General features: G+C 45.2%; 4 protein-coding genes across 5 annotated transcripts; 3 read left to right on the top strand and 1 right to left on the bottom strand.

Moving 5' to 3' along the window:
* The first annotated feature begins 48,032 nt into the window (after positions 1-48,032).
* FABP1 (fatty acid binding protein 1) lies at positions 48,033-54,532 on the top strand. The gene is made up of 4 exons (XM_079791624.1): positions 48,033-48,153; positions 50,050-50,222; positions 51,999-52,091; positions 54,417-54,532. Exons 1-4 carry the CDS (start codon positions 48,087-48,089, stop codon positions 54,465-54,467), a joined length of 384 nt encoding a protein of 127 aa, XP_079647750.1. The 5' UTR covers positions 48,033-48,086; the 3' UTR covers positions 54,468-54,532.
* A 4,832-nt stretch (positions 54,533-59,364) lies between these two features.
* On the top strand, positions 59,365-59,929 carry LOC307111678 (peptidyl-tRNA hydrolase 2, mitochondrial-like). Its single transcript, XM_079791655.1, is given in 2 exon segments — positions 59,365-59,743; positions 59,746-59,929. Coding segments are annotated over 2 exon segments (537 nt in total). The 5' UTR covers positions 59,365-59,367; the 3' UTR covers positions 59,907-59,929.
* A 9,213-nt stretch (positions 59,930-69,142) lies between these two features.
* SMYD1 (SET and MYND domain containing 1) lies at positions 69,143-109,774 on the bottom strand (the record flags this gene model as incomplete). Of its 2 annotated transcripts, XM_079791497.1 has the most annotated exons (10): positions 69,143-69,301; positions 70,758-70,926; positions 71,884-72,047; positions 73,986-74,078; positions 76,842-77,031; positions 80,363-80,401; positions 82,399-82,529; positions 85,688-85,901; positions 90,048-90,224; positions 109,638-109,774. In XM_079791497.1, the coding sequence occupies 10 exons, from the start codon at positions 109,772-109,774 to the stop codon at positions 69,143-69,145; spliced, it is 1,473 nt and encodes a 490-aa protein (XP_079647623.1). The 2 variants fall into 2 exon arrangements, with proteins under 2 accessions (XP_079647623.1, XP_079647624.1); XM_079791498.1 differs by lacking the exon at positions 80,363-80,401.
* Positions 109,775-113,078: 3,304 nt separating this feature from the next.
* Positions 113,079-129,894, top strand: KRCC1 (lysine rich coiled-coil 1). Its single transcript, XM_079792099.1, has 3 exons — positions 113,079-113,225; positions 124,475-124,588; positions 128,357-129,894. Exon 3 carries the CDS (start codon positions 128,379-128,381, stop codon positions 129,126-129,128), a length of 750 nt encoding a protein of 249 aa, XP_079648225.1. The 5' UTR covers positions 113,079-113,225; positions 124,475-124,588; positions 128,357-128,378; the 3' UTR covers positions 129,129-129,894.
* The last annotated feature ends 14,285 nt before the right edge of the window (positions 129,895-144,179 follow it).

The following is a 144,179-nucleotide window of genomic DNA, read 5'->3' as shown; positions in this document are numbered from 1 at the left end:
TTCTGCATAGCAAAAGAAACCATCAATAAAATGAGAAGAAAGCCCACTGCATGAGCGGATATATTTGCCAAAGTAATCTTCAATAAGGTTTGTTTACTTTTGTTTTTGCAACAGAGGTCAGCTTTTATTGAATGTATTACAATGAAGCATAGTAACCTTCATCTTGTTTCAAAAAGCTGCTCTTTGAAACTCTCTGCTATTGGTAGATAGTCCCTAGTCCTATAAACTCTGTCACTATAAACTCTGTCACTTTAAGACCATCTGTTATTCTGTAAAATTACTTTGTTTTTAGCTCAACTAATAGAAAAAGATAAACTTAATTGTCTGACCATGCAAGCTAGGCATCCAATGTAATAGACTAAAATAGACTAATACTGATAATAATTATCCTAAGTACAAACTCATAATGTTTTCAAGGTTACAACTGTCTGTAACAATAACTCACACAGAGCCCTTTGTAATATCTGCAAACAAAGAGGCTCAATAAGTGTAAATGCAGAAAAACTTCCTGTGTGGGTTGCTCAGAGATTTGGAAGAGACACCTCCCTCTGGGCCAAAAGCAATAAATGACTCCTAATTATTTGTCTCATTAAGATGTCTTGAATCTCATTCGATGATTTATAATACAACATTTGGAGACTCCAGCGAGATAAGAGACAGGTGCCTACCAGTTCCTAGTCTCAGACGCCTGGGCTGGATGGCCTTCCCTGCCTGATTGCCCGGCCCTGAAGATCTCTAGGGGAGGTGCCACCTGATGACATTTCAGGGCCCAGAGAGGCTTCTCTGTGGCCGTGATAGCTAGACAAGAAGCACATGACATGCCTTTGTGTTCTTCTGGAGTCATCAGGAAAAAAACCCAGAGATGAGTGAATATAAACTTGATTAAGGAATTTTGAGTTCACTTTGCTGTTTGGGACTAGCCACTTTGTTATGGAGAAGAATTTTGGGACCTGGGTGCCTGGAGTGCCCCGTGGTCCATTTGAGGAGTTGGACATTGTTTCAGTAACCTGCTCAGCTCTGTTCGGGCTAGTCTACTGAGAGAGTGTGAGTAGGGATTTTGTGGATTTTTTTCTGTGTTGGCATAATTATCTGCTCATTAACTGGTCTGTGTAAAAGCAAAAGCTACTTTGATTTATTCTGCACTTCTGTTGATTCATCTGGCTAAAACGTTTGATTTATTAAAGGCTGAACCCGTGGTAATCTGCAAAAGTGTAAAGCAGTGCTGCTGAAAGTTATTTTCCTCAGGGACATTTGCTCTTTGTCATGGAGGGAATCAGCCCATTTAGCTAATAGAAATGTCTGTCTCTTGGTTGCTCCTCCCTGAGTTGTGAATTTGCTGTATTAAATTGAAATTTTGAAGTTCTGGGGTAGATATAAAGGTATACATTTTTTAAAGAGTTTAGCCCATAGAAAATAAGCCCGCCTAGGTTCCATGATGGCTTGGTTCTGAGATTGATTGTAAGAAAAGCAAGAGAAAAGTCTTTTCAAGTTAACTATTTGCAACAAAGTAGTACATTTCAAAGACCAAAAACTTGTGATTTATGGCTTTTCTTATCTCTTTTGGTGAATGGAGACTTCCAGGGACAGGGCTTGTGAAAAACTCCCACAGGGCCGAGAGATTTACAGGGCCCTGCCCCTGCCTGTGAAATCATAGTCCCACGTAAGCTACGAACCAGGAACTAAGACTGAAATAGGAGGTTTCTGGCTCCAAGCCAAGCAAAATACATTGTGGGACATCAAAGAGAAGGAAATCCAACTAGTCTTACCTAATAATAGACAAATATGTAAATTGCCTGTACCTTCGCTATGCCCACAGCCAAGCACAGTGAGTATACAAATTAACCCACCAAAGAAGGCAGTCAATTTGCATAAGCAGGCAGGGCGGGCAGCAGGAGGCCCTGCAGCAGGAGGCCCTGCGGACAGAGCCAGACACCACCCACAAGGTAACAGTCCATCCACCTGGGAGGCGGCCTGGGCAGCACCAGATGCCTCTGGAGGGGTCTGGGTTCATTGCAGGCCCCGGAGGGGCAGTGGCCTGCCTAGCCACTTCCAGGGGGCCCTGGCAACATCAGCGCCCCAGGAAGGCATGGCCAGGCAGGCCTAGCCACTCCTGTGGGCCCCTGGCCACATTGGCAACCCAAGGAGGCAAAGCCGGGCCCTCCTAGCCACTCCTGTGTGGCCCTGGGAACATTTCAGACATAAAGTTGTTGAGACCTAGACAGGGCCTCTGGCCACAGATTCACAGCTTCTGGGAGACTGAGGCAGGGATCTGCCTCACCTGCAGAGAGACAGAGGTTCTTCAGTGGCCCCAAGACATGGGTGTACCCAGCCAGGGATCACGGGGCATGGAAGGACTCCCAGGCAGAGGGGCAAGGACCCTCACCCCTGAGGCGGGGGGGTTGAAGTGTGGGGCCACCTCAGTGGAGGGGTGCTGCACTGCAGGGTACTGGACTGACTGATGTGATTCAGAGGAGCTCCCAGTGCTAACCGGCCTCACTCAGGTGGCCTTCACACATCAGAGGCAGTGACTCCTGCTCCTGCCTTAACCCAAAAGCAAGCCCGCGGTGCCCTGCCCCATGGCAGAGCATGCCTAGGCGGTGAGTGTGATGCTTTTCACCTGCTCTGGAGAATCGGGGACAGTAAAGAATGGGTCAGGGGACCAGATCAGGGAGAGGAAAGGATGTGAAGCATCCACAATGAAGAGGTGCTTGAGAAAGAGGCTCGGAAGCCTGACTGGAAGGTTTGTTCTGTTTGCCGGGTGGCTGCCCCTTAGGAAGGGCAAAGAGCATGGCTCTGAGGGCTTCCTGTGTTCTGAGTCAAGTTCCACAGCCAACTGGAACTGGCCTCAGTTTCCTGGTGTGTAAAATGGATGAAGCGTGTCCCAGTGCCTTCATTGAGCTTTGATGGCCAATTGAGATACTATATAAAGAAAATGAGGGAAGAAGTGAGAAAGAAAAGGAAGGACATGCAACACGAAAGAAAGACGGGAAGGAACCTGTAAACCCATTGTCACTTAAATAGGGAATATAGTCAATGTGTTGTAATGATGGTTTGATGCCAGGTGGGTACTGGAAATATTGGGGAACACTTTGTAAAGTATAAGATTGTCTAACCACTATTCTGTAACTAATATGAAACCTAAAACCAATACAAAATAATAGTGAATGCAAAGAAATGAAAATTGGAGCAAAATTTTTATAAGTTTTCAAGTTTAAGTAAAAGCTGTAAAGGAAGGAAGGGGAGAATAAAAATAGTGTTTTTCATTTTACTACTTCATTATCTTTTTAGTACATGAAAAAGACAGTTGTCTTTATATGTTGCTTTTATGCTTTTCTAAGTCATTATCTCATTTTAATTTCCGGGCAACTTAAAGACAAGATAATTATTCCCTTCACTATTCAAAGATATGAAATCTTGGTGTCTGGTCCTAATGATTCAATTGTCAAGCAGGGTGATCAGGCCAGCAGGGGAGGGTAGTTGGGGGCAATCAGACCGGCAGAGGAGCAGTTAGGTGTCAATCAGACTGGCAAGGGAGCCGTTAGGGGGCAATCAGGCAGGCAGGTGAGCAGTTAGGAGCCAGTGGTCCCGGAGAGTGAGAGGGATGTCCAACTGCAGGTGTCATCCTTTTGGGTTAGGAGGACAAGATGCTGCATATTGAACTTATAGATTGCAGTTTACTAGGCAGAGATCCAGGCCCAGTTGTATAGGAGTTAAGCTGCCTATGTACAGCAAAACAACTTTTGCCATGCCAGAATACATTTTAGGGAAATTGGACAGACTGTGTTTGTGTCTAGAAGGAAACACTGGCCACCATACACAGCCCTGACAGTGGCCTGCAGAAAATTGTATAATACACTTAGATAATGCCTATGTCTTCATGGACATAACTCCAGGGACACCAGGACAATTTTTCTTCATGTAGAAAAGTAAAAATGGACTTAAGTTACCTCCCTAAGATGTGTGTATAGTTCTACCACATTTCAAGTTTAGTAGCAGAAGATTTAGCTGTCAGAAGCAGCCACAGTGCCAATGTTATACTTCAGTAAGTACATACATTAACCTTTAATTTTGAATGCAGTTACCAAAAGGGCAGGTGCCCATATGGGCAAAGTAAATTTCCCATCATGTTTTGGTCTCTATTGAGAGACAGTTGGCAGCCTGTGTACTGCCTTGCAGGCCTGTGTGACCATGCCCATGTCAGGGGTGGGACAAACCACAATTTTAGGAAACTGGGGAGGCCTGTTTGGAACAGAGGGAAGTAGTGAAGTGGTGAGCACAAGCCCTCTGGTACAGGAATTACAGACTCCGTGAGGTCCTATAACACGTGAGACACTGTGAAGTAATAAACATCCCTGAAAGTGCCCCCCCCTCCCCTCGACCCTCGTGTTTCAGGGTTCAGGTTCAGGGTTTGGGTTTTGGAAGAGGCTACACACAAATGAGAGAGTCTAGACAAGAAAATATAAATTTGGGAAATGGTGGCCAGGCTTCTGCCACCAATCCTTCCCAACACATAGGGAAGGATTTCACCTTGCTCTGGCCTTCAGATCCTTTTATGAAGGTTTGGGATACACCCATAGCCAGTAATAGCCAATAAGCAAGGATTTACATAAGACTAAAAGGTGGAGGTTGCTTTAGCTACCATTGTCTCAGCCAGACAGTGGGTGGTTCGCTCTGACCTTTCAGAGCTTCAAGGTTGACCAGCCTTCTGGGTGCCTTATCCACACCTCTCAGCTAGTGAAGGCAATGGGTGCTTCAAACAGCTCCCTTAGTCCATTCTGAGAGGGCTTGTCACCCCTGCCAGAAACCATATGTAGTTTAAGGACAAGTCAAGTAGGGGAACTCTACTACAGGGACAGCTATAACTGTCTATATGAATATAGACACATTTTAAATTTCTTCTTGCCATTTAAAGACTATTATATTACTTTGAAGAGTCCATGAAAAGGACTGACAAGGAAAATCAGAAGATCTTAAAGCAGGTCAGTATATTTTTCTCCTTATATAATCCCTCAGAAATTTGACAATGCTTAATAAATCATGGCAATACATTTCTTTGCATTAATTCAGTAAGACCTGTTTCCAAGAGTGGTTTTATTGACCAAAAACTTTGACTGGAGTGTCACGTTTTAAAAAGCCCTGTCTGAACTCTGAAGACTTGAAACCAATAAGAGTGCCATGGAGAAAGCCTGGTAGCCTGCTTGGTAGCCCTGAACATAGCTGGTGCTGGAGCATCAGGCCCATGCCCTATCATCAGTGGCGGTTGGTCAGAGTAGAAGTGGAGCAATAAAGGTGCCTCTGCATCCCTACGGAACCTCATGCACTCTAGGCCAAGAAGAGTAGGAGGGCTACTGAGATGGGCCTTAAAGCCTAGGACATAGGCCTGCGTAGAGCCACTGCAGGTGAAGAACTCACCAAACTCAGCAGATACAGCAGGCAGGCATGATGGCAGCTGGATGGATTGGCTTCCTGGCCATACGGGGAACACTAAGATTCAATCATGAAATTCCAGCAAAGGTAGTCAGTTACTATTCGTGTTGTGTTTATGCAAACAATCAGGCCAAATTGAATGCAATAGATAAATTGGTCTTGATTTGGCTCTTTTCATAAACATAGAGGTAATTTTGAGGAGAGAATTTCTATTTCAATAGAGGTCATTGATTCTGAAATGTTTTCTTTCCCTTCCACTGGACCATTTGTTACAGTTTGTCTCCACCAGATCACAAGCCCATCTCCTTCTGTGCCAAGGCCTCATTGTCTCTCTGACAGACAGCAAGGATATCTTGGCTCTGAAAGAAAACTCCATCCCCCTTCAGCACAGAAGTAGTCAGAGGACCCCACTGACATCCATTTTCCCTGAAAGAATTCAGAGCCAGGATCCTTGAGGTAATATATTAGGTAGTAAGAAAGAGATGAGCAGAGCAAGGATGATGGGCCAACTAGCACAACCAAGTCTTTCTAACTAAGTCTTTCCATAACCAATCTTTACTCAAGTTCTTTCAGCATTTACAGTCTACTCAGAAAACAATCAGAAGCATGTCTGAGACACTCTGCCTGTACTAACTTCTGATCTGGTCCATCCCTTTCTCCCTGGTGACTCTGTTTGGGTAAAGAAATTTACCATCCACGGACTGACTGCTACATAGAGGGGACCATGTACCATCATCCTGACAACCCCCACAGCGGTAAAGTTCGACAGGATCCCAACGTGGCTTAAGACAGCACAGGCAGCAGAATTCTCTAAAGATAAAACTTTCACATGCACCATATTTTTAATTCTCTTTGTAGCAGTTAGTAAAGGAAACCTCAAAGCTGAGTAGATTAACAATGTTAGCAACCCCCAAGAGTCAATGACTTGGCTCATTTACAGAAAACCAGTGAGGAATGAAGCATAGTAACCTCCATCTTGGATAAAAACTGCTGTTTGAAACTCTCTGCTATTGTTAGATAGTCCCTAGTCCTGTAAACTCTGTCATTATAAAGTCTGTCACTTTGGAAACCAAGATGGAGGCATAGGTACACATCTAAATGCTGCCTCGCCAACAATTTAAAAACTACAACTAAAAGACAAAACGGAAAACATCCAGAGCCACAGGAAGGATGGCTAAGTGGACATTCTACAACTAGAAGGAAAGAGAAAATCACACTGACACTCAGAGGAGCTGCAGAAGGAAGAGGTACGGAGGTACGGGCGCAGAGAGTACTGGTAACTGAGTAGCCAGCTGGCTTTCTCAAGCTGGAGGGAGACAAAAGGTCCTGACTGTGCTTAACTCCAGTCCCGATCAAGATTCTTGACAACCGGACTCATACCGGGTGGAACTGGAATGTCAGGAAAGAGAAAAGCACACTGAGACTCAGAGGAACTGTGGAAGGCAGAGGTCCGGAGGCGCGCACACGGAGAGGGCAGGCAACTGAGTGCGCGGCTTGCTTTATCAAGTGGAAGGGAGACAAAAGCTCCCGACTGCACTGAACTCCACTTCCAGGCAAGACTCTGGGGACCCAGACACATTGGGGGAGAAACAGGAATGTCTGGCAGGTGGGGGAAACTCGAGGGTGGCTTTCTCTCAGAGGTGCGTGCAGCGATTACTGCGGGACACTGACACCCAGGGTTCTATTAGGGCAGGGCTAAGGGAAAGCCAATGCCGTCTGCTCCGCCCTGAGACTCCAACCCATCCAAGCTGAGCACAGAGGCTCTTGCAAGTCTTGTCTCAGACATTCTCCCACATAAACAAAAGTTGAGACTCACATCCAATTTATCTGGAGGTCAATTCCTCCCAGTGATACCAACAACAATCAAGGCTTATCTACAACAAGACTGTGCACATAGCCCACAAAGGGGTGCAACAAGAGTGTCCACCTCAGGTAACTTGGGAGGCTGAGCTACTGGTCCCTATAAGACACCTAGCACACAAAGCCACTCTATCAACTCAGGGAGGCAGCCAAAATGCGGAGACAAAGAAAAAGATCACAAATGAAGGAAATGGAGGAAAGCAAACGACTGGATATAGAGTTCCAAACCACAGTTATAAGGTTTTTCAAGAATTTTCTAGAAAATGCTGATAAATTTAGTGAGACCCTTGAGGACATGAAAAAGGGCCAACTAAAAATTAAATATACCTTGACTGAAATAAAAGATATATATATTATACACTGATCTAACAGCAGACTAGAGGATCACAAGAATCAAGTCAAATATCTGAAATACAAAGAAGCAAAAACACCCAACTGCAAAAGAAAAAAGTATTAAAAAAAAAAAAGGAGATAGTGCAAGGAGCATCTGGGACAACTTCAAGGGTACCAACATCAGAATAATGGGGGCACCAGAAGAAGACATACAGCAAGATACTGAAAACCCATTTTAAGAAATAATGACGAAAAACTTCACCCACCTTGTGAAAGAAATAGACTTACAAGTCCAGGATGCACAGCATAACCCAAACAAAAGGAATCCAAAAAGGACCACACCAAGACACATCATAATTAAAATGCCAAGAGCAAAAGACTAAGAGAGAATATTAAAATCAGCAAGAGAAAAACAGTTAGTTACCTACAAGGGAGCACCTATACGATTGTCAGCTGATTTCTCAACAGAAACAATGCAGGCCAGCCAGGAGTGGGAAGAAATATTCAAAGTGATGAATAGAAAGAAACTACAACCAAGATTACTCTACCCAGCAAAGCTATCATTTAGAATAGAACGGCAAATAAAGAGCTTCACAGATAAGAAAAAGCTAAAGGAGTTCATCACCACCAAACCAGTATTATATAAAATGCTGAAAGGCATTCTTTAAGAAGAGGAAGAAGAACAGAAAAGTAAAGATAGAAATTATGAACAACAAATACATATCTATCAACAAGTGAATCTAAAGTCAAGTGAATAAAAAATCTGATGAACAGAATCAACTGGTGAATAAAATGGAATCAGGGGCATAGAAAGAGAGTGGACTGACAATGCTCTGGGGGAAAGGGATGTGGGGGGTGTGGGAAGAGACTGGACAAAAATTGTACACCTATGGATGAGGACAGTGGGGGGCAGGTAAGGGAAGAGGGTGGGGTGGGAACCGGGTGGAGGGGAGCTATGGGGGGGGGAAGGGAAACAATTCTAATAATATGAACGATAAAGATTTATTAAAATTTAAAAGATTAATATTAAATAAATAAACTCTGTCACTTTAAGACCATCTGTTATTCTGTAAAATGACTTTGTTTTTTGTTCAAATAAAAGAAAAAGATAAACTTAACTGTCTGACCTTGCAAGCTAGACATCAATGTAATAGACTAAATTAGACTAATACTGATAATACTTATGCAAAGTACAAACTCATAATGTATTCAAGGTTACAACTGTCTGTAACAGTAACTCGCACAGAGCCCTTTGTAATACCTGCAAACAAAGAGGCTTGAAAAGTATAAATACAGGAAACTTTCTGTATGGGTTGCTCAGAGATTTGGAAGAGACACCTTCCTCTGTGCCGCCCACAATCAAGGACTCCTAATTAATTGGCTCATTAGGGTGTTTTGTAACTCATTCGATGATTTACGACACAACAACAAAAGAACTAGTTTCCTCAAAAAGACCAAAGCCCATGTCATCATCAGACTCCTCAAATTCTTCCTTCTTTGCCTCCACTTTCTTCTCCTTAGCTTTGCAAACAAGTTCGGTCAGAAAGCTTGACCACTACACAAACTGCTGTAATGAGGGCGTTGATCTTATCCTCAGTCACCATAGCTGCATCCTTGTGCAGGATAAGGGCTGAGCAGATGCAGGCGAGCTCTGAGACTGTGGCCATTGTGAGGGTGAGTGCTTGCGCAGCACTGCCTGGAGTGGTGTTAGTCACTGGATAAAGTGAGGGCCGCACCCAAACGCGGCCTTAGCTTCCTGGAAAGAACCCAGCACCTTTCTGGCAGCTGGGGAAAGGGGCTCCAATAAGGGTTTAATCTCCTAATTTTTACAGTGAACTCATACCACTGAAGAAAATGAATATAAACAATCCAATCAAAAAACGGGCAAAGGACCTAAATAGATACTTTTCGAAAGAGAATATACAGAAGCCCGAGATACATATGAAAAATCCTCCAAGTCACTTAATCATCCAAGAAATGCAAATCAAAATGACAATAAAGTACCATTCCACACCTGTCAGAATGGCTATCACCAACAAATCAACAAACAACAAATGCTGGCGAAGATGTGGAGAAAAAGGACCCCACTTGCACTGCTGGTGGGAATGCAGATAGGTGTAACCACTGTGAAGAACAGTATGGAGTTTCTTCAAAAAATTAAAAATGGATCTGCCACTTGACCCAGTAATTTCACTTCTAGGAATATATCCCAAGACATCAGAAACACCATTCCGAAGGGATATATGCACCCCTATGTATATAGCAGCACAATTTACAATAGCTAATATTTGGAAACAGCCTAAGTGCCCATCAGCACATGAGTGGATTAAAAATACTGTGGTACATCTACACAATGGAATACTATGCCACTATTAAAAAGAAGGAACTCTTACCATTTGCAACAGCATGGATGGACCTGGAGAGCATCATGCTAAAGGAAATAAGCCAGTGGGAGAAAGATAAATATCACATGTTCTCACTCATTTGTGGAATATAATGAACAAGATAAACTGATGAACAAACATAGAGCCAGAGAAAAAAAGTCTTTTAGAATATAATAGAAGTAATCCTGTCATTTGCAGGTTTTCAATATTTCCTACAACTTTTGTGACATTATACTATGTTAGAACACGTTTGGTAATCCTATATAATAAAAGCCTAATATGCTAAGTGTCTGGTCCTCCAGTCAACCAATCAAAGCATAATATACTAATAATATGCTAAGGCCACTCAACCGCTGCTATGTTGTGCACTGACCATCAGGGGGCAGACAGTTGACCACTCACTATGACTTGCGTGACCACCAGGAGGCAGATGCTCTGACCAGTAGGTTAGCTTGCTGCCGGGGTCTGGCAGATCTGAACTGAGCAGGACAGGCCAGACACGCCCTGCAGCCCTCCCACATTCCCTCCCTGGCTAGCCAAGCTCTCACATCCCTCCCCGGCCCCTATCATGCACCACTGGGGTTCCTTGGCTTGGCCAGCACCCGCTCGAAATCCAGGCTGAGAGACGACCCCCCCTCCGAGTGCACGAATTTCATGCACCAGGTCTCTAGTATTATTATATTTAAAATGTTTTTTCTTGAAATGGTAATGTTTATTGCATATATTATTATATGTAAATTGTTATTCTTCAGATTTTAATGCTTATTTTCCTTAACATTAAAAAAAATAATAAAAAAATAAAAGAAAGAGCCTCCTGACCAGGACCAGCTCCCTATGCCCACCTTCTCATGTTGCAGTGCCACCAGGTCTCAGGAGGGGGCAGGAAAGAGGGAGAGACTGGACTAGGACCCAGGCAAGGCTTTGGACTCCAGAGGAGCAGGGACATGGATCATTATGATGGGCATGTCTCCCCAGCTCTCAGGGGCAGTTATGCTGAGAATTTAGGGCACAGTTTGGGGGCTCTCTGAACCAAAAGGCCAATCCTGGTCACCCCAACTCAGGCCCCAGGTCACCCACGATCAAATAATCCTCCATCCTAGTGTCCAGCATCTTCAGATCAGTCAGAAATTTTCCACGAAGGGAACACACTGGGCACCAGGGTGAGGGTGGGATGAGCCCCTGTTCTCAGGTTCCCCACAGACCCTCCCCTAAATGTCTCCCAACCTCACCCTCCTGGCCACCCCAGGTTTGCCACATGGAGTGGCCCAGGACTCTTAAGGTCTCCACTCAATTGCCTCTTCCCTCACTCTCCAAGAATCCTCCTAATCATCTCCCAGGAACTCCTTTTAGAAAATCACAGGATCATTGATCTTGTGCCAGCCCCACCCCCATATCCATCCTGCACCCAGATCCTCCAGATCTTACTTCTGGTCACTTCTAAGGGAGGGTTTCAGGTTCTGTGGGCACAGGCGGTAGGGCTGGAGGAGGTACACTCCCCTCTCTTGACTTGGAGGCCTCCAGGTGGGATCAAAGAACCCCCTCTCCTCTGACACTGGAGCTCCCCGCAACATGCTCACTCACGTTCTTGTGCAGCCTCTTTTTGGATCCCCAGCATGGCACACCTGGAGAGCTGCTTTCACCAGGGTGGAGGGCAGGGTCATTGAGGTCATGCGCACCTCACCCGATTTCTCCCACCACCTCTGACCTCACATCCTGAATATTTGACCCAAGTCAGCTGGTACCAGTGCCACCCGACTCCATCATGTTCTGATTCTGGATGGCCCCCAGCTACAATGCTCACTCGGTGTGTGTGACCTTGGGCTTGGGCCTGGCCTCCCTGACCCGTTCGCTCCTCTGGAAATTGGGAAACCTCCACCTAGCTCACAGGTTCTTCTGAGGACTCAGTTTCATTACTGTCATCATTGTTCTCAACCTCAGCCCTCTCTTGCTTTCCTGCCTTGAACAGATGACCAACCTGTGAGGCCTGCAGCAAGGGTTGGTCACCCCTCCATGTCAATCATGAAGAGTCTGGCAGCGAGTGCTCTAGGGGTTCAGTGGGAAGTCTCATAAGGCAAACCCCTGTGTCTCTGATCCATCCAGTTGGACCTGAGGACAAGAGCCTTTTTGTTCCCCTGTCCCGAGGTAATCCCCCGCAGGGACCATTCCTGGGGCAGGCAGGGTGGGCTCCCCTTGGAGGTATGGTGAAGACAGAAGTGGCAGCAGTGCCCTAGCATCCTGAGGACAGGCTGAGCTGCTTTGGGAAAGAAACCACTCTTTTACCTGACAGCCTGGAAGAATGTAAGAGCCAACACAGGGAGGAACATGGAAACCAGAGACCTGCGCAATGAGCCAGCTCTGCACCTCTTTCTGGAACAGCCTGGCCACCACCCTGTGTGCCATGATCAGGGCCTCCTGTCCCTCAAATGTCCACCCACCTGCCCATGGACCAAACAGATCCCTCTTCCTGGTAATCAGGACCGAGATGGTGAATATTTTCAGAGAATCTTTAAGTGACAAACTACCAAAGCCATAACGTGTGCAGTCATTCCATCCCTCATGCCCTCCTCTCTACAGACATCCAGTCTCATTCTACCTTGATGAGCTGTTCCCTGCTCAGTGAGTTGTCTTCCTTACACAGTTTTTTCAGTGTAAATGTGCTCCTCCTGAGGGGCGGGAAAGAGAAAAGTCGTGTTTAGGAAAGATGGGGAAACGGATGTGGGGACCATGTCTGAGACGCCTGGACGCCTGATAGTGAAGCACAGAGACACCTTGTTGTTAATACACTCAATATCTCAGGCCACCTGAACATGGGAATCTTAATCAGGCTGAGATGCCATGAGGAAGTACAGTCCTAACATATACGCACATGTGTGCCCTTCTGGAGCCATAATGACTGATGTAAGTAATGATTGTCATCAAGCCTTCTTTGTCAATGAAGTGATAGACAGGTTATTGACCAACAAGTGTGCTGGAGAGAGCATCTAGGAAGAGAAAAGGCTAGAGAGCTCAGACAGAGCTAAGAGGAACCCAATGAAGAAGACATAAGGCTCAGAGCTCATAGAGCACTCAAGTAGAGCTACCATGCTAAGGAGGTAAAGTTTGCTGGACATGGAAACAGGAGAAGCTGCTGAGCCAGAGAGCTCAGATATCAATTTGATGTAAGGTGGCGATTTCAGAGGTAGCATGAAGCTGTTCAGATCATGACTGTGGGCACAGAGACTGATGCTGCTGTTTGGGAAAGAAATGTATTTACCAGCCGGTGTACGGCTGCCTGATTCGGACACTGTTATGAAGGACTGTCTTGTCTGATGACTTATGGCCACTGGCTTCTGCAATAAATACTCATTATTATGCACTCAGAGCTTGTCATGGCTTCTCCTTCTGCCCCACCACAGCGAATTTAAACATACTCAGAGCCGCTGTGCTCTTGTTGCTCTGACAAGAGGTTAAGGGAAAATTCCTTTTGACAATCTCATGTTTCAAACTGCCTTTGTGAGGGTATCACTGGGTTCCTCTGAGCAGGAAGGTCTTTGTGGGACTAAGGCAGGGCTCTCTTGTTGGCCACTGGGCCCCCTTACCTTATCGAAGAAACAGCTCTGTTTTGACCAGTTTGTGTTTCAACTGGGCATAGGGTTCTGGTGCTGGTAACATGCAAGTATCTCCCATTGTCACAATGCAGTCTCTGACATTGAAGGAAACTGACTTCTGGAGCAGAGCTAGTGGCCTGAGGTGCCAGGATGGCTTAGAGACCCCACCCACCAGCCCAGGCCCTGTTCCCAGAGTCGGCTACCTCCCAGGAGTTGAGGGGACATTGAGATATAAATGGGAGACACCTTCACATCCCTCCTCTGATGGGAGAGGCCTACGCACCTGGAAACTGCCCCATGTCTTCTTCAGATGATGGATGGACATGCTCTGCAGGGCGTCCAGGATGGCTTGCAGGGAGTAGAAACTCCTTAGGGTTCTACACTCCTGGAAAGGGGAGACGTGGGCTGTGAAGTGGGAGCTGCAACTGTACCTTCAGTTCTTCAGGATTGACACCCCCTCCAGGTGGGACAGATGCTCAGGATGTGCACGATTAGCAGCCAAAGAGCAAGTCTCACAGCGAGGAGGATCCCAGCTCAACCCAAGCAAGAGGCCAGGTAGGAAGTGAGCCTCTCACATACATCAATGTCCGCACACCCCTGGTAGAGAGGAACTGGAGGCTGAGCTGGGGCTCCTACCTCAGGCCTCACTCCTGAGAGCTGACCCAGCAGCAGAGGCATTTTTCAAGGCTCTGCATAGAGATGCTGCTGGGCTTCCCCTAACAGACCTTGGCTACTGTGATCCACTGCTCCACCGTGTTGGCCCTGTTCTGGGCCATCATGCTTGAGTCCGCAAGGCAGGTGGTGATCACACAGGTGGTGATCACACAGGTGGCCACATGATTGAACTGTGTGACGGTGGCACGGAAAGGGGAGGCCACATGCTCCTTGCCAGGCTTGGCCCTCTGGGATCAGATGGAACCCAGGCACTAGTTAGGCAGCACCTCCTTGAGCAGCTCCTGGGAAGAAAGCAGATTGTCACCCAGCCCTGCCACATCCCCGTTCAGAGTCCCCAGTCCCTGAAGGAGATACTAGTCAAGACTGAAGCCCAGGAAGCAGAGGATGTGCCTGAGCCTTGGAGTCCATGGGATTCATTCTCTGTTCCCTGAGGGCACCCAGCACTGGATGACCCAGAGCCCAAGACTGGTGGGGAAGGGACAGGAGCATCTGCCTCCAGCCCATCCTCACTAACTCCAAGCTCCAGGAAGTGTCTCAAGCCTGCTCACCCCAAGAGGGCATCTTCCAGCATCTGATTCCCCTCAGGTCAGAATCCCAAAAAGGAAGTTCAACAGTTCAAGGGTCTTGCCTGCTCAGAACCTTGTCCAACTGTCAACTGTCAGATGCCACTGGAGCCCACTTGGGGGACCTGCACCTCTCCTGTCCTGCCCACACTACACTAATGGATAAATTTGCCTTTTGGATGAATTTCTCTTAGAGAAATAAAGGACGGCATATGACCCATCGATGTAAGAACTGTGGGCTCTCTGGGCTGCCATGAGGCCCACAAACTATACAACACCTCACAAGCAATTAGACTATGGAGAGGTTAAACTACTATCACAGACCCACACTCACCGGCTCAATACTTCACATGTTGTTAAGCTAATCCCAGTTTCTGGTGTTCCCTTTATAAAATCTCCGCTTGGCCAGGTTCCTTAAGTAGAACCCACACTCACAAGATTAAGTGCCCTCTGCCTCTAGGACAGAGGGAAACCCCTGGGTATAAATTGTATATTACGTGGCACATAACTTTTACAACCTGAGTTCTGGCTTTGTTTAGTTTCAGAATACATGTAGCTGACACCCGATTTGAGCTTGTGTTTCTTCTTTAAAAATGGTGTTTTTGTTGTTGTATTGTTTGCTTATTTTCACCTAAGAATAGCCAATAGTAAGGTGTTTTTGTGCTGCTCAGTAATGCAACATTTTGTTTTCCCTTTTTGAATTTTAACCCCGTTATCCATTTTTATCACCCCCAGCCCCGGCAGCCACTGATCTGTCCTTTGTATCTATGAGGGTGTTTTTTTAATTCCACATATAAGCCAGATCATATGGTATTTGTCTTTCTCTGTCCAACTTAGCTCACTGAGCATCATGCCTTGGAAGACCATCTATGTTGTTGCAAATATCAAGACTTCATTCTTTTTTAGAACTGAATAATACTCTACTATATACATGCACCACATCTTCTTTATCCAACTGTTTATCGGTGGGCACTTAGGTTGCTTCCACATGTGTGCTATTGTAACAGATGTTGCAATAAACACAGGGGTACATGTATCCTTTTGATTAGTGTTTTGGATTTCTACAAATAACCAGGAGTGAAATTGCTGGGTCATATGCAAGTTCTAAGTTTAATTTTTGAGGAACTTCCATACTGTTTTCCATAGTGGCTGCACCAATTTACAATTCTATCAACAGTGCACAAGGGCTCCCTTTTCTCCGCTTCCTTACAATACTTGCCCTTCTTATCTTTTTGATAACAGCCATTCTGGCAGTGGGAGGTGATATTGTGTGGTTCTGATTTGCATTTCCCCCTTGATTAGTGACATTGAGTATCTTCTAAATTTAATTTTAAATGCTACTGAATAAGCCACACTATATGTAAAATGGAAACCACTACCATTCTCACTCCTCAAGAATGAAAATGCCATTTCACTAAAAATATCAATTATTTTACCTGTAAATAAAAGCTTTTTCAAAAATGATACACAGTCAGGGTGATGGGAGAATAAAAATAAGTAAAATAATTTTTAAAAAAATGATACAGAGTCACCTAGGGCACTTTGGAACCACAGCCCAAAATAGCATCTATGCATATTCCCAAGGCAGCCTCAACTATTGCCTCGATCACCACAACCTTTGTCTCTTTCTCTGCTTTACCTTTGTTCACAGCACGCAGCACATCCTGACTTCACGTTATGCATGTGCTGGCTGGTATGACTCTTTCATGCAAACATGCCATCATGACAAGTTCTTTGGGTTGACCACTGCGATTCTAGTGCCTGACACAGAGGAGACACTCAATACATACATGAAAAAAGGAGCCAGGGAATGAATTCCTCTTAATCCAACCTACAAATTTGATGACATACCAATCAAAATTGCAAGGGAATTTGATGAAATGATTCAAAATTCATTCATACTAAACTTTAAAATATGTGTAGTTTTAAAACAAATTTTAATTGTAGGAAAAGGTTCAACACAAATTGAATAAATGTTCAGAGGTACCTATACAATGATGATCATCACAGAATTATTCTAAATGTAGAAACCAAAATGATTTTAAATCCATTAACTGCAGCCAAATTACCATAATATTTAGCACATAGCAGGATAAAAGGTACTATGAATTATTTTTAAGAAATCATTTTAATATTACAAGAATACATTATCAAACATCAATATAACATTAAATGATTTATAAATATGGATAAGTGTATATTTACATAAACTGCATCCTATCTCAAAAGATACATATTAAAGTACGTATAATTATTTCCACTTTAGTAAGGGGATGATCACTGATTTTAAATCTTTCTCTTTTCTATCTATAAACGAGAATTACTTATGTTAAAAAAAAAAAAAAGAAAAACACCTACATTCTTTTGGAAAAAGAGAAAATGTGAGGATACTGAAATGTGTCCAGTATAATCCCCCTGGAAAGAGGAGCGGGGGTGGTTTTGCCTAAAAGTGGGCAGTTGTTTTAATTTTTTTCAGAACCAAATTGTACTTGTATAAATAAATCCCAAGTCTATAATCAAGTTGCATTGTGGCAAAACTGGATTCAGAAGTAGATACACTCGACTAATTGTGTCACAGAACATTAACTCTGACATACAAATATCCCAGATATTTCCCCTCCTTCTTCCCCACACATGATTTCTTGTTTCTACATGAGACTATTCTGCGTTATTCATTTCTCAGCACAGTCTCAGGACGCTCACTTGCCTTGCTTATATTTATTTCTATTTTCATTCTATTCCACATCATCTTGCCCATTTGTGAAAGCTCTTGATATTTTGTTTTCTTTGTTTTTCTCCTCTTTTAAATGAAGTTCTAAACATAGTTGAAGGGAAAACAATAGATTAATGTTATATTAAAAGTTACAACTTTCTAAATTGTTTCAATTCTTACATTATTTTCTTGTTTGTTTTTCTTGTTTTCATTGCTGGAAATGTACGCATATCCAGAAAAATGTAGGGAATTTTTGTGTTACCTTTAAAAAGAATAGTTTATATTTACTACTTTACTGAACTTTTACCTAAGACCTAAGAGTTTCTCCAAAAGAGAGATTTTGTATCCAAGCATATTTTCCATGAATACAAAGTCCATAAAAATGAGGTCATGTTAAGAATCATTTTCACTTCTGCTGTCAATCATTCAATCACTTCCTTTTGCTCAGAATAAAAGTCTAACTGTTCCAGTGGCCAACTGAGACTCAGGCTCCAGCAGGCAGGACCGGATGTAACTGCAGGACAGAGTGGCTTCTGTGAGCTCCCAGGAACCACACCTCAGGTGTCCCTCCCAGTGTCAGGTGCCCCAGCAGTTGCTACAAAGTAAGGTCTGGGGAGGACCAGCAAGTCATGGACACAGCTTCTCTGGACTGACCTGCAAGGAGAGCCATACCAGCCCTTGCCCAACTCCTGCCTGGCCTCACCTCTCATTGTCTCTGAGCCGCTCCAGGCCCCGAATTGCTCCTTGAGCTCTATTTGATATTTCTCTGCCGCGTCCAGCAGCAGCACTATCTCCTCCATTACTTTCTGCTCCTGCGCCCACAGGGAAGGACTGGATGCAGACAGGGCCCAAGTGGGACTGAAGAGTGCGGGAGGAGCGGGGTCCTGGGTCTTTGTGCACAGGGGCACCCTCCTTCCCCTAATCGCACTGAGGGCCTTCCTGTGCTCAGACATGGGCATCAATAGTCCTTCCTCCAGGCGGTTATCCTTCTTGCCACCCCCTACCCCCATCCACCAACTGAAGGGTTTTCCAAATTCTGTTATCAAACTATTCCAACAAATGGAAGATGCAAGGGATAGAGCCCAGGATTGTGCTTGCCTGGATGTCTCACATAGTCATTCCTCTGTCCTGCCCCGGGAAGGGCCACAGCTACTCACCTTCTCCTTTTTTTCTAGGTGGTTCTGATTCCACTGGAAGGCAGACACCCAGTCCATCAGAAAGAGCCTCATGGCCAGGACTAGCGCCCTATGCCCACCTTCTCATGGTGGACAACAGCCAGGTCCCAGAAGAGGGTGGGAAACAGGGAAAGACAGGACTAGAACCCAGGCCAGGCTCTGGGCTCAATGAAGAGGAGGATATGGATCACTATGATGGGTAAGATGCCCCAGGTCCCAGGGGAGGCTGTGCTGAGTCCTCAGGACTCAGTATGTACGGGGTTCTCTGTCCCCAAAGGCCAATCCTAGTCACCCTAACTCAGGCCCCAGGTCACCCACCTCCAGAAAATCCTCTGTCCTGGTGTACAGCATCTTCAGGTCTTTTAGATATTTTCCAAGGCTGGGACACACTGGACAAAAAGGTGAGGGTGGGATGAACTTCTTCTCTCAGGTGCCCCATGCCATTCTCTGAAAGCCTCCCACCTTCAGACACCTGAGCTTCCCATGTGGAGCAGCCTAGGACTCTTAGGTGCTGAACTCAATTGTCCCTTCCTTCACTCTCCAGTAGCTCCCCTCCCAGGAGCTCCTTTTGGCAAACCACAGCATCAGTGATCCCGGGCCAGCCCCATCCTCATAACCATCCTGCACTCAGCTCCCCTCTACCCCCTCTTGGAAACTTGTAAGGGAGGGTATCATGTTCTGTGGGAACAGGAGGTGGAACTGGAGGAGGAGGGCCTCCCTGTCGTGGCTTGGAGGGCTCCAGCTGGGAAGTCACAGTCCCCTCTCCTCTGACCCTGGAGCGCCCTCCAGACAGGCTCACTCAGTTTCTTCTGCAGCCTCTTCTTGGATCCCCAGAGGTTCCACATCAGAGTGGCACACCTGGAGGGTTGCTTCTAAAGGGTGGAAGCAGGGTCATTGAGGTCATGCTCACCTCACCTCATTTCCCTCACCACCCTTGACCTCACACCCTGGATATCTGACCCAAGTCAGCTGGTGCCAGTGTCACCTCAACTCCAGCATGCTCTCATTCTGGAAGGCTCCCAACTACAATGCTCACTGGCTGTGTGTGACCTTAGGCCTTTACCTGGCATCCCTGACCTGTTCCCCTTTCTGGAAAGTAGGAGACCTCCACCTACTTCACAGGTTCTCCTGAGGACTCAGTGTCATTAATGTCATCATTGTTCTCACCCTCAGCCCTCCAGGTGGGACAGGGCAGGGAGCTCTGCACAGTCCTTTCCTGCCCTAAACTTGTGACCATCCTATGAGACCTGCAATACAAGATAGTTTTCCCGCCATGTCACTCATGAGGGGACAAAATTGCATCGAGTTCTCTTGGGGCACAGAGCCAAGTCAGGATGCATACCCTTCTGTCTCTGGTCCAGCAAGTGGGTCCTGAGGCCAAGCAGCCTTTTCGTTCCCCTGGCCTGTGAGAATTTCGTTGGCTCTTTGGTTTATATTGAGAAAGAAACATATGGGAAATAATCCTTCAAATTCCCCAAGTATCTGTACTACAGGCCTGAGCCTCAGAAGTACCCTTCAGTAGGCTGCAGAAGCAGCAGCAGCACAGTCCAGGTGGGGGTTACTCTCTTTTAAAAGGACAAACACTGGTACATTTACACTAAAGCCATTGGAGGTCCAGCAGGTACTACAGTCCTGGGAACAAACTCCGGTGCCTGCTAACTCCCCACATACACAGCCACCTTGTCTACAGCCTCCTGAGAGCTGTCAAAGTTATGTTATCTCTGTTACGCTTCTTAAGAAAGTGAGTATAGTTTCCACTGGAAATATAAGCCTGTTTCTCAAAGGAAGGGGAAAAGAAAGTTTTTCCTCTATCTGCCTACAAAACAAGCGTTCTCTGGATTTATGGAAATACTGGCAAGAAACGTCAGGAGACAATGAATTTAGTTATAGGAATGAATTAACTAAAAATAATTATGGTTTTGGTTATTATTGTTCTCATGGTAATGTGGTTGTTTGCATCAATCCAGTAAGAGTCTGATTTCTTCATAACAGGACATAAGTCAGTTTCTTATTGGGGTTTTATTACCCAAAACTTTACTGGAAGGTCATGTCTGAGCGAGAAATGCCAGGACTCTGGATGTCACCAGAAACCTCTAAAGAAGGAACATTGACTTTGAAGCTGAGAAGTCCCCTGGATTATGAGCCTGGTACCTTGCTTGGTCATGTGGTTTATGGTGGTCTTTCCAGGTAAGGAACGAAGGTTACTTTCCTGAGAGATGGCATGAAAGGGTCCCCAAGACACATGTGGGGACCTCAAAAACATGAGGAATATGCCCAAACTTATAGGTATTGGAGGCAAAGCCTCATGACCACTGTGTTGCATGGCTTCTTTGCCCTGGATATAAACATTCTCATGAGATTCCAGCAAAGCATTCAAAATAAAAAATAAAAAAGCCTACGTTATCAACTGTTACTCTTGTTGTCTTTATGCAAACAATCAGGCCCAATTATAATTAGATTTAATACAATAAATAAATTGGTCACAATTTGGCTCTAAAGTAAAAATGAGAGTGATTTTACAAAGAAAAACTGTGTTTCAACAGGAAATTATTAGAACGGATATGGTTTTTCTTCCATAGACCTTTTGTGATCATTCTTGTTGTTCTAAATTTTGCACAATACGACTACATTTTATAACACTGTTTGTCTCCACCATGTTACAAGCCCTACAGGCACCTAGGGAATACCACCCCTAGGCACCATTGCCACTGTTACAGGGCGACCCACAAGAGATGACCACCAGAGACAGAGATCAAAATGTATGAGCCTTTAATAAACTGACCAGTGACTGCAGTTGCTGCACTCTACCTCAGTAAAGGCCAAACTGCAGTGTAGAGCACAGGTGTTATAGCAAATTTATACCCGGAAACCACAAGAGGGAGTTAGCACAGTTACAATGACAACCCAAAGGTTACAAAAGCTATGTCAACCATTTCTAAGGAACTCAGGGCACAGGTGAAATGCCTGGGCAAGCTGGACCAGAGCATGACCCACTACCTCCCTCCCAACTCTAACTGACCCATTGTTTGGTGACCTACTCTACCTCCCTCTGTCCTAAGGCATCCTGCCTCCAGGCAACAGAGGATCTGTGCAATATTTGCAACCCAGAACAGCCGCCTCCTTCTATGCCTAGACCTCATCATTCCTCTGACAGAGAAAAAGGATCTCTTGGCTCTGCGGTAAACTTTGAGCCTCTTCAGCCGTGTTGATTTCAGAAGAATCGTGAAGTCCCCTTTCCCTGAAAGAATTCAGAGCTAAGATCCTTGAGGGGGGGGATGTGGTAGGCAGTAAGACAGGCACAAACAGAGCTAAGACCATGGGCCCACTTGATGAGAAATCTATGGGGCCCTGAGACGTACTTCTCACCACTCTAACTGCTCTGAAGCTGGCAATGGAGGAACCTATGTAGGACTGAACTTGAATTCTATTTGGAAAGAATACATAGTTTTTGTGTAATAGAAGGCATAGGGCATGGAGATGCATTTTGAAGGAAAGAGAAAGTGGGTTCTAAAGCTGGTTGTTTCTGAAAGTTGTAAGGTTTGTAAAGAAAGGTTTGTGAAAGTTGAAGAGATATCTCAAAAGGAAATTGTAGGTATACTCAATTACAAATCTAATCAGATAAAAGAATCTAAAGTAAACACACACAGAATTTGTTTGGTTCTTTCCAGTCATCAGATTAAAAGGGGTAATCTCCACATAGCAGAGGTGAAATTAGTGGCACTATAGCAATAGAATGAATTTAAAAATAAATTTAAGTATAGTATATGGTTCAAAGATATCAATCAATGTACCTACTCAGAGGGGGAGGAATGATGGGGGGACCTATAATCTGATAGATTGAGCACCTGAGTTAATCTGAAAAGTAATCATTATTGTAAATCTTAGAACACAAATACTTATGTGAATAGGGGGTTAAGTTTCTCATATATGAACAGGAGGTTAAGTTTTTTTCTTAAAGTTTCCTTTTGAAGACCTTTGCCAAGCTATTGAGGAGGTGACTCAGCTGTGAATCCAGCAAGCAGAACCCATAAGGAGGGTCAGACTGACCCACTTGGTTTCAAGACATTATCTCATCAACATCATCACATCACTTGATGACTAAAGTACAATACCTGAAATCCACACACCACCAGGTCTGCCTCATCCTACCCCATTTTTCTGTATAATCCTATCCCCTGTGCCGTGCTGGGGAGACAGGATTGGATGCTTGTAAGAGCCCTGTCTTCTGGGTGGCTAGCCTTGCCAGTAGATGCCTAACATCATTCAAGCCTTCCTTCATTTTTAGACACATCGTCAGGCAGCCTGAGCCCAACAGGGCTTTTCCCGCGAACATAACTACCTCGCCAGAGCGGCCAGGAAGAAATATTTTTCACATTAGATGTAGACATATTAGCAAACAGAAATATAACATGCTTTTAAATTGTGGAGTGTATATTTACATATGTTTAGAATATCTGAAAAGATATATAAAAGTAGGAATAATTATTTTCAATTTAGTATGTGGGTAATTTTCACTTACTTTAATCCTTTCTCTTTCCTACCTATAATCATGTATTATTTTTATAATGAAAACAACTATTTTTTGGAATAAAAATAATATCTAGTCCATTTTTTTATTGTAACGATGAACATATCGGTTTAAAGTTATCAATTGTTTGTGTACTATGCATTGAAGATGGGGATAAAGAAGTTTGCCCAGAATAATCTTTCCAGAAAGACGAGCAGTTTAGGTTTGACCTAACAGTTGTGTAATAGTTTCTGAACCAAGTAGTACTCGTAGAAAAAGATCCCATGCATGGCCATCAAATTGCATTGAGGCAAGACAAGCGATTCAGAGGCAGATACACTCGATTAATTGGACATATGTATCAGAACATTAATATAGCACAAATATCTGTATTGTGTCCTGTTTCATCCCCACATACCTTTTCTTCTTTCTATATTGGTCTCTTTTGCTTTATTCGTTTCTCAACACAGTTATAGAACTGTGAAATGCCTTGCCCTCTACTATTTTATATTTATTCCCATTCTCACTGTATTCACCCTCATCTGTCCATTTTTCTATTTGAGAAGGGTGGGGGCGTCTTCTTACTACTCACTGCACTCATGTTTGCATTTTTCTTCTATTTAACATCTCATTCTGACATAGTTTAAGAAAAAAACAACTATTTTAATGTGCTATGAAAAGTCACAGCTTCCTACTTTGTTTCAGCTGTTAAACATTTTCATTGTTAGTAGTAAATGTTTTACAAGTTCCCTTTATCTTATCTTTAAATTTTTATTTTCCTGCTTTTAGTCTTCCACATTCCATTTCTTACCTTATTTCAACTTTTTCTCTAGTACTTCGCTTTCTCCTTTCTCTCCTCTCACCTCCCTAAATACCTTGCTATGTGGCCCTAGGTGTGCTGTGTAATCCCCAGGCCTGTAATTATAATAAGTCTTCCCCACACCCAATGTTCCTAAGGGTCATTGCTCAAAATATCACCTTACAATCATAGTAGGAAACACAAGGAAGGTCCAGCTACAATATTTGGTTTTGATAGGCTGAGAACAGCAAGAAGAATGAGTTAAGCAACCTGATCAAACTATGTGAAAATCACTACAAATAGATATTCTGCCACTGGTGCCCCATTGACTCTCATTGCTGTGCTGGTATTTTAATTTATTTTAATAGTTTATTGATGTTTTAGAGAGAGAGGAAGGGAGATGAGTGACTGGGGATTGAGCCACAATCCGGGCATGTGCCCTGACTGGGAATTGAACCAGCCACCTCTCAGTGCATGGGACGATGCCCAGCCAGCTGAGGGCACAGCAGCCAGAGCTGTGCTGGTATTTTTAGAAACCTGCTGTGGGCATCTCAAATTTTACAGCTACCAGCCTCTATCAAGTGCTTTTCACCCTTCCTCCTGTTTGAAATATTCTTCCTTCCTATGGAGTGTGTCTCAGAGGACTTGCCTCTGGTTCAGTTCCTTCATTACTATCTCCCAGTTCCTTATCATCCAAACAAGCATTGCGGAGGTGGAAATGTATACATGCCCAGCAAAATGTATGGTACTAAAGGTGCTGTTCTTAAAAACAATAGTTAGTATTGCCTTAGTTTAAGAAAATTTGAACTAAGAGCTAAAAGTTCCCTTAAGACAGATTTTGGATCCAAACCTGCTTTCCATGAGGACAAAGTCCATGAGAATGCAAGGGGCAGTAAATGAGATCATTTTCAGAATCATTTCCACTGCTGCCGGCAATCCTTCAATGACTTCCTTTGCTGTCAGATTCAAGTTCAAATCCTTAAAATGAGTTCTTTGACTCTTAGGCACTCTAGTGGGTAAGCCGATGTAAGTCACAATTACTGTGCTTATTTTCCATTTGCATACCACCTTCACAAAATGTCCAAGTCTACTGGCCATTTCTTATGTGTGTTGTTTGTCGGAATTCAGTACATGAGATGCATACAAGCCTTTGACAGGCACATGCAGTGAGCCTATGTTCCTTACCTAGGCACTGTCTCCTGTTTTATGCAATAATCTTTACTCTGTTCTTAGCTCTCATTGCAATGTGAACATAGTAAAAGAATGATGGTTGTTCAAGAGGGAAAACAAATCAGTGACATATATTAGGGGGTTCATAAACACTGGTTTATACTTAGAAATGGAGTGTATCAAAGGTAAAACTTCAGAAGATTGCAGCATCGTGGTGGCACAAGACATACCTTAGTTTTGTCCCTTTAATCTACAAAAACCATTCACTGAGAAGAAGAACAATTTGGCATCCATGCAGGGACACCAAGCAGGTCATGGGAGCTGTAGGATCCAGCTTATTCCCAGGGTAACAGGCAGGCAGACCTGGGCCCAGGCCTCACCGTGGACCTTGCAATGCCTCTGATCCAGCTCCAGCCCCACTCAGCCCTGGCCTGGAGCCCCTGGACACAGTCTTAGACAAGCACCCATCACCTAGAGAGGCTTCCTGGGCGTCCAGGTTTCTAGGCGGAGAGTGGCAGCACACCGTTCTAGCAATAACAACAACAATAATAACAAAAAGAGTTTGGCTTTCCCAGCTGTGCAGGACACCACCCTGAGGTCTGACTGTGAGCAGCATGACTCGGTGAAGAAGAGGCTGGGAGAGCAGCTGGGAGACCCATGCAAGGGTCGAAAAAGGATGCCGTTCCTACTCGCTGCATCACTGGACACGTTGCCATGGACCCCTGATGGCCCACGGCACCCCCAGTGCAGGGCAAGACTCGCCCAAACATCCACCTGTGGCCAGCGCCTTCTGTGACCTCCTGCGGGCCTGCAGCAAGCCTGAGCTCAGGCAGAGAGCTAGGCGCTCAGGAGGAAAGCTGTCCCTAGTAATCAGGCCAAGGAGCATCCACCCATGTGAGCTTTAGCACCACCTTTGGGAAAGCAAACCTAAATTGAAGAGCCCAAACTATAAAATCCTTAAAAAGAAAACAAAAGGGTACATATCGTGCATTGTCTTAGATTGGCAAAATATTCCATAGAAACTCCAAACCACAAGTAAAATAGACCTCATAAAAGTGCCTGACTTTTGTGCATCAAACAAATCTGAAGAAGAAAACAGACAACTCCCCGAATGGGAGGAGATATTATCAAAGCCTATATCAGGGAAGGGTCTAATACTTCCTAGAGATGAGGAATTCCTGCAAGCTGTGATGGTGAGAGCTGTGTGTCAAATTGGCTGGGCTATGGTACCCAGTAAGTTGACCAAACACATCCACAATCAGCTAACTTTGGAGGTCAGTACCCTTGGAATTGGGAGGGGGTCTGTTCCTCAGCTGAAACGCTTAAGAGTAAAAATGAAGCCCTAGCCAGTTTGGCTCAGTGCATTGAGCTTTGGCCTGCAGAGAGAAGGGTCCCAGGTTCTATTCCAGCCAAGGTCACATGCCTGGGTTGCAGGCTCAATCCCCAGTGGCACATGTGCAGGAGGCAGCCAATCAATGATTCTCTCTCATCATTGATGTTTCTATCTCTCTCCCTCTTCTTTCCTCTCTAAAATCAATCAAAATATATATTTAAAAATTTAACTAAAAATTAAGGTTCCTTGGTGAAGAAGAAATTCTGCTTCATATGACATTAGGCCATTTTGCTGAGTTGTTTGTAAATATTTCTCCCTTTTCTGCATCCAGCATGGCTAGAGAGCCATGCGGTTCCTGAGTAGGCGGCTGCTGGATATTGATAAAATGAAAGAGAAAGACACAGAGATAGAAGAAAAAAGCTGGGGCCTGTTGGGAGCACTGTCCTCTAACAGGGACATGCACAGAGCCAATACAGCATGTTTGTTTTCTACAGAAAAAAGAAAAAACAGTAACTTTCACAAAAAGTCTAGGCAAAAGAGACCATGTGCATTCTTGGGAGGGCCTGAGTGGTATTCATTCCTGGTGCTTGGCTGGATGTAAGTAACAAAACCAACCCCCTGGCACCTGGTCTGAAGGGCAAGCTGAAAACACTCCAGCCTCTGGCAAAGCATGTTTCCAGGACATGGCTTTGGCAATGCCACTGGATTCAGATGAGGATAATTAAAGAAATGCTCATGTGCCTTCCCAGGCGCTCTCTACAGCTGTTAGTCTGCTGGCCTGCCTTACATGTTTCACACGTGTCAGCTCATAAGAACAAGAATACCTTCAGGCCCCTCTCTGGCTAGACAGCTCTGCTTTGGTCTGCTTCCCTGTGCCCTGCACTGTACTGCTCTGTCCGCTCTTCTTAGACATCATCTGTGTTTCAGAAGCTGCTATTTTACCCCATGTCCAAGACTGAAGCTCATTGAGCTCATGTCCCTCCCAGTGTCAGGAGCCCTAGGAATTGCTACACAGCAAGTTCTGTGCGGGGATCAGGGAGCCATGGACAAAGGTTCTCTGGACTGACCAGTCCAAGAAGCAGACTTCTGTCAAAGGGGAAGCTGCACTCCCCCAGCCGGAAGGGAGGTGGTGCAAATAGACAGAAATCCAGCCCTGAGACTTTTGCAAAGGAGGAGACCAAATCCTGCTGCCCATCCCATGCACAAAGAGGCCTTGGGGAGAATTGTGAGAAAGGTGGGGTGTTTTCCCTTCCCTTCTGGTTTTCAGGGCTCACCAGGAAGAGTCCCAACTGCTCCTCCTTCTAGAGCAGAGGAAGCAGCCCTGTCTCCTGAGGACCCAGCAGTGGCCCTGCTTGTGATGAATAGGTTGTCCTGCCCACCTGGACACTCACTGTCACCGATCTTCTTGACCTTTAGTGTTCTTTTGTCTACCTAGGACGGGGGACCCAGTAGGCAGGATGGGGTATAATTACCGGACTCAGGGGCACTTGTGAGCTCCCAAAAGCCACACCTCAGGTGTCCCACCCAGTGTCAGGAGCCCTAGGAATTGCTACACAGCAAAGCCGGGGGAAGACCAGGGAGCCAGGGACACAGGTTCTCTATACTGACCAACAGGGAGAGTCCACACCTCATGAAATGGTCACGCCTCCATGTCACTCGCCCGGAGATGGAGGCCAACAGAGGGACAGTTATGTTCTTAGACTGTTCCGGCACTGCTGACTGTGATCATCCACAGACCCCCAATTCCCTCTCTCATCTCTGATGATTTTACTACTTGCATCACTGGTGCCTCCTTCACTCTTTCTTAGTCATAACTCTTAGTTCACTACCATATAATGACCGTCCATCACAACACATTGTAAGCCCTTAGACATCTTGTCTGCCATTCAGTGTGGGAGCAGCATCATGGGAATAAAAGAGCCAAGTTCTTGCGGTGTGCTGGGGCATGGGGTGGTACTTATAGGAGAGTCCACTCAATTGCTCTAAATCTCAAGGGAAGCGCAAGAAGCAATTGGAGGTTCCTGGGCTTCACAGATGATGCTTGGGAGAGACCCATTCAGTGTGTGGTTCCAGGAACTGGGCAAACAGGAGGATGGCTCTGTTGCAAGTCACGTGGCCCATTTAGACTTTGTAATTAAACACAGTGTGCACTGCCCTTATATAGTTAAGGTCCAGGCACACAGGAATAACTGCTGCTTTTGCTTTGTTACAGGAAGATGACACACTGGAGCAACAGCAGTAAAGTAAGAATAGGCACCACAATGAAAGGTTAATTCATGGTAACGGGTCCGGACAGGCTAGGGGCTGGGTGCTTTGTCCTTTCTTCTGTGAAGAATGAGACTGGATACACATTCTCCCTCAGATCAGGAGTTACCTAGAGCACTTTGGAACCAGAGCCAAAACTGGGGGTTCAGCTTGGATGTTTCCACTTTGCTGGTCATCTATGCATATGCCCAAAGCAGCCTCAACTATCACCTCGATCCCACAAACCTTCACATCATCCTACACACATTAACTCTTCACCATTTGTCTCGTTCTCTGCTTTACCTTTTTTTTAGAGCACGCAGCACATCCTGACTTCACGGTATGCATGTGCTGGCTGGTTTGACTCTGTCATACAAACATGCCATCAGGACATGCTCTTTGCTTGAGCACTGTGCTTCTAGTGCCTGGCCCACTGTAGTTGCTCAACACATACCTGATAAAGGGGCCAGTGAATGAATTCCTCTTAACCCAATCTACTCATCTGAAGAGTTCCTAATCAATATTCCAAGGGAATTTGATTAAATGGTTCTAAATGCATACTTACTAAAATATAAAATGTGCTTTTTTGAAACAAATTTTATTTGCAGGAAATGATTCAAAATGAATTGAATAAATGTTCACAGGTACCTATACAACAATGATCATCAAAGAGTTATTCATAAAGTAGAAAAGAAAATAATTGAAGCCCATTGACTAAGGCCAAATTACATAATTTATGATGAAGCATGAAAAAAGATACTAGAAGATACCATGTTTCAGAAATAATTTTAATATTTCTAAATACTTTACTAAACATAAACATAACAAAACTTATCTATAACTATGGTTAAGGGTATATTTACATGTATTATGACTATATATGAAAGGGTAAATATAAAAATATAGTTCCCATTTAGTGTATGAAACTGCTATAACGTTCAGAATACTTTCCACATCTGCAGGAAACCAATGAATTCCTTCGACCAGTTTTCCCCTGGCCACCTAGGACTATGGCTCCAGCTGGCAGGACCGGATGTAACTGCAGGACAGAGTGAAACCTGTGAGTTCCCAGGCCTCTTGTGTCCCTCCCAGTGTCAGGAGCCCCAGGAATTGCTACACAGCAAGGTCTGTGCGGGGATCAGGGAGCCATGGACAAAGGTTCTCTGGACTGACCAGCAGAAAGCGTCCACTCCTCCCCTTGCCCAATACCTGCCCAGCCTCACCTCTCATTTTCACTGAGCCGCTCCAGGGCCCAGAACCAGGCCCGGAATTGCTCCTCTGGTTGGATTTGGTATTGTATTGCAGCCTCCTGCAGCACCACTATCTCCTGCAGAATTTTGTCCACCTGGGGCCAGAGGGAGGGAGAGGATGCAGATGCTGCCTCAGTGGGAGTGCAGAGTGGAGCCGGGGCACAGCTCTCGATCTTTGAACACAGGGGAACCCTCCTTCCACCTAATTCCACCCAGGCCCTTCCTGTGCTCAGAGATGGGCATCAACAGCCCTTCCTCTAGACGGTTATCCTGGATGCCACTCCCGTGTCCTCAGCCATCAAATGGAGGGGTCTCCCACTTCCGTTATCAAAATCTCCCAATAAATGGAAGATGCAGGGGGTGAAGCCTCTACGTGTGCTGGCCAGGGTGTCTCTGATTCTCACTCCCCTCCCCTGCTTCTCAGGAGGTTCCCAGAGGCTCAGGTTTTCTTTTTTCTATGTTGATCTGATTCCCCCTATAAGGCAGACATCTAAGGTCCATCAGAAAGAAACACCTGGCTAGGACTAGCCCCTTGTGCCCACCTTTTTCATGTTACACTACCAACAGGACCTAGGAGGGGATGGGAAACACTAAAAAACAGAACTTGGATCAAGGCCTGCTTCTGGGCTCCAAAGGAGGGTATAACAGATGGCTACGATGGACCTGTCGCTCTAGCTCCAAGGGGAGGCTGTGCTGAGAACTCAGGGCTCAGTATGGGGCTCTCTGTCCCCCAAGGTCAATCCTGGACACCCCAGGTCAGGCTCCAGTTAACCCACCTCCAGAGCATCCTTCATCCTCATGTCCATCATATTCAGAAGACTCAGGTATTCTCCCAGGAAGGGAACACACTGGGCAAAAAGGGTGAGGGTGGGATCAGCCCCTGTTCTCAGGTGCCCCACAGACCCTCTCCTGAAAGCCTCCCACTCTCAGCCACCTGACCACCCCAGGGTTCTCATATGGAGCAGCTCAGGTGCCTTAGGTCCTCCACTCAATTGCCTCCTCCCTCACTCTCCAGGAATGCCTCTTGATCACCTCCCAGGATGTCCTTTGGGCAAATCACAGGGTCTGTTTTCCTGGGCCAGACCCACGCCCATGTCCATCCTACACTCAGCTCCCCCAGGCCCTCCTCTTGGTCACATCTAAGGGAAGGTTTTTGGTTCTGAGGGCACAGGAGATGGGGCTGAAGGAACAAAGACTCCCTCTCTTAACTTGGAGGCCTCCAGGGCAGAGCACAGAACACCCTCTGCTCTGACCACAGAGTGTTCCCCAGACAGGCTCACTCACCTTCTTGTGCAGCCCCTTCCTGGATCCTCGGAGGTGGAACATCATAGTGGCAAACCTGGAGGGCTGCTAACACCAGGGTGGAGGGCAGGGTCATTGAGCTCATGCTCACCTCACCCCACTTCCCCACCACCCCTGACCTCACACCCTGGATATCTGACCCAAGTCAGCTGGTACCAATGCCATTCCAATTTTAGCATGCTCTGATTCTGGATGCCTCCCAGCTACAATGCTCACTCGGTGTGTTTGACCTTGGGCCTGGGCCTGACCTCCCTGACCCATTCCCTCCTCTGAAAGTGGGTGACCTCCATCTAGCTCACAGATTCCCCTGAGGACTCAATGTCATTCCTGCCATCATTGTTCTCGCCCTCAGCCCTCCAGGTAGGACAGGGCAGGGAGCTCTGCACAGATCTTTCCTGCCCTGAATTCATGACCACCCTGTGAGGCCTGCAGCAGTGGATGGTCACACCTGCATGTCAATCACAAGGAGAATGACTGGCATCGAGTGCTCTAGGGGCACAGTAGGAAGTCACAGAGAGCAAACCCCTCTGTCTCTGGTCCATCCAGGGGGACCTGAGGCCAAGCAGCTCTTTGGTTCCACCTGCGCGTGGACCAAACAGATCCCTCTTCCTGGTAATCGGGACCGAGAGGGTGTACATTTCCAGAGAATCTTTCAGTGACAAACTACCAAAGCCACAGCCAGTTCAGTCCCCTCATCCCTCTTGCCCTCCTCTCTGCAGACCTCCAGGCTCGCTCTACCTTGATGAACTGTTTCCTGCACAGTGAGTTGTCTTCCTTGAAGAGTTTTTTAACTGTAACTGCGCGCCTCCTGAAGGGATGGAAAGAGGAAAGGCAAGTTTCGAAAACAAATGGGAGAGAAGGGTTAACAGCAAATTCCTTTTGAAAATCTCATGTTTCATACTGCCTTGGTGAGGGTATCACTGGGTTCCTCTGAGCAAGAAGGTCTCCGTGGGACTGGGGTAGGGCTCTCATGCTGGTCTCTGTGCCCCCTTCCCATATCGAAGGAGAAGTTCTCTTTTGACCAGTTTGGGTTTCAACTGGGCATAGGGTTCTGGTGCTGGAAACATGAAAATCACCCCCATTTGGCTCAATGCAGTCTCTGACATTGAAGGAAACTGACTCCTGAAGCAGAGTTAGTGGCCTGAGGGGCCAGAGAGCCAGCCAACAAGACCAGTCTTTGACCTCAGGGATGGCTGCCTCCCAGGAGGTGAGGGGACATTGGGAGACATATGGGCGACACATTAGCAGGCTTGCTGTGATGGGAGAGGCCTACGCACCTGGAAACTTTCCCCCATGTCTCCTGCAGGCGATGGACAGCCACGCTCTGCAGAGCAGCCAGGATGGCGTGCAGGGAGGAAAAGTTCCTTAGGCTCCGGCATTCCTGGGGAAAGGGAGACATGTGCTATGAGGTGGCAGTGGCAGCTGTAGCTTCAGGCACCCTTGATTGGCAGCTACACTTGAGAGGACAGATGCTCAGGGTGGGCAAGTTCAGCACCTAATGACCAACTCTCAGAACCAGGAGGATCCCAACTCGACCCAAGGAAGGAGCCAGGAAGGAAGTGAGCCTCCCACCACGGGGACGGCTGGGGTGGGGGTCAAGTTCTGAGTGACTCTGGCAGAGAGGACTTGGGGGCTGTACTGGGGCTCTGATCTCAGTCCTCAGTCCTGAGAATTGTCTGAGCAGCAGAGGCATTTTTCAAGGATCTGCACAGAGATGCTGCTGGGCTTCTCCTAACATACCTTGGCCACCTTAATCCAGTGCTCCACCACTTTGGCTCTGTCCTGGGCCATCATGCTTTGGTCCCCAAGGCAGGTGGTGATCACACAGGTAGCCACATTGTTGAATTGTGTGACAGTGGCACGGACAGTGGATACAAACTCCTCATTGCTAGGCTTGGCCCTCTGGGACCAGACCCGGCCCAGGCACTGGTGGGGCTGCACCTTCTTGAACAACTCCTGGGAAGAAAGGGGGGTGTCACCCAGCCCTGCCACACCCCAGAACAGGGTCCCCGGTCCCTCAAAGAGACACTGGTCAAGACTGAAGCTCAGGAAGCTGAGGATTTGCCTGAGCCTTTGAGTCCATGGGATTCATTGTCTGTCCACCCAGGGCACCCAGCACTGGATGACCCAGGGCCCAAGACTGGTGGGGAAGGGACAGGAGCATCTGCCTCCAGCCCATCCTCAGTGACTCCAAGCTCCAGGAAGCGGCTTACGTCTGCTCACCCCAAGAGGGCATCTTCCAGCATCTGACACCAGTCTGGACCAGATCCCAATTCAGTGCACATTCCCCTGTGACAGCTACCACCACAGCTGTTTGTCTCGCTTAGTGGTAAACACACATCAGGGGACTAATAAGTGCTGGGGCCACTGAGCTTATGGGCTCATGGATGGGCGGCCCATGGATCTGGCTGCACACAGTGAGCTCCCCTCCCCACAAACCGGGCCCAGGCCCCACCCAGCTTTCTGTCTCCGCTCCCTCATTTAATCTGCACACCCAGTCTGTGCAGCAGGGCCTGAGGTGCCCACCTCCACAGCCCACAGGTGGACAGCAAAGGTTAGGGTTTGAGAGAGTTGTCCAGGACCCTAGGGTGGTAAAGAGGTTGTTCTGTGATTTGCATCAATGTCATAGGAGTTGGGATCATGGAAAGGCAGGTTGGGGCAGCCAAGGGCAGAGGGAAGTCCTGTCCCTCCCACCCTGAGAGACCAAGACTCACTGCATCCATTGCTGTCAGTTGCTCAGCCACCATTCTTGGAGGGAAGGTCAGGATATTTATCTTCTCCTCCCTTAAAAGGGCCTCAGGGGTCATAGCCCTGGGGTAGTCAGTTGTTGGGGATGGAGCTGGCTCTGTTGTTGGCATTCGGATCAGAGCTGGTGGTCCACATGGCTCCAGCACTCTCACACCTGGACCGGGCTCTCGCCCTGGAGCAGGCCCTTCCACCAGGTCTGGGGTGTGCTTGAGCTCTTTCAGTGATTCTAGAGCAGGGTAAAGAGACAGGTACTTGCACATGCCTCACTTTCCCGTGCATTTCCACACACAGGAAAGATGTGACTGCCTTTAAGGGAAGACTGGCCCATGAAACACCCCACCCCCTGTCCCACACACCCAATCCTCTTGCCAGACTACAGTCCCCTCACCTTCCCACTGTGCCTCTGTAGGCTCTAGTTGATCCAGCTCCACCCAAAGACTTCTTACGAGGCCCACTGGGTGTTTGACAGGGAGGCTGTGCAGCACCAAGGCCTGCTTTAGAATGAACCAGGGGAACATGAGGGGCTGGCCAAAATGTTGTATCAGGTCCGGCCAGGTTCCCATCACAGAAGCGGTGGCCCTGGGGAGAGGCAGGTGGGGAATAAAGTCAGAGTCCTGGTCTTTCCTAACACTCTGCCCTCCCATGACACCCTTATTCAGGACTGAGCCTCTGTGCAGGCCCCTCCCCATCCAGAGGAGAGTCCCATGCCAACCCTGGCCACCTGTGTGGCTATCATGCTTAAAGCATTCGTGGAATCTAGCAGGTTGAACACGGAGTCTGTGTGAAACTCTTCTTCCCACTGGCAGCTCTCCTGAAGGTCCTGTACGCTACCCACTCCAACCCTCCATAACCCTGGGCATCGAGGCTGAGGACTGAGACAGACTTCTGAGCAGCCTGATCACCATCATCCTGTTCAGAGCCCGCCCATGGGGGGTCAGGGGAGATGGATGTGGAGAGGGGCAGGCAGAGCGGGATGGGTCTGTGGTGGGTGGGGATGGGACTCTGAGGGTCAACTCAGCCCAGCCTCCCCTCTGGGTCAACGAGGCCAGGGATCCTGACCACTGTCCACTTTACTCATGTCTCCTTGAGGAGGAGCCCCCAGAGCTCAGGCCTCCCTTGGGAATCAGAAGATGTGTAAGATTGGGAATCTGCCAGGCCCTGCCCTGCCTAAGCACCCCATCTGCTAACACAGGAGACCCTCCTTCTGCACCCACAGACCACTCACTTTGCTAATTGATCCTTCGGTGTGTCACCCTGATCATTATGCAGAGGCATCCCTCCAGAGGTACTAAACACCCTGATGGAATCCGATGTGATGGATGGTGGACAGGACCTGTGAATGATGGACAGTGTGACTGTCTGACTTGGTGACTAGAACAGAGGCCAGAGATTGTGTCTGCTTCATTCCTTGAGTCAGGCTAAGTGTCTCCAAAAGTGCCTGCCTGTAGTAGGAGCTTAGCACAATTGTCAATTAAATGTGCTCCAACCAGAACCATCTGAGCCATCTGAGTGGGCCTGGGACCCTTCTATCCCCTGCTATCTCCCATGTGGCTACACCAAGGACCAGGACCAGGTCAGCTGGTGAAATTTCAAACTGCTTGACAGGTGTTGTTTTTTTTTCCCCACTGTTTTTCCAAACTCAGATGCCACAGGCCGCTGATGGGGGTTCAGGGCACTTTTCATGGGACAGAGAGACATAAGTGGCACGAACAACCACAGCTGGTCCAGCAGCCCTTTCTGCCAAGCCAGGCAGCAGGTAAGCCCTGCCATGGCTTGTCCCCACAGCAGTGCCTACAAGAGCCCTGTGATGTTGATCCTGTACCACCCCACTTTCCGGAGGAGAATTATGAGGCTCAGACTGATGTGATGACATTGTCAAGACACACAGATAGCAGTAGGCAGAGTCCCCACTGCACTGCAGAGGGGACCTTCGCTCACCTACTTAACAGCTCTTCCAGGAACCACTGGGCTCTGGAGAAGGCCGGGTGGATGGGCATCAGGGTGCAGATGTGAGGGATCTTTCCAGCCGGGAATGCTGGGACCAGGGATCCCACCACCTTCTCCAAGGTGCCTTTCTGGAGGGCCCACATCCGGCAAGACTCACTGAGTCTCAGGTTTAACTCAGCAGCACACTGTGTGGGACAAGGAGGGACATCCAGTCAGTGGCATCACCAAGAATCCCAGGAAGATGGAGGTCTGGAGCTCACACAGGAGTCCCAGACCCTCAGGAATGTGTGCAAGGGAAGGCACAGGAGTGTCCAGGCTGAATGAGGTTCTAGGTTTTCAATGTTCCACTCAAGTTCGCGAGTGGGGGATGTTTGTACACTTGTTACTTTCTGGGCAGGTTTGTTTGCTTGCTTGGTTTAGCTTAGGAACAACAAACCTACTTTTATTAATAGTTAGTATGATGATCATTGTCCCCATGATGCCTCAAGAACCATCCCCATTATAGAGATGAGAACACAGAGCTTAGGGATGTGACATGTCTTCTCAAGGTTATGCAGGTCAGAAATGTAAACTGTCCTGCATGACATTTTCTCTCAGCTACCTGAGACTTATCTGCCCCCGACATGGAGGCAAAGGTGATAGGAACCTTGCCCATCCCCTGGGTGGGAAAATGGTCCATCATAGACATGGCCTATGAAAACCTTGACTTCCAAAAAGACACTTTTGTTTCATCCTTTTACAGTAAAGGGCATTTTTGGACCCTCATTGTGGAGAACCGAGATTCTGCAAAAGGGCAAATGCCTTTAGTCTCCAGACTGGAGGATTGTGATCAGTAGGCATGAATCTGAGTAGAGGACTCCAGAGGGAACAAATCCATGTGGTGGGTGTAAAGTGGTAGGTGACTCAGAATCCCTGTGAGGCAATTGCCAATGAAGGAACACTGTGATTGCCTTGAGCAACCTGACATTGGACAGGTGAAAATTTCAATGAGTGAGAAATCCCCGGGCCAGGCTGGGAGCAATGCATCAGCCATGATCAGAAACTGCTGTTGGCACCATCACTGCTACAGCCCTTTGGGTTTGAAATCTGCCTGCAGCCATTACATTTTACATGTGCATGTACTTCCACCAGCACTGGGCATCCATCTCCAGAGGCGGGTGGTGCATATTGCGATCTCAATTTTGATCCCCTAATTCCCTGGTTTTGGGACCCCAGAACTTCAGCATGTGTCGCATTGGAGTTTTAGTCTTTTAGCAAGTAATAAGGTGAATTGCATTCAGTGGTGTGGGTCTTAATCTAATCTGACCAGTGTCCTCAGAAGAGGAGGGGAGGACACATGGCAGTGCAGAAGGGAGTCCATGTGACACACAGAGAGAAGACGGCCATCTACAAGCTGAGGAGAGAACCTTCAGGAGACACCAGCCCTGCTGACAGCCTCCTGTCTCACTCCTAGCCTCCGGAATTGTGAGAAAATGAATGTCTGCTGCTGACACCACCCAGGATGGTCCTATGTGTGGTCGCCCGAGCAACCTAACACACTCCATTCCCACACACTTTAGTGTTCTGGGCAGCACTGCTGACATGGCAGCCGAACTGAATCACGCCCATGTCCAACAGCACTGAAAGGCTGCAGTGCTGGGCAAACGACCTCCGTTATCGGACCAGGTCTCCTAGGACAGTGGAACTGACTGCTCCACAGGATCCTGGTAAGGGTAGTTTAAACAACAAAACCAATGGGCAAAAGTGCTCCTGGTCTACTGTGAAGTCAAACAAAATTATCTCACTCTAATATTTCCACAAATATGTGAGGAGAGTCTTCCTACTCTCCCATGGAATAGGAGGGAGGAGTGGAGGTCTGGAGTCCCCTGTCATGGGGCTGAGGCACAGTCTAGGCAGAGCCCTGTGAGGGCCTCCGGGTGTCGCCAGATTTGACTCTGGGTTCTGGGCACTGCCAGGTGACCAGGTTTTCTGGGTATAGACACCCTCCAGGACAGTTCTCACCTGAGTCCAGCCCTGGATGGTGTCTGTGGCCTGATGCACCTTCCTCAGGTTGAGGGAGTTCGAGTAGTTGAACCCGTTGACCAGCCCTTCAGTGATGTCCTGGTTGGAGCTCTACAAAGACAGAGCCCGGTACCGGGCCAATAGGCTTCAGGAACCTCCCACCTCAATCTGTGGTTCTACCCCATGGTAGCCCTGGCAAACTGAGACCGTCTATTAGGACACAGTGAGGAAGCTCTGGCAACCCTGCTGAACGGGCAGCGGAAGTGCATCATGTCATGCTCAGCAACCCTGAAAGGCTGCGTCCCTGAGGAAGACTGCATCCTTTATGGGAGGATGTGGAGGTGAGTTGGCCACAGGTCCTGACCTAGCGGGCCTAGGGTGGTGTGCCCTGCTCGGTGAGATGACAAGTTGCAGAGAAAAGCATCCAATACTTTGCTTCCTCCCATCTTTTTGAGAGACCACCCAGTCAAGTGTGATGGTAAGTGAGGCTTAGAGAAGGTCTGCAAGGACAGTGGAGCTGACTGCTCCCCAGGTTACCTGGGGCGGGTAGTTACAACCACAGAATAGCAAAATGCAAATGTGCTTGAAGCCTCCAATGAAGTAAAACAGTATAAATTTTTCTGTAAAATTCCCACGCACATGTGAGGGGTGTCTTTCTATTCTCTCATGGAACTGGTGGCGGGGAGTGGAGTTCCAGATTGCTTTGTCATGGGACTGTGGACACGCTAGTGGGAAAGCCCTGAGAGGGCCCTGGGGAGTTTGCACATTGCAGTCTGGATTCCCCACCCTCCCTGGTCATCTTGAGGTCCTGGAGGTGGAGATCACCCTGGGCCAGCTCTCACCTCAGACGGACACTGGACGGTGTCATCGGCCTGGTTCACCTGCACCCTGACCTGGTAGGTGGTGTAGTCAGGCTCATGGGCCACCACCTTGGTGATGTCCTTCTTAGAGGTCTGCAAAGACAGAGCAGATACTGAGCCAGGAGGCATCAGGAACCTTCTACCACATCTGTGGTCCTGGCTAATGGCAGACCTGGCACACTCATAGAGTCTATCAGGACCCAGTGGGGATATTCCCAGCAGCCCTGCTGAACCAGCAAGAACTAATTCACAATAAGGTCTAACAATAGTGAAAGCCTGAATCACTGAGGAAAACAACATCCTCGGTGGGAGGATATGGAGATGGGTAAGGCCACAGCTCCTGACCGGGCCGCTCTTCAATGGTTGGCCATGCTTTGTGTAATGTTAGATTACAGAGAAAATATCCAATACTTTAACCCCTTCCCACTTTTTTTAAATACACAGCACTGTCAAGTGGGATGATGCGTAAGGTTTGGAGAAAGTCTACAAGGACAGTGGAGCTGGGATTGTTCCACAGGATACTTGGGGCAGGGAGTTAAACATTTGAAATTAGAAAAACACAGAGACAACCAAAATGTTTTCTCTATGACCCCAACAACCACATGAAGACTGTCTTTTCTATCCGATCAGGGACCTGGTCTGGAGGGTTTCAGGAACTTTTCTTTGGGAGTGGTTCTGTGAGAACTTTGATGCCCCAGATTTGAGTCTGAGTTTTGTCCCACCCCAGTCATCTCGGGGTCATGCTGTGGGCCACCTCTCACCTCAGACTGGCACTGGACGGTTTTCCTGGCCTGGTCCACTTGTCCTTTATACCCATTGCTGGCATCAGTGAACCTGTCAGCTTGCTCCTCTAGGACGTCATGATTGGAGCTCTGCAAAGACACAGCCCGGTCCCCGGCCAGGAGGCATCAAGGGCCTGGCATTACCAGTGGGGAAGATGCCCACCTCCAGTTCTGCTCCCAGATCAGACAGAGAGGGGCATCTGCAATGACCTTCAGGCAGGGAGGGCTTGAGATGATCCCGTGAGGACCCCTAATTAACAAGTGGGTAGCAGAATCCATCCCCAACACTCAGCTACCCTCTCTGCGAGCCATGACCTGGGCAATGAACATGACACACCCTCCAGGCTTCTGACACCTACCAACCTGCTCCTGCCCAGGTTGTGTGTCCCTCATCTCACGTTGTCCCTCACCACCCCCAACAAACACATACCTGGGATGAGGAGCAGGAAGCTTGGGCCTTCACAACTGGGGGCCACGGTCTGGTCTGACTTGGGAAAGTCTTCCCTGGGATGCCCACAGTTACCCGATGGGTCCTCCTGCCAGGGGCCGAGGGATGTTGGTGCCGGCACTTGCACCAATTTCTACAGCAACAGCAACATCTCTCTCTCTGGGCTTTCTTCTGCCCAGAGCCTCGGATTGACGGAAAGCAACAAAGAGCCATCCTAGTCTCCTGACCCTTTCCACTCAAGTGAGCTGGAAAGGCAGTTGTCTCTAGAATGTGGGGACCTGGTTACCACAGTTCTAATTTCTGTTGGGGATCGGTCACCAAGGAAGTGAGGTCACCCCTTCAAGGTTCCATGGCCTGGGCCATTTCTCCAATCAGAATCACCCTAAGCCCCCTCTGGGCTGTTGACCTCTCACCCTCTTCACCCCTGTTATCTCTGTACCTGTACACCAATATCTAACACATTCCTTCCCTCAGCTCCCTGGGAAGGTACGAGGCCCCCTATTTGGGTGAGAAAGCTGTGTTCACACCTCCTTTTTTTTTATTAGTTCTGTGTCTTGTGGAAACATCTGTGCTTCTCTGGGCCTCCCCAGTTTCCCAAGCTGCCCAATGAGGATGATGCTAGACACCATTTCCATAGGAAGTCATCAGGTGTAGATGAGACAAGGCTCCTTATACTTGTGGGCTGGTATCCCATGACTCTGATGAACAAACATAGAGGTGCAAGAGTGACAAGCACGAGTGGGACACAGCATGGAACACTAGACAAAACAAGCCTGGGGTCCAGTGTGTGATCTCAGGGAAGTCACTGTTCATTTGGCCTCATTTTCAAGTCTGCACCTTTAAGGATTTGAAATTACAGGAAATTCAGATATTGTCACTCACTGTCCTAAAACCTCACAGTGTTCTCTTGTTATGCCTAGCATTGGTCCATGTGCCTCATGTGGGTCTGTGTTGTGGGAGCTTTCACAGTGACTTTGAGTGAGTCCAGCCTCCTGGTGGGAACATCCTTGTGTGTCCGCTGAGAGCTTAGTAACTGGCTTCTGAACAACATAGTGTACAGCCCAGGTGATGGGAAGTCAGGTCCTGTCACTTCTCTTGTACTCTCATTCTTGAGGTCCCTTCCTTCCTCTCAGCCTCTATTTTACTTTCTTTCTGTATCTGTGTCTCTGTCTGTCTGTCTGTCTATCTGTCATATCTCTGAAATGGGGACAGCAAGCACCCATGTGTTGAGCTGCCCTATGTAGAGGCCCCATAGGAGAGAACTAATGGAGTAACTAGGCCAACAGGCTGGCTCTCGGGCTCTCAGTCCACACTGCATCCTGACAAAAAACAGACAAGTGACCTTGGGAGGCAATCTGTCTCCAGTCAAGCCTCAATTGAAACACATCTCCTGCTTCACAGACACCTTGAGGCTGAGGCACCCAAACAATGGTGCCCGGGTGCCTGCTCCACAGAAGTTTTGAGTTTGAGGGCAGTGTTGTTTGTGTCCCAGTTGTACAATAAGAAAAGGGAAAACATTGCTGGTTAAAGTCAGGAAGCAAGAACCTTATACAAACGTATTAATCTTGAAGAATGACCTTGGATACACTGACTTTCATTCTGGAGGGTACCTATTGTCTGAGTTGAGTAGAGGTAAATCTGTGAATCATGTTTATGTAGATGTGGGGCTTAAAATTCTGAGTGTATGTTGTTTATTCCTATTACTTTTTAGTCTTCATTGTCAACTAGATGAAGTGACAAAAGAAGTCTAGTGAAATAAGAGGACTTGGGTAGGGGATGGTGAAGGGGGGCATTTTACCAACCTTACTTTATAGCCCCGTGCCCCCTATTTTTGGATTTCATAAACCAGTAACATTTTCAAAAGAACTGTTACAAAGATGTTAAAATAGAATAATAATAGATACCATGGACTATCATGTCATATCACAAATAACTACAACAACAAAAAAGACAAACAAATAAAGAAAGGCATCATCCCAGAACAGTTGGTAACCTTATTCTGGTATATTATCTAACCCAGTCATGATGTAATAGTGGGGTTTTCAGACTGGGAATGAGAAGAGGAGGACAGCAGGCAAATGGGGGAAATAAATATCTTGGGCAGGTGAGTCCTCTGATGTGTCTCCCTTGTTCTCACCCTCCTTCTACCTGGGGCCTCTCTTTCTGGGCTGGGAAGAATGATGGGCTGTGGTTGGGAGTCCTGTGTCAGCACACACGTCCTAGTGGGTGGATCACAGCTTTAGTGGTCCCAAGTCTACTCTTCCTACCTAAGAACTTGGTCCTATGACCGTTGACTTGCAGATAAAATTAATCTCCTTGAGATTAAGGAAGCAGCAGGAGCCAATGGCTCCTTTGATGGGGCCTGAAATGTTCTGAAGTCAGCACTCAGTCCAGAAGCCTTTGATGGCCCTAGATAACAGGCAGAGCTGAACCTTGGCTCCTGTGTGGATGAAAGGTCTTCTTATGCTTGACAAAATGGCTAAGGACCTTTGGACCTCACAACTGCACTGATTGCCCTACCCCTTCCCAGAAAATCTGAGCCAATGGATGGAATGAGGAATACGTACCAAGGCCATTATCAAAATCATTCCTTATCTAGGAAGGCCATTTTTATTAGGATCTGAAAAAGAAGGACAGTTGGGGCCACTTCCCCAAGCTGATATGCTTATCTTTTAAAATAGATAAATGCAACTCTTTGAGATGTTTTGATCTTACAGTATTGTTTTGAGATTTCAGTGTGACAGTACAAAGCATCTACTTAGCATTCAATTAATGGAAGCTGCTATTTTATCACTATGAATAGAACTGATGGAATAGACTAGAAATTGCTATTGGGGACATTGATCTAGAGGAGCTGAGAAAGCAGCAGAGCCTAGAAGGATGTCAGTGGAGTGGCTGTCCTGGCTCTGGAGGGCTGATGGCTCACAGCTCAAAAGCAAAGAGGATGCAGGATTGCAGGGTGTGGAATGCAAGTTAGCCAAGGATCATTTGGAAGAGATTTCTCTTTGACGTATCAGGCTGATCTGATGCCAACTGGACCAGCGTTCAACCCTCAGAGGGCAAAGGAACACAAGAACCCAGTGATATAAGACAAACAAATGCTATTAGCTTTTTACAACCAAATAGGGGACTTATGAACTAGCCTTACAGGTTAAGTTTTGAGTTCTTCCTTGATTGCATCAGCCCTCAAATGATCTCCACTGCCTGCCATGTAATCTACGGGTTTCCCTCTACTGTTCAAAGCAAAGGAGATCCCACTGAGGACCTAAACTAAGTCCTAGGAAGGCCTCACTTTACACAATAAGGATATTTCTGAAAGTTATTATGTAAGAGGAAATTTTGCTGAGTACACTTTTCAGAGTAGTCTGTGTAGCCTGATTCCTTTTACAGTGCAAACCACCGCCCACAATGTTTGTTTGCCATACATGTACTTTTGACCCTCAGTGGGTCTATGTCTAAAATGTCCTGGGCATTACATGGCTTTAATGCAGATCCCGCTCTAGGTACTGGACCATTGTTACCGGGTACTCTTTAAGGAATTTACAGTGAAACAGGGTAGGCAAAGGAAAGAAAAGGCTTAAGAATGTCTTTTAAAAGTTTTCCTGCCTTGACCAGTGTTGCTAAGTGGTTAGAGCACAGGCCTGTGGACTAAAGGGTCTCGGGTTCAATTCCCATCCAGGCCACGTACCTAGGTTTCAGGCTCCTCCCCAGCCCCAGCCCTGGTCAGGACTTGTGCAGGAGGCAACCAATGGATATGTCTCACATCGATATTTCTCTCTGTCTTTCCATCTCTTTTCCATTCTCTCTAGAAATCAATGGAAAAATATGCTCAAGTGAGGATTAATAAAAGAAATTAATTAATTAATTAATTAATTAATTAATTAATTAATGGGCCCAGCCAGTATTGCTCAGTGGTTGAGTGTCGACCCATGAATTAAGAAGTCACTGGTAAAAAAAAAAAAAAAAAGAAGAAGAAGAAGAAGTCACTGGTTCGGTTCCTGGTCAGGGCACATGCCGGGGTTGTGGGCTTGATCTCCAGTAGGGGCATGCAAGAGGCAGTTGATCAATGATTCTCTCTAATCCTTGATGTTTCTACCTCTCCCTCTCCCTTCCTCTCTCTCTAAAATCAATAAAAACATTTTTTGGTAATTAATGGGGAAAAAATCCTGGGGTGAGGATTAATAAGGGAAATAAAAAGTTTTTCCTGAAGGATATAGATCCTGAAATCCCATCAAAAGGATTTAAAACAGCACAAAATAGCTCAGCTGGCGTGGCTTAGTGGTTGAGTGTTGACCATAAACCAAGAAGTCACCGTTCAATTCCAGGTCAAGGCACATGCCCAGGTTGCAGGCTCAATCCCCAGAGGGGGGAGTGCAGAAGGCAGTTGATCAATGATTGTCTCTCATCATTGATGTTTCTATCTCTCTCTCCCTTTCCCTTCCTCTCTGGAATCTATAAAAATATATTTTAAAAAACAAAAATACATCAGCACAAAATAAAAACACAACAGTTCTAGGACCTACAACATGGCCAACAGAGCTGATGCAAACTCTTTACTCAGCACAGCTAGAAGGTACAGAAATACAGCTGAGGTCACAAACAAGGATTAAAATCCCAGGTGCCAGTAGCATAGAGGGCACTGAAGGTCAGAGCAATGAGCAGGGAGATAAGTCTGGGCACCTGGCGTGGTTGTCAGACCTGGAGACAGGCCCGGTGGCCAGGAGCATGGCTTATCATACCCCTCGGGAGAGGAGGCCTTAGGTCTGACACAAAGTGGGATATGAGACGCCTGGTAGGGCAGCTGCACCATAGTAAACCAGGGACTGGAGACACTACCCAATGGCCCAGGGAAATAGGAAGAAGCTTGTCCCCAAGCCCGGAGACAAACATAAAAATTGGTCCTGGGCTGGTGACACCTGATAACCTCTGGACACGTGGCAGAAGCAAATGCAAAGTGCTCTGAGTCTCTCTGATATGAGCTCACGTTCCAGAAGGACTTGACTGTCACACAGTGCTTTCACAGGCGGAGAGTGGACACTCTGAAAGGCTGAATCCTTGATGAGGGTGCTCTGGCCCAAGAATCCTTGTCCAGACAGAGAAAAGAGCTGGGCCCAAACCCAGGACTTCCCATCGGCAGCCCTGCCTCTCGCCGATGGGTTCCCAGGGCACACAGGGAAGTGGGCAAGCTAGTACTGTAGACCGCCTGGGATCAGACACAGGTGCAAAGGTGCCTCGCTTAGAATGAATGCCAGTCATATCCTGGACATTACCTCCTCTCCCTCACCTCCATGCTGCTCAGCTGAGAAGGGAGCGTGAGAAGAGGGAACGTCTAGTGGGGACTGGAGGGGCACTGGAGTCTCTGGTTGACAAAAATCAGAAGCCGTTCCCATGAAGTGGGAGTCTCTTTCTTGAAAGCCACTTGAACTTTGTCATCCCAATCAAGCTTATCTCTTCTTGTGTTTGCTTAGCTCGTGGGTGGGAAATGTCATTCCCCTCTCCTCATTTTATGGAACACTGTTCACAAGTGATAAATCTTGAAATGGCCACTAACCTCCTTGGCATCAAAACTCACACACAAGAAACCTGACCAAAAGGAGGCTAGTGGGGGTTGCCTGAGGATTGCTCTGTGTAGGACCTGGGGGTTGGGGGGGGAGGGGGCAGGATCCTTGCCTTGTGACTGCGGTGGGAGCTGTCAGCTCTCCACTGGCTGTGCCAGACCCCTGACCAGGGGATGTGCGTTCTGCCCAGGCATTGCCTGGAGAAGTACAGGCAGTCTCAGGCCCCGCTTTTCCTCAGACCCCGGGAAAGGACTACCCAATGGATCCAGGCTTCCTAGAGGCCTCTGGGATGGGTGCTGACTTACACTAAGGAGAAACTTTCTCAACCCTCCTTCCCAATCTCCACCTTAGAGCCCAGTTAGCAGCACTGGGGGCGGGGGGGGGGGGTGTTCACCTGACATCTGTGGTCATGGGAGAGGGTCTGGATGTGGAATTTATATGCCAGGTATAAACCAAAATGAATTTTGGGCTGTAATAAAGAGTGAAAAGCATTTCTTTCAGCAAAAAGGGGGCAGCAGCTCAGGAAACACAGATTCTAAATTGTGTTCTGCCAAGACAAAGGAGAAAAAGTTCCCAGCCAGGTTCTCAATCTCCTGGCTGCCCAGCCCAGTGATCCCGTGGTTTGAGAGTGTGTGCCTACCGGACTACTCCATATCTCTCTGTGTCCCTTCTTTTCCTTTTACGGGAAGAGCCGTGGCCTCGTTATGGTTTGACGGCTTTATTTGTTGACCCATCATTAATTGGACACCTCTCAAGCGCCAGGTATTGGGAATCCCAAGGAAGAAGTGCCGTGAAAGAGAAGTAATCCCAGTAGGAATTAGAGTATAGGTGTTTGCCAAGTGCTCTCTGGCCCAGAGGAATCCCAGAGGGGGTGAACCTGTGAAGGAAAGACGGGCACAGAGAGCGGAGTGAGAGCAAGCACAAGCCAAGCGCGGCCCTGACCTGTCCAGTTGGCTCAGCAGGTACGGCCTTCTTTCTCTCCACTACCCTTTATCTGCCGAATAAAACGCATCTCAATTGCCACACCACTGGTTTAAAGGCTTACACCTTCTCTTTAGTATGTACTGTTCTGACAGTTCAAAAAGGAGACTGATGCCCCAGTGGTCGGCAAACTGCAGTTTGCGAGCCACATGCGGCTAGCAAGCCGCGGTTTGCCGCTCGGTTGACTAATGAGTTTGCCAACCACTGTCATATACTACCCTTTACCTCTTTGCACACAATATGCCACAATTGCCTAAGCCTCACAGCTTCCAACTACACGATAACAGTTAGTCTAGCAGTGGTTGGCAAACTCATTAGTCACCAGAGCGGCAAACCGCGGCTCGCGAGCCGCATGTGGCTCGCGAGCCACAATTTGACGACCACTGCCTTAGCCAGTTTGGCTCAGTGGATAGAGCGTCAGTTTGAGGACCAAAGGGTCCCGGGTTCAGTTCTGGTCAAGGGCACGTACCCTGATTTTAGGCTCAATCCTCCGCCCTTGTCAGGGCACATGGGGGAGGCAACCAACTGATGTTCTCTCTCCCTCTCTCCCCCTCCCTTCCACTCTCTCTAAAAAAAAAAAAAAAAATCAATGGAAAAATATCCTCGGGTGAGGATTAAAAAAAAAAGGGAGCCTGATTTGGACTGCGGAGGAGCCTGTCGAGGAGACATTCCCTGGAATACAAAATAGCTCTAGGCCCCTAGAGTCTAGGGCAGTGATGGCGAACCTATGACACGCGTGTCAGCACTGACACGTGTAGCCATTTCTGATGACACGCGGCCGCTGAGGCGGCCGCATGCCGAGGATGAAACATTTGCTGCTCCTGAGGATGAAACATTTGCGACTAGAGTCTTGGAGTTGGTTTTTTCCTCAAAGTGACACACTATCCGAGTTATGCTCAGTTTTTTGGCGAAGTTTGACACACCAAGCTCAAAAGGTTGCTCATCACTGGTCTAGGGGCTGATGGCATCTTTGTAAAAATTAAGTCTGGGAAGAGATCAAAAGGTTATGTAAATAAGGTGAGGTTTTTGAGTTTAAAGGGATTATTTAGTATTTTTCTGTTTGTCTAGCTCTAGATACACACACGTATATATACATACATAAACATGTATGTACAGATATGTATACATACACACATATATGCACACATTTCATGGGTGAGTAGCACCTTAAAGGCTGCAGGACCATAGGGCTTTGCACTTGATTGACACCCGTTAATGTTTGCTGAATTAGATCAAATCTCTGCTGTGCCCATCCTGTGTGTTTTTTATCGTTGACCATTGCTCTCGAGTTAATATTTGAACCTGGCCATAAAGGAGGTGACAGATGCTGACCTATGGCCAACACTCCAAGGGGAAATAGCCTCTTATAAATCAGCCCACACTGGACAGCCCCACCAGCAGAGCTGCCGATCAACTGTGGAGGGAGCCTCATCGCCACCATGAATTTCTCCGGCAAGTACCAGCTGCAGAGCCAGGAAAACTTTGAGCCCTTCATGAAGGCAATTGGTGAGTGCTGACCTGGACACCAAGCCAGCGGTCATGGCAATCAGTGTCTGACCCGGCAGGTGGTGGCCAGTCACAAATGCAGGCTGGATGCTGGGATGGGAGGAGAGGCTCGGGCTTTATGCAGGCAGGGCCATGCTGTGCTTGTTCCTTTTGCAGTCACTGGCAGCTTGTTCTGGTCCTCACTGGATGAGCCACCCATAGGCAAGTGGAAGGAGCACTGAACTAGTGTCTGATTTGGATTGAAGCCACCTCTGCTAGTAACTCATTGTGTGACCTTGTTCACTCATTCATTCATCCAGCCAGCCATTCATTCTACAAACATTGATTTAAGGCCAACCATATTCTAAGCACTGTGCTGGACAGATACAAGGAAAACATGTCAATGAGCCACATTTCCAAAGTCACAGTTTAGCGAGGAAAATGAGACGAAATAAATACAATAAAGAATCTCCTAATGTGTACTGAGTGTTGACTCGGTGCCAGGCACTGTGCTAAGCCCTTGACATGCAATATCCCACTGAATCCTCAATGAAAAAACTCTGAGTTGGGTATTACTGTTTTTCCCATTTTACAGTCAAAGCAACTGAGACCTTGAAAGGTTAAGTAATTCCAACCAAGGTCACTCAGATAGGAAGTGTTTGCACCAGGAACTGAAGCAGGCACTGGTTCCCAGAGACCCCACTTTCACCCGTTGTGTCCCCCAGAGGATTGTGCAGGAGGATGTGGTGCTCACAGGAGGGCAAGGAGAGGAGGTTTGATGGTGATGAAGGTGAGCCTTGTCTAAACCTTGGGAGATGAGCAGGTGTCCACTAGGGGACTGGAAGAGGGGATTGCACTCCCGGTAGAGGAAGCCTTATGAGCAAATGGGCCATGTGACAAGGAAGGGTGCCAAGAGGGAGAAGGGTGGGAAAAACAGCAAAGACAGAGGGAGGGGGACCTTTAGAGAGCTTGGATCTCCTATAGGGAAAGTCACGCCACCTCTCTGTGGCTCACATCCCTCACCTGTGCAACAGGACCCTCCCCCCCGCCCACTATCAATGCATGTGAGTTTGTAAACCTCAATTCATATGACACCACAGACATGCTCTGAAATTTGTAAAGCTCTGTCCCAGGAGAAGGGACTCCTGATACCTCCTCTTCGAGAGCCTTACCAGCAGAGGTCGAGAGAGGGCTAGGTGGACAGATGTTGACCAGGACAGGCCCAGTTGGTGCATGTTGCTCTGGCATAGTAGCATCCCCAACCCCACTTCTCACTCTCAAGAGTGATCTGGCTTGGAAGATAAACTGTATCAGCCAACTTGAGTGTGGAGGATGAAATGCTTATACTCAAAGAGCAAATTCTCTGGGTGTTAAAGGAGGAGAGTGAGGAAGGAGAGTGAGTAAGAAACAGGTGCTCATGATGGGAGCCGGTTTTGCTCAGTGGATAGAGCATCGGCCTGCAGACCAAAGGGTCCCAAATTCTATTACAGTCGGGGGCACGTACCTTGGTTGTAGACTCCTCCCCGGTCAGGGAGCATGCAGGAGGCAACCAATTGATGTATTTCTCTCACATAGATGTTTCTCTCTGTCTTTCCCTCTCTCTAAAAGATCAATGGGAAAATATACCCTGGTGAATATTTTAAAAAAAAAAAAAGACAGGAGAGGTCTTCAGGCCAGAAGAGTGTCTTCTTTATAAACCAACTGACAAGATGGTGAGCCGGCCAGGGCAGGTCAAGTCAGGCCACTGACCCTTCCTTTCAAGGGCAAGGCCCATGTTACTCACAGGACTCCATGCCTGTGGCCTCCAGGGAGACACATCACTTCCCTCTCCCCCTCCGTACTACAGACTTCCTCTGTGACCTCTGCCTTGCAACTCCCACCTCTGCCGGTCTCTAAACCTCAGATGGTTTCCACTAGGTCTGCCTGACGACCTCATCCAGAAGGGGAAGGACCTCAAGGGAGTGTCGGAGGTCGTGCAGAATGGGAACCACTTCAAGCTCACCATCACCACCGGGTCCAAAGTGATCCAGAATGAGTTCACCTTGGGGGAGGAGTGCGAGCTGGAGACCATGACTGGGGAGAAGGTCAAGGTAAGAGATGCCCCTCCAGCCACACTCTGCTTCTGGAACTTTTCTTGGAGCTTGGTCCCAGGGCTTCCTCCCTCGAGGGTCACACCTCACATTCCCAACATGGATGCCCTTTCTCTGAACTTACTTCTGGGGTGAGAAGCAGAAAGACAACGTCAGCTCCTAGGGAAGAAGCTCTTAGGGAAAACTTCCCAAAGGACTGATGATGAGGGTGCTCTGGCCCAAGAATCCGAGCTCTCCCAATACGGAGGAACTGGCGGGACCATGCATACAGCAAGGGACTGAGTCACTAAGTCCAGGTTCTTCCAGGCCCAACAGTGGGCAAGTGGGGGTCAGTGAAAAACCCTTCACAGAGCCCTGGGTCTCCTTGAGTCCAAATTAAACTGGCTTTTCTAGGCCTCGAGCAAGTGGTCCTGGGGAGAAGCTTCCTGCAGGAGGTGCTGACAACCCCAGAATACCAAGCCTTCAGGGGTGACCCCCGAGCCCCCGGCCTCAGCTACCTCATCTGTAAAACAGGCACCATCACCCTTCCCAGACTGAAGGCAGGGCCACATCTTTTCCACTGGGCGGTGGCTCAGGTGTGTAATGAGCGCTGGGTGCAGGCTGTGTGAGCATCAGCAGGCGCAGGCATGGAGATCCAGGCACTGGGGTGCCCGCCACCAGGAGCCTCTCTTCCTTCCTTAGAAACTCCACCCACCCCAGCATGGCCAGCACCGCTGAGCAGCCGCCTCCACTCCTCCCCTCCAGACAACTTTGTGCATTGGGCTCAGCACGTCGGTATTTCCACCTCCTGAGGACCCACTATGTACCAGGCAGTTGACACACATACCTGCAATCTTCCCAGTAACCCTCCGTTTTCTAAATGGGGACACTGAGGCAACAAATAGCGAGGAAAAGCAGTCTTTATTTCTGCTTCTCCAGATACAACACTACAGGTCAGGACATCTGTGATAAAATTTAGGAGGAAAATCCTTTCCATGTGCCCATAGAAAGGGGCACGTGGTCCTGGGTTTTACCACAGACCTTTTCCGATTGTCCATTTTGGAGGCAAATTTTTACTGCTGGCCAGTGTCTTCTGCTCCCTGTTTCCTCTTCCTGGGTTTCTGTTCCCTCTCCCTGGGTGCATAAAGCTTGAGAAGGATACCCCAAGAAGAACGATAAGCATGCTGGAATGTGCTCTCCCAACCGGCCAGTTCTGAAATCTTGCTACCACCTCCCTCCATTAGCTTGGAGAATTGAGATTTTACTCAAGTTTACTTCAGTGTTTTGAGCCAGTTAGGTGTTGTATGCTGATTTCTAGATCACCAAGCCTAAATTTAAGTCTGGCAAAAGATACCCGGACCACTTCTTCCAGTTATTTTCTTTTAAGTAAATTTTTTAATGTTTTTATTGATTTCAGAGAGAGGAAGGGAGAGGGAGGGAGAGAGAGAGAAATAGAAACATCAATGATGAGAGAGAATCATTGATTGGCTGCCTCCTGCATGTTCCCTGCTGGGGATCAAGCCTACAACCCGGGCATGTGCCTTGACCAGGAATCGAAAGGTGACCTGGTTCATAGGTTGACGCTCAACTGCTGAGCCACATCAGCCAGGGCTTCTTTTAGTTTTTAAATACAATTCACTTCTATTAGGAGTCAGAGAGCTGGGAGGTTGGCCTTGTATAAAGATGAGCAATGGGTTGTTGTAAGCAGAGACCCATGCCAGGGAGCCAACCTCATTAGCAAATGCCTTGCTCCCTGCCAAACCCTTCCTCACGGGCCATCTCTTCTGACCCCTGCAGGCAGTCGTTCATTTGGAAGGTGATAATAAACTGGTGACATCTTTCAAAGGCATCAAGTCCGTGTCAGAACTCAATGGAGACACAGTCATCCACGTAAGTTGCCACTCTGAGCTGTGGCTCCCAGTGCTTGAGGGAAGAGGTGTAGAGCCAAGTGAGGAGCCACCTTTCCCCCCACCTTTGCTGCTGTTCGTCTCTGCTGCCACCTCCTGAGGACCCACTATGTACCAGGCAGTTGACACACATACCTGCAATCTTCCCAGTAACCCTCCGTTTTCTAAATGGGGACACTGAGGCAACAAATAGCGAGGAAAAGCAGAGCTAGGGTTCCTCTGAGTGGGGTATGTCTCACAGGGCTGCCACCCACAGTTGCACCACAGCACACCTTCGGAAGAACCACTCCCCTTACAGACAGGTTAGACTTGCACACTTATTACAATTGTGCAGTGTCTGCCAGTCAGGAGTGTTAATCTAGGACAGTGATGGGCAACCTTTTGAGCTTGGTGTGTCAAACTTCGCCAAAAAACTGAGCATAACTCGGGTAGTGTGTCACTTTGAGGAAAAAACATTATTTCGCAAATGTTTCATCCTCAGGAGCAGCAAATGTTTCATCCTCGGCATGCGGCCGCCTCAGCGGCTGCGTGTCATCAGAAATGGCTACGCGTGTCAGTGCTGACACGCGTGTCATAGGTTCGCCATCACTGGTCTAGGAGTTCAGTGCATTAGGGTAGCTTCCCAACAGATCAGTGTCTTGAGGAAGGAGCACCCTTTACTAATTCACCAGACTCCACATGTGCAGGCAGCGACCCCCACTGGGGCTTCCCCACTCTCCCTGGGCTCCTTCGGGCTGTCCTTCCACCACGACATTCCTGGTCCGGATTCACCACTCCAGCCTTCCCATTTCCTTCTCTCCTCATTGCCCTACCCGTCCTTCACCAAACCTAAGTAAGATGGGGCAAGAGAGGCGCTGGGTAGGAGACTCCGGGTCATGTAGAGCTACCAGCACAGCCCACCCTCTTCGGTCTCCACGGGGCTTTGGCCTCAGGACACGCTCACGGGCTAGAGGGCAGAAATCCACTTGTCGTCTCCTGTGTGCCTCTGATTCACAGAAGAGCCCTTCCACTGACACAGAACCCACATGCAAGGAAGGTTTTGTTTGGCCAAAAGTTGGGCCCTTTTGTTGCTTTTTCTGTTTTATGACAGTGCAATGATTATTAGCCATAGCCCTTCTCTTCTGCCTCCACACTCACCAAGAAGCCACAAAGACGTCTATGTGCCCTACAAGCCCAGGGCAGGCAACAAATGCCTTTGCCCATTCGGCGTTAATAAGGAGAATCATATTCATGGCAGCTTATGAATCTGGCACACTGTCGTGGTGTGTGCCACGTCATCCTTGGTGCCTGGCTGCCAGCCACTTCTGTCTCCGACCCAGTGCAGTGTCTCTCCATCAATTATGTCCCCTGGCTCTTCCGTGCCCCAGACTGTACTTTAGGGAGTAACAGCCGGGGTCTGTCATCACTCAGTCCAAGTACAAAAATCCCTCAACTTGGGAGAGTGTGAGCACGCCCTCCACCCCCCACCCCCGGTACATTCACAGCATATCAGGGAGGCATCAGCAGGGGAGCAGGAGAGGATCAGTCCTGGGCTTAGCCTTGGCCAATGTCCTTCAATACTCTCCGTCTCTTCTAATCCTCACATCTCCAATGAAGGAGGCAGGATGGGGGGTTTAATAGACAGGTTGACCTGTCCAAGGTCATCTACAATGAGTTGTAGAACCAAGGTTCAAACCCAAATCTTTCCATTCCATTCCATTGCTGCAGAAACTAAGAGACTCCTTTTTAACTCTAATGACATTGCCACAGTCTTGTTCAAGAGAATTAGTGGATCGGGGGGGAAAGGGAACATGCCTCAAAAACTCAAAAACTGATGAGCCCAAGAAATCTAGTGTTTTTATATGCTTTGCAGCTTTGGAAGAAAATTATGCTCTACCTGCTATGTTCCAGGCTGGGTGCCTCGGTGTTTCCATATACGTGTGTCCTTGCTATTCAACATGTGTTTGGTACATAGTAGGCACTCAATAAAACTTTGAGAAATTGGATTGGACAAAACTGGTTTTGATGGTCTTGCTCTAACAGCCATTAATGTAGAAAAGACTTCAGTAAGAGTCAGGACAACTGTCCACATGAGGAAGGAAAGTGACAAAAAGTTGGCCTGGGATTTTAGAAAAGATTGCCAACCCTTTCTCTGGTCCTATAAAAAACAGAGGACTCTGGGCTGTTACATATGATAGCATATTTACAGCTATTTTGATGACTTAGTCATCTTTTGCAATTCAACATCAGATGGTTAGAGAGGTTAGATTGTATACTTATTACAATTCTGCAATCATACTTACTGCATGATTTCTTTTCTGACTTTCAGACCATGACATTGGGTGACATTGTCTTCAAGAGAATCAGCAAGAGAATTTAGACATCTTCACTTCATATTCTTTCACTGTATAAAATTAATGTAATAAAGTAAACTTTGTTTAAAAAAAATGTCTTTGCTTCTTGATGGCCTCTCACAGATGGTGTTATCGACATCAGTAAACACTGACCACCTATATTTTCATAAACTTTGATAACCTGCACATTCCATCCTCATGGGGTCAGGTCTGAAGCAGACCCCAGGCTGCCCACTTGGGCGACCCCACAAGGATCATGAAATGTGGCTGGATTTGTAGAACAACCCTAAATGACCTTTCCTAGGAGTTGGGGCAAATGGATACGCGATGTGCTGGCCCAAAGGGAAGGGTGGGTCCCTGTGGGGACAGAGAGTCTGGCCACAGCGGCCTCCCCCACCAGTGGACATGAACAAAAAGAGCGGGCGCTGGCCCACCAATGAACAATTCCCCTCCTAGGGGAGGGCTGAGTGAGGAGCTTAGCAAGGGGTGCCAGAGTAAACAGAGGAAGCTCAGAAGGAAATCCCCTACATGCAATGAGCAGAGGCAGAATGTGGGAGAAGAATGATTTCTCAGAACAGTACCTTGTACCAGGCTCTGGTAGTTGTTATGGGTTAAGCTGCATCTCCCCCATATTTGCATGTTAAAGTCCTAACCCTCATTACCTCCAGAATGGGACCTTATTTCAAAATAGGGCCATTGCAGATGCACGAGTCAAGTTAACGTGAGGTCATACTGGAGTAGGGTGGGCCTAACCCAATACGCTGGCATCCTTAGTAAAAGGGGGAATTTGGACAGAGACACCTCCATGGGGAGTACACAGCATGAAGATAGGAGGTGTGCTGTCCCACGCCCAGGACCCACCAGAAGCTGGAGTGGGGCCTGGAGCAGGTCCTTCCCTCGTGCCCTCAGAGGGAGCACAGCCCTGCCAGCACCTGCTCTCAGATGTCTGGCCTCCAGGCTGGAAGAGGACACCCTGCTGTGCTGTAAGCCTCCCAGTCTGTAGCAGTTTGTTATGGCAGCCCCAGCAAAGTCACAGTGTTCATCCCCCAACTTCAAAGAGCTGCCATCCTCTGACATTTCCATCTTCTTCACACCTCTCAGCTCCCAGAACTTGCCCAGCTCACAGAAAGCTCAACAAAGAAGCTATTTGGGGAAAATCCAGTCTTCCTCTTCTGTTTTCACACAGAACACTTTATTCTTTTTTTTCTTTTTTTTACAGTATTGTTGAGTATTTTTTTTATTTATTTTTTAATAATTCTTTATTGTTGAAAGTATTACATATGTCCCCTTTTTCCCCCCATTAACCCCCTCCAGCCCGCTCCCACTCCGGCCCTGCCTCCCGCCCCAGGCCTTCAGCACCTTATTGGTAATGCATATATGCTTACAAGGTCTTTGGTTGATTACCTCCCACCCACCCACCCACCCTCCCCCACCTTCCCTCTGAGATTTCGCACTCTGTTTCATGCTTCCATGTCTCTAGATCCACTCTGTTCATCAGTTTATTTTGTTACTTAGATCCCACATGTGATACCGGTCATGTGATACCTGTCTTTCTCTGATTGACTTATGTCACTTTGCATGATACTCTCCAGGTCTCTCCATGCTGTTTCAAAGGGTGAGAGATTCTTTTTTACTGCTGCATAGTATTCCATGGTATAAATGTACCACAGTTTTTTAATCCACTCATCTGCTGATGGGCATTTGGGCTCTTTCCAGATCTTAGCTATTGTAAATTGTGCTGCTATGAACATAAGGGTGCATATATTCTTTCTGTTTGGTGCTTCAAGTTTCTTAGGACATATTTCTAGAAGTGGGATCACTGGGTCAAATGGCAGGTCCATATTTAATTTTTTGAGGACACTCCGTACTGTTTTCCATAATGGCTGCACCAGTCTGCATTCCCACCAGCAGCAGAACACTGTATTCAGATATTCCTGACCACCAAATGTGTGTGTGTGGCGGCGGGGAGGGAGAATGTTACCCACAACAAGCAATTTTAGGACACCAGCTGGGTGTGCTACAATTTAACTCAGTTATGACACTGTCTACCTGGAGATAGTGTCAGATCCCACAGTTAAGGGCTCAATCCTGTGAGACCGCCACCCTCCCACACAGGTTAGAGGCCAATCGCAAGTAGCAGGCCCCAGGTTACCCACCGCTTCTATCCAACTTGGCTGGAAATGACCTCCTCCACTTTGTATCCGATTATTTGCTGAAATAGCTCACAGAACTCAGGGACACACTCACATTCATCTGTTTATTAAAGGATATGATAATAAAAAAAAATACATGGGAGGTCTGGGAGGGTCTGAGCACAGGAGCTTCTGTCCCTGAGGAGTTGGGGGTTGTCACCCTCCCAATACATAAATGTGTTCACCGTCCTAAAAGCTGTGAACCCCATACTATTGGCGTCTAGGGAGGCTGCCTCATGTAGGCATGATCCAGTATTAACTCCATTTCTAGCCCCTTTCCTCTCTGAAGAAGTGGGAGGTGGAGCTGAAAATGACAACCTTGGTCTTTCTTACTGCTTTCTCTTTCTGGGGACCCACCCCGGAGCCCGCCCCAAGTTCCCTTATGGGAACAAAAGAGGCTCCTCGTGTTCTTATGACTTGAGAAGTATGAGGGTTTCAGGAGCTCTGTTTTAGGGACTGAGGATGAAGACCAAATACGTATTTCTTATTATAAATCACAATACCTTAATAAAGGAATGAATCTGCCACATTTCCCCCTCCTTTTTTCAACTTCTAGATTTGAAACCCAGTTACTTATTACTTAGATTATTTCACAATCAACCTAAGGCATCTCCCTTCTTCTCTCTCTCTCTCTCTCTCTCTCTCTCTCTCTCTCTCTCTCTCTCTCTCTCTCTCCTGCAAACCTCCACCCTGCTCATAGTTATCTTCCTCCTAAACAGAGCTGATCTTATACTTCCTGGCTCATTGCCCAGCACATAAGGGTCAAACTCCTAAACCTGCATTCATTCAAGTCTCTGTATCAGAGGTCAGTCAACTCTTCTGTAAAAACCTAGAAGGTGAACAGTCTCGGTCACCACCCTCAGTTATGCTGGTGCAGCACGGAAGCAGCCACAGACAGTACACAAATGGGCGTAGCTATGTTTCAAGAAGACTTTACTTATGGACGCTGAAATGTGAATTTCATATCGTTTTTATGTTATAAAGTAATCATCTTCTTTTGTGTTTTTTTAATCGTTTAAACATGTGAAAACCATTCTTAGCTCATACGTTGTACAGAAGAAGCAGGTGGCAGCCACATCCGAGCCATGGACGGTAGGTAGCTTGCCGACCCTCCCTCAATCATAGCTGCCCCCTCTTAACCTAGCTTCACTCCCTTTCCTGGAATATGCACACCAGCCAAGCCAAACACCCTCTCAGTCCCCTTGTGATTTAAGTGCCACCTCCTGCAGAAAAGCGTCCTGCACTGCCCAATTGGCATTTTATCTGAACCATTCTTGTGGAATGAAGTTCTTCCTGCCTTCCCCTATAGTGTTCTCCATACATGTGCCTTCCTTCTCCCACGTGGATCAGGGTCTTAAGGAAAGGGGAAAGCATTATTTCAGGAGCTAAAGCAGACTTAAGGAAAGAGCTTCGGAGCTTCAGTAAGGACTCAGGGTTGGGAGACACATACACACACACACACACACACACACACACACACACACACACACAAGATCCAAAGAACCAACAGCATACTACAATATACGGCTCACAAAAATAAATTCCAGATGAAATAAAGAGCAAAATGAATAAATGTGAAATATTAGAAATTGACATGATGATAGGTAAGTAACTTGAATTGTAGAAGACCTTCTTAAACACCATGCAAAAGGCATGAAGAAAAAGATTAATTCATTTTACTACCTCAAACATTTTTAATTTTACATGAAAAAAGACACTGTAAACACAATTTCAAACAAAAGCAGCCATGTGGGAGAAAATATTTGTGGCTTATGTAACAGAGGTTAATAGATGGATATAAAAGCCTCCCCAAATTAATAAGAAGTCCAACAAGTCAATGGCAAGGTGGGCTGAGGACATTCATGAGGAATTCACAATATGAGATAAGCTTAGTGTCACAGTAATCAGGAAGGGAGAATGTAAGATGAGCTATCATTTTACAAATCAAACTAGCAAAAAGTAAAATGATTGGTAGTATCCAGTGTTTGCAAGGTGGTGGACCTAGGAAATTCGTACAGCCCATATGGAGTATCATTTAACTGTATTCATTACTTTTTCTCAGCGTGACTTCCCTAGCACCTAGTAATGCCACTGTTGTGTATCTCCCAGAGAAATGCTTAAACGTGTGCACAAAGAAGCATATAAAAGAGCAACACCAAAAATGGAAAACAAATGCCCAACAGTAAGAAAAGGTTAAATCAACTGTGGAACAGCCATACTCTGAAATACCCTCTGGTAGATGAATTGGACAAGGCAGAGCTATATGGACTGTTATAGAACTACCTCTAAGACAAAGCTTAATCTTTTTTATTTAAAAAAGCAAGTTTTAGAACAATATCAACAGTATAATATTATTCATGTAAATTTTGTTAAAATGTGAAACAAAATTATCTATTTATGTGTGTGGGGGAGGGTGTGTGTGAGAGAGAGAGAGAGAGAGAGAGAGAGAGAGAGAGAGAGAATGGATGATTATATACTAGTAATAGCCATTATTCTACAGTGGGAACAGGAATTGTGTGGGAGGTCAAGAGAGCTTTCTGCATTATTTATATTGTTTGAATTTTTTGCAAGAAAATAATTTTGTGGAACTATGTTTTTTTAATGAGCAATTTTTTAAAAAATGAAGCAGGTTGTCCAGAAACCGCGGAAGAGGTACCTCGTGCGATCAAAGCGTGCTCGCTCCTCAAAAGTGAAGAGCCTAAAGACGCGAGCGAGGTGAGGAGAAGCGCACTAGATGCTCTCCAAATCCTTGGTAATGGAATATTTGGCTCATCCTAGTGCACTCAGTGTGGCTGCTGGAGTAGCTTGTGGCATGTGCCTGGGCTGGGGCCTCCGTGTACGCTTTGGGATGATCCCCAAAAGCTCAGTGAATGAGACAAACACAGAAACCAGAACTGAAGCAAGCGTCTTAGGAGAAAGTGGGGAGTACAAAATGATTCTTGTGGTTCGAAATTACTTAAAGATGGGAAAAGGGAAAGTGGCTGCCCAGTGTTCTCATGCTGCTGTTTCTGCCTACAAGCAAATTCAAAGGAAAAACCCCGAATTGCTCAAACAATGGGAATACTGTGGCCAGCCCAAAGTGGTGGTCAAAGCCCCTGATGAAGAAACTCTGATGCATTACTGACCCACGCGAAGATGCTGGGACTGACTGTAAGTTTAATCCAAGATGCTGGACGTACTCAGATTGCACCAGGTTCTCAAACTGTCCTGGGAATTGGGCCAGGACCAGCAGACCTAATTGACAAAGTCACTGGTCACCTAAAACTTTACTAGATAGAATTTTGTATCATGATTGTCTCACCACAAGTGTTTTAAACTGTCAAATTCTAATAATAAAAGCTGAGTTTCTTCCCCCCCCCCCAAAAAAAAATGAAGCAGATGATGTAAAGTAAAAATATTGGGCTTCAAGATATAGTTCAACTAATCTATGATTTTCTATCTGTTTTCTCATCTGTAAAATGGACAATACAATATTTCTCTCGTGTCTTTTATAAGGAGCTTATGAAACAATGCAAACACCATCCAAGTGAAACATGTTATTATTTCCACTTGGACTCCTCAGGAAACGGCAGTGGGTTTGACATTCAGACCATGAGCAGAAGCTCTGTTATGCCCAGAGGAACATCAGTGAGTAGATGAAGGGGCACAGAGAGGAAAAGCAGTTTGCCTGGGACGACCCAGCTGGTAAATGGTGAAGCTGAGGTCCTGGGACTCTCAAGACACAGGAGGAGTGAAGTGGTAGAAACAAGGTACCTCAGCCAGGCCTCTAGGCAGCTGAACAAATCCCCAGTCTCCTCCTAATTGGGAACAATGCCAGGTTTAGAAAGGGATTGTTTATGTTTTTGCCTGAAAAGGAGAATAAAATTTAAATGCTGAACTTAGATTTTGTACAGGTGCCCGAAGCCTGCTTTAAGAAAATTGAATAAACAGCTGTTGGTTGTATCAGCTATTGTTACCTTGACCCCCTTTTCCCTCCTGACCCTTCTGCCTTCTCTCTCAGGCTGTTCTGTGTACATCGTACCAACAGAGGGCGCTCCTTCTCAAAGCCAATTGATTTGAGAAGAGCCAGTTTGGTTGTATATAGCCACACAAAAGTAGACATTTCTGTGGGGTTTCTTCTTCTTTTTTAATATATTTTTATTTATTTCAGAGAGAAAGGGCGAGGGAGAGAGAGATAGAAACATCAATGATGAGAGAGAATCATTGATCGGCTGCCTCCTGCACACCCCACACTAGGGATGGGGCCCAGAACCCTGGCATGTGTCCTGACCGCGAATCGAACCATGACCTCCTGGTTCATAGGTCAATGTTCAACCACTGAGCCACGCTGGTCGGGCTTTTCTTCTTCTTCTTCTTTTTACTGATTGCCATTAGAGTAAAGAAAGTGATTTTTTTTCTTTTTTGTGAGGAGGGAGCTCTAAGTCCATACTTAATCTTCAGAGCACTTTTCTATACATACTCGAGGCATAGAGTGACCACCCAATGATTTTCTAGTACTTCTTACCAGAAAAAGATGGAGACATGGAATTTATTTATCTGCTTTACAACCTAGCCTCATTAAGCCAAGTCAGGGCTGGGCAGCACTCAGCTCTGAGGACACAGTGTTCCCTGGGAGACTTGCAGTCTAGCAGGGAGGCCAATTCATAATCCATATGGTGACAGTATGATCCATGCCATGACGCTGGTGTGAGCAAGCTCCATAGCCCGCCTACCCAGGAAAACGTCTCAGAGGAGGTGGCATTACACCTGACTCACAAAGCGTCCAAGGAGATTTCTTTGGCAAGGAGGGGTGGCAAAATGAAGGCTTGGCAAGAGATGAAGCAGAGAAGGACAGAGTCTCTGCCATGAATAATCCTTTTACTCTGGCAAGGAGGTTAGACTTGAACCTGGAGACCATGGAGTGTCATCGAAGGGTTTTCAGCTACAAGAATAGCATGATACTAAGGGCATTGTAGAAAAATTATTCTGGCTGTGCTGTTGAGAATGATGGGAAAGGCCAAGGCTGAACACAGAGAGACCATTAAGAGATGTTGGAAGCCTAGCTGGTGTGGCTCAGTGGTTGAGCATCAACCCATGAACCAGGAGGTCATGGTTTGATTCCTGATCAGGGCACCTATCCGGCCTTGATCCCTAGTAGGGGGCATGCAGGAGGCAGCCAATGGATAATTCTCTCTCATCATTGATGTTTCTATCTCTTTCTCCCTCCTCCTTCCTCTCTCTGAAATCAATAAAAACATATCTTTTTTTTTTCTTTTAAAGAAAAGGCAGCAATGGTCCAGACAAGAGATGTTGAAAGTCTGAACCAAGACAGTGCCTAGGAGAACAGAGCAAAGCAGAAAGGTTCTGCTTTGAGAACAGAGCATTTAGGAATTGGAATCAATGGGCTCAGTAATTAGATGTGAGAAGTGTGTTAGAAAGATGTATGTCAGGGTTGTACCTGCAGGAAGTAAGGCACACTCAAAAACAAAAAGGGTTCTTCTCTTTTTTGGCCAAAATAGTTCTCTTGATAAAAATTGAATGCAAGCTCCATCCATAAAGGTGTAAAGTAAGGGGAGCCGACAAAATAAGTGAGACGTCCAAGGACTAGCCACCACAGAAATTCATTACCATCCATAGGCCTGAGGGGTAACATGGGGATCAGCATTACAGGAGCTCAGTGAGAGCTGGAGCCATCAGAGCCAACAACAGAAGTTGAATCCTTGCTGGCAAGGGTTTGATTGCCTGGCCTGAGTCACATGCAATGGTGCGTTGGAGCTAGATAGCACTGGCTCCCAACTCAACATACAGCATGGTAGCTTGACATTGGCCAAAGTGAGAGTATTTACAATATGGAAATCACAAATATTATAAACATTTACCAGCACACCACTGACTCTTGGGCCATCACTGTATGTCAGGAAATACTGTGCTGTGATAGGTTCAGGCTGGGTCCTGAGCCAAGCCATCCCGAGCAGTCTCCTAAGAACCTCATGGTGCAGAGGAATGGCTCTAGAGCTAGTATGTCAAACTCATGGCCCGTGGGCCACATGCAGCCCACAACGAATATTTTTGCAGCCCAGCCAATATAACGGTATGTAAGAAACGTTTTAATACAAATTTTGTAACTTAATTTTTACAATACCCTGTTATACATAATTATTAATAACGAACTACAACGTTCACTAATGACTGATTACTATAATCGTGTTGCATTCATTTCCCTTACACATAGGTTCACCATTTCTCTCCACTAATACTAGCAGCGAATATTTTAGCAGCCAATTGCCACATCATTAGTTTTGTACTGACTTGTTTGGTGTGCACGACAGGAAATATTTCGCTTTCAGAGAACAAGAAAAATAGGTTTATTTGTGTTACGCTTATTAATTTGTGCAGTTATTCAGTGTCTGGTAAGTTAATGTTCAAAAAGTATTAATTTTTGTTAAAATGTTCTATTATTTTATGTTAACAATGATTCATTTATTTCAGCCCTTTGTAGTCAGCATGTCTCTATGGAAATAAACCTACATTTCTATGAAAATTGAAGCTTTTCATTTTTTGCAGCTCACATAAACTTAAACCTTGTTTATTTGGCCCATGTTAGCCTTGGAGTTTAACATGCTTGCTCTAGAGCAGACCCCACTAGCAGGGTCGCCTAAAACCATCGGAAAACACAGATATTTACATTACGATTCATAACAGTAGCAAAATTACAGTTATGAAGTAGCAACGAAAATAATTTTATGGTTGGGGGTCACCACAACATGAGGAACTGTATTAAGGGGTCGTGGTATTAGAAAGGTTGAGAACCACTGCTCTAGAGGAAGGGTTGGTAGCGTTATCAGAAGTGGGGAGAAGTTGAGCTGAAAAGACAAGCTACAGAAGCTCATTACAGGGAGTGAAGGAGAGGGAAGCATCTAAGATAATATCCCAGATCTTGGGGAGCTAAGTAGATGGTGAGGTGGTGAGTAAAGGTATAGAGGGAAGTGATGAGTGAGTTCAGGTATAAACAAGTTGAGTATGAGTCGCCTGAACACCTAAAACCACAAGGAAGGCAATAGTCTTCCATTCAAGAAACATACACTCTACCAAGACAGATGGTGAATAAAATGCAAAGGACTGTCTTACACGGCCAAATGCAAATGCCAGTTAAGGTCACAAACATGTAGCTGGAATTCTAGCTGCTGCTTCAAATTGCAGTTCCCTGCACTGCCCCAGCTCTTTGCCGTACCCAGGAAGGTGCAGAGCCTACAGGAGGATTCAGGACTGGTGGGCAGGGGAAAGCACAAAGACTGGCTGTGATGTGCTAAGTGAGAACTTACAAACCCTGACTTGGTGAATGAGGAAGAGAAAAAGGCCGATTGGACATGGCTGTCAGTGTGACGGATAGGAAGGAAAAGTCGTTCTCCTGGGGCCTGGGAATCAGGACTCCAGTCCCAAGTCCTCTGCTCAGAGGCTTGCAGCTGTGCCTGCATGACTGATCTGAGGGCTTGAGAGCAAGCCTGCTGGGTGGCAGAATGATGGCCTCCAAAGCTGTCCATGTGTGAACGCCTGGACCTGCGAATGTGTTCCCTTACATGGCAACAGGGTGTTTGCAGATGTGATTAGGAACGACCTTGAGAGGAAGGAAGTTATCCTGGGTGATCCCAGTGGCCCCAATCTAGTCACAAGTGCTCTTATAAGTGAAAGAGGAAGGCAGTAGGGTCAGAGAAGGAGGGATGCAATTGCTGACTGGAGGGCCACAAGCCAAGGAATGGGGGCATTCTAGAAGAAGCTTTTAGAAACTGAAGAAAAATAAGAAACAGATTCCTGCCCTGGCCTGTGTTGCTTAGTAGTTAGAGCATCGGCCTGTGCACGGAAGGGTTTCGGGTTCAATTCCTGGTCGAGGGCAAGTACCAGGATTGCGGTTTGCACCCCGCCCCCAGTTAGGGCATGTGTAGGAGGCAACCAATCAATGTATCTCTCACATCAATGTTTCTATCTCTCTCTCTCTCTCTTTCCCCCCTCCTCCCTCCTTTCCTTCCTCTCTCTCTCTCTCTCTCTCTCTCTCTCTCTCTCTCTCTCTCTCCAAAAAGCAATGGAAAAAATATTCTTGGGTGAGAATCAACAAACAAAACAAAGAAAGAAAAAATAAATAAATAAATTCCTCCCCTACAGCCTTCACGAGGAACACAGCTCTGCTGACACCTAGGTTTCAGACCCATTTGGACTTCTGACCTAGAGCAGTACACTAATAAATCTGCATGGTTTTACGTCACTAAGTTCATGGTAATTTGTTATAACAAAAGGCAACATATACAACTCCTGTAGACCTCTGAGAAACTGTGCCTGGACCAGAATGTTCTGAGACCAAGCCCTGTGAGGTGGAGAGGTCAAGGCTGACAGGGAGGACTAAGTTCATGCCAGAGTTAGTGAGCCCAGGTGTTGGCTGTCGTCATGCTGCACATGGTGCTTTTCTGAGCTTGATGAGCGCTCCTGGACAACCTGAGATCCGGTGATTTGTATGTAATACTGCGCCAGGAGGGAACCAGGGGCTTCAAGAAGTGCTGTTTAGCCGAAACCGGTTTGGCTCAGTGGATAGAGCATCAGCCTGCGGACTGAAAGGTCCCAGGTTCGATTCCGGTCAAGGGCATGTACCTTGGTTGCAGGCACATCCCCAGTAGGGGGTGTGCAGGAGGCAGCTGATCGATGATTCTCTCTCATTGATGTTTCTAACTCTCTATCCCTCTCTCTTCCTCTCTGTAAAAAGTCAATAAAATATATATTTTTTTAAAAAGTGCTGTTTACCTTCATGCACTGGGGTGTTCATTCATAAGTGTGCACACCGTGGTCCAGAAGCGTGCACCTCTGACTGCCCTCAGACATGGTGCTACACTCTTTTCTGTGTCCCAACTACATGGATTCCCTCCTGCACCCTATAGAGAAGTAAACCCTGAACAATTCCCCCAATAGTGGCTGTATCTGGGCTTTAATAGTTGTGTCTGTTAATGCATTGGTGGCTTAGTCTGAAGGGTATGAATCAGAGGTTTTACACTGGTTTGTTATGACCCGGGGGTAGAGGTTTCAGAATGCAGATTTCACTCCAATTTAAGTAAAGACTTCTTTAATGGTCTCTAACTATCCATTCTGCTACTTCCATGTAGCAAACCCCATTTTTACAGACTGAAGCACTACCAATTAATGTGTTCTTCCAATGTTAAGCCAATTACCATGGTGTAAATATTCCCACCATGGCCAATGTCAAGGTATCAATATGATGTTGATGAATGTAGAGTTGGGAAGAGGTGTGTACTATCAGCTCTCACAGGCTGGTAAAAGCTGGTTCCAGCATACACTGTTTATCTCTACACTTTACCTTCACTCTCTGATTAGGAGAAGGAATACCCCAACAGTAGCAAGGTTGAAATGCTCATGGAGCGCTTATGATGGGCCAGACACTGTTCTAAGAACTTCACATTTAAAACATTTAATTCTCGCCCAGCCAGTGTGGCTCAGAAATTGAGCTTCAACCTATGAACCAGGAGGTCATGGTTCAATTCCCAGTCAGGGCATATGCCTGGGTTGCAGGCTTGATCCCCAGCAGGGAGCATGCAGGAGGCAATCAATCAATGATTATCTCTCATCATTGATTTATCTATCTATCTATCTATCTATCTATCTATCTATCTATCTCCCTTGCTCTCTGAAATCAATAAAAAATATTTTTAAAAATAAAGTATTTAATTCTCATAGCAACTCTGTGTGGTGGATAGAAATGAGGAAACTGAAGCATAGGTGAAATTACCAGTCCAAGGTAAGAGCTTGTAATATAAACTTAATCTGTTTCAGTGTCCTTAATCTTAAAAACTACACTAAATTATTCTCTAAAACTGCACTAATACTGTAGTCACTACCCACATTGGATATTTTAATTGAAATTAAATAAAATTAAAAATTCAATTCCTCACTCATACTGGACACATTTCAAATGCTGGATAGTCTCATGCCACTAGGGGCTACTGTATTGGGCAACACAGATATAATACATTTCCATCATCACAGGAAGTTCTATAGACAGTGCTGCCCTAAATAGATCATCAGAAAGAAAGAAGCCACACATATCTGTTTGGAAACAGTGGATTTAATGGCCTTTGTTGATGGCTATAACATAAAAACTCAAAATGCACAGTTCCTATCTCTTCTGCTCTGAGAAGTAAATTCATTCACTTATTCATTCATTCAACACACATTAACTGAGCACCTACTATGTTTCAGGACCTGTGCTAGGTTCTGGGAATAGAAAGATGAATAAAGGGACACAGCTCCTGCCCTCAAGGAGCTCACAATCTGATAGAGGAGGCAGAGAATTATACTGCCATGAGGAGAGATTTATGATGGGAGATTCAAGGGTAATACCAGAGACTCAGGCAGCCAGCTGAACTGAAGGCATTCAGGGGAAGGCTTCACAGATGGGGTGATTTCCAAACCAGATGCTGAAAGATGAATAGGAGTTGGCAGGTTTTAGCTATTTTAGGTAGAAAACTCAGAGAGGCATGGAGAACATGGGTCACTCAGGGACCGGGGAGTGAGTGGGTTCGACTGAAGTCTAGGATGCAACAGAAGCAGAAGTCAAGTGTTCCCAGGTGGTGTGCTGAGGAGGGAGATGTTGGGGAGGGGAGATAGGAAAGAGAAAAAATTTTATTCTGGATGTGCTCAGTTTGATGTGCCTGCGGAGCATTCAAGAGGGTGTGTGGGGCTGGAGCTCAAGAGCAAGGTTGGGAAATGCGGATTTAAGACCATCAGACTCAAGATAGAGAACACACCAAGGGCCTGGCGAGCTCCTGCAGGGAGTGTGCACAGACTGAAATGAAAATAAAGTGAGAGTGGCCGAAACCGGTTTGGCTTAGTGGATAGAGCGTCGGCCTGCGGACTGGAAGGTCCCAGGTTCGATTCCGGTCGAGGGCATGTACCTTGGTTGCGGGCACATCCCCAGTAGGGGGTGTGCAGGAGGCAGCTGGTCGATGTTTCTCTCTCATCGATGTTTCTAGCTCTCTATCCCTCTCTCTTCCTCCCTGTAAAAATCAATAAAATATATTTATAAAAAAAAAAAACGAAAGAAAATAAAGTGAGAGTGACCAGATGAACAAAACCAACTAAAATGCCACATATCAGGGCACGTGGAGCAGGGACAGAGGGAGACTGAGAAACTACATCAGAGCATCAGCACAAGGAAGTGGTGTTCCAGAAATCAGCGCTGGGAGTGTCAACTGATGCAAAGATGCCAAGTAATGCAACAACCAAAAAAAACCCACTAAAAGTGACCTTGGTAAAATCTCTTCTAGTGGAGTTCAGGAAGCCAGGCTGCAGTGGTTTCAGGAAGAAATTAAAAGTGAAGAAGAGAGGATGAGCCCTCGCCAGTTTGTTTCAGTGGATAGAGTGTCAGCCTGCGGACCAAAGGGTCCTGGGTTTGATTCATGTCAAGGGCACATATCTGGTTGTAGGCTCCTCTCCAGCCCTGGCCCTGGTCGGGGCTTGTCCAGGAGGCAACCAATTGGTGTACTTCTCTCACATCGATATTTCTCTCTGTCTTTCCCTCTTCCGCTCTCTCTAAGAATCAATGGAAAAATATCCTCTGGTGAGGATTTTTAAAAAAGAAAAAGAAAGAAGAAAAGGAGATAACTATGGGAGACAAACCCTTTAAAAAATACTCAGCTGTGAACATTATTACTGTAGATTACCAGCATGTTTACTGACCGCACTAAAGAAGCTAGAAACATGTCAAGGATCCAGGGTGGAGAAGGAGTAATAGGTGAAGCCGGGCCCAAGACATAGGGGAGGAAGGAGTCCAGAGCACAGGTGGAGAAGGAGCAGGGCTCCTGTCTACTGGTGTGAGAAGGAGGGGTGGGTGCAGGCATGACATGTGTGACTGTAGTAAGGGGAAATTGAGGGAATCCCAGATATATGTGTTTCCAAGTGTCTCCCTCAGCTTCATCCTGAAAAGACTTCTCCCATCCTCGCCACCCAAACACTGAATACCCCAGAGACCATGGGTGAGACCAGCAGCCCCAGAGACACCTGCACAGTTGGGTGAGCAGCCACCTGAGACTCCAAGCACCTGCCAACCTCAGTTCAGATGTTGTGATCCCCTCCGTGACAGTCCACACTGCGTATACACACACACACCGCACAGGCCCTCTACTGCACCCCTCTCTCCATACGGCTTACATTGCATTATTATTACACAGCGCTTTAATTGTCTGTTTACATTTTGCTTCCCCAGCTACTTTTTGGAACTTCTTTATCTCTAGGCCCACAAATACTTTCAGGATGAGTTGAGCCATAGGATGAATTAAGTTGAATTAAACTGAGTTGAAATGAAACAACATGACACTGAGGAACAGAGATCAGTACATTCCCATAGCAACAGGGTTGAGCAATACTCTAACTTCACCAACAAGGGTCTCCCCAGAAGCCCACTCCCTCCAGAATGTCTCCCCAGTTCCCGAGCCACAGTGCCCCCACACACACGTACACACACAGCAGGCAGGTCCTCATTGCTTCTTATGGAACAGAGATGGCGTCGGCTCGCTGCTGGGCTCAGCCATGACCTGCATGGGCTGGTTGTTCAGGGCAGCCTCACGCATCTTTCGGTACATGAACTCGTTCTGGTGGAACAGGCGCAGCTCCATCTCTGTCTGCGTCCGCATGGCCTGTGGGACACAGACACACCAGGAATCGTGATGACAAGCCCCACGACAGGGTGGCCCTGGGCCCTTTTGGAAAAGGCAGGCAATGGGTTAAATGACTCCCAGTCACCAAGATTCAACTGTGCTCCCTCAGAGGACACATCCATCGGGGGCCTAAGGTCCTGGCCACTGGCCAGCTTGTTAAGGAGTCAGACCCCTGAAAGAGTAGCTGAGGGATTGTTCTCAGGAACCACCCAGTGGGGATCTAGATTTGAACCCTGGCCCCTGCACTTGGGTCCCACCTTATGCAAGGAGAATCCCTTCAGCCCTCGGTTTCCTCGTACATGAAAGGGGTAAGATGCCTGCCTACTTCCCAATAGACCAGGGAAATTACAGTATGTGACAGACACAGGAAGTTCTCACTTCCCCATGTGTTCTTCAAGAAATACTTATTGCCCAGCCAGTGTGGCTCACTGGTTGAGCGTCCACCCATGAACCAGGAGATCATGGTTTGATTCCCAGTCAGGGCACATGCCCAGGTTGTGGGCTTGATCCCTGGTAAGGGGTGTACAGGAGGCAGCCGATCAATTATTTCTCTCTCATCATTGATGTTTCTCTCTCTCTCTCTCCCTCCCCCTTTCCCTTCCTCTTTCTGAAATCAATAAAAACATATTTTCTTTAAAAAGCATACCTAACAAACCCCAGGCATCACTGAGGGGCCAAGGATGCAGCAGTGAATAAGACTGGCAAAAACTGCCTTTGACAAGCTTAAATCACTAGGTATGAAGTCTGTCTCCTCATACACTTTATGACACCAAGTCTTTCATCTTTCCCTGCACTGCACTGAGGACAGCTCCTTGAACTCGGTCACTCTTGAATAAACCAGCCCTTCAAAGCAGAGACTGAGAGCATGCCATGTTCCAGGCACGGTTCTCAGTGTTGTTCACACATCAAGTCATTGCACCCTCCTTACAACTCTCTCCTCTTTCTCCAGTTTACCGACAAGGAGACTGAGGCCCACACATTCAATATTTGCAGTCACATGGCTAGAAAATGGCAAAGCTGGAACTCAATCCCAGCAGCTGCTTCTAGAGTCTGTGCTCCCCAGACCACTCATTCTGTAATGCACATTTTGTCACGTACATGGTTGCACGTGCATGCGCACATACACACACACACACACACACACACACACACACACACACATCATTATTTAGGTTTTCTCAGTCAAGCCTGGAGCATCTCAGGGTTCAAGTCTCAGTTGTCATCCACCAGCTATTTGACTATGAACAGCTTACTCCCCTTCCCTGGGCCTCAGTTTCCTCATATGTAAACAAGGGAAGTGAGCTAAAGCCTTGTGAGCTCCCTTCAGGTCCAGCAGGCAATCTAGGTACTTTCCCAGAGCAGAGTTCAGAAGTCAGCTCTCCTCCTCAGAGAGCTCAGAGCAGGCAGGCGGGCCCAGAGTCTAAGTGCTACTTGCCTCTAAGTCCTTGGTAATTGGGTGGGTGGGTCCGTGTGTCACCAGGAGAATGGCATAGGCTTTGCAGATCATACCGTGCCCCACCTCAATGTTACCAGCATGCCAGTTGGTCAGCCCCGCCCGCATCACGGCCATGCCCAGTTGGGCATTGTTGGGGTGGTAGAGCTTCCTGTAGAGGCAATAAAATAATCATAACACATAATCCCAGCCTCCCTTACATCTGCAGAGTATTTGACAAGTTATAAAGTGCTCTCATTGAAGTCCTTCTTCTTTCCCACCAGTGCCACGAAGCATCTGCAGCCACTGGGAGGGGACTGAGGCACAGACAGGTGGGAGATTGCCAGAACCCCACACAGGGAAGCTGTAAGAGCTGAGACTCTCACGTGAGTCTCTGAGCCACATCCTCATGGGGAAAGGAATCAGGATTGTGCTCTGAATGTTACTACGGGAACCTGGGAGCTCTCCGGTGCACCCAGCCCTCTCCCAGGAAAGCAGTAGAAAGGCCAAAGGCGGGGAAATAACTAGAATGTCCTTCTTGGGACAGAACTGCATTTTTCCCTCCTTGGCACCTTCTTAACAGAGCTTCCTTTTAATGTGTTATGTAGTTTTCCCATATTTTATTTATGAGTAACATCCTCCCCCAAAAAATGAACCTTCGTGTGCCAATGTAATCATTTAGCCAGATATACAAATTCACATGCCAACATGAACAGAGAGGACATCGGCAGAGGGAAGGCAGGGACATTCTATTTTATACTTTACAATTTTAATGAATGAAAGCTCACAGGATTTTCTGTGTTGGTTGTTAGGGGGGACCCTTTCTAAACACTTAGAATCAAGCTGGACTTGGCCATCAGGACATCAGAAGCCATCAGCAAATAATAGATGAGCTGCAGGATTCGGGAAAGACCAGGGATGACTAATAGGTTTCATTTTAGGTACCAACTCTGAGTATTTGGTCATTATTAATAGAAGTACCATGATAAAAGAGCATTCCACTGTAGAGTCCCAATTACTGCTGCTTGCTGTGGTACAGGAGGGAGAGGTAGCAGCATGGTGCCCTCTATTTGTCCTGCCTGGAATAGACACATTTCCAGATTATCTGACCCCCAGGATTGTCACCTACACATAGCCATCCACCATCCTCCTGGCGTAGTATGAGGCCTCCTCAAACGCCTGGAGGTAGGAGAGGACCTCGGAAACAATGCTCAGCATCCTCAGCATGTAGATATTGGTGTCAGCAAACACCGAGTCCTGCTTTTCCAGGCACTCCCGGCACAACTTCACAACCTAGAAGAGACGCAGGCCCTGTCCATTACCAAAGCGTCATGACACATGCTTAACTCACATATGGGAGCAGCACAATGACATTGGACACTCCTTCTTTGAAAGTTGAGGAGATTGCTCACAACTCGTGATTTGGATAGAAAAATGGTCTTATTTGGGTAAGATGTAGAGATGGAAAGGGCAACACGAGAAGTTTCCATATATAAGTCAGTTGGTAGCAGGGAGTTAGGAAAGATTATATATATATATATATATATATATATATATATATATATATATATATATATATAACAACAGTGCAATGAGATAATTACTATGAATATTCCCATTTTACCAGAGTCTCTGCTCCTATGATTCTCTACTCTGGCTGTGCTCTAGATTAACCTAGAGACCTTTTTAAAAACATCAATGTCTAGGCCTTACCCTCAGACCAATTGAAACCAAATACATGGGGGAGGGACCCTGGGCTCTGTAGTTTGTATAAGCCGCTGGTGGTCTTTATGCGCAGTGGGGGTGAACAATCAGGTTGTCCTGCTTGAAGTGTACAGGATGGATAGGCAGACAGGGAGGCTCCTAGGAAGCTAGAAGACCCATCAGGAGATCACCCCATTGGCCCTGGTGAGAAGTAAGATGGACCTGACTCCAATCAGCTTGGAGTCAGGCGTTTCCAACTGATTCACATGTAGACATAGGCTTGGGTTGCACTCTACAAAGTCAGATGGTCCTTAGACTTGGATTGCTCACTGTTCTCTTTCCCTTGCCACTTTCATGGAGAAATGCCACACACTTCTTTCCATTTTAAGTGAATGGAAACTAACTTTGCTCTGAGACTCTCCCAGAGGCCCATGAGGCAACTGGGTGGGGTGGGGCAACATATGGGCTGGCAATCAATCCATCCTGAAGGCAACTCCCTTAAACCTGGGGGCAGCATCCAGCCCTACACATGCCCTGGCAATTTTGAATGGAGAAAAGGAGAAATGAAGAAGAGGAGAGAAGCCAGAGGAATGGAGCAAGTAGAGACCTCCTAATTGCTCCAGCTCCTATCTCATGCCTCTGACAAACACTTTCCATGTTGTTCAATAACACTTTGTTCATGTGACCGTATCCCTTGCCTAACAGAAATCTTGGGAGTCAAGGAGCATGTCTTTGTGGATCACCCCAGAAAGGCCTCAAAAATGTGCAATGAATGAGTGAGTCAAGGATGAAAATGAAGACCAGATACATACCTGAGTTGCTTAAAGAGCTTGGAAAAAATATGGATTTATGGTCCCTGTGCTCTGTTGCAGATAAATTATATCTTAAGGGTGAGCTCAGGAATCTATGTTTCTAAAAAGCTGTCTGGGTGAGTTCAATGCAAGTGCTCTGTAGGTCAGTATTTGGCAGTGGGTCTCAACTTTGGATGCACTTTGAAACCACTTTTGATCTCTAAAAATCCCGATGTCTGGGTCCCACCCCAAGAGATTCTGCTAAAGTGTCCTGGGTCAGGATCTGAGCAGTAGGATTTTTCAGTGGTTATAGTATACAGCCAGCTGAGAACTCCTGGTGCTCTGAGAGCCAGGGCTGAAGGCTCAGTTACTGGAGACTGGAAACTGAAGCTAGGACATGCATTTAATTATGGGATAGCGAGCAACCTACTGCCATCTCCATTTCTCCATTTCTAGTGCCAACTTGTAATACCACAACCCCCCAGGGACATTTGTCAGGCTGCCTGAATTCTTCCCAGACCCAGTTTCAGTGGGTTGAACAGTCACTGAAAACACACCCCTAAGGAGTGCTAAGAGCTTGAGGGCAAGAGGAGTCCTGGTCTCAACAAAAGGACATCTTCAGAAAAACAACCTGCTTGGTAGCCTCTCCACCTCCAGCCCACTCCATCTCCTCCCTTCCTAGAGAACCTTTCTGCCCTCCTCCCCACCCTTTTCCACCATAAACATGAATCCTTACCTCGTGGTACAAGCCCTCGGAGCGAGCCTTGTCAATCTTTTCTAGTGTATCCTTGGAGACTTGTATCATGTCCTTGACCACATCCTGAGAGGGCTGAGAGAAGGAGGGACACTGAGTTACATCTTCACATAGTTGCATCTTTTACATTTAATGTAGTACAAAATTAATGCCTTCCACATTCCTTTTTCTTAATATGTTTTTATTTATTTCAGAGAGAGGAAGGGAGGGAGAGAGAGAAACATCAATGATGAGAGAGAATCATCAATCAGCTGCCTCCTATACACCCCTTACAGGGGATCAAGCCTGCAACCTCAGCATGTGCCCTGACTGAGAAATCAAACCGTGACCTCCTGGTCCATGGGTGGACACTCAATCACGAGCCACACGACCAGGCACCTTCCTCATTCCGAATGCTTCACTTCCATAAGTGCTGCACAAGATCCCTGTAGCTTTTCCATCATGCTTCTGACTCATGCTGTCCTTTCCATTGACCAAGTCCCAGAGCCTTGCTGCAGCCAATCACTCCTGCCCTGTGCTCATGCCTGGCCTTTGGACCCAGTGCAGAGTCTGACATTGACCCCCTGTTGTATTTTCTCTGGCCTTTTGGATTCTTATCCTACCATCCAAAGTATTTCCCACTTTTCCTTCGTACTTCAAGTCCACCATATATACTAAAGATATCCCCTTGCTTTTTTGTCTTTGCCCAAGTCATTGATTTAAATACTAGCCAGTCCAGGACTGAAGGCAAAGGCTGAGGACTTGACTAAAACTTTGTACTCCAGTTTGCCACTGGAGTTCATGAAAGATAGCCTTTGTGGCTATGGGTATCCAAACCCTTCCAGTATCTTAGCACCCAGTTCATGTTTCCTTGTTTTCACCAAAAACATATTATGAGAGACTTTGTCAGCTGCCTCTGTGAAATCTAGATTCATTAGGCTTACCGCATTTGCCTGAGCAGTCTAGTGATATTGTAAAAAAAAAAAAATTTTAATGAGGTTTTAATATTTGAGGCAAGGAGGTACCATAATCAAGAAGTCCATGAGGGTGCCATAATTTCAAAGAAAAAGTGCCAAATTTGTTTAATGTCCAAAGGAAAAGTTTACTGGCTATGCTCATCCATATTAGAAGCTCTTCTCTGATTTTCTTTTCCTTGGGCAAATCTGATAAAGCTTTTCTTCCAAAATGAAAATAACTTTATTGCTTATTCTGACTATAAAATAGGCATGTGGAAGCTGTAAAAAATTAAAACATATGAAAAAAGTAAAAATCCCCAGAACCTACCCAAAGATCGACACAGCATTTTGAGGAACATTTATATTTGTATATTTTACAAAGTATTCCCACCAATATTTCCAGTACCCCCCTGGCACCATACATAGCTATTATATTATTGACTATATTTCCTATGCTGTACTTTACATCCCTGTGACTATTTTGTAACTACCAATTTGTAGTTCTTAATCCTTTCACTTTTTTCACCCATCTCCAAAACCCCTTCCCTCTGGCAACAATTAGTCTCTTCTCTGTATTTATGGATCTGTTTCAGTGTTGTGTGTTTATTTACCTTGTTCATTAGATTCCACATATAAGTGACACCATATGGTATTTGTCTTTCTCTGACTTATTTCACTTAGCATAATATCCTCTAGGTCTAGCCATGCTGACTCAAATAAGATTTCATTCTTTTTCATGGCTGAGTAATATTCCGTCATGTATATGTACCACTTCTGGCAGGCCTCACGGGGCAAGCAGCCCTCCACACCTGACTTGGTGCACAGTCTCTGAAGGGTGTTGCAGTCAAGCACTCAGGCCCTGCTGGCTGCTCCTGCTCTTAGAATATTTGCATTCCTAGCCCGGGCGCCGTTATTCCTAGGTCTCTTTTCCTGAGGCCTCGGGCAGAGGTCTTCTTCAGGTACTTTACCAACGAGGCCTCCTTACTGGGGAAGGGTGGGGAGACATGCAGACACTTTTCCCTACTCTGACTCAGTGCCCAGTGCTTTTCCACTCCTATCCCTTTCCCCATGCCCTCTCCCCAAGCCCCGCATCTCAGAGTCCACAAGCCTTTTGTTCTGGGTCCCTCAGCAGTGAGAGGACCCTACATCTGTGCTGATCCACCTGACTCTCCACCAGTGTACCTTCCCATGGGGGTTAATGAAGTAGGGGGAGTGGCGCCTGCCCCGGTGCAGCCTCCAGCTTTCCCACCACAAGAAGTAATTGAGGGCATGCTGCTTTAATCGGCCGCTCCAACACCTGCAGCTCCACTTTCTCCCAGCTTCACTGAGCTCCTGACATGCCCCTTAGCAAGCCTTCCCACTGCACAGTGGTCCCACCATCCATTAGGCAACAGCTCCTCAGGACTTGGCAAATTAACCAATCTAAACAGTGCCCCATCTCCACATTACCCATTTCCATGGGACTAGGAAAATCTTTGTGATAACCAGACAACGAATCTCTGTCCATCTGGTCTCAATATGGCAATTCCCAGCGTTATCTAAATGGCAAAGGGGCAAGGAGAGGACTAAAATTTACTGAGTGTCTACTCTCCATGCCACACCCTTTACATATGTAATTGTGTTTAATGCTCAGAACAACCCCTTATCATGGTTGCCATCATTCCTATTTTATAGATGAGAAAACTGCGTAATATCTTCAAACTCAAACACCTAGCACCTGGCAGTGCCCAGACACTAGCGGGGACCTATGGGCAGTGCACTGTCCCCCACCCCTACCGCCTTCCCCGGGGTTACAGGCTGGTCCTCTGGGAACTACTGAGCAGGGTGCATTGGTTAGCTGTGGGATCCCCATGCCTGGTTCCTGTGGAGGTGGCACAAACACCCCCAGTAGGGCTGTGTGTACCTTTGGGTCTTCTTTCACCCCCAGGAAGAGGTCGTCCTTCAGCCCTTTCTGGCAGTGCTCACACGTGCAGTCGAAGTAGTACTGCTTCTTCAGCTGCTTCTTGCGTTCTTCGCTGACGTTAAGGAAGTCGATATAGGACACGGTCAGCTCTTCGCCTTCTGAGATCTTGCCCAGGGCCCGGAGCTCAATTCTGGAGCAGGGAAAAGGAAAAGAGTAAATCAAGTCCACGGCTTCAGAGTGGCATCTGTGCTCTTCCGGGTTCGAGGAGTTGAGTCTCAAAGACCATGACTTCCACTAGCAGGTGAGGAAACTCCTGTTTGTTCCCTCCAAAATTAGAGAAAATGTGGCCTAACGGGCAGTTTTCTGAATAATTCTGCTCTACTCATTATAACAATCAAATCTGCTTCATTCCATAAATCGCCCTGAAATCTGCTCAAATAGATTCCCGGGAGAGGACCCGTCTTGGTCTTAAAGCCACATATTGCTCCCATGCCCGCAATCATCACTGTACATTCAGCTATTGGCTGTTGACAAAGAAAGGGAGAAATAATAATAAGGTGAAAACTCAAACAAGGGAAGACTCAAGAGTCATTCCTGCTTAGTTTGGGGACTGCTTGCTCAGAAACACACACATTCATTCACCGCCAATCTTGGCCTCTTCTGTGAGTGATTGTAAGTCCCTTCTTACCTCAACCAGTGGTTGAGGAGACTTATTCAGCAAAAGCTGGCTCTGTTAGTCCGATGCATTGTTCACTTGTGTGTTTATTGGGGACAGGGCTTTGTGGTCGAAGGTGGTTAGCAAGAGCAGATGGCATTTCAATCCCCTTTCAGCCTAGACCTGACCCTCCAATGACCTACAGCACAACCCACTTTGCCATGTAATAGATGCAGAATATGCTGAAAACAAAAGCCTGTGGTGAAAACTGGCACCCAGGTTAGCCAACCAAGCAGAGATCAGGCTGTGGGCCTCTCAGCCATGCACAAGGCCAGAAGCTACAGAAAACAAGTGGTGAGCCCTGAGCTGTGCTTCTGTGTCTCCCCAGGATCCTGGGCCTCACTACCCAATAGAAACCATCCCCCAGAGAGTGAGTGGCAGGATGCGGAGGCCGGGCAGAGCATCTGCAGAGAGGTCCATGATCATTTCTTTTGCCTCCAAGAGCGGCTGTCCGACACCGTGTGAAAGGCCGGGACACAATTTCAGCACCTCAGAAGGGTTCCAGTCAAAGGCATCCCCTTCCATGTGCCCTAAAGTGACAATCAAGCAGGCAGCTACTGAACAGCAGTGACATGCGTGTCCAAGTGTCAGAGGTGACATGCCTTCTCTCAAAGTGGAGTCCACTGACATGCCAAATAAATGTGATACTATATATAAAACAACTCAAATGGCACCTGCCAAAATGTAAGTTCCCCTTCACCTCCTGTTCCTTCTTCCCACCCCCAATTTTTGGCAGCAGCTGGTACTGAAGGGATGAAAGGCAAGAGGGAGGGGAGGGCCCAGTGATTCTACTCCCAGGTCTGCTTGAAATCCTAATATGTCCAAACTGCAGGCAATCAATCTTCTCAATTCACAAATGAGGGCACTGATACCCAGAGAGGTGAAGTAACATCCCCAAAGGTCCCACACACTTTGGCCACAGAGTCAAGATTAGAACTCAAGTGCCATTCACACCTCAACACATCGTATTGGCCTGATGGTTTTCAGTCTGCCTCCTGAGTCTGCAATGCATGGGAAGTGAGGAGCACCAAAGCCCTCAATTTTAGGACTCTGATAATGTCCTGAGAAGGTCCATGTGAGCAACTTTAGAGCCAAGGTTGAGTGTGGATCTTTGGCATTTGGTCCTGGTAGGGTAAGTAAACTGCTAACCCCACCCACCCCTTTTACAGAGGCAGTTCACCATAGTAACATATCCCCATTCAACAGTGACTCAATGGCCAATAAGTTAGGATTTCCAATAGCTTTACTTTCCATCATGGTTAAGCCAGTTCATACAAGGTTTCGGAGTGTCTCAAATTATTTCAATGCTATTAGCAAATTTTCAAAACCAAAAGCATTTAATGTCACTTAAATATAAAAATGTATACCCCATTTACTAACTTGGAATTGGGGATCAGGGAATAAATAGTGACTACCGCTCCATTCTGGACCCCAGACTCCTCCCATCTGTAATGCTCTGCAATTTTATAGTTCAGTCAATTGAGCCACAAGTAGGCAAGTAATTTAAGTATATTTTTAGAGATTGGGAAGGTCCCTAAAGATGCTCTCATCTTGACCTTTGCTCTATGGATGTGGAACAAAATGCTCAGGAGATGATGTGAATCATTCAAAGTCACGTGCAATGCATGCCAACACAGTCTCAGGTGCACAAACCACTCTGCCCCTGCATTCCCAAAGCCCAAACTCACATGCAGCATTTTGTTCTAAATCCAAAGAGCATTTCAAGTACTTTTAAGCCCCGTTTGAGAAAAAGATCCATCTGGGACCTTTTGGTTGTGATTAAGAAAAGTCAAAAGTAAAATCTAACCTAAACCATGAATTCATAGTTGGCCAGAGCAGTAAACAGAATACTATGAATAAATATTTATCAAAATATCACAGTTATGGGTGCGATTTTCAGAACCCAGTCTGGGTGAGAGGTTGGGGGTTATAAACAAACACATAGTCCTTTAGTAGGTCAGTAGTATCAGCAGTCCCACTTCATGGTAAGCAGGGTTTAGAGGGAAAAACCTGGGTTTTTGCCAAGATGATGTGGGACCAGAAGAGACAGTAACGCTTTGAGGTTGGAGGAATGAAAAAGTGAGGAGTGAAAGAGGAGAAAGGAAGAAAACAAAATAGCCCTGGCCGGTGTGGCTTAGTTGGTTGAGCGTCGTCCCATACACAAAAAGGTCAACAGTTCGATTCCAGGTCCAGGCAGGTGCCTAGATTGGAGGCTCAATCCCCAGTAGGGGGAGTGCAGGAGGCAGTCTGTCACATTGATGTTTCTCTTTCTCTCTTCCTTCCTCTCTCTCTAAAATCAATAAAAACTTTTTAAAAAAAAAAAAGGAAAAGAAAACAAAGGCATGTCAAGTAGTGGGTGAGTAAAGAAGAAAATGATTAAATGCATTAAGAATAGCGCTGGCCAGCATTGCTCAGTGGTTAGAGCATAGGCCCAAGCACCAAAGGGTCTCAGATTTTATTCCCAGCCCCAGTCGGGGTGCATGCGGGAGGCAACCAATCTATGTTTCTCTCTCACATTGATGTTTTTCTCTCTCTCTTCTCTGACTCTCCTCTCCCCCGCCTCCTCCTTTCCATTCTCTTTGAAAAAGCAATGGAAAAAATATCCTCGGGTGAGGATTAACACACACAAAAAAAATTCTTTTTTAAAGAACAAAGAATACAGCATTCAAAAAAGATGAGACTCTGGGGTACAGAAGGACAAACAGACAGACAGCAGCCACAGAATCTTGGGAAAGGGCATCTTGGGAACCAGGCAAGTGAGGGAGGTGGGTCAGAGGAGCAGGGAAGTTTGAAAGAACTGACCCACCTCATCTGGGTGTGAAACATGGATTTCACTGCCTCATGACTGAAAGACAAAACAGACACCCAAATGGACATCATTACCATTGACAGATCCCACATGGCTAGCAAAGGTGCACAGTATTTCAGATGCAATCAAAGCTTTGGCCATAACAACAACCTCTAGCCCAGCCCCTGTCGTCCAGCCCCTGTGGCTGGGCTCACTTGACAAGGTGTGCCTGGTATAGTGGAAATGTCACTGGATTTGGAACGAGAGGTTCTGAGTTCAAAAGTACACAGCTCTGGACAAGTGACTTCCCTTCCCAGGCCTCAGTGTTCTCATCTATAAACGGGCAATAAGATTCATGAGACAATGCATTTAAAAGTAGAGTACTTAAAAAAAAAAAGTATGGAAAGCATATTATCCCACTAACAAGAACCTTGGACAGGTAAGTGTTGCTTCTTTTTATGTCTATCTCATGGATGGAGGCTGGGTAAGTCACACAGGGAGTAGATAAAATGATTGGGGTGTGAATTGGGCTCCTAACATCATGACCAGTGTTCTTTCCACTATGGCAGGCTGCTAGACAGTGACTGAAAAGTCACCTTCTCTTGTATAGCAACCAAAGAGCCCTGGTAAAACGTGGCTGCTCCAAATTAACGGCTGCATAGAAGCCCGCGCAGACGCTGGAGCTGATCTGGAAAAAGAGTTCCGGGTTCCTGGGGCAGTTACATGTAGCGAAAAGAAGAACCTGGGTCACCATTGCTTAGTGAAAGGGGTTCAAGAAAGACCAGCCCCATATGTGAGTGAATTTGACCCTCTCTACCAACGAGGCTAACCCTGGACAACAGCTCGACTGGGGAGCATTCCATGAAGCAGCCCCCAGAGGCGTAGGAAGGGAAACACAAATGCTGTGAAAAGATTATCATCTGGATCCAAAATAAACTTCACTGTCTTGAGTGACTTTCTCAGTTGCTTAAGAGCCTGGTGTCATGTGGGCCCTTGCTTCCAGGAATAGGAAAGAACAGGGAAACTAGAGTCCCTGCTGTATTGGAGCTTAAGCTTGAATCTTGGCTAAGAACCAGAAACCATTGTCTTTGTTTTCCAGGAAGTTTTGGGGGGAAACTTGTTCATTGTTGATGACTCAGTCAACTTGTATCCGTCATAAGAGCTTGTCTCTAAGAGCAAAAGCAAAATTGCTCAGGCCTCATTCCCCAAATCCGCCCCCTCCAGCTGAGCCAGGGACAACCGGGGCTCACCCTCTTTGCTGACTCTTCTCCATTTGTGTCCCACCCCCAAATTCCCTTCTGTCCCCTCTGTGCTTTATTTGGAGGAGGGTGCTAACTGACCTCTGAGGACTTCATCACCAGTTTCCTTTGCCCTCTGGCTTCTAGTTGGGGTTTGGCCGATGGGAGGAGATCAGAAGATGGGAGGAGAGTGGTTGGGCTATTTAGTCTCCTGGCTCCCTCTCTGCCTTACTGTGGTTCTAGCAGTGGCACAGCCACACTGTTGGAAAGGGTCTCTCCCGTGGCTCTCAGCAAGCACAAAAACAGTACTTCTTCCATTTGCCCTTCCACTCTAGAGGTAATAATGGTTTCATGCTGTAGCGAGACCCTGGACACTTCACTGTTCTTTATTAGTTGCTTAAATGCTACTCGCATTTAAGTATGAATAGGCCTTTTATTAAATTCCATTCAGGTAAGCTCTGAGTATGCCTTTGGATTTCTGCTGGGACCTTGACTGATATATGCTTCTCAGTTGATGTTTTGTAATGACCTCTAGGGATCAAGGCATCAAGTTTTAAAATAGTAGTTAGAGGTTTATCTGACATATCTAGGCAACCTCAAGAAACATACAAAGACTCAGAAATTACCCATGTGGAGTTCTCTACTAGCCTCCCCATTACCTTTCTCCTAACACAAATATTCTACAATAAAATTTCTATTTTTTTTCCCATTTGAAAACCATGCTAATTCATAAAACGTTGCCTTAAGTCAAGTGGCGAGAACACCATGAGGTCTCCCCACCCCCATCACAGCACCCCCAGTGAAAGACATACTCACTTGCCGTTGTTAAAGATGACAGTGCAGTTGGGCCAACAGTCATGGTTCACCAGGCCCAGGTTGGGGAAGATGCCCACGCCCACTGCCTGCAGGCCCCTCTGATCACTGAGCGTGAAACCATTGCAGTTAATCTACCCAGGGGAAGAGACAAAGAGTCAGCTAACACACACAGACTAGGGACACAACACCATCCTCTCTACTGAAAGGTGTTTTTTAAAAAATAGAAAACTAGTCTCATCCTGGCAATGCTTAGGGTCTGGAAACAAAAGAGTCTCTGTTCTCTGTGTGATTCTAAATGACCCTCTAAATTAGTATCATGGGAGACTGCCATGTTTGCTAAAATGCAGCACTGCCTTGTAAGTTTTGGGTAGCTGTATTATAAAAAGGCCAAAGAATGTCTGGCCAGTGTGGCCTAGTTGTTGAGCATTGACCTATGAACCAGGAGGTCATGGTTCGATTCCTGATCAGGGCACATGCCCAGGTTGTGGGTAGGAGGCAACCTATCAATGGTTTTCTCTCATCACTGATGTTTCTCTCTTTCCCTGCTGGAAGCCAGTTCTAGCATGTCATGGTTACAAGAGTTTCATCAAAAGGTTGATGAAGCTTGGGGACTCAACAAGGGCTGAGTCACATATGTGGTTGCCTGTTGGAAAGGCTAAAAAGCATCTCCCCCAAACCTGAATAGGATAATCGTTTGCTGCCAGACAGCTCAGGGCATCTTAATCTACATGTTATTGCCTCCTGTTGGCCAAACACCTGAACAGCTGTAGGATATTCCCCAATCTGATAATGCTTCTGTAAACCCTACCCTTTGAAACCCTACCCTTTGAAGTGTATTATCTCCACCTTGGCTTAAGACAAATTGTGTTAATAAAAAGCATGGGGTCCTGAGACAAGGGAGTCTTTAGCTCCTTTAGCTGAAGCTCCTCTGACCCCCAATGCCTTTCAAAACTATATTTCATCTTTGGACTCCTCCTTATTGGATCTATGCACAGCCTTTCTCCAGATTGCTGAACTCTTCATAATGCTGGGACAAGAACCCTGGCAGTCCCTCTCTTTTCCTCTCTGAAATCAACAAAAAAATGATAAAAATAAAAAGGCCAAAGATAGAAATGTTGATTCTGAAAGTCTCTCCTTTTCCTGTACCTGGGTCTCACATGAGTCTTCCCCAGTATCTATTTGGTTTCTCTCTCCATGCGCTACCCTGCCTTAGTGTGTGTGTGTGTGTGTGTGTGTGTGTGTGTGTGTCCCCTGCTTTCTTTGTCTACCCACCCTCAACTCCTATAGCTGTTCATAAGAGAAAATTGACATTTCTGTTTTATTGTGTCTGCTGGATATTTTATAATCCCTGTTCACAATTTTAAATTCTGGTAAGTGCAACATTTACTAGTATTTATAAATCCCAAGACAAATCAATTTGGTTATTACTTATGTGACACTCAATTTATTTCCTTTCCCTTAAAAATAAGTGGTTCTTTATAGAAACAGATTCCAAATATCTGCTATCAGGGTATGAAAATGCATAAGAATAAATATGACTTAAACTACATTGACAACTGCACAGAAATTTCTGTTTTATATATAAATAATAAACAGGAATAGATACTATACATAATAAAATATACATTTACATGTATATATTGATATGTACAGACATGGCTATTTGCTATAAAATTGGAGGACTGTCACTTTCTCCATTCAATCTCATCAGTCATTCAGCAAATACATACATGAAGTTAAGCCTGTCAGTACTAACAAGCTGTGTTACCTTAGTTAAATCTCTTTCTTCTCTGAGCCCCATTTTCCCATCTGTAGGTTGAGTGAGTTGGACCAGATGATCTCTACGGTCCTTTTAGCTCTACACTTTGGTAACTATGCCATCCTGTGGCTGCCGTCCCAGGCCCCTTGGGGTTACCCAGGAAGGTCTATGACACCCAAGCCTGTGGACCCTCAGTGCTACGAGGAGCAACTCTGGAACCAGGCAGACTGCTTCTAGCCCTTCCACGGACACCAGCTCCCTGTGTGGCCTGTGGAAGGCATGTAAATCTCTCTGGGCCTAGGCTTTCTGTTTTTAAAATAGGAATGTTAAGCATGAATTTGTGTTGTAAAAATTGCATAAAATAATACGTGGGAAGCTACGATGGTTAATTTTATATGTCAACTTGGCTGGGCTGTAGTACCCACATATTTGGTCAAACATTATTCTGTGTTTCTGTGAAGGTGTTTTTGGATAGGTTAGCATTTAAATCAGTAGATTTTGAATAAAGCAAATTATCCTGCACAACATAGGTGACCTCATGTGATCAGTTAACAAACTTAATAGAAAAAAGACTGACTTCCCCTGAGCAGGAAGGAATTCTGCCAGCAGTCGGCCTTTGGACTCGAACCACAACTCTTTTTTGGGGTGCCCTGCCTGCAGGCTTACTGGCAGATTTTGAATTTACACTCTATAATCTCAAGAGCTAATTCATTAAAATAAATCATTTCTGTCAATAGGTAGATAGATAGATGATTGATAGATAGATAGATAGATAGATAGATAGATAGATAGATAGATGATAGATAGATAGATAGATAGATAGATAGATAGATAGATAGATAGATAACTGTTTCTCTGGGGAACTCTGACATTACAGAAGCACTGGCACATGGTAAAGACTAGAGATGTTGGTTCTCATCATGCTGTTGTTATTATTAAATAAACTCCCTCTTTAGCCCGTTCACCAACCCCACAAAAGGTGCTGGGCCTGCCAGAAAGAAGACATCTATCCCCACAGCCCAAGGTCTGATGACCCTTTGGACTCCCACCCCCACCTCCTGGACTCTCAGGGCTGCAAGAGAGAAGCCCTTAATCCCTTCTCTCTGGCTTCTACACCCACTACTCCCATTATCCTTCCCCTCAGACCTCAGAAAAGGAAGGGCCTTATTTTCAAGGTGACTAATAGGCAAGAAGGGATGGTAATTGGGTCTTTTGTTTTCAAAATGGAAAGGAGAGAATACAGGACATGTAGATAAACAAGGAGGTAAAATAACATCCAAATCTACCATTCAGAGATAATGGAAAGTCAGTGTTGGGATGCCAACGTCAGATAGGGCAGGAATGACCTCATAGTAAACGAGACCAGAAGGACAGAGGACAGGATGACAGTTGTTCATTCTAGGGCTCTGTCTCCTCCAGTTCTTTTCTTGGCCCCTCTTCCCCACTCTGGCCTCGCAGCATCTGAAAACTTATTCGGTGGACAATCCCAGCTGTCACTCACCCCCACCCCCACTTCATGAGAAACCATACCACGCCGAAGATGTGCGAGATGTACTGCATGCTGAACTGCTGGCTCTGGGGCAGCCAGTACTGCAAGAATGTATCCACGTCCACCCGCAGCTGCTTCTGCTCCTCCTCCCCAAAGTTCTCCACGTGGTTCTGCAGGTCGTCCACGGACACCAGGCAGCCCTCTGTGAGCCCGGTGCCCTCTCTCTCCACCCGCCACATGATGCGTGCAGCCAGCCTGCGGAGAAGGGCAGGGTTAGGGAGACCCACTGCTTCCATTCATTCAACAAACACATACTGAATGCCTAATGCATGCCAGGCACAGTGTCAGGCCCAAGACACAGTCTTGAACCAGACAGAATTTCTTCTATCATGAAGTTTCTTATAGTGGGGGAGACAAAAGTTTAAAAGATCATTAAACTAGTGTTAAATGCTATGCGGAAAATAGAATCAGGTAACATGATAGAAAGTGGCAGGGTGTGAAGGAGAAGACAAGGGGACCCAGGAAGGTGACAGGGGTGAGGCACACTCAAGCTGAACAGAAGGAACCAGGTCTGTGTGTGATGGAGAAAGAGCAACGAGTACAAAGCCTCTGAAGGAGGAATGAGCTTGGCATGAAGGAGAAACAGCAAGAAGACAAAGGAGGCTGGAGCACAGGGAATGAGGAGTGGAAAGCAAATAAAGGTGGAGAGGTGGGCCGAACCCAGGTCACGTGGGTCTAGGAGAACCTGCATGGGGTCTTGGGACACCATGAGGTATGGCAGCCTGGGTCTTGCCTGGTAGTATGGCTAATTGAGATGAGCACTGGCGAAGGAGCCTAATGACCTGTTTCCTCTTCTTCCTGTGTGACCCTGGGCAAGTCATATGACCTCTCTGAACCTCTCTAATGACCAATAAAATGAGGGTAACATATATTCCCTGTCATGCTAACCTTCAGAGGCATTTAGGAGATCTTTGTGTGTGAACTTATGTATATTTTTAATGATTGGATAAAGAGAAGGTGAAGAAGACAATCTAGGTGGGGTGACAGTATAAGCAAAGGCCTGGATGCAGCCAAGAGCATGGCATAAGCAGGAAGCAGGGCGGGATCTGGCCTGGCTGGAGCAGAGGGCTCAGGAGAGCTCAGGGCTTTGAGTGTGAGACAGAGGGGTGTACTTAATCCTGAGGGCAGAGAGGACCCCCTGTTAACTAGTAAACAGCCCATACTCACAAGATGAAGCCTGTAACCAAGAGACACTTTGCCAACTCTGCCATTCACTGGCCAGGCACCAGGGAAGGACTGGTGGCCTAGGACAGAAACCCCCTGAAGAGGAGCCCCCTTGTCAAAGTATGGCCCTTTTTTCCTCTCATTTGGGTCATGGGGTTATTTCCACAAGAGATGCCCTGCTGGGGACCCCAAGCACCTGAGAACCAAGATGTCCCCACATGGAGTACAGGTTAGAACTGGGGAAAATAAGACTCTGACTGGGGTGTCTGCTACCTCCAAATGTTAGGAAGAATGTCACAAAGCTCAGAGATTAAGACTAATGGGTGAAAGACTTCAACCCAGTATCACAGGAAATTACCAGCTAGCACTGTGCAGCTGGAGAGAGAGACCTCCTCGTCATAGGAGGGAACACTGGCTCAGGGTCTTAGAGACAGGTAAGTTATCAGCGAGATACCTGCACCCATGTTCACTGCAGCAGTATTCACAATAGCCAAGACATGGAAGCAACCTAAGTGCCATCAACAGATAAATAGGAAAGGAAGAGGTGAGATTTTTTATATTAATCATGAGAAAGAAGGAAAGCTTGCCATTTGGGACAACATGGATGGACCTTGAGGACATTATGTTAAGTGAAACAAGTCTGACAGAGAAAGATAAATAGTGCATACTTTCCCTTATATGTGGAATCTTAAAAAAAAAAAAAAAAAAGCCAAACTTACAGAATCAGATAATAGAAAAGTGTTTGCCGGGGACTGGTGGTTGAGGAAAATATGGAAAAGTTGGTAAAAGGGCACAAATTGGGGTGATAAACACATGCTATAATATACAGATGATTTATTATAGAATTGTATACCTGAAACTTATATAATTTTATTAACCAATGTCACCCCATTAAATTCATTTTAAAAAAGGATACAAGCATTCAGTTACAAGATGGATATGCTCTAAGAATCTATAATAATAAAAGCATAGTATGCTAATTAGACCGGACAGCGGAACATCCTTACAGACAAAGCCACAGCGGCCAGCAGTGGCAGCAGTGGTGGGGGATGGGGGCGGTGCCTTCCCCTGATCGGCCAGGTCACCTCCCTCAGAGAGAGGCCAAACTGTGGGGAGTGGGCCTAAGCCATCAGTAGGACATCCCCTGAGGGCTCCCGGACTGTGAGAGGGGGCAGGCTGGCTGAGGGACCTCCCCCCCACACAAGTGCACGAATTTTCATGCACCGCGCCTCTAGTCTAATATAAAACATGATGGCTGTATTGATAACATTGTATTGTATAATTAAAATTTGCTAAGAGAGAACTTAAATGTTCTCACACAAAAATAAATAAATAAACATGTAGGGTGATGGCTGTGTTAATTAAGTAAATGGGGGACATCCCTTCACAATGTACATGTATATCAAATCACCATGATGCACACTTCAAATATCTTACAATTTTATGTCAATTCTACCTCAATAAAGTTGAAATTAAAAATAAATAAAGCCCTGCCCTAATCAGTTTGGCTCAGTGGATAGAGTGTCAGCCTGCGGACTGAAGGGTCCCAGGTTCGATTCCAGTCAAGGGCATGTACCTTGGTTGTGGGCACATCCCCAGTAGGGAGTGTGCAGGAGGCAGCTGATGGATGTTTCTCTCTCATCGATGTTTCTAACTCTCAATCCTCTCCCTTCCTCTCTGTAAAAAAATCAACAAAATATATTTTAAATAAATAAATAAAGCCCTGGCCAGTGTTGCTCAGTGAATAAAGCATCAGCCTATACACCGAAGGATAGTGGGGTTTGATTACTGGTCAAGGGCATATACCTGGGTTGCAGGTTCCATCTCTGGCCCTAGTCAGAGTGTGTGCAGGAAGCAGCCAGTCTATATGTCTCTCTCACGTCAATTTTTCTTTCTTTCTTCTCCACTCTCTCTCTCCCTCTCTACCTCTCTCTCTCTTTATCCCCTTCTACCACTCTCTCTCTTTATCCCCCTCCCTTCCTTCCTTCCACTCTCTCTAAAAATCAAAGTAAAAAAATATCCTCTGGTGAGGATTAACAAATAGATAACATAAATGCATAAATACATACATACACACATGCATACAATTGCATGTGAGATTACAAAAAAAAATGAAGTAGGATTTCAAAACCTGGAACTAATGGGGATAGGGAAGCTGGTTGAGCCATTTCATTTTGCAGTTTACTAAAAATTACCAGCACAGCATGTCTGGTGTGGCTCATTGGTTAAACATTGACCTATGAACCAGGAGGTCACAGTTCGATTCCCAGTCAAGGCACATGCCTGGGTTACAGGCTCAATCCCTGGTAGGGGGGGGCGGGGCATGCAGGAGGCAGCCAATCAATGATTCTCTCTCATAATTGATGTTTCTATCTCTCTCTTTCTCTTCCTTCCTCTCTGAAATCAATAAAAATACATTTTTTAACAATCACCAGCACATGATGATTCCAGTCTGTGCTTTAACGTCATATCCTCCAAGCATGATAAAGATGACCCCAACTTTCCCTTCCTCATCTCCCCTGCTCTCCACTGCCGGCTTCATAAGCCCCTGGCCCTGGTAGAGCATCAGGCCCTCCCTGGTGGAGCTCCAGGACTTGGGATTTCTTGAACTGGGGCTCCCAAGGCATTAGCCCTGAAATTTCTGGCGATGGTTGCTCAGGGAGGCCACTAACTATTGCAAATGCAAGTGCCTTTTGGTGCAGAGGGCTGTGTGTACAACCAGCAGGACGAATGAGGCTGTGGTTCCTTGAAAAACTCCATATTTTGTAAAGGGGGTAGATGTATTGAGCTCTAGCTCATTTTGCCAAATCTTCAGATATTTTTTCAAGACAGGCCAAAATAAACTAATTTTTTTTAATGTGAAATTTCCAATTTTTGAACATTGGCAGATCAATATTTTTAAATTAAATATTAGGGAGCCATACGGAATGAGTCTGCAGCTCCAGCCTGGGTCTATATTTTGGAGCCATTAACCCGTCCTCCCTCTTAGACGGGCTCCCAGACCTAAAGGGATCTCATAGACGTGGCCATATCCAGTCTCTTGGGGGCTCTGTCCTGCTTTGCACTTAGCCCGGCTTCCGTGGGCCTGGGAATGCCGTCACTGCCACCCCTCCTCCCCCACCCATCCCCACCTGACATCCAGAAATCCCAAACGTTTCCACAGGGCCCCGCTCTGACCTGATGTTCTCATTGGGTACCTTCCCGTATCTCTTGATGGCCAAACACTCCTTCTTGTGGTTTACCCACGCGTCCTTCTGGCAGGTGCGGTCACAGTAACGCGCAAACTTGCACTGCCCGCAGTGATGGAGCTTCTCCTGCCTCTTGAAGCAGGTGTGGCACACAAAGTTAACGAGGCTGGAAATAGAGGGAGAAAACGTGACTGAATTCGGGGGCACCACACTAGCCTTTCAAAGACTGGGGGCATCCTTGTCTTTCTAAGCTTCAAACTCCCACTTTTCAAAGAGAGGGGCTGGGCTCCCAAAGGCCCTTTAGCTGTAACTAACTTTTTAGCAGATATTTTAAAGTGAACCAAATGGGAACACTACTGAGCTCTGCATATACTAGTAAGCCCTTCCATGTAACTCAGCAAGTACAGGTGTATGGCCTACAGGCACCGGGACTCCCACAAGCGGCCAGAGGGACAAGGGAGCTTGCAATCACCGTACAGTGTGAGGAGCACTGTGAGAGGGGAGGCACAAAGTGTTCCTGGCACACACTGGAGAAGACACTTGAGAAACCGGGACGTCTTCTAGGCAAAGGGAGTGAGTGGAAATTCCTCATGGTCCTGATGCCAAAATGCACAGGTTATTGGCACTGTGGCATGGGAGGGGCGTTCTGTGTGGCCTGTCCTTCTCATTGTTGAAATGAACTGTCCCTTTCCCCAAAGAATAAAAAATCATAACTATCCACAATATTATGCAACAAGAAACATGATATATTTTATACAAAATTAGGTCTATACATTATGACATATGTCATAGTTCTGTGTTTTGCAGCATTAAGAATGACCAGGTTAGCCCAGTTGGTGTGGTTCAGTGGATGAGCATTGACCTAGGAACCAAGAGGTCACGGTTAGAATGCAGGTCAGAGCACATGCCTGGGTTATGGACTCCATCCCTAATAGGGTGAGAGCAAGAGGCAGCCAATCAATGATTCTCTCTAATCATTGATGTTTCTCTCTCTCCCTCTACCTTCCTCTCTCTCTCTCCAAAAAAAAATAAAAATTAATAAAAACATATTTTTTAAAAAAGAATCAGAGGGTTACTGATGTCACTGGTGTTATCTGATGTGGTCTCCCGGCTCAGAGAGAGTGGAAGTGAAGTAGAGGAACAATGCATGCCCTTTCGGTGGGTGAGGGAGAGATGTGGGAAGATGCTTCTGGCTTCCCAGAGTTCCCATTGGGGTCCCATGTCTCCCCATGTTAAAGCCATGATTCAGACAGACAAGGGCATGGGCTAGCATGAAGGAAATATATTTCAAAACATAACCCAACACCCAGAATGAGTGAAATCTGGTGGGTGCGGGGCCTATAGATAATGCACAACATCTACAGGCTCCAACCACATACTCCCACAATGTGGGAAAGAAATCCTGGCCACGGAAGCAGAGAGGTGATGGGAAGAAGTTAGGTGACATACAGGGAAGTGTTGCGCTCCCTGGGAGGAAGTGGGTATGGAAACTCAGGTTGGGGCTAACAATCTGAGCATGGGTCTCTAAAGTGTAAGAAAACAAGGGCTTTTAGAAATGTGGAATTCTAGAGCCTGCAGGAGGAACCTTCAACAGAATATACAAGTACAGAAATCCCTTGTGTCCATCCCTGACTATGACTTTTAATTCCCATAGTGACAAAGAGTTTGCTGCTTCCAAGAACAGTTCATTGTTGGCCAGTCCTAATTACTGCCGACCTCCTCCTTGTGTTAAGCTTGAGTTTGCTCTCCAGAAAAACAGACTCCTATAACGTAATTTGGCCCTCTGGATCCTTGTCTAATGGAACAAGCCCTTAAATAATTTGAAGACTATCCAGGCGGCGTGGTTCAGTGGTTGACAGTCGACCCATGAACAAGGAGGTTGATTCCCAATCAGGGCACATGCCTGGGTTTCAGGCTCGAACCCCAGTAGGGTGCATGCCAATCAATGATTCCCTCTCATCATTGTTGTTTCTGTCTCTGCCTCTCCTTTCCTCTCTATGAAATCAATAAAATAATTTTTTTTAATTTGAAGATGACTGCCATGCTTCCCCTTCATTTCCCTTCTCCAAGTTAAACATTCCCAGCTCCTTCAACAGTTCCTTATACACATTTCTGAAAATGTCACACTGTTCCGGTGTTTTCCGATGTGCCTACCGCACGTACCTGCAGCCAAAGGAAAGTGAGCTTAGCAGGGCAATCAAGCAAGATCCAGCAGCCAGTGCTAAGGCATCAGGCTCAAGGACAGCCCAAAGGCGAGGCCCAGTGGTTCCAACATAGTGCCAAGGGGTGGAGAGACAGAACACAGCCAAGCGAAGGGCACTACATGGGCTACTGCTCTACGCTAGATCCTGGGCCTAGAGTCCAGAGAGTTTTCTGGAGGCCTCTGGGTGGTCAACTTAACACACTGCTGTGTCCCTATCACTAGTAATTTGTTAATAACAATAAAGTACTCAAGGGCCTGAATGGTTAGTACTTATTTGCAGGTTAGAGCAGATTGAAGGTTATTCCCATAACTATGTCTTCCTCACTACTTCGCATTCTTTACGCTTTCCTAATGAGAGAGGAAGAGGAGAATCACATGGGCATACTTAGTGAGTTGCATAGAATCCACAGCCCATCCTAACTGTGCCACACAGGGTGCCCTGCTCAAGAAGGTCATTTGTCCTGAGTACCCAGCAGAATAGACTATAAGGACTCACATGAGACCCTGACCATTTAGTGGGGTCTCCAAGCCCCTAGAGGAGGGGAGCTATGAAAGCCTCACGTCTGTCTCAAGTCAGGATTGCATTCTCTGGGAGGTGTGTGAGGTTCGCGAGCACGGACTGGGTTGCTGAAGAACTCGGGTAACTTGGGTCCCAAAGAAGCTCCAAATCTTACCACCGGCAACTCAAGGACGAGACCCTGGGTCACAAAACTTGAAATCATGGTGCCCAGAACAGAGTATGGTTTCCAGGTGTGGTGCTATTCACACTTCCTGGATCTAGACATTGTGATTCCATTAGCTTCTTTAGCAAAAAAAAAAAAAAAAAAAAAATCACACTTATTTAAGGTCAAATTATAATTATAGTCACTAGACCCTCCCTCAAAGGCTTTGCAGCCAAGTCAGAGCTGCCCTCTGTTTGTCCATTTGTCATTGCCTTTTAAAACAGCTTGATTGAAGTATAATTGACATACGTAAACTGCACGTATTTCATGTGCAATTTGATAGTGAACATGTCCATCACCTCCAATATTTTCTCATGACACTGAACTTTTTAACCTGAAGTGGGGTCCTCGCCTTCATCCCTAACTGATTGCGTTCAGTGTAGTTTTCCAAACTATCCAGATCATTGTGAATTTTGTTCTGTCATCATTATCTCACTATGCTAATCTTTGAGTCATCTGCAAATCAGACAGCATGTCTTAGGCAGGAAGGGAAAAGAGGAGCAGTTGCCCACCTCGAGGGTATCAGCATCCAGACCAGGAATACAAACGAAGCAGGGCAGCCAGGAAATGGCTGGAGATGAAGAGCTAGAAGCAAGCACAATCATGCTGGCTGTCACTTATAACTTGTCACTTGGAACCCAATGCCGATCTGCTATGGGGGCGCCCAGCATAGAACAACCCCACACTGGGCCTGCTCTAATATTTTACACCCATAATTATATTTTTTAAATAGTCTAGTCTAATGTTTCATATTTTTATTCATATACATATATATTCACATACACATTTCATGTATAAACTAAAATTTGCACCTACCAAACATATATATTACACTTCATAGTTTTCACACTGTTGCATTGTTTTACATTTTAAATGCTAATAAGCCCTGGCCTCCGTGGCTCAGTCAGTTGAGCATCATTCCATGCATGGCAATGTCACCTATTCAGTTCCTGGTCAGGGCATAATGCCCAGGTTGCTGGCTCAACCCCTAGGTCCCCCAGCAGGGGGCGTGCATGAGGCAGTCGGTTGATGGTTCTCTCTCTCTCTCTCTCTCTCTCTCTCTCTCTCTCTCTCTCTCCTTTCCTCTCTAAAATCAATAAAAACATATTCTTTTAAAAGCTAATAAAAACTCCAAGTGGTCACCTAGAATAACAGAAGTTCTGCTTCTTTATCTTTTACTGCTGATTTCTAAGCTACTTACACTGCGGGGAGATGTGGTGTCTTGGGGATTGGAGACATCACTGTGGCCAGTGTAAGCTCCAACAACTCTGAACCTTAAAAACTTACCTGACAGCAAACAGTGAAGCCAAGTGCGCATGTGTTAGGGGCTGGCGATCCAACTGAGAATCCTCCGAATTAACTTCCAGGCAGGATACAAGTTTATTCAAGGATAAGTAATTTTAAAATGTGCTGATTTGAGGTTTACTCAACAGCAATCTTTTTTTTTTTTTAGAGCAATATAGATTTTTTTTTCAAGGAAGAGTATTTTATCTCTGACATTGTTTAGAATTGCTAGTGCACGGTGACAATTGACTTTTACTACTTTTGTTATTGTTTTTTCAATCCTGTGCAGAGAGCACCCCTTATTGTCTGCACTAGGTATGCACCCCTGGCACTGCCCTCTCTGGCTGACACTGCCTGGGAGTCTCATTAGGGCAGATCTTCTTAACCTGGCACAAAGCGAGAGAGTACACCTGCCATGGCACTTGCCTCCAGGCTCCCGTGAACTGACTTAAAACACTTCTAACAGGGCCTGCTTAGAGAATAGTCTATCTGCCATGAGCTACAGGTATGTCCATAAGAAATTCAGTGGAATGCCCTTCAAAGTCACTAAGAACCACTTTGTCCAGGAGAAGGCGGGAGACAGAGCCCTGGAGTGATGCAATATAAACTTCACCCCAGCCCAGCACAAGCTGGGCTTGCGGGCTCATCCCCAGTAGGGGGCATGCAGGAGGCAGCTGATCATTGATTCCCTCTCATCATTGATGTTTCTCTCTCTCCCTCTCCCTTCCTCTCTGAAATCAATAAAAATATATTTAAAAAAAAAAAAAAAAACAAGCAAAGAAAGACTTCATCCCAGACTGGGTAGGTAGACCTTTACAATCATGTATATAACACTTATCAGGTCTTGAATCAATTCAATATCAGTTCAATAATATGTCACTTTCATATTAGCTCATGAGATTCTTTACAATCAGTCTGCTATAATAAACTTTTCATTACTTTTCAGAAGAAGAAAATGTGTCCTGGCTGGGTAGCTCAGTTGGTTAGAGCGTCGTCCTGATACACCAAGGTTGTGGGTTTGGTCCCTAATTAGGGCACATACAAGAATCAACCAATGAATGCATAAACAAGTGGAAAAACAACTCTCTCCTTCTTTCTCCCTCTCTCAAAGCAATAATTTTTTTAAAAGAAAATGTGATGATTTTGAAATGATTCTTTTTCTCATGATGAACTCATAGTGGGTTCCACGTGTTAACTACCAAACTATTGTCTACAGGCTCACACACCTGTTTTAGATTCCATTCCACGATTTTTCTGGAGCCTAGAGTCAAGTTTTAAAAGTTGGAGAAACCCAGCAAGCATGTGAGTAATCTCCTAATTTAGATCACCTAAGAATGAGGCTGACCTTTCTCTCCATTACCTCACCTGCTACTAAGGCTTAACTGAAAAGGAAGAGAGAAGTCTGTGTGATGCCGAGCAGGGCTTCTCAGACTCTGGTGGGCATCATGTCATCAGAGATCTTTTTAAAACCAGGTGGTTCTAATTCAGTGGGTCTGGGGTGGGACCTGATACTCTGCATTTCTAACAAGCTCCAGGTGATCCTGATGCTACAACTCTGAGCAGCAAGAATCTAGAGATGAGAGAAAACCTAAATCCCACTCCTTCCGGTGGGGTATCCAGGGAAGTATCAGGTAGGCAGGAATGGGAAGTTATAAACTTGTGTCCTTCTGGTCTCCATCTCCTTACAGGGGTGGCAGGATGGGTATTATGGAAAGTCAGACCTGGAGTCAGTCTGGGTTGGGTTCAATTCCTGATTCTAGTATCCACTGGCTGTGTGACCTCAAGCAAGTACTCTAACCTCTCTGAGTCTTGGTTTCCTTATGTGAAAATGAGAATGGCAACAGCTAGATCATGATAATCTCTTAGACTAATGACTATTACTTTTTTAATGAAACATACTTACTATTTTAAAAATTCAAGCAAGAAGAAAATTACAAAGAAATTCCAGGCCCGGCCTGTGTGGCTCAGTGACCTATGAACCAGGATATCAAGGTTCCATTCCTGGTCAGGGCACATGCCCGGGTTATGGGCTCGATCCCCAGTAGGGGGCATGCTGGAGGCAACCAGTCAATGATTCTCTCTCATCATTGATGTTTCTATCTCTCTCCCTCTCCCTTCCTCTCTGAAAATCAATAAAAACTTTTTTTTTTCAAAAAGAAATTCCAAAATCTTATCACTCTTAAAGTGATTTGGAGGGTGAAGTGAAATAATGAGTAAACTAGCTCAAGGCCTGGCACAGGATGAGTGCTCAGTAGCCACCAGCCGGGTTCCCCATCCATCTGTCACATAGCCACGCTGAGCCACATCAGTTTGAGCTTCTGCCCCCCTCCAGCACCCACTGTTTCCCTGGCAGCCAACAGAGAGGAAGACCTCCGGGCTGGAAGAGGACCCCAGAGGGTTGAAAAGGGTACTTCCTCCACAGAAATACATTATCCCCTCCTTTACAGCTCCCATAAGAGAAAATCCAAAAGACATGAAGCCCTAAAACCTTGTGGATTCCAGGAGAAAGTGCTTCATCCAGACGGTGTGGCTGGTGGCCAGCAAGTCTCTCTTCTCCTAGTCTCAGTTTCCCAGGCCCCACAAGAATCCCATTCACACCACACTTTGAAATATGTCTTCAAGCAATTCTCTTCTGTTAAACCTTCACAACAACCCTTTCGATCAACATCCTCACAGGGATGTTATTCTCAGAGGGGCCTCTGAGGCCTGACACTGCTCCCAGCACACAGGCAAAGGAAGCCGCCAAGCCCACCTGGTTTGCCTGCAGTGTGCTTGCCCCAGCCAGCGGTCCCCACTCACTCTTTGCTCTGCAGGCACTGGGTTATGTCATCTGTCACCGTCAAGAGGCATGGGAGGGCAGCTGCTGCTCAGCTCCTTGTATGGAAATAACCAATTACTGGACAGATAAAAAGCTCCCAGCCGGCCAGGAGGACTCCCCTCAAAATTCAAGGGGCAGGAGGCACATCTTAAAGAACATCCCATCCCTCAAGTACCCAGAGAACTTTACAATATTTTTTATTTTATTTAAATATACATATATGTTGTTGTTGACAGTATTACAGATGTCCCTAATTCTCCCCACCTTTACCTCTCTCCACTCAGCCTCTACCTCTCCCCCTAGGCCTCGCCACACTATTGTCTGTATCCATGGGCTAGGCATATAAGTATATAAGTACTTTGGTTTATCTCTTCTCATTCCCCCCCCCCCTCTCCAAGATATGTCAGTCAGTTCCATGCCTCAGATATTATTTTGTTAGTCAATTCATTTTGTTCATTAGATTCCACAAATAAGTGAGAGCATGTGATATTTGTCTTTCTCTGATTGGCTTATTTCACTTAGCATAATAGTCTCTAGGTCCATCCATGCGTCCCAAAGGGTAAGAGATCCTTCTTTTTCATAGCTACATAGTATTCCATTGTGTAAATGTACCACAGCTTATTTATCCACTCATCTGCTGATGGGCACTTGGGCTATTTCCAAATCTTAGCTATGGTGAATTGTGCTGCTGTGAACATAGGGGTGCATATATTTTCTGATTGGTGTTTCAGGTTTTTAGGATATATTACCAGAAGTGGTATTGCTGGGTCAAACGGCAGTTCCATTTTTAGTTTTTTGAGGAAACTCCTTCTGTTTTTCCATAGTGGCTGCACCAGTCTGCATTCCCACTAACAGTGAACTAATGTTCCCTTTTCTCCACATCCTGTCCAGCACTTGTTTGTTGATTTATTGATGACAGGCATTCTGACAGATGTGAGGTGATACTTCATTGTGGTTTTAATTTGCATTTCTCTGATGATTAGTGACTTTGAGCCTTTTTTTCATATGTCTATTGGCCATCTGTATGTCCTCTTTGGAGACGTGTTTATTCAGGTCCTTTGCCGATTTTATAATATTTTCAATTACTTCTCTCCTTCCTTCCTTCCTTGTTCCACCCACTCTTCCTTTCTTTCACACGCAGGTATTGGGTAACTATTATGTACTGTGCATCTAGCTAGGTGATGGAGGGTCTTAAAGATAGACAAGGCACAACCCGTGCTTTCAAGAAGTCCCCAGGCTGGGCTGGGCCATAAACACATGTAAGCAAGGTGAGGCATGCAGCCCAGGAGTGCTGTAGGGATGATGGAAGAAGACCTGACTCCCACTGAGGTGAGGCGGGGAGGGATCTGGGAAGGCAGTCATCCAGGAGGGAAGGAGACATGGTTCTGATCCTCTGAAGTTGGGCCAAGTTTGTACTCAGAGAATGTCAAGTTCTCCTAGGGACAGCCACTGCAATTAGTCAAAGGCGTCCATGTAGAAAACAGGCATGTAAAGGAGACAAAATAGCTATTTGAAGAGATCATAGGTTGCACCACATTGGGAAATAATGTTAGAAAGATGACTAGACTATGGGGAACCTGGAATGTGACTCTCAGAAGTATATCCTTATTCTGCAGGCAAACGGGAGCTATGGAAGGCTTTTGCAGAGAGGAGAGAGAAATACAACCAGAGTTGGTTTCTTCTCCCAATGGCATCTACCTAATGTCATTTTTAAATGGCTCGTTTAAACCTTTGAGGAGCATTGCTGAATTCTTGTTTGCACTATTATCATATTTTAATGTAAGAAGTTTGGTGGTACTGCTTCCTTACATCAAGCCTAGGGATTGCCTATTGTTTGTTTGTTTTGCCACTTAAAGAAACACTATGGACCCAGTAAAAAGTATGTCATGGGACAAAGGTTAGCAAATGTTTGCTTTCCTTTTTAAATAATTAGAAAAAATGTATAATTACAGTTGATATTCAATATTATAGCTTCAGGTACACAGCATAGTTGTTAGGCATTTATATAATTTACACAGTGATCCCCCTGATAAGACCAGTACCCACCTGACACCATATATAGTTATTACAAAATATTGACTGTATTGCCTATGCTGACTCCATGACTACTTTGTAACTGCCAGTTTGTACTTCTTAATCCGTTCTGTTTATTTATTTTGGTTTTTTTAGACACTACACAGTGAAATTATATGGTATGAAACCATATGGTCTATCTCTATCTGACTTATTTCACTTAGCATAATACCCTCTAGGTCCATCCATGTTGTAGCAAATAGTAAGATTTTATTCTTTTTTTATGACCAAGTAATAGTTCATTGTATAGATGTACCACTTCTTTTTTTATTTTTATTTTTTTTTAATTTTTTAAATATGTTTTTATTGATTTCAGAGAGGGAGAGGGAGAGCTAGAAACATCAATGATGAGAGAATCATTGATCAGCTACCTCCTGCATGGGAATTAAGTGTGCAACCTGGGTATGTGCCCTTGACTGGAATCGAACCTGGGACCCTTCAGTGCCAGGATGACACTCTATCCACTGAGCCAAACCAATTAGGGCTTAATTTTTTTTAATTTTTCAATTACAGTTGGTACACAATCTTATATGAGTTTCAGGTGTACTACATAGTGATTACACATTTATATACCTTACGAAATGATCACTCTGAGAAGTCTAGTACCCATCTGACACCATACATAGTTATTGCAATATTATTGTCTATATTCTCCATTCTGTTCCTTAAATCCCCATAACTGTTTTTAATCCCCTCCCCTTTGTCACCTGTCCCCAAGCCCCCCTCCCATCTAGCAACCATCAAAATGTTCTCTGTATCCATGAGTTTGTTTCTGTTTTTTTGTTTGGTTGGTTTTGTTTTTTGTTTACAGTTCCACAAACTGTAAATGAAATTATATGGTATTTGTCTGTCTTTGTTGACTTCTTTCACTTAGCATAATACCCTCAGGTCCATCCAAGTTGTCACAAATAGCAAAATTCATTATTTTTTAGTACTGAGTAATATCCCATTGTAATATCTTCCTAATCTATTTGTCCATCAGTGGACACTTATATTGCTTCCATATCTTGGCTATTGTAAATAACGCTGCAATAATATAGGAGTGTGTATGTCTTTTACAATTAATGTTTTGGATTTCTTTAAGTAAATACCCAAAAGTTGGATGGCTGTGTTATCTGGTAGTTCTATTTTTAATTTTCTGAGGAACCTCATACTGTCTTCCACGGTGGCTGCACCAATTTACAATCCCACCAACAGTGCACTAGGGTTCTCTTTTCTCCACATCCTTGACAACACTTGCTGTTTGTTGATTTATTGATGTAAGCCATTCTTACAAGTGTGAGACAATATCTCATTGTATTTTTAATTGAGCATCTTTTCATATGTCTATTGGCCATCTGTATGTCCTCTTTGGAGAAATGTCTATTCAGGTCCTTTGCCCATTTTTTAATTGAATTGTTTGGGGTTTTTTAGTGTTAAGTTGTATGAATCCTTTATATAACTTGAATATTAACCCCTTAAGAGCTGTATCATTGGCAAATATCTTCTTTCATTCAGTAGATTGTCTTTTTGTTTTGCTGATGGTTTCCTTCACTGTACATAAGCTTTTTATTTATTTTTATGTATTTTTTTATTTGTAGTTAATCCTCACCTGAGGATATTTTTTCCATTGAGTTTTTTTTTAACTATGTATTTTTATTGATTTCAGAGGGGAAGGGAGAGGAAGAGACAGAAACATTAATGATGAGAGAGAATCATTGATTGGCTATCTCCTGCATGCACCCTGCTGGGGTTTGAGCCCCCAACCTGGGCATGTGCCCTGACTAGGAATTGAACCCTGAACTCCTGTTTAATGGGTTAACGTTCAACTACTGAGCCATGCTGATCAGGCTCCATTGATTTTTAGAGAGAGTGGAATTGCGGTGGACAGAGAGAGGAAAACATCGATTGAGGGAGTCACGAATGAGCCCTGACTGGGGCAGGGATCAACCCTGCAACCAAGGTACCTGCCCTTGACTGGAATCGAACCCAAGACCCTTCAGTCTACAGGCTGACATTCTAACTACTGAGCAAAACCGGCCAGGGCTTTCTTTTTAAATGTTTTTATTGATTTCAGAGAGAGGAAGGGAGAGGGAGAGAAAGAAGAAAACATCAATGATGAGAGAGAATCATCAATCATCTGCCTCCTGCACACCCTCTACTGGGGATAGAGCCTGAATCCTGGGCATGTGCCCTGACTAGGAATCCAACTGTGACCTCTTGGTTCATAGGTCAACGTTCAACCATTGAACCACACCAGCCAAGCCAGGAGCTTTTCAGTTTGATGTAGTCCCATTTGTTCATTTTTGCTTTTGTTACCCTTGCCCAAGGAGAAATATCCAAAAATATATATTACTCAGAGCAATGTCAAAGAGTTTTCCTCTAGGAGTTTATGGTTTTGCATCTTACATTTAAGTCTTTAATCCATTTTGAGTTTATTCTTGTATACGAAGTAGGAAAGTGGTCTAGTTTCATATTTTTTGCATGTATCTGACTAGTTTTTTCAACTTATTGAAGACACTATCATTTCTTCATTGTATAGTCTTGGCTTCTATTTTGTAAATTAATTGACCATAGGAGCGAGGGTTTACTTCTCTAATATGTTTCCTAATCAATGTTGTCTGTTTGTGTGCCAATACCTTACTGTTTTTATTATTATAGCCTTCTAGTATAGTTTGAAATCAGGGAACATAATATTCCCAATTTTGTTTTTCCTCAAAATTGTTTTGATTGTTAGAGGTCTTTTGTGGTTCTATATAAATTTAAGGTTATTTGTTTTAGTTCTGAGAAGTTGCCTATTTATTTTTAAAATCTCTTTTATTAAAATGGGAATCCTTAAACTTTTCTCTGCCACAAGTCACATGATGAGGTTCACACAATGCACTCAAACCTGTATGCATTTCCCACACTCCAGCTGCAACCAAACCCCACTTATTTATTTATGTACTTATTTATTTATGTATTGTTAATCCTCACCAGAGGATATTTTTTCATTGCTTTTTCAGAAAAAAGTGAATAGGAGGGAGGAAGGGAGGGAAGAAGGGTGGAAGGAAAAAGAGAGGGGGAAAGAGACACATCTACTAGTTGCCTCCCACACGTGCCGCAACCAGGGGCAGGGAGCAAACCACAGCCCATGTAGTGCCCTTGACTGAGAACCGAAGGCCCTTTGGTGTGCAGGCTTATGCTCTAACCATTTAGAAACACTGGCCAGAGCCAAACCCCACTGCTCATGCTCAGAACACATTTTCAGATGCAACTGAGGAAAGATAACAATGTTATGGGGACAAACTGGCATTTCATTTAATCTATGTTCTAGAGGAAATTATTCCCAAACTTCTGCATTTAAGGATTATTTAGTAAAATTCAGCAATACAGTTCATAACAGGTCATGTGACATTATCAACATGTCTTACCTTCACAGCTACAAGTGCCAAATTAAGGGCATAGTTCTTAATCTACTGTGGTTATCCTCATCATCAAGCACAAACATTTAATGATATAATCTGAAAACTTTAACAGTTATTCATTCATTTTCTGAACTAACTGTTCAGGAATTTCTCTAACCCCTTTATTAAATTATTTCCATTTATAGCATCATTTCTCCCCTACCACCCATCCACCAGCTGTTACCAGATTAAAGGCCACACAAGTGTTTGTGCATATGCCACGGCTAATCCTAGTGTTCCCACAGCCCCACATAGAACTGCACTGGCTAAAAGCCCAGCTGTCTTCACAGGCCCTGAAGAAGCTCATAACTCGTCTGATTTTCACACAAAAACCTGCTGATGGTACTTGCTTTTTAAAGTACTCTACTTTTTTTCATGTTCTCATCTTTGTTGTTCTCTACACACATACACATTTACATAATCTCCTGGGCACTTTCAACTCTTTAAACAGAATCGTTCAATAGCTAGTAACATTTTTGTCTAAAGAACTTTAGAAAAAAATTCACCGTCCTTGCTCCTTCTTTATTTTTTTTCTTCTTAATATCTTTTGTAATAAATTGGATTAACAGAAAATTAATATTATTGGCTACGATAGGCTGGCTAGCTGCCACAAAATGTCAGTATCCTAATCACTGGAAACTTGGAATAAGCTACCTTATCTGGCAAAAGGGACTTTGAAGATGTGATTAGGAGTAAGGGCCTCAAGCTGGGGAGATAATGAATCATTGAGATGGACCTAATGTAATCACAAGAGTCCTTATAAGAAGGTGGCAGAAGGGAGGAGAAGCCAGCTGGCTTTGAAAATAGAGCCTAGGAATGCAGATTTGATTCTGCACCCAATTCCAATGTGTGTGAGAGTGGTTTCTTACACCATCCAAACAATACTCCAACACTAGCTGGGCATCTTACAATTCAACTCAGTTCTTGGAGTATCTACCTAGAGATAGCATTGGGTCCCACAGATTAACGTCTCAGTCCCACAAGTCTCTCCCCACAACCCCACAACACAATATCACAGCAGGCACCCTGTGGAAGCTCGAAAACTCAAGGAAACCTAACCTTGTGGACCCATTTTAGATCTCTGACCTCCAGAACTATAAGATAATAAAATTTGTTTTTATGCCACTAAAATTCCAAATTTGTGGACATTTGTTATAGCAATAGCAGGAAACTAATACACTGGTTTGTTACTATAAACACTTTTTTTTTTTTTTTGCTATGTAATCGCATGTATATTCTTGTGTGTGTATTTTTCTGGATCTAACCATTTTCAGGCTCCAGAACCAGATTTTGATCCTTCTGAAATTGATGAATGGGTACTCTTTCTTTTATTAAGATTAAATATTGTTAATTGGACTGACAAGAATAAAAGAAAATTAAGTAGGCAATTCTGGGTCCACTTGTGGAGAATGAGTAGTGAGAGATGATGCCTGGACAAGTCCCTGAAGACTTAGTCCTGCCATATGTTGCACCCCTGTGTGACCTGGGGAAGGCCCCTCACCTCATAAGCCTTAGTTTCCCCATCTGTAAGAGAGGATTGAATAAATTCAATGGTTCTCAACCTTCTCATGTGTTCAAAGTAATTTTGAAAGTGATGAAAGCTATGGATTTTCTCCACAAAAATAAAATACATGCATGCATATCCACATAAAATTTTGATCTTCCAATCATAGGTGTTTCCCTAGCTAAGGATCCATGGACACAGGTTAGGAATCTGTAAGCTAGATACCCTCTACATTCAAGACACCTGGGACTGTTTTTAAAAAAAATAATCAAATAATATTTTTGGCTCCTAGAACAGCTCACAAGCACCATTCCTGTGCCATCTCTTGTATTTGATGCTAAAATAAAATAATAATCAGAACAAGCTCCATTCCTATTTTAGCCTAGCACTCCTCTCCTGTTGCACTGGAATTCTTTGCATATAGAAGATATCATGCAACCTATAGTATCCCAGGCTGGAAGAGATCTTAAGAGTCACATGACCCAACTTCTCTCTATTGTTTGACTGTGCATACATCATCTCTGCTAGTTGTCACGAGGAAATGCACAACCTTGGAAATAGCACTTTCCATCTCCAGACAGCACTAACATGCTCATTCTACTCATTAGGCAAATAGAGGCTCAATGTCAAGGCACTAAAAGGAAAAGTTTAGGATTGATACTTTTTAATGGTTCCCCCAAAAAAATTAAGGCAAAAACAAAAAAACTGCAAAATGGAAATTAATAACAATTTTAAAAGCAAAGTTATAAAAAAACATTCAGAAGTTATAAGCAAAAACTACATTTTGACATATTGTGAGGTGGTGCGTCTAAAGGTAAGGGTGTCCAGAGTCTATTTAATTCTTAAATGGCTTGAGGTCTGACTAGTTTTCCAACCACCCCATCTCCCCACCCCATTTTCACCTGAAATATGACTCTAACTTCTGCTTAAGATGCCTGGTTCTCACCCTTCCATCAACTAAAAAAAAAAAATTCAGAACCCTTTTTCTTCCAAGTGACAGTCATTATTTATAGATAGCTATTAGGAGTAGTTCCCTGATGTTACTGTAAAACATGCTTCAAATTCCTTCACCTGCTCAATTCTGAATCTATTCCAGTTTGGCCATGTATCTATTGATTGTGGGTATTGTTTGAAGATAATGACAACTATGGTGACAGTGATGATTCAATTTTATTCATGTTGTGAAAAGTTGTGCCCAATCTTAGTCTGTTGGTCAACTGGGCTAACCAACTAATTGATTTTACAGTTTGGAAAAGATGGAGGTTCTACTTCAGAAGGCTAGAAGAGTCCTTCCAAGACCAAGCAGAGGAAAGATAAGGATCTAATCTTGCTGAACTCCCTGAATTCTTAAGAATTATCTTCTCATTCCATTTGACTTAAAATTAACTAAATAATCCTGGCTTGCAATAACATGTGTAATAAATAATATAAATGGGCCCAGCTGGTGTGGTTCAGTAGTTTGGTGTCAAACTATGAACCAGGAGGTCACAATTCCATTTCTGGTCAGGGCTCAATCCCCAGTAGCAGGTGTGCAGGAGGCAGCCGATCAATGACCTTCTCTCATCATTGATGTTTCTATCTCTCTCTCCCTCTCCCTTTCTCTCTGAAATCAATGAAAATATATCTTTAAAAAGAAATTGTTTTTTTAAATAACTTTTGAAACAGGGCAAAATAGCCTTCACATTGGGCCTATAGCAACATTATATCCCAAAGAAAAGTTTGCAGAGATAACAAGAAAGCAGATATTATGACTATTGGACTGAAAATTACAAACATTCTTTAGAATTAGTGTCACTATGTTAGCTTATCTGCACCAATAGAAATGCCTTCCTTCCATTAGTGTAATTGTTCCCCTTCCATTACTCATCCATGCCCATTGCTTTTGTCTCCTGATCAGAACACTATTTGGGTTTCCACTTGAACCAGTGTGTCCTGAATAGCTATTATTTTTTTCTTTTCTTTTTATTTAATCTCAAATAGATGCATGTTGCCTCTCACTTTTGGCCTTTTATTTTTAGGTTAACACATGGATTCGAGCCTGCCTCTTTTATAGAATGACTTTTGTGGGTGACTCAGTCCTACCTCCTCAGTCAGGTTTCTCATCTACAGTAGCAGAGTCTCACAGAGAGGGAGGACCGCATGTACACGGTTATCCTTTGGCACCTCTCCAGGCTGTCTCAGGTATACCCAAAGAAAGAGTCTACATGCATCTTTGCAGGGGTAAAGTTGGGCAAATCACCTTTAAAAAGTATTTCTTGCCCTAACCGGTTTGGCTCAGTGGATAGAGCATCAGCCTCCAGACTGAAGGGTCCCAGGTTCGATTCCGGTCAAGGGCATGTACCTTAGTTGTGGGCACATCCCCAGTAAGAGGTGTGCAGGAGGCAACTGATTGATGTTTCTCTCTCACTGATGTTTCTAACTCCCTCTCCTTTCCTCTCTGTAAAAAATCAATAAAATATATTTTTTAAAGTATCTCTTTTAGATTTTAAAAAATTATTTTAAAGATTATTTACCACAATCATTCTAATTCTTATTACTATTGTAATGATAATATTTTATGTAGCAGTTTATCTGTGATGTCCACTAAGGTTGGTTTTGTAGTTATTACTTCAAATGAGTGATTAGTTATTTATAGTAACAAAAACATGTAAACAGCCTAATTGTCCAGTCGAGAGAGAGAGAGAGAGAGAGAGAGAGAGAGAGAGAGAGAGGATAGTCCTAACTGGCTTGGCTCAGTGGATAGAGCATCGGCCTGCGTCCTCAAGGGTCCCAGGTTCGATTCCGGTCAAGGACATGTACCTTGGTTGCAGGCACATACCCAGTAGGGAGTGTGCAGGAGGCAGCTGATTGATGTTTCTCTATCATCGATGTTTCTAACTTTCTATCCCTCTCCCTTCCTCTCTGTAAAAAAATCAATAAAATATATTTTTAAAAAGAGAGAGAAGGATAGCATGCAGCCATTAAATACTATGCTTGTGAAGAGTGTCTAGTGATACAGAATATAATTAAATTATTAAGTGAATAAAGAAACATAACATTTTGTAAAGTAAGATTCCAGCTGTGTAGTAAAAACAAATACCTCTCTTTTAAAACAAGCTGGAAGAAGCCCAGCAGGTGTAGTTCAGTTGGTTGAGCATCGTCCCATGCTCCAAAAGGTTACCCGTTTGATTCTGGTCAGGGCACAGGCCTGGGTTGCAGGCTCAGTCTCCAGTGGAGGACATACAGGAGGCAGCCGGTCATCAATGTTTCTGTCTCTCTCTCCCTCTCCCTTCCACTCTCTCTAAAAATCAATTTTTTAAATAAATAAAAGTAAAATAAGCTGGAAGGAAATAAACAACAATGTTAAGAATATGAAGATATATTTTTTAAAATGTATTTTTATTTACTTTAGAGAGGGAGAGAGAGATATAGAAACATCAATGATGAGAGAGAATCATTGATTGGCTGCCTCCTGCATGCCCCACACTGGGGATTGAGCCAGCAACCCGGGCATGTGCTCTGACCAGGAATTGAACCATGACCTCCTGGTTCATAGGTCGATGCTCAACCACTGAGCCATGCCGGCTGGGCCTAAGTTTTACTTTTATACTGGAAGGAAAACTCACTCAAATCCAAACGTTCATGAAAGGGAAACTGTTTGTCTATATTTTCTTTGGGGAATTGGAGGCACAAATGTGTTCTATAGAAGGCAAAATGACAGCATCAACATCATTGTTCAGAGTTTTTGTTTTTCTAGATTTTTATATCTAATTCTGAATACAATTGACTCCTTAACTGTACTCACCTTCATCACACACACACACACACACACACACATTACACACACACATAAATTAATGAAGTAGGACAAGCTCCCTCTGAAGAGCTATTACTGTCACCTAAGCCCCCTTATATTCTTCAAATGGAGGTCAGGCATATGCCCCATATGTTCACTGCCTTTTCCCTGAAAGTCTTGGTATGCAGAAAGAAAGAAGAATTTCTCCAGCATCAAATGTAATCAAATTATGTCTGAAAAGCAATGTCCATTCTCAGAATGATCAGTCCAGTGAGCCAACCCCAAAGCCTAGATGATCAGAGGCCATCCTGATTCAGACCACATAAAAGTCAGGCAGGTGACCTCAACTTTGGGTTCAGAGAAGTTTGTCATGTTTAATCACTGTGTAGGTGGGATTTGTGGGGTTTTTTATATAAATATTTTTAAAATATATTTACAAAGAGAGAAAGGGAGAGGGAGAAAGAGAAAGAAACATTGATGTGAGAGTGAAACATCCATCGGCAGCCTCCTGCACGCCTCCTACTGAGGATCAAGCCCACAATCCAGGCAAGTGCCCTGACAAGGAATCAAACCAGCAACCTTTCAGTGTACAGGCCGAAGCCCAGTCAACGGAGCTACATCAGCCAGAGCTAAAATAAAGATTTACTAAAACTTTAAAAGTATGAGGTATTGCCCAACTAGTTGTCAATAGGGGACAAGACTTTTAAAAGTGTGTTGTCAGGTGTGAACAGGGTGTGGGGAAGTGGGAATGTAAATCTAACAGAGCCACTTTGCAGAGCCTATTAGAACTGAAAACAGCACACCTGAGGGCACAGCAATCCCTCCTCTGGCCATATATCCTGAGTCATCACACATGCACACGTGGACATAGGCGAGAGTTTTAATCTCAGAAATGTTCATTTTTATGGGAAACCACAAATGTCTTTCAATAGAGGAATGGATAAATAAAATTTTACATGTTTATAGGTGGAATATTTACAGCAGTTAATCCAGATACCATATGGAGATATCTACATGTGGGTAAAAGACGTAGATCTTTGTGGATTTAAAAGACGTATCTATAGACTTATAGTTCCCATGAGAATAAGTATCAAAAACATGTTTAGTGAAAAGAGTAAGTTCTAGAATGACATCTTAAGAATGATACCATTTCTGTAAAAAAAAAGTAATAGACAAACTACAGCTGTACATTTTGATAGATGCAGAAATATGTATGTTATAATACAAGAACATTCTAGAAGGAAACACATTAAAACCATTGCAGGGATTATCTCTGGGGAAAGATAGAGGGGACTGGGGTTAGGGGTGGGAAAGGTAAAAAGGGATTCCAGCTTTGTTGTGAGCTTCTAATTTTTCAAAGGTAAATGCATTCCAGTGTTACTTATGTATCTACAATTCCTTTTTAAAGTCTCACCAATGAGGAGCCTCCTGTAAGAAAGTGTTTTCCACAACACTACACCCACATATCCACTCCTTTCCCTCCACCCTCACCACAGCCAGCACACCCACTCAGCCCACTTCACTGGTATTGTAAGAGAGTGCCCCAAAGCCTTTGCTCACTTTTACAACCCTCCCAGGGACCAGAGCAAATCACATTGGCAATGAGTCTTTGCAGAAAAAGTTGTCAGCAAACAGCTGTCAGAAAAGCCATTCGGTTCCAAATGATGCCATGGATTTTATATCCCTTTCCCGATGACTTTGAGAGCAAAGTATGTTAGAGTTTGGCACTAGCCAAACGAACAGGAGAAAAAAAGGCAACTCCCCACAGTTCATACCTGTCGAAAACCACTGCAGAATAAGCCCGCTCGGCAAAGATGACATCCGAAGCCCAGAACTCCTTAGTGGCCTTCAGACCCCTGCCTTTGCCTTCAGAGGTGAAGACCTCCACGTTCTCCATTTTCCCTATTGTCATCTCACAGGCTTTCAGGCAGCGGGGCAGATACCTAACACTGAGCCAAGTCTCTTGTCCTTGCTGCTATTTTAGCACCTTCAGCATCCCAAAGAGCAAGCCTATAAATGGGCAGGCCACCTCCCCTTCCCCACCCCCTCTGGCCACTGGGCCCTCACCTCCCCCTCTGCCCCTTTTCCTGGAGGCAGGGAGGGGGCAGGCAAGAGGACAGTGATGTGGGAAGGGTCTCACTCATCACCCAGCAAAGCGGACAGAGCGGAAGATGACCATGGGCTCCTGTGGCTGGGGGATTGGGTCGGAAAACTTGGAAAGCTCTTTCGCAAGAGGAATCTCAGGCCTGATGGCTGTCGTGCTGAGCTTTAGTTGGAATAGGGAGCACTTGTTCAGTAAGGTATTTTTAGCATCCAGATGCCTCTGTCAATCCAAAGCAGACAGCTGAAAGGGTCCAGGAGAAGGGGCGATGCCTCCTGCTCGGGGACCCTTCATCAGTCAGGCTCACACCTTCTCAAGTGAGGTGGCCCCTTGTCCCCATGCCTTTCGGAAAGCTAAAGGTGAATGGCAGACACCGAGCCACCCCTTTGGCATACACATAACAGTACTAGTTAGACTCCAAGGGCATCTCTCTTCTCCAACATTTCTTGGGGTTCCCACAGCACCCCCACCAGGGCATAGAGGTCTGGAAATTACCTAATAATGCACGTGTGCTGGGTGCTGGGTGCAGGCTATCTGAGAGGAGGCAAGCCTTAAAAATAAAAACCCTATTTCTATCTTTCTATCAAATCTCCCTTAACATGTGTTTACTGCCAGGAAAATCTCAGCGTGCCCTGTGCTTCTTACCCAGGAGTGATGACACTGGAGAGACAGTTCTAAAATCTCCAGTGAACTAAGTACCAACTCTCGCTCAAGTTGAAACGGAAGACCCTTGCAGATCTAGGGCTGTGGCTTATCTTCCATGTAATGTTTTTAGTTTCTGGGATGCATCTATTTCTGGAAGGCCTGCTCTGGATCTCTGAGTGCGGTCCTTCTCAAGCACTAGCTTCTGAGTCAGATCTGCTTTTAAATGCTGAGTCTACCACTAGCACTTTGAGATAGAAGCTGTAAAACAAGGATGATAATTTCTGCTTCTCTTCCACCATGCCAGGACACAATGAGAAGTCTGCACCCCAGAAAAGGGCCTTCACCAAGACCCTGCTAGCACCCTGATCTAGGACACCCAGCTTCCAGAACTGTAAGAAATAAATTTCTGTTGTTTATAAGTTACGCAGTCTGTGGTATTTTGTTATTGCCGCCCAAATGAACTAAGACACGGACCTAACCTAATAAGGGAGAAATATAATGAAAGTTATCCTATAATAAAAGATACAGTCATTGTAAATTAAATATGTCAGTGTGCTCATTATGCATATGCTTGGGTACAACTACACTAGAAAATAAGATAAAGTCAGATGTTTGCTCCTAAGTAGAATCATTATGATAGTTGCTAGCTGGTTGAAGCTGGAGACACAAATTCCACACAGAGCATTGTTGTATGTGACATGGTTTCCTGAAATGGTGAATGACGTTTAGTCAAGGTCTGAATGAGTAAAAGTATAATCTTCCTTCAGTTAACAAGAAGTTGCATTCCTGGGAAGTGTTGTGAATTTTATTTTTACAAAAGCTACTCTATGATTGAATATAAAACAGATTCCTGAAATAAGCACCTGGATCTTTGAGGTTGTGCAGGATGGGCAAAGATTCTTCACTGTATCAGGGTGTCCCTTGCTTCCCAAGACATCTAGCTTCTTTGTCCAAGGTCAAAGAGGCAAGGGGTGTTAGCACTGCTATCAGTCTTTTGGCTGGTAATGGGGAAGGGGACACAGGGCCCTGCTATGTTGCATAGCAACACAAATCCTATAAGGTGGTTTTTTTCCTCATCTGCCCTAGTTCTCCCTCCCCTCCATTTCAAAATCACTGTGAAGGACAAGATCAAGGAAAAGGTGCTTGCGCATATGTAGTAAAAGTTTAAAGAAATGCATGGGAATGAGAAATGCTTCATTCAGGATAGTACTTACTTCTGAGGGAAGGAGAAGTTCATTAGAAAGTAGGGACAGGACATTCCAGGAAGAGAGAGCAGCATATACAATAAGTTGAGTTTGTGCAATAGCTTGATATTTACAGGTATCAGTAAAGGTTGCTGGATCATAAAGTGAAAGCACGGTGGGGAAGTGGAGGCAACAGGAAGAAAATGAGACCAGGGAAGTGCACAGAAGCACTTTTAACTTCCCCAACAGCCAATGGGAGCCAGTAATGACTGCTAGATGGAACCCTTTGGCGGCAATATGGGCAGTAGACTGGAGCTGGTGAAGTCAGAGGAGGGATGTCTGTTAGGCAGCTACTGCCCTGGTTGTAACACAAGATGAGAAGCTGAAATTAGACAGCGGCAGTGTGCCAGGAAAGGATACCCAAGAGTAACTTGCACCGTGCACCAGGAGACATGCCCATCAAGAAATGGGTAGAATATTGTACAGCAATGAAACAAATAAATAACGCATATACCACAGCTTAACGAACGTCAAAATGTTGAGTGAAACAAGTCCCAGAACTGCATAGGGAAAGACATAAATCTTATGAAATTCAAAAATAGTCTAAACTTTTTAAAGCTACATGTATTTGTGATAAACATATATTTGTAAGGAAATGATGACTACAAACAGGATAGTAATTTCTTTGGGAGTTGGGGAATAAGATGGTGAGATTTACATGTGTATATGTACATACATAATTACATACACATATTTGATAGAGAGGGAAGGAAAGAGGGAGAGGAAGGAGGAGAGAGAGAGAGAGAGAGAGAGAGAGAGAGAGAGAGAGAGATCATTTATGGACCAATGGTGACAGCATATCAGGACCAAGGGTCTTGTTATATCTACTCTATGTACTAACGGCCCTACAAAGGAAAGAAAGATTAAGCAGGAGATGATCTAGTTTTCAGATGCTCTGGAGTAGAACCCGTAGATTCCAGACTTTTTTGTTTTAGGTGGGTTTAGATCCACTCTGAAATATTGGAGGCCCCGCGAGCTTCTCTGCAACCGGAAGGCGGAGGGTCTGCAAAGGAATAAGGGAGTTGAGCGAAATGAGAGCTGAGCCCCAGAAAGGCGGGCGAAGGGGCGGGGCAACCGGAAGGCGGGGCGGAGGGCGGTGTGGGCGGGGCGACCGGCGCAGGCGCAGTAGCGCGCCCCCTCCGTCATGGCGTCGGCGCCGGCCAGTCAGCCGCCGCGGGTGGCGGCGACTTCCCCTCCGGAACCCCGGTCTCCGCCTCCTTCTCCTCCCCCGCCTGCTCGGCGGCGGAGGCGGCGGTGGCGGCAGCGGTTGTCCCTGCCTCTCCGCCACCTCCACCTCGGCCTGTCTCCCGGCCGGCGGCGTTGGCGGGGAGGGGGACAGTAGTAGTAGACGCCCGCCCCTGCCTCACAAGAAGGTGAGTGCCCGCCCCGGCGGCGGGGGCGGCCCCGCCTTCAGCCCCGCGACTCCGCGGCCCAGAGAAGGCCCGGCGCGCTCCGAGGGGCCAAAATGGCCGACCCGGCGGCCCGAGTCCTTCCGCTCTCCACGCCCGCCGCCGCCCGGAGAGGGCGCCGGGGCCCCCAGCGGAGTGTGGAGGGGAAGGGGCGCCTCGCCAGCTGAGGAAGCCGAGGTGTGCGTGAGAGAGGCGGCCAGGGAGAGGCCGGTGGATCCGGAGTGTCAGGGAGGAAGGCGCATCGAGGAGGAAGCCCAAGGTGGAGGGGACAGATCCACAGAGACAAGGCCTGAGACCTGGAGGGGAGCAGACCTCGCTGGGAAATAGAAAGGAGCGGAGTTAGGGATGGGGAGTAGGAAGCAGCACGGGAGCTCGAAGTGGTAGGGACCTGGGAGAAGGAAAAGGGGGTGAAGGTGTTTTTGTTCATCCTCCCCCGAGGACATTCCTGCCGATGATTTTTAGAGAAAGGGAAAGGGAGAGAGACATCGATGTGTCGATTAGTTGCCTCCTGCGCGGCCCCGACCGACCGACCGGCCGGCCGGCTGGGGGGTGGAGCCTGCAGCCCAGGGCCGCGCCCGGTACCGGACTCCCCACCTGCGAGCCTTTGGTCCGCGAGGGAGGCTCCGTCCACGGAGCCCAGCCGGCCGGAGCGGCGGGGCGGTGTGTGCGGGGTCACGCCGGAGTTTCCCTTGGCCTTTTTAGGGTCACCCCCTGATAAGAGAAGCTTCTAAGACTTAAGACAGGCCTAGGGATCGGAGTTTAACTCCGTACCTACCAATGTCCACTAAGACCGAGGCGGACGTTATTAGTCGGCGCTGAAAACTGCAGTAACCCCCGGCCTCGGGGGGAGCGCTGGTCCATTCGGATTGCGCAGACGCCACTGGGCGCTGTAGAGGGAGGAGGCAGGAACGGGAGCGGGTGGGTTCCGGGAGGCGCAGGGCAGCGACAGGTGACAGGGGTGGTCAGTGCGAGTGCAGTTAGCTGTGTCTGCTGGCTGGCCTTAGGAAGTTAGGAGTCTTTCCTCCCTCCGTCCCTGGGGGACTCAGGCCTGTATTTCCCGATTATTGCATTTCAGAGGAATGACTTGCAGGTCCTTGAGAAAGACCAGCCTGAGTTGTAGGAGATACTCACACACACACATCTACAAGGGCCAGAGGAAGGAGTCACAATTGAAAGCCCGTTTTAGTAAGTACTCTTAAAGAGAGATCAGGAGCCCTTGGAACTCGTCCGTAATAGTGTCAACAACAAAAATAAAGTTAAAAAATAAAAATGTTTTAAAAGAGATCAGTAGCCTATCATCAGGTGTTGGCTGGAACAAACAGTAAATTTGGGCTTTTCCTAACAAGCTCAAAAGGGACTAGGTCATCCCAGGAATGCCACCTTAGGCTGCTGAGACCGTGGTTAAAATTTGGGCAAGTTTCTTGGTGCAGGGGTTTAGGAGGAGTGACCCTGCCAAAAGTTTTGGCAATTCTCATCAACACATTTCCTATAACATGAAAGGCTATTTCTTTTTCTTATTTTTAATCTTCACCTGAGAATTTATTTTCCCATTGCTTTTTTAGAGAGAGTGGAAGGGAGGGAGTGAATGGTAGAGAAAGAAAAAAAAAAAAAAAACATGGATATGAGAGACATCCATTGGTTGCTTCCCTCACCCCTTGGATGGGGGGATGGGGGGAGGCGCAGAGGAGAGCCAGGGAGAGGAAGCAACCCAGGTACCAGTCCTGGACCCCAGGAATTGAACCTGAGACCCTTCAGAGCGCAGGCAGACGTTCTAACCACCGAGCACACTGGCCAGAGTGAAAGGCTAATTTTTCTTGTTTCCATCTAAGAGATGTTTAAATTCTTACAAGTCTATACCTGCTGACAGCTTATTCCAAACTGAGATAAGGCTGTAAAGATGGAGTTTGATCCTACTGCAGAAGATCTCAGTAAAACATTTAGCCATCTTCATTTTAATAATTAACTTTTAGTATTTACTGTGTTGCCTTATGTTGCTTTTTGTCTACACAGTGAAAGATGGTGGGAGCCAGAATACCTTAGAATAATTCCCTTCTTCTAGAGGGACAACAGTAAATATAATAGCCTCATAAAAATAATTTTGTTTTTACCCTCTTCCATGATATATTCCATTTTTGTGTGCTTTTCCATAATCTTTTACACGTTTCACTTTGGAGGACTAAAAAAGTAGTAAAATATACATTTTTTTTTTTTTATTCCTCACCCAAAGACATTGTCATTGATTTTTAGAGAGGGAAATGGGGGGGGGGGGGGGGAGAGAGAAAAACACCACATCAATCTGAGAGAAATAGCGATGGCTTGCCTCCCACACCTTCCAGGGCCTGGGATCAAACCTAAAAGCCAGGCATGTGCCCTGACTGGGAATTGAACCCATGACCTTTCAGTGTATGGGAGGATTCTCCTACCAACAGCCACACGGGACAGGGCTAAAATACTAATTTTTTAAGACATTTTGTAAGCACTTCATATAAATTTTATTCACTAAAAATGAAAATTAGAAATAACCAGATTGTGTTCTATTAAGTATCTTAGGACATTTGGAAGAATCCAGATTTTATTTTTTATCCCACTAGATACTAAATCTATTTAGTATCTAGTGGGATAAAAAATAAAATCTGGATTCTTTGTTTTCATACCATCCTGCATATCACCAACAAGCTTAAGCAGTTTATAGGTGTCAAGACTAGTTCAATTTGGCTGTCATAACCAGATCACAGGAAGATTTAGAAACAGTTTCTTATTGAAAAAAGGCTTTTTGCCTGACTGCAATTTCTGTTTTGATTTTGTGTGTGTGTGTGTGTGTGTGATGACTGAGTATATGCAAAATTACTAAAGACTTAATTATATCAATTCACACAATGCTAGCAATAACCTTTTATACTACTTCTGGATGTTATAATGAGAATAGTGAAATGGGAGTCTTTGCTAGTAATAGGTTGTAGTGCTAGTTTCTCCACTAGCTATATGACCCTGAGTAAGTACCAAACTTTTAAACTTTCACAGTCCTAAACTTCTTTTCTTTGGAGTTTTGTCATCTGGAAAGGGGTAATTGGATTAGCCCAATTGGGTGGTTTTCAACCAGGGGTAAACCTGTCCCCAAACTCCACCGCAGAGGACATTTGGCAATGTCTGGAGACGTTTTTTGTTTTTACCACTGGGCAAGGAAGCATAGTGAGAGCAGGGGCTACAGGTTTCTGTTTGGTATAGGCCGGGGATGCTGCAAGCATCCTAAAATGCACGGTGTAACCATACACACAAAGACACAACCAAGGATTCTCCTACCCAAATGTCAGTAATGTTGAGGTTGAGGAACTCTACACTAACCAAATTCTGGGGTCCTTGACAGTTTTAAAATTGTGAGCTGATTTACAGTTTAGTGTTGATAATCATTCCACATCTTGGTTGTGTACTAGACTGGCTGTTCATAAAACTGAACTTTGACCAAAAAATGGCCATCAGATGGCATTCAGAGAGTAATGAAGTCTGTTGATTTAGGGTTGAGACTATTCACTAGGATTTAAAAAACAATATAATTTATTTCAGTAACTGTTCAGTTAACTGGTACTTAACAAATGGTAGATATTTGATATGTTATAGGCCCTGGCTGGTTAGAGCATGGGCCCTGGCCCAGAAGGGTCTCAGGTTCCATCCCAGTCAAGAGCATGTGCCTGGTTTACAGGTTGGACCCGGACCCCAACCTGTTGGATGCAGGAGGCAACCAATCAAAGTGTGTGTCTCTCTCCCTCCCCCCGCTTTTCCCTTTCTATGCTCTAAAAATCAAGGGGAAAATATCCTGGGTTAACAAAAACACTAGTAAGATTCAGTATATTTTCAGTTTAGATATTTATAAAAGCCTTAAATAAGTGACAAAAGTACATGGACAAGAAGAGAAAATAGTGTTGCTTGTTACTTAGCCAGTATCTTATTTTTCTTTAAAAACTTTGTTAGGAGATTGTCCTAGGATTTTAGCAATTACAAAGATCAATAGAAATCTGTAATATGAGATCTAAAAAAAAAAAAAAAAAACTAAGCTAAATGCAATGGTAATGAAAATAGTGTCCAGTTTAGGGGAAGTGATAATTTCAGTACTACAAATAATCACAGTCTGTGTTCTTCAAACTGTAGAATGCTACAACCTTTGTAATGAGTAAATAGTATTCACTATGCAAAATAATACAAAATTTAAAAAGGTAGCATCAAAATTTTCTGAGGGAAGATTTTTTCAACCCCTAGAATTTGCTACTATGCCATCTTTCCTCAAATGGCCCTGTTGCCCACCATGTTCACATAAGTTTGGCACATATGTATTAGTTCAAGTGCCCAACTATGTTAATTTGTAATTTTGTAAGGAATTTCATGGTGCATTAAATACCTGAAAGTTAATTAAACCCAGTTTCACATAGAGGAATTGAACACATGGAGGAATGAGACATAGAGGAAAAGGAAGGACAGATGTGAAAGATACTGATAGAATCTGAGTTTATTCCAAAATCACATTCATCTTTTTACTACTGTGCTTTTCCACTCCACTTCCCACTTCCCTCCTGGGGAATAATTACAACAGCAATAGTAATTTATCTTCCTCTTCATTTATTCTCTGACTTCAATGGGATGAAAGCCTTAGAATTGTCCGTGCTTCCCCACTCTTCTACCTGCTCTCTCCCCAGCTATCAAAAATTCCTTTGATTCAACTTGCAGAATGTCTCTTAAATTCTTCCCTTCTTTTCTGTTTTCACTACCACAATTCAGGTTCAGCCCAATAATCTCTTGCCTGACATACCCTCCTTACCAATATCCCTATTTTGAGTCTCTTCTTCCCCTATTGACTGCAGAATTAAATTTAAATGCCCAAATAAGGCCTATTATGATTGGCCCATTTTACCTTTATAGCACTGTCCTCTGCCTTATGCATATCTTGTTTATCTAAAGTAGATATGCCTTTCCTAATGCCTTCCTCCAGAATACCTTTCCTTTACTCATTTTTTCTTTAAATTTTGCCTATCTCCTAAGGATCAATTCAAGTCCATTCTCCACAAATCCTTTCCCAAACTCCTAAGCAAGAAGACATTGTACCTTCCTACGTTTTATAGCACTTAACAGGTTTTTATCCTGCATTGTAGTTCTTTGCATATAATTTTACAAAATTGTAAATTCCTTGATATTAGGAAGTGTCTTCTTCCCTAATTTATAATTCTCAACGAGTGGGACAACCATGTATAATAGAAAGAGTCGAGATAAACCAAAGTTTAAGATCCAACTCTGTCATTTAACACATGTGATGAACTATTTTAATCTCTTTGTATCCTGATATCTTAATCTTCAAAATGTGGGAAATTCCAGTCATTTTGCAGAGGTAAAAGATGGAAAGAATAATCTATTACCTTGTTTAATACAGTAGTCAATAAATACCTCTTTTTCCCTATCGTGTCCCACAGTACCCACCATACTACCTTAAAGACAAAATTAAATTAATAGTGATAAAGTTTAATAAAGCCCAAAGGCATGGAGAACTTGAACTAAGTCATGTTATGGGAATTGAAAAAGTGAAGAGAGAGCCCAGCTGGTAAATGGCTCAATTGGTTGGGCATGATCCAGTGCACAGAAAGTTTTCTGGTTTCATTCCCGGTAGGGGGCATGCAGGAGGCAGCGGATGTATGTTTTGCTCTCCAATGGATGTTTCTCTCTAAAAAGCAATAAACCCTAGCAAGTTTGGCTCGCTGGTTAGAGCATTGTCCCTTGGACTGAATGGTCCTGGGTTCGATGATGGGCAGGTGCACATGCCTCCATTGCAGGCTCGATCCCTGCATGTGGGTGGCAACCAGTTGATGTGTCTCTCCTATCAATGTTCCTTTACCCTCCCACTCTCTCTAAAAAAATTTTTAATAGAAATCAATAAAAATTTTTAAAGAAAAATTAGGAGGTAGATTTGATAAAAACTTTATAAAGCTAGAATTGATATGAATCAGGACTTGATAGGGAGATTATGGCTGAGATTTTGAGCTTGGGAATATGATACTATTTAAGAGATAATGGCAAAGTAAGAGCTTGGTGAGTGAAGGAGTTAAAAGGTGACTCAAAGTTTCTTATTTTAGTGTCAGCTGTCGACAAGAAAACGTTCAAACCTATAGAGAATTTTTATGAGTTTATTTGAGCCAAACTGGTAACACATGCCAGGAAGCAAGATCTCAAATGCTACAGAGAATAAGTTTTGCAATTTATTTTATGCATTTTAAATAAGGAAGGAACTAAGGAAAATTACATGGCGGGGGCAAGGGGGAGCAAAGCAGGGACTGAATTACAAGATAGTTAAGGTGATATGCTTTCTTGAGATGTGGTTATTGCAAAGATGTATTGACCTAGGTCAGCATTTTCAACCTTTTTTCTTCTCAGGGCACACAGTAAACTAATTATTAAAATTCTGTGACACCAAAAAAATATATATATATACTTTTTGCTGATCTGACAAAAAAATAGGTATAATTTTGATGGATTTACAACCCTTTTTGCTCCCAAGTGACTTTTTTTTAATAAGGTTTTTTTATTTCCGAGAGGAAGGGAGAGGAAGAAAGAGAAACATTAGTGATAAGAGAGAATCATTGATCTGGCTGCCTACTGCATGCCCCCCAGTGGGGATGGAGCCTGCAACTCAGGCATGTGCCCTGAATGGTTCATAGGTCGACGCTCAACCACTGAGCCTGGCCAAGTGATTTTTAAAAAATCAGGTGCCTAGTCCTGGCCAGTTTTCTCAGTGGTTAGAGTGTCGGCCCTCAGACTGAAGTGTCACGGGTTCAATTCCAATCAAGGGCATGTATCCCAGTGGCAGCCTCGAGTCCTGAGCCCCAGTCTCTCTCACATCGATATTTCTCTCTCTGTCTCTCCACCTCCCTTCCACTCTCTAAAAATCAATGGAGCCCTAGCTGGTTTGGCTCAGTGGATAGAGCGTCAGCCTGTGGACTGAGGGGTCCCGGGTTCGATTCCGGTCAAGGGCACATGCCTGGGTGGCGGGCTCGATCCCCAGTGGGGGACGTGCCAGGGACAGCCAGTCAGTGATTCCCTGTCATCATTGATGTCTCTATCTCTCTCTCCCTCTCCCTTCCTCTCTGAAATCAATAAAAATATTTTTAAAAAAGAAAAAAGAAAAATCAATGGAGAAAATATCCTCAGGTGAGAATTAACAAAAATAAATAATCAGGTGCCTATATTTGTATGTAAGAATTTCTGGTACCAAAAATTAGCCAATCAGAAGCAGCCGTATTACGCAACATAACCAATAAGATACAACTCTGTTAAATGACATATATTTATGGTTCAAGGCGTGGCTCAGTGGTTGAGCATGAACCTGTGAACCAAGAAGTTACGGTTCAATTCCCAATATGGGGTGTGCAAGAGGCAGCCAGTCAGTGATTCTGTCGCATCATTGATGTTTCTATCCCTCTTCCTCTCTGAAATCAATAAAGTGGTCCCCTAAGGGGGCTTCTCCTTTAAAAAAATAAAAAGAGAGAGAGATACAGGGTATTCACACCCCAAGGCTATTGTTGTGTTAGCTGTTTTCTTTTTTTCTTCACATTCTAAGGGAAAAGAGGTCAGTGCCCCTGTCTGAATAGTCAAGTATTGCATGTTTAAAAAATTCTTGAGGCACACAGGTTGAAAATCTCTGACTTAGAAACAATGCATTGTTTCATGCACAGAAACAGTGGTCAGGGCTTGTTTAAAACAAAAATAAACCTTTTACTAAAAAGTTGTATGCCTGGAGCATGACTACCCACCATGACCTGCCCTGATAGGAATTCATGGTCAATCACCCTGTGAGATTACTTTCCATAGAACCTCTTCTTTTCTGTCCACACAGCTTAGAACATTCACTTTCAGGAATTAGGCAATCTGGTATTAAGGGTTGAATAGTGAGGGAAATTGTTGTTCTAATTTAGGGTATCCTGAGCTTCCAAGTGACTAGTCTTCAGAAAACTTTCCATCTTTGCTAGTTTTAGTTGTTACAATATTTACCTGGTGTTATTAAACATTTTTAATGTCACATCATCATGTTCAAGTTGATTATATTAATTCTGATTCAAGGGAAGTTCTGAAAGTCCTTTTAGCTAAACTTTTTACCTTGCCTGACTTAAGAATCTAATGTAATTTACATTATATACTTTTAAACAACTAAAAAATAATTTAGAGGAATACTATATATTATAGAGAAATATTTTTAAATATTCATTAAATCCTTTATAATATTTTTCTGATTTATAATTCTTGAACATAATATTTTTAAGCAAACCTTTTAATCTATACACTGGTATTGTAAAGTAAGCTTAGTTTGAAGATTTCGTGTAGAACCTTTAAATAAATTTATTATAGCATTTTTAATTACAAAGTAATATATGTTCTTTGCAAAAATTTAAACAGCCCTGGCCAGTGTGGCTCGGTTGGAGCATTGTCCTATACACTGAAAGGTTGTGGGTTCAATTCCCAGTCAAGTCACATTCCTTGGTTGCGGGTTCAATCCCTGTTTGGGGTGGGTAATGGAGGCAACAAATCTCTCTCTTTCCTCTCCCCTTTCCTTCCCCTCTCTTAAAAAACAAAAAACAAAACAAAAAATCAAGCATTTCCTTAAGTGGGATTAAAACAAATTTTAAACAATACAGATGTGCAGAGAGCAAAATGTTGAGTGTTCTCCCATACTCTTTTTCTAACCCTATTTCCCAAACTCCATTAAGTTTAGTATATATCTTCAGATTTTTCCTATGGGTGTTGAGCTAACACACAAGATGAGACCATCAAATCAAACTCAAATGAATCAGTAATATTACCTAGTATCAAGGTTTACTAATTACTTCAAGGGTACAGGCAATTGAGAGGCTTTAATGAAACAGCAATGTCTAATACATGGAAGATGGCTTCTCAGAACATGTTTCCCCACATTGATCATGCATCTCTGACCCAGAATAATAGATGAGGTGTCTGAGAGTCACCTCACACAGTGGAAATGTTAAAATTATGAATCTGCATTTTAGCTTATATGACAGTCTTCAGGAAATTATGCCTCAGGGATCCTGGATTTATTATAGGTAATCTGTAGCCAGGGACAACTTGCAGAGAGCAGTTCAGATATAAGTTCCCCTCCTCCTAGCAAATATCATTTGACTCTTTACCCAAGGTCCAGAGATCACCTGCCTTCTTCCCTCTTCCTCCTCCCAGGAAAGGGAGTGAATGGATTACAGTACAGCTCTAACTCCTCCATATAGTCAATACATGTGTATATATTTAAATTTTTGTTCTATATGTTGAGTTTTTATATTAAAATTGGATTTTAGATCAATAGGTAGATATGTAGGTAGGTAGAGTTCTACATCTATACACAGTTAATACATCATCATTTCTCTGTGGTTCCAACACAATTATTTAAATGGCCATATAGGACATATTTTGGTGTTCCATGATTTGCATTGTATTTATAAACTAGTAAACTTCCATAAATAAATTTCAACCGTTAGGAACTCTAGATAGTATAGACCTCAAGTATAAATGTAGGTAGTCATTTTTATATAGATTATTTATTGTGGTGAGAAACACTTTTAGCAAATATTCTAGAAGTTAATATAGCCGTGAGTGGCTTGTCTAATCCTTATTTAGTGAGCCTTGCTTATGGTCATGTTTGTGCCAAATGTAGAGGACAGTTGCCTACCATGGGTAACGATGGTTTGTGGTTCCTTCATGGGATTCTCAGATGACATTAGTGGTATAACTCTAATTAGTGACTATCTTAAAATAGACTATTTCTTGAGATGTCTTCTATAAAAAGAAATTCCAAGGCTGGATTTCTTAGACCAGCCTCTCAAAACTAGAACTACAGATAATTTCCATAAAGTCCAGATTCCTACTAGTGACCCAGTAACTTCTCCTTCAGAATAGTTTTTTCTGGACTAAGTAAAAATATCTATATATATAAAAGGTTAATATGCAAAGTATCCCCTCAGGAGTTCAATCACTCGCTATGACGTGCTCTGACCACAAGGGGGTGACAAGGCAGGCCCCAGCCAGCAGCCAGAAGGAAGACCCCTATTGGCCCTAATCGCCGGCCAGGCCTAGGGACCCTACCCATGCACGAATTTTGTGCACTAGGCCTCTAGTTAATTATCATATTTATCATCATAGGCTTACTAAATGTTTCTATACCAAAGTTCTAATGAGCAAAAAGCTAATAGTATGGTTTTCCAAGCACTCAGGAAATTAAGATTTGAGATGGTACATGAAAGGATATCTAGTTGAAAATTAAAAGTTTGGCTCAGTGGATGGAGCGTCGGCCTGCGGACTCAAGGGTCCCAGGTTTGATTCTGGTCAGAGGTGTATGCCCGTGTTGTGGGCTCCATTCCCAGCGGGGGGGGGGGGGGGGGGGGGCATGTGCAGGAGGCAGCTGATCAATGATTCCCTCTCATCATTGATGTTTCTATCTCTTCCTTTCCCTTCCTCTCTGAAATTAAAATAAAAAGAATAAAAGTACTATCTTATGGACTCTTTCCCCCTCCCCATGTGGGAGTTTGTGCTGTGAGATTCTTTCCCCTTCCCCACATAGGAGTCTGTACTTGTTCTTTAATAAATTTCCACCTTTGCTATACCATCTTCAAAAAAAAAAGTACTATCTTAAGTTTTAATATGATCTATCTTACCTTCCTTTATTTTAGTCATAAATACCACTTAACTGAACAAAAATTAAACTTTTTACAGATACCTTTTGTAAAAGGCATATCTGGAGTAGTACTATAGTTTGAATCACAAAGGATTTCACATTATATAGTAGGTTGAAAATAAAGGGCTTCTAAATCATAGGATTATTTCTACTGAAGCTAATACTTTAATTTGAAAACAAGCAAAACTATTTTTAAACTCTTAGTTCAGACTAAATATATTAAACATTATGAGGTGTAAATATGGGGTCAACTTTGTTCTAAAATAAACTAAATATTTTCCAGGATAAAATATATGCTCAAAAAGTGATCTTTACTTTCGGATTTACAGGAAGCAAAATAAGCAATTGAAGATGGAGTTTGTGAATTTTCAGATGATCTTTGTTGATGATATAATTCTAAACTTTGAATGTTTTAATCTTTAAAACAATATTTTGGTTGTTTCCAGGTAACTAGGAGTGAAGTTATGGACAAAAATTAGTTTTCTAATCTTTGTATCATGTTTTCTAGCTCCCCAGTTGTTGCACAGTCTCACTGTTTGGGGAAAGTTTATGCTAGAGAACTGAAGGCAATTAATGGGTGAATATGATCAGATTTCTCCACCAAGTTCTCAGCCTGATAAGGGTAAGATTCCATTTACCTCTTTATTGATCTCTGCACCATCTGTGGTCTCCCATGACTCCTTTCTTTTATTTAGCATGTCTTCAAAGTTCATACATGTTGTACCATATGTCAGTACTTCATTCATTTTTATTGATAAACTAGCGTTCCCGTTGCAGGAAAAATCCTGCAATAGGGTTTCCTGCTGCACTCTACCCCACCCTGCCTGCTCTCCTCCCTTGTCCCCTGCCCCGCGATCTCCGCCAGCCCCCTTGCTTTTCTAACTTCTCCACCAGCCCGCTCTCCTTCCTTCTCCCCCGGCCCCGCCTCCGCTCCTCCCTTCTCCCCCGGCCCGCCTTCTCTGCCAACCCGCCTGCTGTTCCCTTCTCCCCCGGCCCCGCCTCCGCTTTTCCCTTCTCCCCCGGCCCCGCCTCCGCTCCTCCCTTCTCCCCTGGCCCCGCCTCCGCTCCTCCCTTCTCCCCTGGCCCCGCCTCCGCCCCTCCCTTCTCCCCCGGCCACGCCCCTTCTCCCCCGGCCCTGCCTGCTCAACTTCCTTCTCCCCCAGCCCCACCTCCGCTCCTCCCTTCTCCTCCCCCCGGCTTGCTTGCTTCTCTGCAGCTTTGCTCCCTTCTGCAGCTCTTGGCTTCTTTCTACGCTGTCACGATATGCAAATTAGCCGCCATCTTTGTTGGGATAATTTGCATATTCGTCCTGATTGGTTGTGGGCATGGCTTGGCTGGTGGGCGTGGCTTGGGTGTAGCGAAGGTGCGGTCAATTTGCATATTTGTCTATTATTAGATTAGATAATATTCCATTGTATGAATATCCACATTTTATTCATTCATCAGTTAATGGACATTGAGTTGTTTCTACTTTTTAGCTGTTATGAATAATGCTGCTATGAACATTTGTATACAAGTTTTTGTGTGGATATAGGTTTTCAATTCTCTTGGGTATATATCTAAGAGTGAAATTGCTGGGTAATATGGTAACTGTATTTTTAACATTTTGAGGAACTCCTAAACTGTTTTCCAGAGTAGCTACAGCATTTTATATCCCAACCAATATTGAATGAAGTTTCCATCCATAAACTTAATGTCATTTGTCATTTAGATGATTTGTCATTTTGATTAGTCATTCTAGTGAGTGTGAAGTAAAATCTTTTTTTTCCTTTTCTTATTTTTTCTTTTTTATTGAATTTATTGGAGTGACATTGGTTAATGAAATGATAGGTTTCGGGTGTACAATTCTATAACTCACCATCTGTATATTGTACTGTGTATAAAATCTTTTTATTATTAAAATTTTCCAAACAGAAAGTAGAGAAAAGTAGTATGAACACTCATGCACCCATAATTCAGTTTCAGTAATTATCGACATCTTTTCAATCTTGTTAGTGGCTTTTTAAATACAGTTTTATTAAAGTATAGTTGATATACAATAAGCTGTATACATTTAAAGTATACAATTTGATGGTTTTTGACAGATGTATATGCCCATAAAATTACCAACACAATCAAGGTGGTAGACATATCCATACCAAAAAAAATGCCCTTTATAATCATTTCCTCCCACCTCTTCCTGCTTAATCTCAAAGCAGTCACTGTTTAAAAAAAAAAAAGTCACTGTTACTATAGTTTAACTTGCTTTTTCTAATGTTTTATGTAAATGGTATCATCTAAGTACTCTTTTGTTATACTTCTTTCACTCAGCATAATTATTTTGAGATTCATCCATGTTGTTGAGTGTATCAATAGTTTATTCCTTTTTACCACTGATAGTATTCCATTATATGAATACTAGAGGCCCGGTGCACAAAATTTGTGCACAGAGGGTGGGGGGGAGGGAGGTCCCTCAGCCCGGCCTGGACCTTCTCGCAATCCGGATCCCTCTCACAATCTGAGACTGCTGGCTCCTAACCGCTCGCCTGCCTGCCTGCCTGATTGCCCCTAACCACCTGCCTGCCTGCCTAATCACCCCTAACCACTCTGCATGCCTGCCTGATCACCCCTAACCACTCTGCCTGCCTGCCTGATTGCCGCTAACTGCTCACCTGCCTGCCTGATTGCCCCTAACTGCCTCTGCCTCGGGCTCTGCCGCTGCAGCTTCTTCTGGAATGATGTCCAGAAGGTCATTCAACTGTCTGGTCTAATTAGCATATTATGCTTTTATTATTATAGATACCAGTGTTTATTTGATTTATCCATTCACCTGTTGATCAACATTTGGTTGTTTTCTTTTCTGAGGCTACTACAAATCAAATAAAGCTACTTTGAATATACATGTATATATAGGTCTTTGTATAGAGATATATTTCCTTTTCTTTTGGGTAAATATTTAGGAGTAGAATAATCAGCCCCTATGGTTGGTATCTGTTTAACTTCTTCAGAAACTGCCAAACTGTTTGTGAAGTGCTTTACCATTTTACATCTCCACCAACAATGTAAGAGAATTCCAATTGTTGTGCATCCTCACCAACACTGGTATTGTCAGTCTTTTTCATTTCAGTAATTCTAATACGTGCATGGTGGTACCTCATTATGGTTTTATTTGACATTGACTTGACAGCTAATGATATCTTTTCATGTGTTTTTTGGCCATTGCATATATTCTTTTCTGAAGTGTCTGTTCAAATTTTTGTATATATTTAATCAAATATTTGTTATATTATTTTATTCTATTCAGAATTGTTATACTGTTTAAGTTGAATAGTAGCTAAAATTTCTAACTTACCAAATTAGGCTTCATGTAGACTTCCTTTTTAATCTCAGATGTCCAGATAAGATATCATTAGTGACTCTGGAGTGCTATGTTAGGTTTATTTTTCTTTTAAAGGGAGGACTGTTCAATGCTGCACAGGTTATGCTAATTTTTGGAGATAAAATGTATCACCAGAAATATCTAGGAGTTATCATCTCATAATCAGTACATTCTCTGCTGCATTTGTACTTAGGCAGGGTTTTAGGCAGTGTAAAGAAAGGGAGGCAGGAATAGTACTGTCGTCCCCCCCAAAAAAAGTCAAAGAAGCAAATAAAAACTAGTATATGTACTCTAACTTTTTTCTGAAACTTTTCTGTACATCAATTTAACTCCCTTTCAGCTTTCATCTCCTTTTCCTCCCTTAGCCCTCCCACCAGTAGTCTGATAGAGAACAAACCAGAAGGCATCCTAGAATGCTTCCCCACCAATCAGAAGTAGCGGAATGAAATCCAAGTCCTACATAGAAGAGGCGGAACTCTGTTCTCTCATTTTCCCTCGTGCCCTGTATCTGAGAGTTTTATCTCATAGCTGAATTTCCAATTTCTAGTATTCCCAAACCATTTTATAAACATCCTTTTATTTTTTTTAAGTCCTATAGTACTCTAGTTAGGTGAGTATGTGTGTTTATTTAATATTGTTTGGGAGAAAACAATATACAGAAACTAATAGAATATAGAAAATATATGAACATTTAGATCAGGCTACCCACCATGTGTTCCTATCACACATCTCTACATACCTTACATTTTTAGCCCTACAACAAAATCTTATATGTCAGCTCCTTTCTGCCCCCTCATCCCTCTTCTGAGAAAGATCAAGTTCCTTGTGAGTAGCCTAGAAGATATTTGACTATCCAGATGTTCCTTTTTGGCATATAAAGTCATGATATTTAACTTTTATACTGAGTTAGGTTTTAATTTGTTTGGACTTCTATGCTTTGTATTGTTTTGTTTTGAAGCTCTCTTCAAGAACAAAGATATATTCAGAATAAAATAATCTAATAAAAATAAATTTCTTTTATCTTCTTTACAGAAAATCCCTTGTTGTCAACCTAATGAAGCATTCAAAGAAGACATATGACTCTTTTCAAGATGAACTTGAAGATTATATCCAAGTGCAGAGAGCCAGAGGCTTAGAACCAAAGACTTGTTTCAGACAGATGAGAGGGGACTATTTGGAAACCTGTAGGGACAAAGAAGAGGTTGATTTCAGACCCAGGTATAGAAGGTTTGATCAAAGACTCCCAACTGAAACCATCCAGACCCACCCAAGGTCATGCAGTGTTTCACAAACAGTGGAAAACCAGTTACCTCAGTGGCTACCAGCTCATGACAGCATGAGATACTGTCAATTCACCAGGGACTGTTTCTCAGAAAAACCAGCACCCCTGAACCTTAGTCATCAAGAGTATAATTATAGCTCATACTGTGTAGAATCTAGAGTTTACAAGCACTTCTCAGAAAACAGTACCAGTGCCCATAAACCCGGTCATGAACGGATGCACCAGAAGAGAAAACGGCACCCAGAAGGCAGAGAAAAATCGGAGGAGAAGCAGCCCGAGCATAAGAGGAAAAAAGATTGTGAGGAAACAGATTTAGACAAACACAGGAGCATCCAAAAAAGCAGCACCGAGGTAGAAACAGTCAGGATCAGCACAGAGAAGCTTAAGAATCAAAGGGAGAGAAAAAGACGAGATGTAGCCTCTAAGAAAGAGGATCGTAAGCGTAGAAAAGAGAAAAAGGAGCAAGGCAAAGAAAGGACAGAGGAGGAAATGCTTTGGGACCAGTCTATTCTTGGATTTTGAAGCTCTTGGGTTGATTCTCCTGAGGTTAAACTGAAAAATCATTGAGGAGCTTGGCAGTATGATGTTCATGTTCATAGCACTTTTCTCATGGAAACAGGTACTTCAAGTGAACAGCAAGTATTTAGGCCTTGGCCAGGTAGCTCAGTTAGTTGGAGTGTGGTCCCACTAAGCCAAGCTTTCAGGTTCAATCCCTGGTTAGGGCACATACAAGAAGCAACCAATGAATGCACAAATAAGTGAAACAACAATTGATGTTTCATTCCCTCTCTCTCTCAAATAAATTAAATAAATAAATAAATAAATCTTTAAAATATTTAGTATGCCTGATAACTCCAACATGGAAATTACTTTTCATTTTCTAGAAACTTCATTACATTTTTCTTACATATAATGTAATTTCCCTTAATTAGAGTGGCTTTGCTTTTATTCATCAAATTGCTATGATGATGGAAATATTTTTCCCTTGGGAAGTCATTTATTTTGAATGGAGGATTAATAGGCTTTGTAGAATCTATTTCTTAATTGGGTTTGTTTTAGTTTGGGTTGGGGTATTTTTATATTCATTAGTTTTCTCAAATCAATTTACCCTTTTTTCCTCTGCTAGATATGTATTTTGTGGGGGTTTTTTGAAGCTCTTTGTATTTTATAGATTGAATAATGAAAAATGAAATACATTAAAATAATAGGTTACATATAGTTTCAAAAGTTTCAAAGAGTATACAAAATCCATTTATAAAAAGTGTTTATAATAAAGTTCTAATTTCTACATTTGTTGTTCTGTATCAATGATCTGTTCCCATTTGATGATGATTTTCTTCTGGAAGAGTAATAACTGAGCAGTTTGTATATAAAAGGCAAGGTCTTTGGGGTAGGCCACACTACAGTTATAAAAATTCCTTATCTGCTATACCTTGCTCATTGATATTTAAACCCATTTTATCCCTCTCTCTCAATCCTCTTTCATGTAACCAGTCTCCCTACCTTTGCTGAGCTGCTGCCTTACTCAGCCTTACTCCTCTCTGGGTCACCACCTTACCTAGCCTTCTAAATCACACACACACACACGTCTGTGCCCACCATTCTCTGAATATTCTCTCATATACTCTGAGGCCGGTGACTCTCTCCTTCCCTTGGAGGCCAGTGGTAAACCTGTTTCTTCACCCATGGTCCCTCCAGGAAGTCCCTAGACCCCCTGGAATCCAGCCAGCACCTATCTGCAGGGTGCCTTTACACACCACACCTCTTGGATTCTATCCCTGCTCCTTAAAGGGGCAGGTTCAAACTTCAGACTTGGAAGGAGACTGGACTAGGTGCCAGTGTAATCTCTGAGCTTCAGCATCCCTCCATGTAAAATGGAGAGAGCAGTGCAGTTTCCTTTCTGGTGGCTGTGGAGATGAACAACCATGTTCAGTGCTTGCCAAAGCCAGGGCTACCTAACATCAGCTGTTATGAATTCTGGTCTCCAGGCAATCCAGGATACAGTTGGGTATCCATCCTGCCTGTGAGGGTTGTTCTTTTATTTACCTACTAGAGGCCTGGTGCATGAAATTTGTGCACAGAGGGGGTTTCCTCAGCCCAGCCTGCACACTCTTCAATCTGGGACATCCCTCACAATCCTGGACGACTGGCTCCTAACCACTCGCCTGCCTGCCTGATGGCCTGATCACCCCTACCTTGCCCCCCTGCTGGCCTGATTGCCCTTATCTTGCCCCGCTGCCTGCCTGATTGCCCCTAACCTCTCTGTCTGCCTGCCTAATTGCTCCTAACTGCCTCTGCCTGCCTGATTGCCCCTAATTGCACTCCCCTGCTGGACTGATTGCCCCTAACTGCCTCTGCCTCAGCCCCCACCACCATGGCTTTGTCTGGAAGGAAGTTGGACATCTGGAAGATGGCTGGTTAACCCGGTCTAATTAGCATATTACCCTTTTAGTAGTATAGATAGAATATATAGGATAGAATTGCATAAATGGGGGGAAAAGCCTTTTTCAGCAGGAGGAGATGCTCTTGGCAGACAAAAACACATAATCCCTATATCTGGACTGATAGCCAGCTATATGCACTATACTGCCAAACCGGTCATTAAAAAATTGAATCACTTTCTTACACCTTACACCAAATAGCTGTTGCCCTTAAAACCCCTCCTCAGCCCCCACCTTAGGTTCTGCCTTCACAGTTCACCCAGAGTAGGTTCTGATTGGTCGGTTTCTATACCAGTCAGCATCAAAAGCTCCACCTCCTAGGCAGTCATTGGCTCCTCACAATTCATCCAGATTTGGTTCTGATTGGTCAGTTTCTATGCCAGTCAGCACCTCCAGGCCTATCTCCAGGCCAGATCATAGAGGTGGGACTGATCAGCAGCCACCCCAAGCTGCTGGCGAGCAGGCTGAACTGCCAACCTCTGGGGGAGAGAGAGTGGCTTGGCTGCTGGTGAGGGAGAGAGAAGCAGGGTGTGATCAGCCCCACCTTTCTCTCTCTCTCTGAGAGGTCAGCAGTTCAGTCCTCTCGCCTGCTGCGTGCACAGCCTGGCAAACGGTCAAGCTGCCCCATCATTGCGGATGTGACAGACCCAGGGTTTTTATATATTAGGATGCTCCTGGAGGAACCAGCTCAATTATTGACTGCCCCTGCCTCAACCATTTCCAGGGGAGAGAGCATGGTGGGGAGAGGGGGGGACAGGGAAGAGCCTAGTCCCCCCTCTCTGCCCCTCCCTCCCACCTAAGTGATTAGTGCTATCACTTGGAGCGGGCAACTTCCTGCCTTGGCCACTGCTCCCCCATCCTTCCAGTTCTTTCACGAGGTTTCTCAGCATCTAGATTGCTCACAGAATACTGAGCAGTGTGCCCAGCCTGAGGGCAGAACCATTCCGGCCTGCAGAGCTTGTCTTTATTATGTTGAGTATTTATGCTATGCCAGCACCACTGTAACTATATATATATATATATATATATATATATATATATATATATATATATATATATCTCCATATTACAGATATTACATAATATCTCCATATTACAGATGAGAAAACAGACTCAGAGCGACTAAGAAACGCACCTAAAATCATGTAGTGTGTAAGTACACTTTGGCTGCCTCATAAACCATCTAACAACTTAGGATTTAAAACAGCAAACATTGCCCTAGCCCGTTTGGCTCAGTGGATAGAGCACAGGCCTGTGTCCCAGGTTCGATTCTGGCCAAGGGCTCATGCCTGGTTGTGGTCTCGATCCCCAGAAGGGGGTGTGCAGGAGGCAACCAATCAATGATTCTTTCTCATTGTTGATGTTTCTATCTCTCTCTCTCCCTTCCTATCTGAAATCAATAAAAATATATTTAAAAATAAATAAATAAAAATAAAACAGCAAACATTTATTTTTCATGATTTTGTGAGTTTTCTGGGTTGACTCAGTAGGGGCTGGATGTCCAAGGGGCCTAGTATCTGGGGGTGGAGGTGGAAGAAGGAGTTCAACATCAGCTGGGTGATGGGAACATGCCACAAATCTCTCATTATTCTGCGGGGCTTGTACAAGGTGACTGAGTTCCAAAAGCTGCATGAGGACAAGCACAGGCACTTTCCAAATCTAGCTTGTACCACATTTGCTATTGTCCCTTTGGCCAAAGCAGGTCATAAGGCCAAGCCCCACAATATGTGAGGGGACTGCCCAAGGGGTAGATACAGGGAGGGAGAATTACTGCTGCCATTTTCTCTGACAAATCTACCGTATATAACTTATAGGTGTACACCTGGAATTCAAAACCAAGTTGTCAGATTACAAAGTTCAAAACTGCCCGGCTGGTGTGGCTCAGTGGTTGAGCATCAGCCCATGTACCAAGAGGTCACCAGTTCGATTCCTGATCAGGGCACATGCCTGGATTTAGGGCTCAATCCCTGGGCGGAGGGAGGAGTCAGGGGGGTGGTTGCAGGAGGCAGCCCATCCCTGTTGATGTTTCTTTCTCATGGATGTTTTTGTCTCTCCTCCCTTCTCTCCAAAAAAATCAATACAAACGTATTTTTTTAAAAGTTCAAAGCTGTCTTGGAGTTACTGCCCAGGTCTGATAATCCAGAACACTCGATGCATTGCCAAACTAAGCCAACAACAGCCTTTTGTACACACACCCGCAACTGTTTTGCATATTGTCAGTAACAAAGTGAGAAAGGTATATCTTTGGCTTATAAATGCTCCATCGATTGGTTGCCTTCCACAAGCACCCTGACTGGGGCCAGGGATAGAACCTGCAACCAAAGTATGTGCCCTTGACCAGAACTGAACCCAAGACCCTTCATTCCACGGGCTGACACTCTATCCACTGAGCCAAATCAGCTCAGGCTCCTGAGTTATAATAAACTGGCAATCTAGTAAGTAAGACTATTACTGGGGAGACACAAAGACCTTGATTCTTGAGGGAAAGATTTCAATCAAGAGACAAAGTATAGAAAAGCAAGCAGGAATTTATTGAACACAGTGAGGTCATACTTAGGACTGTGACACAAGGAAGGGCATACAAGAAGCAGCAGGAGAGCCCAGGCTGGGCTGCTCGGGATCACGGGGAAGTCAGAGAAAAGGGGGCCTTGGAGACAGGTCCAGGGAGTTAGCCTGGAACCAGCTGCCACTGCCCACTGCTCCCCTGGTTTCGATTCTCCTGGTTCCCTTAGGCCAGTGATGGCGAACCTGTGACACGCGTGTCAGCACTGACACGCGTAGCCATTTTTGTGACACGCAGCCGCTGAGGCGGCCGCATGCCGAGGATGAAACATTTGCTGCTCCTGAGGATGAAACATTTGCGAAAGAATGTTTTTTCCTCAAAGTGACACACTACCCGAGTTATGCTCAGTTTTTTGGCGAAGTTTGACACACCAAGCTCAAAAGGTTGCCCATCACTGCCTTAGACTCTAAGGCTTAGAGTTTAGGAGACAGGTCTGTGGGGGAAGGGGAGTGGAAGGGAATGGCACAGGAGTGCTTGCTCCCTGGAGGGAGAGAGCGCACTGGGACTTCGTTTTCAGGTGTTTTAAAGGTTGGGCATTTAGGGCAGAATCAATAGGATAGTCAGCAGCTTCATGCTGATGTACCAAAATGAGATTTATTTTCTTGATTTGTCTGTCTTTGGGTGTGGTTAGCAAATGGCACTTAATTGAATTTTTGTTATCTGTCTCCTTAAGTAGGGTGATTTAAGCTATTTACCCTCTGGTTGGGGAGGACAACTACCCTTAAGTGTCCCAGGTTTAGGAAAGAGAGGATTTACTAGGTTACTGCAAACTGCTAGTTTCCCTGTTACACTTGTCCTGGAATTTTCCTAGCTTCTTACTATTTTATAAAGACCTATTATTAGCCCTAGTGGTTTGCTCAGTGGATAGAGTGTTGGCATGCAGACCGAAGGCTTCATCCCTAGTAGGGGGCGTGTAGAAGGCAACTGATCAATGGTTTCTCTCATTGATGTTTCTATCTCTCTCTCTCTCCTCCTCCTCCTCCTCCTCTCTTCCTCTCTAAAATCAATAATAAATAAATAAATAAATAAATAATAAAGATCTATTATTAAACCCTAGTACTAGTAATTAAGACAGAGGGATATTGGGTGTGATGCAAAGATGCAACAGAACTCAGAAGCAGGACCATGAACAGATGGGCATTTGATTAATAACAAAGGCAGCACTTCAGAGCACTGAGGAAGAAAGAGTTTTCAATAAATATGGGGAAACAAAATTAAAATAAAATAAATAAATGTGAGAAAACAAATGAAGTAGGATGTCTATGTGGGGGGAAGAAAACGTTTCCTTCTACCCTTCTAGGTTCTTCAGCTGGTCTAATAATCAAATTAACATAAAACACATTAACAGGAGAAAAACAAATATTCTCTGCTAATCTAAATTTAGAAAAAGAACTCTCACCATTCTCACTTCCACCATACTGCACACGCAGATGGGTCCAGGAGACTGGCATGGTAAGAATTCTTTCTTGCAGGTGCTTGTCAGAGGTCCCGGGACCACTCAGCAGCCCCAGAGCAGCAGTACCCAGCCAGTGAAGTTTCCCAGCTGGTTCACCAAAATCCTAGGGGGAAAAACTTTTCCCTTCTTCCCTTCTGGGGTTCTCTGGATGGCCTAATAATTAAATGTGTTGTAGGCGGTGGGAACGGAACCAGGTGTTTGACAGGTGGGGTCAGACCAAACCTGGGTTCAGCAACCTCGATCTTGGGTTCTGGCTAGGAAAGAATTCAGAGCCAAGTCCCAAACTGTAAGAGAACATTTATTTGGTAAATCACAGAGGTAGAAGAAGTAATTCCTAGAAGAAATGGGCTTAGGAAACAAGTTATGGAGGCACATGAAGGGCCCTAGGAGCTTGGAGTGAGGAGACTAATGGTAAAGTGCCCTGCACAGGGGGAGGGGGATAGTAAGGGGAGGGGGAGGGAAAGGCTCCAGTGTGCTCCCTGGAGGGAGAGAGTGCACTGGGTCCTCGGTCCTAAGGGTTTTAAGGGTGATGAGCTTAACTGTCCCAAAATCACTTTAAAACTCATTGGATTTGTTTCCCTCTAAAGCCTGGAACTGTGCTAAAATCCAAAATCCAGAGACAAAGAAAAGGGTGTGCCCTCCTGTTTCCCTGCTCCCAGGGCAGGGTGGAGAAGTCTGAGCCGGAAGGAAGTTGGGATTCTTCTCCTGGAGCCCGGAGTGTAGCTTCTACGTGAAACGGGGCACCTCACTTCCTTCTGAGGTTCTAGCCAGTGAACATCTGCTCTCTGGGGGCCCACGGAACTTCCACTTACACAACCCCAAAGACTTGTGGGCTTGAAGAGGTGAGGGTTCCATCTGTTTGTGGAAATGTCTTTCATAAACTAGGGCATAGTGGTGATTCCAGGTAAGAGGTCAACCAAACATGTTTCTCTTTTGCTCTAAGGTTTGGTGGCATTCGGAGGGCTATTTGGGAGGGAGGATGGCTGCGGAAGGTAAAACTCCTTGGGTCTGAGGTTCCTAGTGGACCTGCACAGGTAGAGGGGAGATCAGGGCCTTTCTTTGCCTGTTTATTCATTCAGCAAGTACTTATTAAGCATCTACTTGGTGTTAAGCAAAATTTGATGTGTTGAGGATATAGCAGTGAATGAGGAATCTCTGCTTGGTGAGGAACTTATATTCTACTGGGATAAAATAGAAAGTAGACCAATTTTTTTAAAAAATGATTTTTAGGAAGAGAGGAGGAGGAAGGGAGGGAGAGACAGAGAGAGACATCAATGTGTTATTCCACTAACTCATGCATTCATTATTTGATGTGCCCTGAATGGAGATCAAACCGGCAATCGTGGCATATTGAGGTGATGGTCTAGTCAACTGAGCTACCCAGCCAGGGTGAAAACAGACTCGATTTTAAAATTTGGTATCTTAGAGTTTGGTAGAAAGGCAGAATCTCAGGCCCTGCTCCAGACTCACTGAATCAAAATCAGCATTTTAGCATCTCAAAGCACTGTTAGGTGGTGGTAAGCGCTGCCATGGAGAAAAACTAACTTAGGGAAAGGGCATGGGGTGTCCCAGGGGTTGGGGGAGGAGGCATAGGGAGGCGAGGAGTCCCCCGAGGGGATGAATAGGTAAACAGCTTTGCAGGCTCAAGGGTGGAGAAGTACAAAGGCTGTGAGGCCAGGCCGGGATGTGACTGGATGTTCCCATCCAGCTGGGAGACCTGTGTGTCTGGAAGGGAGAAGCAAGAGGAACGTTGTCAGAAAAGAACCAAAGACCTTAGAACAGTTTCTGGGCCTTGAGGGCACTTTGCAGATTTGAGCATTCTTCTGAGTGAGGGAGGAAACCCGATAGGTTTTGAGCAGACATTAGCCAGGATTATATCACAAGAAAAGGACGATTGGGCTGCTGAATTGGGACGGACTCGGTGAGCAGGAACTGGAGACCTTTAAGAGGCAATGGCAGAGATGCGGTCTGGCCAGTGCAGGAGCAATTTGGTGGAGAGAAGTGACCCAATTATGGATGCATTTGAAAGTAAGGCAGGTGACCTGCTGATGGCATTGCCTGGAGGTGTGGGAAAAGAAAGGGAACAGCGGGGACCTCCTGTGGTCTGGTCTGAATGGAGATGGGGAGGCTGCAGGAAGAGCAAGCTCCCCAAACTTCCCACAAGTTCCCTTGGAGAAAGATGGACTGGAATCCCCTGGTTCTGGGAGAAGAGTCCTAAGCAGAAGGAAGTGCCCTAGAGAACTTGATTTCAACTGGATGGATTTTTCTTTTTTTTTGCAAATTTTGCTTCCTACTCTATAGTGGGCCATGTTCTTAACACAGAGCATCCCAACTAGGAAAACAAAGCTGAGAAAGCATGGGACAGGCTGAGGGAGCAGGCAGGGAAGTGACAACCTAGAAGACACGTGAAGGGTAGAAGTTGACGAGGAAGGGCTTGTGGGTAGAGACACCAGGAACAACCTGAGCTGAGGTTCCAGGGCTGGAGGAACGTGGATTTAATAGGCTAGAAAAACGCAAGGGGTGGGGGTGGGTGGGGGATGGGGTTAGCAGTTGTGGTTGGTCTAAGAGACTGAGGATTTAGGTAGAGGCCAAATGCGGGTGGCCTGGGGGCTTAGTAAGAACTATCCCAGAACAATAAGAAACTGGAGTGGTTTGGCTGGAGGAGACATAATCAGATTGACTTTAAAAAGATTCCTCTGGCTATTACCTGGAGCATGGCTCAAAAGGTGGGTCAAGTGGATGAAGGCTGACTTGTGCCTCAGGTGAGAGAAGATGGGGCTTGGACTGGGGAAGCGGCAGAGAGGATGGACGACAGGGAGTAAATTCCAGGGTGTTTAGTAGGCAAAATGGCCAGACTTGATGATACGTAGATTTTCTGCCCACCTCAGCCCTATTTATGCAGGGCCTGCATGGGTGGGGTGGACAGGAACACTGCCCAACATCCCTTCCCTTTGCCCCTCCCCCTCCCCCATCCTCCTCCCTGTGCAACAGCCTGGTCCTCTCCTCTCTTTACCAGCACTTGCCATGGTGGTTTTATATATTTGAGTGGGGTGTACTTTGGCCATCACACTCGACCTGTTATTCTCAACTTGTGTGCCTCAAGAATTTTTAAAACATGCAATACCTGATTATTTAGTCAGGGGCACTGACCACTTTTCCCTTAGACTGTCACATTTAAAAAAGGACAACAGCCCTGATGGTGTGGCTCAGTTGGTTGAGTGTCGTCCCATGCACCACCAAGAGGCTGCAAGTTTGATTCCGGGTCAGGGCACATGCCCAGGTTTCGTGGCTCAATCCCCAGTAGGGGGCATGCAAGAGGCAACTGATGGATGTCTCTTTCTCTCCCCCCTTCTCTCTAAAAACAATAAAACATTTTAAAGCAACAACAGCAACAGCCAACACACAATGGCCATCCAATGTGAATAAGTCAAAATTATACCTTTTTTTGGTGTGCCACAAAATTTCAGTAATTAGTTTATGTGTGCCATGGGATGAAAAGTTGAAAATCACTGCACGACTATAAGCTTCCCCAGAGCAGAGAATGCCTCTGTTTAGTTCACATATGTGCCCCGTACCAAGCATAGCACCTGGCTCAGGGTACATGCTCACTGAACACGTGTCACGGGCAGGTAGGCAGAGAACACGACATATCACACCAGCTTGCAACTCACACCACAGGGCACACCGCACAGGAGGAAACTGAGACGATCCTGAGAGAATAAGACAGCTGTGCAAGTTGACACATGAGTAAGCAACTCGCCTGGCTCCAGTCAACATCTGCCCAAAGGCACACAGACCAGGAGCAAGCTTGCTGAAACCCAGCCCCAGCCTGTACCTGTGGGTGAGCCCTGTCTTAGCATTGTGGAACCTTCCTCTCTGGCCGGCACTCTGGACACCTGGCCACCATTTAGCACTAACAAATCATTCACTGTCTGCTTTTTCACTCTTCCTCATCCTTCCATATTCAGGAAGTGACCTGAGTCCTCTCTAAAATGCCATTTCACCTCCCCAGAACCCAGAATCAAAACACCCTCTACACTGCCCAGACAGTGTAGCTCAGTGGTTAGGTGTTGAACTGTGAACCAGGAAATCATGATTTAATTCCCCGTCAGAGCACATGCCTGTGTTGTGGGCTCGGTCCCCAATAGAGGACATACAGGAGGCAGGAGATCAATGATTCTCTCTCATCATTGATGTTTCCATCTCTCCCTCTCCCTTCCTCTCTAAAATCAATATAAAAATATATTTAAAACAAAAAACTAAGCCACTCTCCTGGCAAATTCAGTCTAACTGCAGGTTCTATTTAGGGAAGGATGTTTCCCTCCTGACAAGTAACATTTTAGGATCAGACAGGCCAGACCCTGGCTCCAAAGCCCCACCTCTCAGCCGGCACCCTATGTAGCAACCCCCAGGTTGAGAACCGCTAGCAGGGTCGCCTAAGACCATCGGAAAACACAGATATTTACATTACGATTCATAACAGTAGCAAAATTACAGTTATGAAGTAGCAACGAAAATAATTTTATGGTTGGGGTCACCACAACATGAGGAACTGTATTAAAGGGTCTCGGCATTAGAAAGGTTGAGAACCACTGCTCTAGAGGGTGGAATCAAAGAAATTGATTTTGCAATTGCTGTTGTAATTTTTAAAAAATTAGCACAAACACGTATTTGTTTTGATTAAATGGTAAGACTGATAAAAACAATGAAGGAAAATGGAGACAATTTCTCAGAATAGACCACCAGTAACACATTAAATGCTTCTGGCCCTCATCCCAGCGTCCTAATAAGAATATTAATAGCCAATAGTTACTGGCCAGTTGCTTGGTGCCCAGCACTGTTCCAAGCCCTGCATTTGTAATCTCTCTTTTAGTCCTCACACCTGTAAGGTTGGTATCACTATCAGAGTGGTTAAAGGAAGTTTTGAACCTCCTCTGCCTGGGTTCAAATCTTGGCTCTTCAATGTTGTGACCTTAAGTGTATTATTTAGACTCTGTAACTCAGTTTCCTCGTTTGTAAAACAAGTAATAATAAGTCCAGATTTTAACACAATAAATGGCATCTTCCTCTGTTCTTTCACCCCAGTCATGATATATATATATATATATATATATATATATATATATATATATATATATATATATTAGCGTTCCCGTTGCAGGAAAAATCCTGCAATAGGGTTTCCTGCTGCACTCTACCCTGCCCCGCCTGCTCTCCTCCCTTGTCCCCCGCCCCGCCTTCTCCGCCAACCTGCCTGCTTTTCTCCCTTTTCCGCCAGCCTGCCCGCTCTCCTTCCTTTGCCACCGGCCCCGCCTCCGCTCCTCCCTTCTCCCCCGGCCCCACCTGCTCTCCTTCCTTCTCCCCCGGCCCCGCCTCCGCTCCTCCCTTCTCCTCCCCCCGGCTTGCTTGCTTCTCCGCAGCTTTGCTCCCTTCTGCAGCTCTTGGCTTCTTTCTACGCCATCTTTGTTGGGGTAATTTGCATATTCATCCTGATTGGTTGGTGGGCATGGCTTGGTGTAGCAAATGTGCGGTCAATTTGCATATTTGTCTATTATTAGGTAGGATGTGTGTGTACATATACACACACACACACACACACACAGTGATGTATATAGCGTGTATACAAACACACATAACGTGTGTGTGTATGTGGGAGAATGCCGGTGACCCCTATTTCTTTCTTGGCACATAAGCACAGGGACCAGCCAGTTCTGTTTTTATAGAATTTATGAGGGATTCTTAGTTTAAATTAGTTGCTTGACATTCTATTTTTGTTTTCTTAAAATGACTTGAGTTTCTTATTTTTATTTATTTTGTTAAAAATATGTTTTTACTGATTTTTTAAAAAGAGAGGAAGGGAAAGGAATAGAGAGATAGAAACGTCGATGAGAGAGAGACATGGATCCGCTGCCTCCTGCGTGCTTCCCACTGGGGATCGAGCCGGCAACCTGGGCATGTGCCCTGACCAGGGATCAAACCAGGGATTTCTTGGTTCATGGGTTGATGCTCAACCACTGAGTCACAGAAGCTGAGCTCTCATTTTTATTACACAAGTAATAGTATTTATGGCAACAACAACAACAACAAAAATCACAAAGTATAATTAAGAAAAACTAAAATTATCCATAATCCCCAAACCCTAGGGATGACCACTGATAAATCTGATACACTTATTTATATATAGGTCCTAAATTTACAGTGTTTTAAGACTCGTTTTCTTAGTCCGTTTATTTTATTATTTTCAGTCTGTGTCAAAAATATACATTTTCAGCATCAATGTCTACATGGTATTTACATATATGAACATAGTATAATCTCCACTAGAGATTTGAGAACCTGACCTTTTCATGGCAAATACATTCATAGCAAAATAAAACATTTAACAGAAAGAGTTTCCTTCATCTTCCCCAACAGAGATTCATCCATAGTCCACAGAATGGAAAACTCTGCGACTTACGACGCTTTTCAGCGTGAACTGGAAGACTATATCAGGAAGCAGAGAGCCAGAGGGTTACAGCCAGAGATCCGCTTTAGGAAAGTGACAGTGGGCTCTGCGTACGGAGAGAGGGACGGCACTGCGCCCGAACCCCCATTGCTGGAGCCGAGCCTCCCCTGCAGGAGCTCCCACGGGTTCCCGGGTCCCTACAAAAGGCTGAGGACAGCGGGCAGCCCGTTACCCCGATGGTCCAACATCCATCGCTCCGCACCCCGCCCGGAATCTCTAATCCACGGTCAGGAAAATCACTATTTCTTCAAAAACCCGTGGCTTCCAAGCCCACCTGTGCGAGGCAGGACTGCTGGCCCCCACGCAGCACGAGGCAGAGATGCTGCCGGCCGCCTCCGGGAGGGCCGCCCGCGCGTGCATCAGGCCGGCGATCAGGACCGAGGCCGGGGGAGAAGGTCCAGGGAGGAGGGAGGCGACCTCGGCCAGGAGCAGCCAGCAAAGCGGCGGCAGAAGAAGCGGGGTGCGGAGGGAGAGGCCTGCAGAGAGAAGGGGAGAAGGCCGGAGGCAGAGCCAGGGAGCGAAGAAAAGCGAGAACGTGGGAAGAGCGACGGAGAGCAGGGCGCCCCCAGCGAGGGAAGCCGGTCCCGCAGGGAGAAGCAGCCCCCGGGCAAGGGGAGCTCGCAGGAGAGGGGCCTGTGGGACCTGTGGGATGAAGCGATCCTCGGCAGCTGCTGCTGATAGGACATCAGTAACGTTATTCCGATATTAAATGATGGGGATGCGTTGGGAAGGCTGGATTAAATGACACTGAAGCCACCAAGAAAACAAATTTAGATTCCCAACTCAGACTCTGTGTAAATGCAAAACCCAGGTGGTTCCCGGGTCCGGGTGAGGCCACGCGCCCCTGGGTCCGGGGGAAGCTAGGTCCGGGTGAGGCCACGCGCCCCTGGGTCCGGGGGAAGCTAGGTCCGGGTGAGGCCACGGGCCCCTGGGTCTGGGAGATGCTAGATCCTGGGTCCGGGTGAGGCCGTGTGCCCCTGGATCCGGGTGAGGCTGGGTCCCGGGTCCGGGTGAGGCTGTGTGCCCCTGGATCCGGGTGAGGCCACGCGACCCTGGGTCTGGGAGAGGCCATGCGCCCCTGGGTCCGGGTGAGGCCACGCGCCCCTGGGTCCGGGTGAGGCCACGCACCCCTGGGTCCGAGAGAAGCTAGATCCCGGGTCCGGGCGAGGCCGTGTGCCCCTGGATCTGGGTGAGGCTGGGTCCCGGGCCCGGAAGAGGCCACGCGCCCCTGGGTCCGGGTGAGGCCATGCGCCCCTGAGACTGGGTGAAGCTGGATCCTGGGTCTGGGCGAGGCCATGTGCCCCTGGATCCGGGTGAGGCTGGGTCCCGGGTCCGGGGGAAGCCGCACGCACCTGGGTCCAGGTGAGGCCACGCACCCCCTGGGTCCGGGTGAGGCCACGTGCCCCTGGGTCCGGATGAAGCCGTGCCCCTGGGTCCGGCCGAAACCCAACCAGAGGGAATCGAACCTGCATTGCCACCATTTGTCCACCATCCAGAGTGGAGGGGTCAGTGCCGACATGTACACATAAGGAACTGGTGGACATTGATATTGGGTCTCAAAAGAACTGTTGGTCCAGAAAGAAACTCACTACAGACTGATTCATTTGCCTGTCAGCATAACTATTATTGCTCGTCTCACATTCAGTTCTTATAAGTATATCTCTAGTGACACATGATTTCGCTCATCTAGGGGAAATGATGAACAACATAGACTGATGAACAAGAACAGAACCAGAAACAAGGAGGCATCGATCGGACTATCGGGCCTCAGAGGGAGGATAGGGGAGGGTGGGGGAAGGGGGGAGAGATCAACCAAAGGACTTGTGTGCATGCATATGAGCCTAACCAATGGTTAAGTTCAACAGGGGGTTGGGGCATCCGTGGGGAGGGGTGCGGGATGGGAATGGAGGGATGCGGACAAATATGTGACACCTTAATCAATAAAGAAATTAAAAAAACAAAAAAACCCAGGTGCTTTAAAGATATAAATGTAAACACTAAAATGTAGAACTAGTAGAGGAAAGTAGGGTTTTTGATGGTTGTTTTCCTTGTTGTTATTTTGTGTTGTTAATCCTCACCCAAGGATATTTTTCCATTGATTTTTTTAAAGAGAGTGGAAGGCAGGGAGAGACAGAGAGAGAAACATCCAAGTGAGAGAGACACATCAATTGGTGGCCTCCCGCATACACCCCTACTGGGCCAGGTATGGAACCTGAAACCCCAGTACTTGCCCTTGACTGGGAATGGAACCCAAGACCCTTGGGGTACACAGGCCTATGTTCTAACCACTGAGTCACCCACCGGCCAGGACTAGACTAACTTTTCAAAATGTACATTTAGCCCCATCCCATTTGGCTTAGTGGATAGTGTGTGGGCCTGCAGACCAAAGGGTCCCGGGTTCGATTCCAGTCAAGGGCACCTACATTGGTTGCAGGCTCCTCCCTGGTTGGGCCCTGGTCAGGGCTTGTGCAGGAGGCAACCAGTCGATATGTTTCTCTCTCTGTCTTTCTCTCTCTCTTCCACTCTCCCTAAAAAAATCAATGGAAAAATATCCTTGGGTGAGGAGTAACAACAACAAGAAAGGTGTACATTTATTTCTTTTTTTAAA

This window comes from Cnephaeus nilssonii (assembly GCF_951640355.1).
Source record: "Cnephaeus nilssonii genome assembly, chromosome: 15".
NCBI classification, from domain to species: Eukaryota; Metazoa; Chordata; class Mammalia; order Chiroptera; family Vespertilionidae; genus Cnephaeus; species Cnephaeus nilssonii.
The sequence above is the reverse complement of the archived record's forward strand: the minus strand, read 5'-3'. Positions and strand labels throughout refer to the sequence as shown.

Bases quoted from the DNA above. Each gene is read 5' to 3' on its own strand.
- KRCC1 (XM_079792099.1), top strand. From the start codon at position 128,379: ATGAAGCATTCAAAGAAGACATATGACTCTTTTCAAGATGAACTTGAA.
- FABP1 (XM_079791624.1), top strand. From the start codon at position 48,087: ATGAATTTCTCCGGCAAGTACCAGCTGCAGAGCCAGGAAAACTTTGAG. The intron at 48,154-50,049 runs GTGAGTGCTGAC...GGTTTCCACTAG, and splicing joins GCCCTTCATGAAGGCAATTG to GTCTGCCTGACGACCTCATC. The intron at 52,092-54,416 runs GTAAGTTGCCAC...TCTGACTTTCAG, and splicing joins ATGGAGACACAGTCATCCAC to ACCATGACATTGGGTGACAT.